Genomic DNA, 143,083 nt, shown 5'->3' on the forward strand with positions numbered 1-143,083 from the left:
GTGGTAGATATGATAATAAGGGATTTAAATTGGAGCCTTTTGACTTTCTTTGCGTAGAGCTTGGATGTCAATTTTTTGGTTATTTGAATATTTCACTCTTAAAGAAGAATCAAACAATAGATAGATCTGCTGCGGTATATCAGTTAAATTTCAATTCAGGCTTGTCCTGCAGACAATTTGATAAGTATGTGCAGATTAAGAACTCGGTTAACCAAAGTCATTTGTCAAATCATCCTGACTATTTAGTTTGCATCAGAAGTATTGATGGAACAGTAATTTTTTTTAATATGGAATGCGTCTGTCTAAATAATCTCATACTTCTTTCATTCTAAACAAGTTAAAGAAGATTTGATGGCGTTGCTCTTCAAGCAACTTTTCTTTCTTTTTATCTTCTCTACTCTCCAACTCGTGGTGTTTCATCCGTTGTCCTTTATTCTTCATAAAAACAAAGAATAAAAGATGAGTATTTTCTTCTACTGTCCTTTTTAATACCCATGAATTGTTGAACATCAAGATATGGGAGTTCATATTTGAATTTCCAATGCATCCGGTGGGGGTTTGTGCCCTCAGTGTGACACGTGCCTGACAACACCAGTTCATGACAATCCCATCTCCTCTTTAAGTTCTTGCATCTCAGAGTTGAGAGGAGAGGTAGTACTACGGACAGAAAAAGACACATCGTTGCGTTTTGTACTAGAGAACTATTTTCCTATTCATCAATTCTAGGGTCAGTTAGGTATATAATTGAGGAGCACTTGGTGTTAATGCATAACAAGGTCTTGTTGAAAATAGACTGATATTATGTTATTGATTGAATTACTCTCACACATTATTTGATCCAGGAAAGTTTCAAGACGAGAATACTTAAAGAAAAGGGAGCAGAAGAAGCTAGAGGAACTCCGGTATTTACATGACTGTACATTATAGCTTACACCATCACTTATTATATGGAAGTAAATTACATTGTTCTATGTGATATAATCTAAAAATATTTCATTCTGGTAACTGGTCAATGTCTAACCATATTTGTGGTATTCCAGAGACGATTTAGAAGATGAACAATACTTGTTTGAGGGAGTGAAGCTGACTGAAGCAGAAGAACGTGAGCTAAGGCAAGGAAATACACTTTCCCCCCTTGTTTTGATGCTCATTCCGGAATTATTCTTAATTTGAGATTTTGTTTTTACTGATTTCTTCTTGCAATTGATTATATAGTGAATTCACTCCGTGGCACTTGTATATTTCATGCCTCGTTTGTTGCTACTTAGAGATTGCATGATGTGAAGAGCATCTACTGTTTTGGTATTGAATCCTAAAGTGCCTCGTGTTTTTCATTCTCTTCTAGGAGCTTATATATGGATGGGTATACATGCTTATCTTTCCTGCTTCAGTGGAAGTCCTAATTCTAGTTAACATGAAATCATCTAGTGTTTTTCATCAGTTGTCTTTTTGGTTATGAAATTCAAATTCCTGTGATCATTCAGAGTGATAAAATTCAAATTACTTACTGAATTCTTGTGAATGTGGAGTTAGTGCCTTTCTGCATTTTCCTTTTTTTTTTGTGGGGGGGGGGGGGGGGGGGGGGGGGGGGGGGGGTGTCCATTCTTCTCAATAGGCTCTGGTTGAATGTAGGATTGCTTTGTATATGCATGCTGTTGTGTACTCAGGACCTGTACATTTGCAGATATAAGAAGGAAATATATGAACTTGTTAAGAAGCGATCAGAAGATACCGGTGACATGGACGAGGTAATTAATATTCTGAATATTTTATCGCTTCCAAGAGCACGTTTCATTACATTCGTTATTTTATTGTCTCTGTCATTTATTGCTTTGATTTATTGCTTGTCATAGTCTCTAGTATCTCCGTTGTTTTCCCTCTCCCACAACATACAGACAAAAAGTAAAAAAGAAAAATGAGGTCTGGGTATCACTGTCTCTTTGTCTATTGTTTCCTATAAGTTGTTTATTGCTTTGATCCAATAAAAGCTACATCTGGGTACTTCTACCTAAAGGATGAGCTTTCCTTGCGCTAATCTTCCTTTATGAAAGACTTCTTTTTATCCCATAACAATATTGTTTCCTTATATATTCTCTTAAGGCTTGATAATAATTTTGTAAACTTGAGGAATAGCCTTTTATCCATTCCTTATTGCTTTTTGATGCACCCACGAGGTTCATATATAGATAGATGAGTCAATGTCATTTTTAGGAAATTATATCTTTTTTTATTGTTTTCTGCTTATACTGTTTTAGTGTACTTCTTGTATTCAGATGTTTTTTTGCCCTTTGTAAATAAAATTTGTTACTTTATGAAAAAAACCTTCTCTTAAAGCTTGAGTGCAGGTAAATTCAGGAACTTCGATGAAAAGGCTTAACTTCTGGATTTGTTGTCTAAATTATGTGTTTCTTTCATAGTTAAATAATGGATGATTTTACCTTTTTCACGAAGGCCTCCTTAAAAGTATCAAGAATTGGAAAAGAAAACCTCAAATGTTGTTCTCACTCTTTCCTTTTCTGAATATACTCTACGATATTTTTTTTTTTTTTTTTTTTGGGGGGGGGGGGGGGGGGGNGGGGGGGCACTGTAATTTGAATTTTATGAACTATTGGAAGCCCTATATTATTATTTATACATGGTTTATTTTCGTATCCAATGTTTACTGTACCAAATAATTCATAAGATAAGTCTAAATCATAGCTAGTGGCAGAGCAGAATTTGATCAAGGGGATTAAAAAAAGTGTAAAAATTGTCACAATTTAGATATGAACCTATGTCAAGGGGATTCAACAACTTAATATATACAAAAAAAGAACTGTTTTAACCTTATTGCATTGGGTAATTTTTCGGTTAAGGGATTCATTTGAACCCCCTTCACAATAGGTAGCTATGTCCCTAATCATGTCGAGGTGAGTTTGATGCTTTGTTACTAGTGCCACCAATCTGAAAAATATGTGAACCAATTGTAAATATTAGAAATAGGGAATATAAAATAAGTTGATTCTGAGAGACGGAATTTGAACTCCTATGCCTTTTTCCAGTTTCTGTCAGTTTTCATATGAAGATCCCTTATGGTTGCTTGTTTTAAATACAGTATAAGATACCTGATGCTTATGATCTTGAAGGTGGTGTAAATCAGGAAAAGAGGTTTTCGGTGGCTTCGCAGCGATACAGGTTAGTTAATTGACAAAGATAGTTGTAACAGTTGCTCTAGCATATAGAGTTGTGCAAAAGTGTGTTTTGGTTTTAGAGAGTCAATTTTTATTACTTGAGAAGTTTATATGGTTTTCTATTTTGTTTTGACATTTCCAGGGATCCAGATGCTGCTGAAAAGATGAATCCTTTTGCTGAACAAGAAGCATGGGAGGAACATCAGATTGGTAATCGCTAATTCACCCTCATTGAAGTTTTTATGAACTTAGAAGTTTTCGAGTCTCTAAATTTGGAATCATCATCACAACACAGGGAAGGCGAACCTTAAATTTGGGTCAAAAGATAGGAAGTCAAGATCTGATGACTACCAGTAAGTTGTAGCTTCTCGCCCTGCTTCTCTCTCTCTCTCTCTCTCTCTCTCTCTCTCTCTCTCTCTCTCTCTCTCCCCTTTTCCATGTATGCGTACAATGTACATGCATATAGGACGGTATGGAAAATTTGGCTTCTATGATTTACAGATAGTGTATTTTGCTGTATCTAGGAATGAGGATCTGAAGGGTAAGATGTTTCCACCTCAATCTTATTATTTAAAACCTAAGAGCTACTTTGGTGCAGATTTGTGTTTGAAGACCAAATTGAGTTCATAAAGGCAGCCGTAATGGATGGTGTTAATGTATGCCTGCTTATTCAACCCTGTTGACGTGTTGTTATGCTAAGTCTTCTCTTGTCATTGTTTTAAGATTTATCTTTGGTGTTCAGGTTGACCAAGAGCCTTCCACTGATTCAATAGAGAAAACTATGGCTAAGTCAGCGTTTGAAAAACTCCAGGTATTGATTTATCAGCATCATGCTGTGCAATAAAATCAGCACTATTGATTCTATTGTTTTCCACTATTTTGTTTTATAGTTTCCTCATATGCATGAATATATAAGTACAACATCAGTATCACTGCTTTATAAATCAAAACGTGATTGAAGAAGAGGAGGGGTGGAAGTGTAGATATGGATAAAATGGAGGACACGGGCGTCAAGTCTAACTAAAAAGGGACATTTAGGCCTAACATCAGCATACTACGGCGACCAATGCTGGTCTCTCCTTTCCTTCCTGCTTAAACTGTTTTCTAATCTCTTTGGCTTATTGTAGAAGAGTTAATGGTCTTGCAGGGTCTTTCTTTTCGTTTTTCTATGATGGGTTGTGCTTTGGGGCTTCGAACTAGCAATGTATATCTGTGTGTTAAATCAAGTGATCATGAAATTTATGCTTTCTGTGTTTTTCTTCCATATAATATATCATGGACTATCCTTATAAAAAAAGTATATCATGGACATTGGACAGTATCATCTCCCCTGCTACTCACCCACTAAAAATGAGGTTCTGTAATTAAGTTATAAGTATACTTTTGGAAGAAAAAGCACGAATCTACTCTATGTATGTGCATGTGTGTACATTATATGTATAGCCCTTTTGAGTGCTTCGCCTAGTTTTTTTTTCGTGCTTTGCAAGGTGGGAGTTTACTGAGGGATTACATTGATCATAATGAGTTAGAAATTTTAATTTATATTGCCAAAATGGGTGATTCTTTTTGTAGAATTCGGTGGATGGAAATTGAATACGAAGGCCAACATCTATAAAGTTCTGCCTCATCTGTTAGAATCATTCGCTTTTGCTCTCTGGCTTTTCCAAGTTATCATGACCTCTTAGTTTTGATTGAGACCAATTTTGCTAAATAGACCACGGGTTGTACCTTCCATTTTTATGTTTGATTTGTTGAATTTTATTTATACTAATCGTCTTTCATTGATACATTTTAGGAGGATAGGAAGACCCTACCAATGTATCCCTACAGGGATGATTTGCTCCAAGCTGTTAATGATCATCAGGTTAGGTTGATCGGTTGCTTGCATATGTTTTTACTTTTCTTTGTGGGTCTGAGGCTAGTTATAATGCCCTTTCCACTTAGTTTGCTGTGTTTACACTTTATAAAAATTGGGTGTTGGTTGCAGGTTCTTGTTATTGTTGGAGAAACGGGCTCCGGGAAGACCACCCAGATACCACAGTATCTGCATGAGGCGGGATATACCAAACGTGGGAAGGTATGGATCTCTCTTATATAGAGTAGAGTTTATACTGCACCCTCCAAAATTGAAGTTGATGCTTTCTTTTTTAGAGGCAGAGACTGTTTTCTGATATGGCATTTGCTAGCATACAAAGGGATTTGGTTGGAACTAAAAGAGAATGTCACATAATTAGTGGAGGGGGGATAAGCTACCTTACAGCTTCTATTTGATAAGTATGTATGGATTATTCGCATAAGCACCAAGAAAGTGCTGATGCTACAAAAGTTCAGAGGACTTATCCTTTTAGTTTTAGGAGTCCAAGAAGTCCACCACTTAGGCAAAATCATCTACACTTACTCCCTCCGTCCCATTTTATGTGGCAACATTTGACCGGGCACGGAGTTTAGAAATAAATGAAGACTTTGAAATGTTAACCAAATTACCCTTTAAAAAGTAGACTCACTTTTCTCTCTCCTCATAAATGTATTGGAGTATTATTTTAAGATTAAGTGGGACCAACGAGGGTAAAAGAGGAATTGTACCTTTAAATACTTACCATCTAAGGAAATGTGACATTCTTTTTGGGACTGGCTAAAAAGGAAATGGTGCCACATAAAATAGGACGGAGGGAGTATTAATTTACCCCAATGAAGCTTTAATCAATAAGCACCTAAAATCGACATAGTGTATTGCTTTTGTATGTAGTTCAAATCATCCTTTATCTGTCTGCTAATGCGGATGAATTGTGCACCGGGCTGCCCTTTATTGTCTCTCTCTGGACTGTGCAGAGTAATAAAAAAGGTGTTCTCCAGAAAGCTTATATATGCTTCCTAACTCTTTATTCCTAGCCGCTATATATAGCATCCTTGACGTCTGTTTTATTGCCCATTGTACTCCAAAAAGATCAAGGAAAAAGTCCAAAAATCCCACCAATTAGTCTATCATTTCTCTCTCCAGACTGCCAGGAGTACATAAACGTTTCTTCCAGAAAGTTCTTATATGCTTCCTAGGAGGAGGAACATGAGTGGAGCTAGCAAGGAGTTGTTTATCTCATTTCAAACGAAAATTTTGTTAAAATTGGTCTCCTCACCTGTCTTTTATTGAAACAGATTTTTTTTTTTTTGAAACAGCCTCACCTGTCTTTTTTCTTGTTGAGAAAACCTCCTTAACTCTATTTATGCTAAATGTTGAGGACTTCTCAATTATTCTGGCTTTCTGCTGTTTTAGGTTTGGTTGTGGGTCTTGTTTCTGCAATTCTTGACAGTTCTCTCTCTTCTTCTGGTCAAAGACGTTTGAAATGTTTCAACGTAGTTTTTATGAATTATTAAGGGCATTCATGTATCTTGTGTATATTTGGATTGCCTGCCAATATATTGGTAAAAAGAGTTTCTTAATCAAGGCCTTTACCTTTGTAGTATGAGGAGTTTTTTTCAAGTATCCTGCATAATGTATTTTAACTTGTGTTGATTCTGTGAGGACTTTTCCATGGTCATGGCTTGTAAAATCTGTTTGATTGTCACTTTAAATGTTTGTGTTTTCTACCCTTTCGAGATGTTTTAGCTCATCTTACTTTTGGGGATTTGTTGCCTGTTACTTCCGTGTCTCTTTCATGTTCAGTGGCTATAACATGGAAGGATAATTGTCTCTGCCCTAACTAAAGGTGTGGTAGAATGAACCTCCTAGACAGGTTTCGTCTATTGCCCTTGCAGCAAGCGAGGAACCCTAAGAAGGGGAATATAGAAGGCAGAATATCTGTCTATCCCAGAGTCATGTTTCTCAGGAGATAAACATATGGGTCCTAGGGACTTTTCTGCCTGTAATCTTGTAATGTACGACAGCTAGGTCCTCTGCCAATTTCTTTATATTTTTAATAACTTAACAGTTTTTGAACTTGAGCCATAAGTTTGTTGTGATTTTTTTGGTAGTGATCTTATTTTCTAGGCAATGTTATCTCCTTTATGTTGAAGCCATCAAACGCCTGTTCTTAGCGATGTACAAATGGGATCAGATATATTGGCTATGGTCTCTGAAACTAATATTTGCTTCTCATAGATTGGATGTACTCAACCTCGTCGAGTTGCTGCAATGAGTGTGGCTGCACGTGTTTCTCAAGAAATGGGAGTCAAACTTGGCCATGAGGTATGCTTTAGATGATATGTTTGTTCATTTATAAGTTAGAGATGGTATATTCACCCTTCTGTAGCAATATGTTAAAGCTGTCTTGCTCAAATGATATTTGTACCTTAGAAGGTGGAGATATTTTTTGTCAATCCTTACATCAGGTGACCAATATGTAATGATTAAATTCATCACATTCAGGTTGGCTACTCTATTCGGTTTGAAGACTGCACCTCTGAGAAAACGATTCTGAAATATATGACCGATGGGATGCTGTTACGAGAATTCCTTGGTGAGCCTGATCTAGCAAGTTATAGGTTTGTGCTGTACTAAATGATTTTATCCTTACCTAACTCTGAAACCTTTTGATCTCTCTAAACAAGTGCCTGATTTTTCAGTGTCATCATGGTCGACGAGGCACATGAAAGAACACTTTCAACGGACATTTTGTTTGGCTTGGTTAAGGCAAGTTTTCCCTAGTTTAGTCTTTAAATCTTTTTTGAATTTGTGGCCTTTAGATTAATATGATGGCTAACTCTTAATAATAATTGGGAGTTACCCTTGGTTTAGAAACTGGGAAGCAGCCAAAATTGCAAACTCTTTCCTTGTTTGTTTGTCAAAGTAGCTTGCGTATTGAATTCGTCCTAATTTCTCTATGTTTCAGGAAAAGAAACGTGGAGGAAATTTAATTAAAAAATCTCTTCGTAGAAAGGCTTTTCCATGGGGCTCCCCAATATTCACTTAGATGCTCCAGGGAAGGAAAAGGGATTTTTTCTCAACATTCTCATAGGAAACAGGCAGCATAAACTGTTCTCTCTTATATTTCCTTCCCTAGTCAAACAAATGATTAATAATTTTATACTTTTTCTTTCTCATTTTTTATGGTGGCTGGTGGGGTTCTACGGATTAGTGAACTAGGATGGACTGCACAAATTTGCATTAGTCTCTTGGGCCTTCAATTGCAACGCATAATATGGTGTGATACTGCATCCCCATGGTCCTCCTGTTGCTAACAATCTACTTCCTTTATAACAGGATATTTCTCGATTTCGACCTGATCTGAAGTTGCTAATATCAAGTGCTACTCTGGATGCAGAGAAGTTCAGTGATTATTTTGACTGTGCTCCAATTTTTAAAATTCCTGGAAGGCGGTTTCCAGTTGAGATACACTATACGAAAGCTCCAGAGGCCGATTACTTGGATGCTGCAGTAGTCACCGCTCTTCAGATCCATGTAACTCAACCCCCGGGTGATGGTGATATACTAATCTTTTTGACTGGGCAGGAGGAGATTGAAACAGCAGAGGAGATCATTAAGCACCGGATAAAAGGCCTGGGGACAAAAATTGCTGAGCTGATAATTTGCCCAATATATGCAAATTTGCCAACAGAATTACAAGCCAAGATATTTGAGCCCACTCCTGAAGGTGCTCGTAAGGTTGTCCTGGCTACAAATATTGCTGAAACATCATTGACAATTGATGGGATTAAGTATGTTATTGATCCGGGTTTTTCTAAGATGAAGTCTTACAACCCTCGGACGGGAATGGAGTCATTATTGGTCGCTCCTATATCAAAGGCATCTGCAAACCAACGTGCTGGTCGATCTGGAAGAACAGGTCCTGGAAAATGCTTTCGGTTATACACTGCATATAATTACATGAATGATTTGGAAGATAACACAGTTCCAGAAATACAAAGGACCAACCTTGCAAATGTGGTGCTCTCTCTCAAGAGCCTTGGGATTCATGACTTGCTGAATTTTGACTTTATGGATCCCCCACCAGCAGAAGCTCTACTCAAAGCGCTGGAGTTACTTTTTGCCCTTAGTGCACTTAACAAGCTTGGCGAATTGACTAAAGTTGGTAGAAGAATGGCTGAGTTTCCTCTAGATCCCATGCTGTCCAAGATGATTGTTGCCTCTGACAAGTACAAGTGCTCTGATGAAATAATAAGTATTGCTGCCATGCTTTCTGTGGGGAATTCAATCTTTTATCGTCCAAAGGACAAACAAGTCCATGCAGATAATGCACGGATGAATTTTCATGTGGGAAATGTGGGGGATCATATCGCTCTGCTAAAGGTTAGGTTCTTAATGATAACAACCTTGTTCTGGCACATCATATTCCTGGTCAGTATAGGTTTTTCTAGCCGCATGATAATGTGTTTTGCATGTCTGCTTTACATTTTTATCTTTCTTTGATCAATGATCAATCCTGTCTTTGAAGTACATCTACATATAGACGAAGTAGAAACAAGTGCATATGGCAGACTTGTATCCAAGAGGAAGTTTAACGGGTTGGAGGTAGGCATGACAAATCTTTTGAGTTGAAAGGTAAACCAGAATAAAGAAATATTTTATATGATCAGGTGAAAATAAGTGCTACCATTTGGTGTATGGGGAGGGTACATCTGTAGGATGTTAAGGAAAATACTAAGTCTTTGTCGGGATACTAAATAATTGCTATGTCATGAGAATACACTATCATTATTTAGTTATTTGAAAATTTAGCTTTCCACCTTTTATGAACAAAAGGAAATACAGAGGTGCTGCTTGGGTGCATGTTAAAAAAGGTGATCTTCTTTATCTATTGTTGTTTTCCAGGTTTACAGTTCCTGGAGGGAAACAAACTTTTCAACTCAGTGGTGCTATGAAAATTATATCCAGGTTTGTATGAAGCTCTGTTTTTATGCTGAGATAGTCTTTTCTTTTTCTTGTTAGAAAAAAGGCATCTAATAGCTGAGTAAAACGCATGCAGATCATTTTCAAATTCTTGTTCTACGTTTAGATAACCTCTTCTTTTCCTTGTTGGAGGAAGCCATCTAGACCAATGAAATGCTTTTTGAATTGAGCTATGACTTATGATTCTGGTGCTACAAAATATTTTAGTGAAACCATGCTTTGTTTGAAAATTCTACTGTCATTTAGTATTTTTCTGTTCTCTAGAAATTTATAATATTGCATTGAGACAGGCTTAAATGGAGCGACATAGACAATGAGGATTTATATAGCTAACTGCGACTTGCTTGGGACTTGGGCATAGTTATTGTTGTATCATAAACAATACTACTGGAAGGAACTGTTCCTGACTGTACTGCCCCTTTTATACAAAAGGGGTTTGCGGGGAGGGATTTTAGCTTTAAAGTATGACTCAAGTTGATTCGTCATTACTACCTATAATGCTTAATGAAACTGTTCTTTTAACTTTCCAGGTCAGAAGCATGAAGAGAGCAAGGGACATCCGAGATCAATTGGAAGGCCTGCTAGAAAGGGTGGAAATTGAATTGACTTCAAATGACGGTGACTATGAAGCTATAAAGAAGGCTATAACATCAGGATTTTTCCCCCACTCTGCAAAACTACAAAAGAATGGATCTTATCGAACTATTAAACACCCCCAGACAGTTAATGTTCACCCCAGCTCAGGTTTAGCACAGGTAAAGGATTTTGTTTACTAAGAAAATGGAAAAATAAATAGAAAAAAGAAGATGCTGCAAGTTACTAGATGCTCTAAATTTCCTGGCAGAGATAACAAACTCTCTTGCTGTTTTTGATAAAATAAAGGACATTTTGTGTGCACAAGTTATCATCTTGCGATTATTTTTTTGGCTTCATCACTTTACCTGACCCAAGATATGGTATTCTTGTTGGCAACTAACAGTTGAGTTGCTAACACAATTTAAAGTTAGTGATTGTAGATCAACCACCTATTGAGCTTATCTGGTGGCACATTCATGGTTTCCTTCCTAGGATTGACTAGTCTTCGGATGATCATCCCCGAGATTTGATAGTTCTAAGTTGTTTGAATAATTAGGATTTATTACTCAACCGATCAATGAGGTCTTATCTGCCCCATCCTCCCATTTCAATTCTTCCAGTTCTCTTTTGATGAGGTAAATAGTTCTATTATTAATAATGGAAAAGCTCCTGTACACTAGCATATACCAAAAGGCAAAGAACCTACAACGTAATGTGATCCTCTACTATAACATCGAATCATCTCGACTAATTGGGATCTCATGAGTGCACCAAGAACCGGGATCAGATGTACATACTTTGTACTCTATCCCGTCGAAAGCTCTACTATCCCCCCCCCCCCCCCCCCCCCCCCCCNCCCCCCCCCCCACACCCCACACACAGAACCTACATGGTGCTAGTGGGGCAACATTTGTTGTCTTCCTCCTTTTAAATTTTCAGCTGGAGAGTGCCTCTTTTATTGTACCCTTTGTCACACATTACTGCTTTATCTCAAAATCGCACACCACAAACAATTTTAGGGGGTCTACATGTTCATGTGAACATTTACGCTGACATGCATTTTCTTTTTTTAAATGGTCACAATTTTGCCTCCTTCGTTGACAAGTAAAATAGCTTCCCTGACATCAATTCTAGTAAGTATAGAGAACTCGAATTTTTCCCTCACCAACAGCTTGTGATATAGTGGATCTAGTGAAAGCAATCCATATCTTACCCCCTCCCATCTCCATGAGTGGATTCTACTTCCACCCCCTACGATGAAGGTTATGTCATTGATGTTGTTTGACCGTCTCAGCCAGCCAATGAGGTCTTATCTTCCCCGGACCTCCCATTTCAATCCTTCTGTGCTTTCAAATCCTTGCTCATATTTTGTTTTACTTTGTATATTTCTTTTTTTGAGAAAGAGTTTTGTTTTTTATATTTATGTTGACAAGACATGAAACGTGACCTTGATGATATTAGCAACTTCATGAAAATCATTGCGCTTGCACATTGTAGGTGCTTCCCAGATGGGTTGTTTACCATGAGCTGGTCCTGACAACTAAGGAGTACATGCGACAGGTGGTCCATCTCTTTTTCTCTTTCTTTTTTTGTTTCTTATCAGTTTTATTATTACTCTAGCTGTAATGGTTCACAGAGATTTTAATTGGGGATTGTCCTGGCAGGTTACTGAACTTAAACCAGACTGGCTTGTAGAAATAGCTCCTCACTACTATCAGTTGAAAGATGTCGAAGACTGTAAGTTCTCCTACTCTCCTTTATGGCTGCAGGTGTTTTAGTTTGTTATTTTCAGTTTCTGTATGTCTGGCTGCTTTATTGGTGCCTCACGGCACACTACTAAGCTAGCGTTTTGCTATAGATTCCCAAATATTTTTTGCAAAACCAGATTTGGGTGAAGTTTAGATTGAAGTTTCAACATGTGTTTGACCGTAGATTTGGAATCATGTCACTTTTAAAAAAAAAAAATATGAAACATGATTTATATCCACAAGTTTGGCACAAAATCATCATTCTATAATGAACTAGATAATACATTATCCAAAAGTAATTACGCAAATTACAGTCATGTCTGCACCACAACAAAGAACAACTATTATAATTAGCTTCAGCGTTTCACGCGTTAGAGTACAACATGACTACATTAAAATAACAATTAGCTCAATCTTTTTGTCAGTTAATTCGTTGAACTTGATTTTTTTCGGTTATATGTTGCGAAAGCTGGGGTTTAGGCAAGTAAGCAACTGCCAATGAAAAACTTTTGTTGGCTAATGCTTTTCCAAGACATTGTAACTGGGTAGTCACAACTGCTTTGGAGTAGATATCAATTTCAGGAGTGCGTTTAATGAGGGGAAAGGGTAGATAGAATTAGTTGGAGTCGTAAATAGATGGGTTTATTTAAAAAAAATAAAATAAGGAAGTTTGGGGTAAGTTTTGAAATGCTAAAAGAATTCAACAACTATATTTTGGCCCCAAAACAAGTTTTTTGTAGGATTTGTTTTTTTTACCAAATTTTTTCCCAAAACTAAACAAATTCTATGGCCAAACAGATTTTGCCAAAAGAAGTCCCAAAAAGTGCTTGCATCTATGAATCAGGTCCTAAGAGTAACCTCGCATCTCATTGTTGAGGGACCTGCAACCTAACCTGGACGTTGGGTTTAAGCAAGAGACTAGTTATAGACATTTTCGTTTTCAATAAGATATTTGTTGTTTCCACTGGAAGAGTGTTAAACTGCACTTGTTCAAATGATAAAAAAAAACTTTTGCAGAAGTAAATGAAACAGTTACTTTTGGCAGTCATATGCCTAATTGCCTACTACTAGAATGATATCTTATAAGCTGTGACTAGTTTCATATACTGAGAGAATTAATAGCTTATGACAATTAGAATCTAGAGATCTAGATCTAGTAAGCCTTGCTGAACTACCCTTCGGGGTGGCCCAGTGGTTTGGGCTTGGGACTTCGATGTTGGAGGTCTCAAGTTCGAAACCCCTTGCCAGCGAAAGCAAGGGGTTTGCCTTCTGGGTCGAGCTCGTCGCACCGGGTTTACCTAGTGCGGGTTACCTCTCCTATGTGGTTTGCGAGCTATTGCATAGGAGCAGGGGTTTTACCCTGTGTGCACCCAAAGGGTAGCGGCTGCGGGTTTCCCTTGTCATCAAAAAAAAAAAAGCCTTGCTGAACTAGAGTCATCTGAAGGAGTTATAGTCCTTGGAAATTTAAAATGCTTACGCGCTTGGTGCATATTGGGGATTAAAATATTCAAAGGATAATCCTAGAAAGTTTAAATTCTTATCAGAGGCATCCTCTTGAACCAAAATATCTAATGTTGAGACAATTAATTATAATATTTTATTTTGAGGTTTGGCAGTTGAATTTGACTTTAAGAAAAAAAATATGATTTTGTTGTTCCATTTGTTTGATTTCAATAACCTAATATTGTTGCTCGATGTTTATATGCCATATGCAGCTAGCTCGAAGAAAATGCCTCGCGGAACTGGCCGTGCATCTTAGGATCAACAGCCTTTTTTGGCAAAGAGCAGTTTCAAGAGAATGATTTATGTTAAGACATGGATATTTGCCCATCATACTGTGAAGGTGGAAGGATTTTGCTAGCTGAAGAAGTCCATGGACATTAACTGATACGATTAGATAGTTGTATATACAATTTTGTAGATTCTTCATTTATGTAGATTAATGGCTGTGATTCTCTGTACGTGCCTCTTTCTGATTACATTATGTTGCACAGACTTGTCTAATTAATGAACTACACCTCCTTTTTAGTAATTACTTGGTGTGCCATTTGTTTATCCAAGAGGACACTATGATGAGCTTGGTATAGTTTTTGAGTTTGCCAAGGAAAATACTGGTAATTACTTAAGAAAGGCCAATTTCCTATTTTGGCATCTCAACTAAAACTAGTTCCTATTGTGTTCTTCAACCCCATCAGAAGTGCCTGTTGGTGTCAGTGCCTATGTATTTTGTCTCTGAAGAAAACTATTCCTGTTATGTGTTACTTTAAATTTGATGGTATAAATGTCATATAATTGAATTATGCGTGTTGTTAGCTTATCTGGCTGGATCAACATGTTCTTAGAAGTCACTAGCTTCTCTTTTGATAATCTTTCTTTGAAAAATGGAAAAAAGATCTTTTTTGCATCCAATGTTGGCAAAGAAAAAGAGAGATTCTAGACTTAGTAGAATTTATCAAGAAGAAAATGCCCAAGTGAATCAAAACATTTGTTTTTTTATTATTGTACTATATATTATATTATAAGCTGGGAAAACAACAATTTATAATGAAAGAGAAGTAATCAAGAGAAACAATATTCTCAACCATGCTTAATAGGAATAAGAAGTACATGGCCTGACTGGGAAAAATGAATAATTGAAAGAATTGGATCTTCCTCTCATTTCTAGTGCTTATACCAAGGGAATATGGGAGCTTGAAGTCTCTTATGCCACTGCTGGCATATCCTTGAGCCATGCATCCAAAGGTTTACCAATGGAGTAGACGATGAACCCAATTTCTCTGAGCTTTGATGCGTCAACAACGTTCCTCCCATCAAACACAAATGCAGGTTTTTGCATGTTATCATAAATCCTCTTGAAATCAAGTGTTTTGAACTCATCCCACTCAGTGAGAATGCAGAGACCGTGGGCGTCTTTTGTTGCCTCGTGAGCATCTGACACCACGTTAACTTGCTTCACTCCATAAGGACTCATTGGCTGGAGGTGAGTTGGATGGTCCCAGTCGAACTTTTCCATTGAAAGATCCCTTTGTATTTGTTCCTGAGTGACCTGTGGATCATATATGCTCAAGTGAGCATTGTCTCCCAACAAGCCTTTGCAGACATCAATTGCAGGAGTTTCCCTAGTGTCACCTGTGTCTTTTTTGAAGGCAAATCCAAGAACGGCAATTTTCTTTCCAGAAACTGTGTTAAACATGGAGGAGACCATACGGTTAACAAAACGACTCTTTTGATAGTCATTCACCTTGATCACCTGCTTCCAGTAACTGGCAACTTCTGGGAGGCCATTGCATTCACATATGTAAACCAAGTTGAGGATATCCTTCTGGAAACAAGAACCACCAAAACCAACACTGGCATTGAGGAATTTGGGTCCAATTCGACTGTCCTTACCAACAGCATTGGACACCTGTGTTACATCAGCCCCAGTAGCTTCACAAAGGGCTGACATAGCGTTAACTGATGAAATCCTCTGAGCCAAGAAGGCATTGGCAGCGAGCTTCGAGAGCTCTGCTGACCAGAGATTGGTGCAGATGATTCTGTCTTCAGGCACCCAATGCGCATAAACTTTTTTTAGGGTCTGGATTGCCTTTTGCCCTTCAGGGGTGTCTCTTCCTCCAATTAGAACGCGGTCTGGATGAAAAAGATCCTGAATTGCGGTTCCCTCAGCAAGAAATTCTGGATTCGAAAGGATCTGATAGTTAATTCCCTTACTGTTATGAGTGAGGATCTTCTCGATTGCCTCAGCTGTTTTAACCGGAACAGTTGATTTCTCCACAACAATCTTATCACTCTTGGATACATCAGCTATCATTCGAGCAGCACTCTCCCAGTATGTAAGGTCTGCAGCTTTTCCAGCTCCAAGTCCTCGAGTCTTTGTTGGGGTGTTAACCGACACAAAGATGATGTCTGCTTCAGAGACATGTTTCTCTACTTCAGTGCTGAAGAAAAGGTTCTTTCCTCTGCATTGCTTCACCACATCATCAAGTCCAGGCTCATAGATAGGCAACTCATCGCTATTCCATGCTGTGATTCGGGCAACAGAGATATCAACAACAGCCACTTCAATTGAGGGGCATTTGAGGGCAATGACTGCCATAGTTGGTCCACCAACATATCCAGCTCCAATGCAACAGATCTTCACCATCTTATCCGGTAGTATGAAACCTGGAAAAACAGTAAAGAACTATATTCAGGACTGATAAAAGTTGCAATATCAAGCTCGTTTGCTCTATATCCTATTTATAACCATAACAGAACGTATTCTCTGCGTGGTCTGATGTAACGATAGGCTGTAAAGAAACAAGAAATCCATCCAGTAAAGAGCTGTCTAGATGTCATCTTTACACTTGAACATGCATTAGTAAAATGAGAAGCAAAGTGCATCTATTAGAGGAATCATATTCCAAAGAACAGCTTTTTCATTTGTCCAATTAACAACCAACATATTCCCCCAGTGTCCTAATCAGTCTCCAGAATATGACATCCATATGTAAATCCTCTGATTAAAGATAAAAAGAGAACTAGATAGACTTCCATATATCTTTTTTCTCATACCCCGGTAACAAGGGTCACGTCTACATATTCAAGATGTGTCATTAACTTTTACAAAGCTGATACTACAAATAGTTTAACCTTGCAAGCATCATTTAATGCACAAATATGAAGTATCAAAGCATATGTTACCACCAGCAGTTGACACAGAAACAAAAATGATGACATGATCTTATTAGCAATGCACAAGAATACACAACAATAACATATAATCGCACAGTGGGGTCTGAACCTTACCCCTACCTTGGAAAATGGATTGGTTGTTTCTGATAGACCTCAGCTCAAAAAAAAAGGAAGCACAAGAATACACAAAGAAGATGCTGAAAATGGATGACAAAGAAAGGAGCACACTGAGACAGTACACAACAAAACTGAAGTAGATTTCTTGAAAAGAGAAGCAAGAACTATAGACCAATAAAAGTTACCTCAACAGAACTTCCCACTAACTTTTTTAAGAAAAGGGGAAATTATCACAAGAGTCTTGATTATGAAATATCAATCAAATGTTGTTATAAAAGGGACTCAGTGATGGTTCAAAGAATTGGGAAGGACCACTTTATATAATGGGCAAAGAGACCAAGGGTGTGCCAATGGACTCTCGAAAACTAAGTAAAGTGCCAAATGTAAAGATTTAAAGTCTGATTTGGAATGTTTAACACGTTTTCAAGATGGACCTTTCAGTAACTAACAAGGGAAATTCCACCATCTCTGTCTTTTTCCTTGTAGTAAAAAAAGCAAAGACTTAATTGTTGTTTTAGAAAGGTAAAATAAAATAAAATATGAGTTGTTTCTTCCCTTAAGAAGGGGTAGGTGAAGCGACTCATTAATAAGTTGAAACTCACATAGTCAATTAATTAAGCTATTAAAATTCTCAAACCAAAAAAGCACTACATTTTCCACAAATTTGATCTTTTACTCAAAAACTCAATTCAAGAATGGATTTTGAACAAAACCCAAGTAGGATATGTTGAAAGGAGTTCAAAAAAAGTATTAAAAAAAAAATCCTTAGTTTGTTGGAACCAAATTAACTAAAAGCATGAAACCAAATTAATTAAAAGCATGAAAAAACAGAGGTAGCAGGTGTAATTTTCATGTGAAAATTACGTTTTAACCGAACAAGAAAATTGCTTTTTGACTGATACAGTAACAGAAAAAGAAAGTTCAAGAAAATGGTTGTTCAGAAGGGGCATTTGAGTGTGATTAAAGAAAGATTAATTACAGGTAAGAGCATGTATTAAGCATGATTGAGCAAAAATAATTTATTTTTTTTTATAAAATAAAAAATAAAAAAATTCAAAAACTTGCTTTGAAGGCAACAGAGCCTGAGATCAACGTGCTGGTACCTGAAAAATTGACGTCAAAAAATAAAAAGTTGCTGCAGAAGCTTTAACTTCACTACAAATAAATTAATTTTGCTTCTTCTTTTTCTTTTGGAGGTCTCAAATATTTTTTTTGAGAGTTATTGTTTGATTTTGATTATAACTCTAACATAGAGAACGTTTTGGTTTGAAATTTTTTTAACTAAAAAGAAAAAGAAGATTTATGATAATATCAAAAGGTATAAGTTGAGTTTCAAAACTCATTAGAGTAATGCCGTAAGAGGAATAACTTATTTCTAAGGAAGGTAGATAAAGATATTTTGATAATAAATTTTATTAAATGAGTAGCATAGATAAAAAAGGAATTTTTTTTTTAAAGATCATCCAAAATAAGATTCATGTAAAAAATTGTCATAATATTTCATAAGTTATGTCTCATGTCCATAAAGAACTTATGTTATGCTACGGCCTACGTAGAAGTTTGATTTCTAAGAATAAAGACTAAAAATTAACCTTTTAAAGCGTTAAAGAATAAATAGTGAAATTAAATGCTTCGACCTTTTAATAATTAGATCCAAAAAGGAAGGGGAAACAAAGAGACGATAATTAGATGGACTTACACAAAAATAAAAAAAATATCAATAGGTAAATCGTCCTTCTCCTTCTTGATTAGTAACGCATGGATATTGAAAATGCTTCAAATCAAGTATTATTAATATTAATTAACAGTATGAATAAATGTTAAAAATGATTCATATTTCATTAGATAAATAATCATCCCATTAAAAAGGTATTTAGACAGTCAAATCACACTAATTAAAGTAATAATTAATGGTACCTAGAGATATTACATTGCACCTTCTAGATGAATATACTCTTAATAAGATGAATGCATTAAAGTAAGAACTACTAATGCAAAATTAAGAATCTGATGGCATTAATGTATACTTCATCCGTTTTAGTTTATTTGTCTGATTTTAATTTGATATGAAGTCTAATTAAAGAGTAAAGAAAACTTTTAATTTTTGTGGTCTTAACTAAAGTATATAAAATATACCAAAATATCTTTTAATTTTGGGCTCTTAAACATGTCAAGTTTTTTTGAAGAGGAACTTTCGCATATAGTCACTCAAAAATAGCCTAATTACGCTCCATAGCTATAGTTTACTAATTACGTTTCGTAGCTACATGTTATAGGGAGGAGAGTGGTGAGCGAAACTAGGAGAGGGAGGAGAGAGGCGAGCGAGAGAGTGGGAGAGAGGTGGATTGTATATGTATATCGGTTAGATAATTGTATATTATACATATGTATTTGTATATTCTGGCGAGAGAGATTGGGAGAGGGAGGAGAGAAGTGAGCGAGAGTGGAAGAGGGAGGAGAGAGGCAAGTGAGAGAGGACAATAATTTGAATAATTCGCATCTCGTTTGTATAATTCGCTGGTATGTTTGTATAATTCACGTGTTTTTGTATAATTGAGTAATATAAAGTCTGAAATTATACAAATATAATAAAACTCGAAATAACGAATTGATACAAACATAAACATATGAACTTTAAATAATTATACAAATTACATTATATAAATTATAGTATACAAAATCCGAAAACTACACGTTTATACAAACATTAAAAAGTTATACACAAAAGGATTGAATGTATATGATGACAAAACTAAAAAACCAAAGGAAATCATCGTCATATACAAATACAAACCATCGTATACAAATACAAATCAAACAAAGAATTGTTAGTTGCGAATTATACATATACAAACGTGGCTTATTATACAAACTTGAAGTCGGCCCACGTAATTAATAGTTAATGTTAGTCATGAGTGGTAATTATAGCAAACTATAGCTATGATGAGTAATTAAGTAGTATAAATTTGCTTAACCGCGTAATTTTCTCTTTTTTGAAACGAACTAGAAGGAAAGTAACACAAATAAATTAAAAACGAAGGGAATATTTGTTTCATTTGGGATCTGAATATATAATGGTTCTATTTCGATAGTTGTGGTCCTTCACCCATAATCAAATATCTTGAGTTCGATCTTTGAGGGTGAATTTTTTTTTGTTGGGAGTGTTGTTCCCAAAATGAATTCTACAGGCTACAATAAGCTATTCAAATTTAATCGATTTTCAATGCAAATACTATTGAATGAAAAAAAAAAGTGATAGCTGAATATTTCCCTATATAAATAAAGCCAAGTTTTTGGTTGTCATTGTACCTAATTACTGATGATAAGTATAATTAGAACCATGAAAAGTCAAATATTTTTAGTTCTTTATGATCTATGAACCATATTATTATTATTTATATCTTATAAGTGCCAAAAAAAAACTCAAAATATTAGTATTTTTTTTATTTCACGTTTACTATGCATTTGGCTTAAAATAAAATAAATTCAATTGGTCCGAAATTATTAATAGGTACTTATTTATTTTATCTACCATGAAATTGAAAACTAAATTCAAATTATTTCTTTTTCATTGTTGTGTTTCTGATTTTCATTCCAATCATCAAGCTTTACTTTTTCTTTTCTTTTTATAAATTATTTATGGCGTGATGAATTAATAAATATTTGGGACCTGTCTTGGGTTGAGTTATTCATCATATGTAGTTGGTCTAGTTGAGTATGTTGATTAAAAAAAATGCACCAATTATTCTACTTCTAGTAATTAAAACAAAAATAGTTTGGTGTACGAAATATATTGCGTTAATATGATTTGGAAAGGGTCGTGCATCCTGAGAGATATGATATAAACAACTTACCTAATATAAATATTAGTGGTTATTTTCATGATACAAATCAATAACCTATAAATCACACAGAGATAATTTTATTGTTTCTTCGAGTTCCGATAATAAAAGAAAATATTGTCGGTCAAATATATAGAAGGAGAAGTAAAGCAAGAAGTACAAGAAACGGCTGCATGTGCCAATTGCTTTAGCTTTCAAGAACAAGCTATGGCATGATCATGGTCCTTGCCGTCCTATCTTCCAATAAGAATTCTTTATACAAATAACGGATTGAATAATACTATTTAATTTTTTTCCCGGTGTGTATAAATTATGGAAAAATTCAACAAAAATATGCCATTCCTTTAGTAAATTTTCGATTAGTGGCACACCTTATAGCAAAAAAATTAATTCCTATTTATCTTTGATAGAAAAAGTAAAAGGTAAAGAATAATCAATGTTAGAAATGACTTTTGTCAACCCTTTCTGTATATCGATTAAATAATTGTATTGACTTTATTTGTTTGATCAAATCAAATCGTTATCGTAAAATTGGTCGAATTGACTAAATGTCACTAGGGTATTTTATTGTTAAAATTGAACTATGCTCAGTTTTGACTTCTTCCAAATGTTAAGAGAATGTTACGAATTACGATATCGATCGCTTGATATTTGTTATGATCATATGTAGAGTACTACGTCAATTTTGCATTGTTTATTTAAACTAGAGAGAAAACAATTGTATAGAGTACATTTAAATTGAGTGATGTCATACAACAATTTCATGTAGTTAAAATAATAAAAATAGATCAGCCAACTCGAAATAGAAGAAATGGGACTGATGTAGAGGAAACAAAAATTAAAATGGCGAAAAAATAATAACATTCGCCTCTTCACTCGAACACTAACTAGTTTTTGTTTTATACAAACAAGCATTCTAATTTCCATATACAGTATATTTTAGACGTGAAATGAAATAACCTGGAAAAAAAAGCAAGAGTTGGGGTTTTATACAAAACTATGATTTACTGCTGCAAACTAACAAATCACTTTGCTGCTGGTGTCTAAGAGAGTCTGATGGCCATTTCTTGAAGAAGTGCCCGCTTCTGTGAAGCGTCAATTACTTGATTGGATTCGGCATTCTCAAGCACATCCGCAATTATTGCTGCTGCATGACCTAGAGGTTCTTCTGCTGCTCTCTTCAGCATGAAGGCCTGTAATTCAGCAGCAAGGACACATTTTAGATAATGTAGCAGTTTTGAGAAATTCGACGAGAAAGCCTCCTCAACTTTTGGCTAAAAAGGAAAGACGCAAAGAATATGCAAGTGATGGGATCGACCTGTCCATGATGAGTAATTGTCAATGTACATGGTTGCTGATACCAAGGTTCACCATCTAATTGAACAGGAAATGCAGCAAAAAGATGAATTTTGATCAACTGACCCTGTGCTAGCCTCCGAGCTTTGGAAAGCCCCACCTGTTTGCACGAGCAGTAACCTTATCACAAAGGAGTGAAACTAAAAGGCAGCGGAAGATCAAATAGACAAATCATGCCAGGTTGACATCTAATTTGGCGATACAAGAAGCAAATTGTTGTGTTATTGAATTAATATCTATACATAAGCCAAGAGACGGACACATTTAACCAGGAATAAACTCATTCTTCAAAAATAAAGAGACAAATAACCATCAAAAAGTGCTTTACCCTTAAACATCTGCAAACAAATGCCTAAGTTGAAGCTAGTTTAACACACTAGAAAATTTCCTCAAGAACCATGAAAATTATTTTTGCCACGTTAATGTGTGTAAAATTGTTTCCAACATACCTGAAGCTTCCCAAGATGCCACGTCCCAGAAATGCCAACAACCTCCAGCATCTTATCATGCATCGATTGAGGATCAAAATTGTCATAGTGTTCATCTTCATTCTGCCACAAGTCTACTCCACCCATGTAGCTACCAATATTGGCTACAAGAACACCTTCTGCATCCTAGAGATCAAGTCAAAAAGTCATAACTCGTCATTAAAGATAAATAATCTTTTAGTTACTTAAGTAGTTTCAAGACTGCGATTACTCGCTAAACATCTCTAAGATGAAAACACTGAATCATCCACCAAATTTCCAATATAAACTTTAGCACCTTTCCTCCACGATGGAAGATTTATTAGTAGTATTTTCAGGGAGTTGAATTATACTTTCGCATCTTCTATTAACTATGAAATTTGGAAAAATATAAACTGAAGGAGTCACATATCAAAGCACTAAAAAAAGCAAGCATTCATAGCTCAAATGTATTTTCCACAAGGACAGTTAAGCCTTTCGACACCACCTCGGGAACTTCAATCTCCACACCATCAACCTCCACCCTAACTTGCCATGGAAAATCCGCAAATGTCCAATCCATGATACTCCTGGCACCTTCTCTGGCATAAAGAACTTTGTTCATGAACTGCAACATTGTTGCAAAGAATTTCAGTCACGAATGCATATAAAATAAAAAGATAATGACATGGAATACAACTCAGTAATATATGCCCAAGAATTCCATACAAATGCCACATACAAGACTAATACACAAATGATGCAGTTCACTACATAAAAAGAAAAAAGGAAACTATCATAGGCAGCAAATCTTAACGTAACAAAACGGCATACGCAAAACCACATTATTAGCCAGTACAGGCCTTGACTACCCAGCTCAGTATACAGACAAATAGGGGTGGACTTAGCTTGCTATTATACTCTTGGTGTAGAATTTATTTCATCTTCATGGAGGAGGGTGGATTTGTCTTGCTATTAAACTTTTTCCAGTATATCCTTATTTATTTTAATGTTACACAAAGGAAAGTAGACTGGATGCTCTGCACTTCATCTTAGTTCACCTGGCTTTTATTTTTCACATGATTCATATCATCAAGTGCACCCATTCCAAATTTCAGCCCAATCAAATGATCGACTGCTTCTAATATATCTCGGAGTAACAAAAATATATTGTTCTGGGGTATATCAAGGTTCCATCTTCGGTTTATATTTCGTCGACCAATCCTTCCTAACTCACATCTTTGTTGAAGAATCTCTTCTGTAATTACTTACATAAGGATTCAGAAAATACCGGATCACCACCTAGTCACCTACACAGGCAAATTGTTGATAAAACTCCAAAGTGGCACTTTCTTTTGACCCAAATTTTTTCTCTCCTTATCCCTCAGAAAGGAGAAAAAAAAATTAAGACAGAAAACATTTTCTAGAATTTATCTTAGATCCCATAAAACTGATGATAGAACTAGAATAGATATGCACAGTTTGAGGATCGTTACATTATGGCCTTCCTCTCAATCCTTAAATACTCAATTTATGTCTGAGGCAAGGTTTGAGCCCATGATGTGCACCTAACCCACCCAACACACCCTGCTCTTACCACTAGATCAAATCCCTGGGGACGATAACAACAGAATGACCAATGTAACAAAAGGAGTCTATCCAGAAGAAGCATGAAAAGTTAACTGGTCATCAGCCGGTAACAGTGAATCCTTTTCACAGAACAGGTCTACTCATTCTAACATGCTTTAGAGACAGCAGAGCATACAGAAACATATATATCACCAACCCCTCAAAGGGATTGATAGTAAGAGTGCAAAGTCAGAAGATTTGAAGCTATCAAACAATGTGCTATTCAATAACCCAAGATACTCGGTCATAAGTATCTTCAAAAATCGATGAGTATCACAAGCGTGCAGATATGCTCATAATCCTGACATTGCCAGAGTGTCATATAATGTCAACACACTAAACCAAACAGGGAAGCTTTACAGTTGGCACCATAATACATGAACAGGGAATGTGCACATAGAATTCAGGACTATAAAATAGAAACATCAAGCTGCAGGTTTAACCATTCTGCATCTGAAGTACGCTAGGACCAAGATATTGTGCAATAGAAGTGTTATATCTCGTCTTGACATAGACGAAAAACACTTGATATGACGAGAAAACATCCACCCTAATATAAAATGACAAGAAAACATCTAGGTCTGAGATATTATGGTAGCTACGTCCCACAAATCCAGATTCTTCTTTGAGGAATTCCTTCTTAACCAAAAAAAATCCAAAAAGTGTAGATCTACTTACCTTATTTGAAGATAATGTCATACAGAACCCAGTGGTGGAGCCAGAAATTTCGCCAAGGGTGTTCAACCTTTAAAGAGTCGATAATTTTTTAGCGGAGTGGGTACACAAAACATTTTTTTTTTTCCGATGAGTAGGTGCACAAAAATTTCTGTGTTTTTTTGTTTAAAAAGAGATTTATATTAAAAAATATAGCTAGTGGGGATCGAACCCAGACCCCCATGAGGTGAACGAGTGTGCCTACCGCCAGACCATCTGCCTTTGCTGTGTCAAAGAGTGTTCAATCAATAAATATCCAGATATTAGACTATATTTGCCTATATACCCGATATAATTTTCCGACGAAGGGTGTTCATTTGACCACCCTTACTAGGCTGTAGCTCCACCCCTGAGAGAACCTTAGTAACCAGGTCGACTCCGTGAAATTTAATTGGAAGAGATGACTGTTACAAGCATATAAATTTTCCACAGTAATTCCATATGTGAACAGTTCAATGACTTTCATTTCCACATACAACAGAGGCAACTAATATCAGGAAGAAATATGGTGAAACTACAAAGAAACTGGGTCGCGAAACCCCCTCAACAGGAATAAGAACACTCTGGAACTATAGCATAAACCTAAGCCTACAGTAAAGTTCACTCATGATGTTGTATGAGGATACGTGAAGGTTTATCATCACTAGATCGACTATCATAGCACAAGTTTGAAGCTACAGACGATTCTTTATCAAACCAAATTTGACAACCCAAATTTGTGTTCAGATGCTCTTGTGGAACATAACTTATGGTTTACATGGCAACTAATTTGTTTGTTTTTTTGCAAACCAAAACCAATTTTATCATGATGGTACACATATAAGTTCATCATCACACATATCGACTATCAAAGCAATAGTTGAAAACTATAGGCCTATTTCTTTATCGAACCAAATCCACTAACCCAATTATCATGCTTCACATGATCTTATGGAACATAATCTGCATACCTGATTGTAGAACTTCTCGGGGTTTTCCTCCCTCATATTATGGATTTCTAATGCAACCTTTGCATCACAACCAACCCCTGGAACATCAACAGGGGACACTCATCAAATTTTGCAAGGAAATAATAATAGAGAATAATATTGGAGAAGTGAGACACTGATCATAATATGCTCCAGTGATGCAAATTTAATATATTGTTTGCCGCTTAGAGAAGATCAGTCACCATACCAAGATAGTTGTTCAAGAACTTTGGGGGTTCAAGCAGCTTTCCATGCTGATTTACTATAGAAACTTTCCATCGATCAAGGATAGTTACTGCTGCTTGTTCTATATCATGCAAAAGTGTGCAAAGACCACCTTGTCTCTCAACTGACCCTAAACCACCTCCCCAGGAAAGAACTCGAGCCAAATCATTTCCCGTCCCGGCGGGGAGTATTGCCACCGGTGGAGGAGAAACATAGTTTTGTTTATCTATGGTATCCAATACCCAGCCAACAGTTCCATCACCTCCACAGACAAGAATCCGGAAGTGTGGCACTGTTCTGAAAAGATGCAGACCAACTTCCGGTCCTTCTGTTGAACTCAATTCAACGACCTAAGTAGCATATCCATGGAAAATCACAGATCAAAACACTAGCTCGCTGGAAAATATTCATGAATCTACTTAGAAGTTAATACACATAAAAGGTATTTAAACAGAAAAGATAAGTTGCATCTTTAATGACGTTCTTAAGGCATTATCAAGTCGCATAAAAAGGAAATTAGCAAGCCGGACACACCGAAACCTGGTAAACAGTAATGTAATCATATAATGCCATATTTATTCTTTTTCCTGACAAGATCTACCTCCATTCACCACAAGACCAAGAAAAGAGTTAGCTTTGATTTACAACTATATTAGTAGTATGAAAAATATCTTATGCAGAAAAGTGGATTTCTTTAATGACAAGTTGCATCTTTAATGACGTTCTTAAGGCATTATCAAGTAGCATAAAAAGGAAATTAGCAAGCCGGACACACTGAAACCTGGTAAACAGTAATGTAATCATATAATACCATATTTGTTCCTTCTCCTGACAAGATCTACCTCCATTCACCACAAGACCAAGAAAAGAGTTAGCTTTGATTTACAACTATATTAGTAGTATGAAAAAATATTTTATGCAGAAAAGTGGATTTCTTAGTTATATGTTTAGATAAATCAATCTTTAATAATGAACATTATTAGGTGGCACACAATTTACAATAGTCCATAGAAATGTGTCAAAACACTTTGTAAAGCATGGGGAGAAAAAGAAGACTGCGCATAAAATAAGACTCGTGGGATTTTTTCCAGCAGCTACAGGCTCTCTAAGCCATTTTAAGGACAGAAGAATCAACTAACAGCCTAGGGTGGTAACATTCCCTAAATGTAATTGTTGTGTTGATTGACACATCTCTACACACGGATAAGATAGCAAGTAGTTCATAAGATGGATGCTAAAAGAACACTGACTAGATAAGGAGCTTCACCTCACCTGAACTGGGTTTAATAGAAGATTCAACCGCTGCCTAAGTGAATCTCCTCGTTGAGCTCCACTTTTCTTGTTTATAAAAACTAGCAGAGGTCTGGCATCTGGAGGCAAATCAGTCAATTCATATTTCTGCCCTATTAATTGAGATTCATCCTTCTGATTAGTGGATGAACTCCTCTTGAAGCTGGGTATAGATATCAACTTTTTAACACCACTGTCTTGGTGGTGATCCGCACCCTCTCTATTTACACCACTACTGCAGTTTTCATCTATATTACCATTACCATTCACTTGATGAGAATCAGCAGTGCATTCAGTAGTTGTGTCCCCAACAACATCACCATTGCTTGTCTCTGCAGAGGTCCCACTCTCATGTTTCTCTTTACTGTGCTTATATTTCTTGCTTTGACTTATTATACTAGCACGGACTGAAGAAGCAATTTCATTGGCACCTTGTGTGATAGAACTCAGCAGTCCTCCCCTGTTAAACTCTTTCACATAAAGTGGCGATAGAATAAGCCTTCTGAAAGGACCCAGGTCACATATATCACCTGTTTCATTGAACATATTGGCATGGCAATCAACATGAACTAGGCGCTGACACCACAAGCAACACCATATAGGGGACCCACCAAGAAATGAACTTGGCTCTTCACAGTAGCTGCAGAAATAAGATTCATCAGGTTGATCAGCTACCTCTGTCCAGCGCACTGCCCACTGATGTACCACATGTGGGTATCCAAACATAGATGCACATTTACAATCCTTGTGAGCACTCGATGAGCAACTCAGATGAGCTGCTGCACCACATATGCTGCAACGATTAAAAAATCTTTCTGAAGCAACAATTGGACCAAGAGTCTGAGATGGAGAAATGGACTTCAAACAGACACAGCATTTTAAACTTTTCCCTCGAGAAACGGTCTCCAAAGCCCAAGTATGAGGAGCCGCAGGGACCTTATTCCTTGTTTTGGGGTTTTTCTTGGACCTGGCTATGGCTTTCATCCAACTACCATTTATGTTCCTTCTCCACTGGAAAGCTGTGTAAAATATAGTTAAAATTCCTACTAAACCAGCAATGAAACAGGAAAGAATAAACAGAGGGGATTCTGCCATCTCAGAAGGATTTTTGCTGATCCAGCTAAGAAGTGGAAACTCTGATTCTCTATAATCTTCCATTTTGGAATTCTATATTTTCATACTTTATACACAATTACACATATGCTAGTATAAATCTGAACCTAGATGAGCATTAGGCTACGAATAATAGCATCATGCACCTCCTTAACACTACCACAATCTAAAGCCATGCTGGCGTTAGTTTCCTCTGCCGAGTTTCATTTTTCCCCAATGATGCCAAACATATTAGCTTTTACTATTAAGTATAAGCAACCAACGACAACACTTGGAAACCTTTGTCCACAGATGATGATACTTCAATTCAACACATCCTTGGAATCCTGCTTAAGTTCTTTTAGACCCCTGAAGGGCCCTAAACCTTTGAATCAACACAACAAGAAACAAAAAATAACCTGCAAAAGTAAAGAAAAACATTTATATCAGACAGTACCCAGAAACATTCCACTAAACCTTAGCTGAGATCATGTAACATTAGCATAATTCTGGCCAAGGGAAAAAACTAAAACATGAAATACATATACCAAATATTAACCAGAAAGTAAAACTATTACTATACTGCATAGCTCCCAAGGGTGTAGTCTAGTAAAGTGGATTGAAAACCATGAGTTCTCATGTTCAAATGTAGCATAGACAAAAATACTAGGTGATTTCTTCCTACGTCTCCTAACATTTTATTCATTTTTTATGACCGTAGTGTCCGGGCCAGCTTTTGTGCACCTCGACTAATTAATTACACAGATATCTTGTGTAACTAATCGATTTGGCGTCCAAACACCAGAGTCACAAGGGAAAAAAAAAACTATTATACCGCATAGACTATTACAAGTAATCTTTTGCACAAGAGATTGCATTTCACAACTATCATTAGCATTGAAGCAAAAACGCTGAACTTGCTTCTCGAGCTAATTGGTTGATCAGAGAAAAAGCAGATTGGTGTAGCGAATCGATAAAACAATTTCCGACGAAATTCCTTAGAAATGATGGAAAATCAAACCAAAAAGTAGTTATACTGATATATTATGAACGAACCGAGAATCAGGAAATGGCTCAAAACGAAGAAAGTAACGTGATCATATATAACTCATAGTTCGTCAATAACATGTCAATCAATTCAGCAAAACCATAACAAATTGGTAGTTAACAACCTCTTACCGAATTAATTAACAAAATTTGAAAGAGAATTGAATTAGCGTCGTGCTCTGTTTGTTCCTCTGAACAAAATCGTAGCTGCAAAACCCTAGGCGTTTGAAGGAAAAATGGAGAATCGGAGTCCAAATCTCTTTTTGCTTTAATCAAATGTAGAATTCAGTCCTCCTTTTTAATTTTGATTCGGTTATTAATTAAGTGTTAGGCAACCAACGGCTTAATTATGAATTTTATTATTTTATTATTATTATACAAGTTTCTAGAGTGTCCTTATGTATATTCCTAATCCTACCTCTAGAGCAGGGGGCGATGCATCGGAGATCCACAGGTCTACACGTGGATTCTCTCAGAGTGTGAGTGTGTCGACACTGGAGGGCCCATGTTCGAATTGGGCCCTTGCTCTGTGGATTTATACTGAAGCAACACGTTGGGGACACGGTACTCATCACCTATGCCCATTGCATTTTTTTTAAAAAAAAAATCGTTTTCTAATTAAATCTTCAATTTCAATAAAACCAGTGATTTGACCCAAAAAACAAAAAGATATTTCAATTAACAAAATAAGGTTTGGATAAGTATACAATTGCTTGTGGCACAATCTTCAACTGTGGGATAAGTTATTTTAAACTTGGCAATTAAATGAGAAATCAAAATTTCATGCCTGAATTATATTTTTAATTTCAGCACTATTTTTTTAATGTTTCGTATCAAACAATCCTAAAGGTCGTTTGATTGGGAATAAACCATTTTGGATTAACTATCTCGGACTAAATTATTTACGAATAAGTTATATCAGGATAAGATATTGCATAATGTATATGAAATAACTTATCTCATCACTAAGATATAGATGGTGAATAATTAATCTCATTATAAATTAATACTCTCTCCGTCCAACAATAATTAATCTCATTATAAATTAATACTCTCTCCGTCCAACAATAATTATCCACATTTTATCCTAAATTATCTTACCTTATATCTTATACCACGCAACAAACAAACCTACAGTATAAAATCATTAGGAAAGCGGCAAAAGTGAAATGGCCCCAAATGAACCTAAGAGTATAAAAACAAAAGGAAAGCGGCAAAAGTGAAAATGGCAACAGGGAAAGTTGAGAGCATTACGACACCTTCAGTACACTCAAATATCAGTCCAAACAAAGTTTGAAAATACCGCTTCTTCCATTTTTGCATTTTCTTGTGAGATGGGAGTCTTTATTAATTACTACAACTTGTTCTTCTAGAAAAAATTACACAACGGCTTAAAATTACAATATTGAACGTACGTAAGCCACCCCGAAGCTTAGTTCATAGGCGTTTGGTCAGAACTTTGGACATGTAACCTCTTAAAGCTTCGTGCATTTCAAATCGACTTCGATATAATTTTCAAATGTTCTGTGATTATACCAACTAACCTATTCTTGGCTTTTAGAAAAGATTTAAACAGTCTACTTGGAAAATGCAATTGAACACTATAAACACTCAACAATCGTTTGTCTTGATACAATCGATCAAGCTATATTGTTGTACAAAAATACCTCTGCACATTCACAGAACTCACGTAAGTCCCTCAAGTACCAAATTGTAACAAGAGTTATCAATTTGACAGTTTGAGACCCTTCATCACAACATTTCGAAAGTGAACTTGAAATGGATAAATGTTCCCCATAGGATATTATCTGGTAAAAAGATATTTAACCTTCAAGGAAATCTTTCTCTGAACATAAAATAGATAATGTAAAATTAAAGAAAGTGGTGATCATATATGCAGGATGAGGTGGATAGGCAAATAAGAGTGAGTTATTAAGATATTTTATAAAAAAAGATGACATTTACCTCAACGCAAACACAGAAAATAAAAAAGGCAGCGACACTCGGATAAGAGCAGCCAAAGTAACATTTTGAAGTATTTTAAAGGACAAAATTAGCATACTGATGCAAAAGAATCCCAGATTGAAAATAAAAGGGCAAAACATGCAGACAAAGATTCAACAATACCCTACACCTATAATAGGTCCAAGCTGAAATTATAAGTTGGCAACAACTCATGTACTCATAAAAACGCCTCCTTTTTCATATCTTAATTGGCAGCCGTAATTCGACCAGCAACTTGATCAAGATCTCTTTGCCCATTGGATGTGATTCTCCTCCCACTGAGTAAAAGGAAATAACAGACATAATTCAGAACACTATAGGTATCAGAAACACAATTAACAAACAATGTGACAAATGTGACACTTGATATTCATTTTGAAGAACCCTTGGGACACTTTTTCGCTTTAGATTTCTTTATCAGGACATATAGAAGAACAAGAATACAACACATTACAGTGAATAAAGTAACTATTAAACAACTAAATTATTCTACTAAAAAGACATATCATTACTGAGACACCAAATCTGTGGAGTTCTTCCTAACCAAAAGAAATACATGCCTAGAGCAACACCAAAAAAAAATGCAATTTAATTGTGAAAGAATACGTACCCCTTTGGGTCAAAGTCAATGATGTTCATGGTCTGCAATTGCTGAAGGATGTGGCGTGCTACTGAACCACTGCTCTTGCAGAAATGACGGGGACGGCTGCCATTCCTCTGGTTTCCACCATAGATTCGGCGGAATCCTCCAACCCCAATACCTCCTCTTAAATAGATCTTTCTGGCCATAGAGGCTGTCCATTAAATTCAAATCAAGAGTGAAGAAGAGTCAGGAAACCAAATTTTTAATTCACATGAATCCCTTCTTCAAATAGGTAGATGAGAAAGAACATACCTGCCCTGATGTAGTACCAATCAGGGTCATAAGGAGCAAGCTCCTTCAATTTTCCAGTTTTAACGATATCAGTCCATTCCGGCAGCTCCAACTACAAATATGAAATTAAATAATAAGATTACTATGATTTTTATTCACATCAAAACTAGCATTCAGCAGGAATTCTAGTCCATAAACACAACAACCGCACAATGGATGGGGCAAAAATACACAGTCTAACCAACAATAAAGGGAAGACACACTCTTCTTACTGAAAACAATGAATTGACTTACTACTGGAATATAAAGAAATATTTGCTCTTACATTGAAGCTAGGATTTCAGCCTTGTGGCTTCTAAATCACAAATTCAAGTACTAATTACTGGATTCTAAATGTGAGTGTATATAATCAATGAATTCCTCATCACAAATACACATTGAGCAAAAGCTAATGTGTTCTGCTGAGAATGTCCATATCTACGCTTTTACATCAGTCTCTACCTTACATAAAAGGCAATCTCATTCTATCACCCTAATACTACACATTCTAAGGCAACCAAACAAGATATAAACAGAGCATATGCCTTCAAACAAAACACAGCAGCAGATTCAAGTACAAATCAGATACATTTTGTATACTTGTAACAAGTCTTACAGTCTTTAGACAGAAATCAACACACTGTTATCCATAATTCTAGAGAGCCTAGTAATATTATTCTACTGAGCCCGTTCATATCTATGCTTTTACACAGTCTATAACTTACATAAAAGGCAATCTCATTCTATCACCCTAAGACTACGCATTCTAATGCAACCAAACAAGATATAAACAGACCGTATGCCTTTAAACAAAACACAGCAGCAGATTCAAGTACAAATCAGATACATTTTGTATACTTATAACAAGTCTTGCAGTCCATAAACAGAAATCAACATACTATTTTCGATGATTCTAGAGAGCCTAGTGATATTATTATTTAATCTATAGAATGAACAACCACCTGACTTTCCAAAATCCTACAGTTCAACCACCATATCAAGGGACATTCTAGCCAAAAGTATAAGCAAATAACTCATAAAACATAGCGAACACAAAATAATATAAATGATCAACTTCAAAACATTAAGATAACACAAAAATTGCACAAATATACAAGTACATCCTGCCCACTGCATTGCCGGAGAAGAAAAAATACCTTGCCGGAGCGCTTCAGATGCGCGGCGTACGCCTTGACGAACTCATGTGGTGAAACGTCCTTCACATTTCTCGGCGGCTCCATCTTTTTCGCTTCGCTACCTTCTCCTTGCGGCGGCTTGTGCGACTCTCTGCTCTCAGCAAGGGTTTGTATGGTAAGATGGAATCCGGAGCTAGGGTTTAGATATTTATAGGAACTAGATAGATGGGTAAAGGCCCATTTACAAAGCCCAACATTGGAATCTTAAGTGTTTGTTTGGTGTTCAGTTTATTTTTTAAAAAATAAAATAAATAATAAGGAAAAATTTTAGAATATGGCAAACATTCATATATATTCAAGAAAAATAGCTACGCTTTATTTTTTTCATGTTATATGAATAATTAGACTATAAATAGCAAAGTTAATTATATACAAATAAATAATTTTATATATATATATATTAATATAATAATAATAAATAAATATTAATAGGAAAGTAATTATTGAATGCCTAATTAATTATGGCAGGCACATTTGTGATCTTTTCTCATGTTTACCATCATCAAATTTTTTCTCTTACATCAATATTCATATATCACATATTTTCTGATTTTTTTCCCCCAAATTTTATTTAAATTCAAAATCTTTTACATGAGTGATTTTTGTGATCTTACATCCATCGGGTATCTTCTAATTGCATATTTATCTTATTTTTATGAGTATTATATATCTGTATATCTACACTTTCTACTAGTTTCATAGGGTTTTGATTGAAGAATTTGTTTATCCATTTCAATTGCTGAAATTGATACTCTGAGGAGGGTTACGAGAGTTATACATTTATTTGAAAAATAATTGATTAACTATCTTCTTTTGAATTGTGTATTACTCAACAACAAGCCAAAATTTCAAGCTTTATTGCTGCAATGGAGAACGAAAGAAGAACAAAAAAGGTTAATGACCATATACCCTTAAATTTGCTTGAAGAAATCGAACATGCAAAATTAGCAAAGAGGAAAAAAGGTTCAGAAGTGAAAACTAATCTTGAAAAAAGGAGAAAAGTCAACAATATTGATTCAAGTGGGTGTGAAAAAGAGCAGTCGATCAGGAACAAAAGGAAAATGAACTTGAGATTTGTTTGCTTTATTTTTTTTAGTTTAATGTTATTTACTTATATATCTCAACACATGTATTGTGTGCCATTGTCATTATGGATTATTTTCTTGTATTGAAATTGTTAGAAAATTTGATTTCGTATGTATATAATTGTTAAAAAATGAGTACAAGAAGAACATGAACAAAAAAGAGATTGAGGGTTCTCTGATTGTCAATTTTGTATATAGTAGAATACTTATATACATAGACATTTGTATTATTATATAACCACAAGTTGAACTGTTGATCTATGAATACAATTATATTTGAATACATAAGTACTCTGTCAAATTTAAAAAGTTGATTAGGGAATTCAAGTATAATTGGATACATCAATACTATATTGTTGGCCTTTTCAAAAATTTATTTAGAAGAATACTTATACAGTTTGATACCCACAAATTGTATCTTTTTTGCTCGTTTGTCTAATGTATCCATACTTATATAGTTTGATACCCACAAATTGTATCTTTTTTACTCGTTTGTCTAATGTATCCATATTTTTGCTTAACAACAGTGTTGAAATGTATCCATAATTATATACATATATACTTGTATTGTTATATAAGCACAAGTTGAAATGTTGATTTGTGAATACAATTATATCTAGAGATAGATAAGTACTATATCCAAGATAAAAAGTTGATTAGGGAATACAAGTATAGTTGTATCTAACGTAATCATTTTTGTGTTTAACAACAATGTATTCATTGTATTCTATATTGGTGTATTCATTTTTTATTTAACAACTAGTGTATCTATTACCTTGTAGTTCAGCTATTCAAAATTGAAATACTTAACCTTCATTCACAAATTCAACAATTTGCTTACATACAATAACTTGAATTAACAAAAAATAATTTATTAATACATTTACGACACCAGAATAAGAAATATGGAGACAACAAGAAAAATGAGTATGATGTATCACAATTTTTGTTAAATTGATAAAGAATATGATCTGATATGTCTTTAAATAAGTAATTTTTAGTTATAAAGTTAATTATGGGAAGTTGCTCATTGTATGGATGTAATGTAAGGTTAGTGGGTTATATTTAGTGTCAATTCCTTGTTTAGTTTGTTGTATTTAAAGATGTATTAATGTATAAATAAAAAATATAAAAAACTATACAAAAATACAACGAAAAAGTGATATAAATTGTAGTCATTTATTGTAAATAACATATTTATAGCTATTGACATTCATTAACCCTATAAATATAGTTATTTTTGTAAGCTGCTCAAAAAATAATTGTCAATATTTTTAGCTAAGCCCAATAGAAAATAATGGAAATCACACTTAACAATTGTTTTTTATTGAGTAAATTTTAGGTTTAGCAAACATAAAAATCATATTTGTATGTTATAGTATAGTTTGCATAATTGCGCTCCGTAGCAAATTTTATATTTGCTATGGAGCATGAGATCTGTATAAAAATCGCAGGCAACTTTGATTTGTATGAAATCGCAGGCATTTGATTTGTATAAATTACAGTGATTTGTATAAATAGGGTGTCTGTGTCTATGAAAATTGTGTTTGTATATGTATATGTTCTTTATGTTTGTATATCTGTATAAAATTTGAATTTGTGTACAATTGAATCGAAATAAAACATTTGTATATCAAATTTCTCTCTCTATCTCTCTGGCTTTATACAACACAAATTATACATTGTAATTTGTATAATTTGTGTTTGTATAAAGCGAGAAAGAGAGAAAAGCAAAAGAGAACTGGTAGGGGAAGATCTGTATTTGTATAATTATAAGTGTATAGGTCAAAAATATATGTATTTGTATATACGATTTTCTCTTGTTTTATACAAACACGAACGCAATTTATACATTTGTGTTTTGTATAAAGTGAGAGAGGCGAGGGAGAGTGGCGAGCGAAAAGGATTAGCCTATCATATGAATGGGCTTTAAAATTAGGGAAATTTATATATAATAGCAAACTATTAATTCAAATTAAATGTCATAATCACAATTTAATTTAATTGTACCACGTAGCAAACTGTTGTTATTTCGCTTCTCTCCCTTGTGAATCTCGCTCGCCACTCTCGATAGTCTCTCCCTCGCCTCTCTCGCTTTTATACAAACGCAAATGTATAAAATGCGTTTGTGTTTGTATAAAGCGAGAGAAAATTGTTTATATACATATATTTTCGTTCCCCTCTCCCAAATCTCGCTTCCCACTCTCACTCGCCTATCTCACTTTATACAAACACAAATGTATACATTGCGTTTGTGTTTGTACAAAGCGAGAGAAAATTGTATATACAAATACAAATACATATATTTTCGTCCTATACACTTATGATTATACAAATACAGATCTTCCTCTGCCCAGTTTTCTTTTGTCTTTCTCTCTTTTCTCACTTTATACAAACACATATTATATAATTGATTCTTTTGTATATGTATACCGAAACATATTATACAATTGCTTTCTTTTTATATATGTATAGCAAAATATACATATTAATAGCCATAGGAAACATAAAGTTTGCTATGGAGCACAATTATGCAAACTATAGTTATATCATACAAATATGATTTTTGTGTTTGTTATATGTGAAAGTTGCTCTTAAAATTACCAACTTAACCTATCATTGATTTATGTGATACGAAAGAACTTTCAAAAGTCAATCAATTTTTTTTATTACTCTCTTTGTATTGATTTATGTGATACGAATGAAATTTCAAAAGTCAATCAATTTTTTTATTACTCTCTTTGTATTGATTTATGTGATACGAATGAAATTTCAAAAGTCAATCTATTTTTTACAGGTTCTTTTTGATACTTTAGTTATTAATTATTGTGATTTACAATATATTTTATGTATTTAACATAACATATATTTCTCCCTTTATTTCAATTTATGTGGTATAAATGAAATTTGAGAGTTAACTAAAACTTTTTATATGTTTTTAAATATTTTAAGCTATTAATTTTTATGATTTATATTAATTTTTACATAATTTTTTAATTTATAGAAAGTAATAAAAGACAATTTTTTAAAGAAGGAAACATTAAAATTACCAAATTAGCTACCCTGACATACAAGAAGGAAATTACTATTGTTTTCCTTGTGCATTTTATCTTTTTACTAGGTAATGTTGCCCGTGCTAAGCACGGGCACGGACCCAATAATATAAATGATATGTTTTGGGGCTAATAATAGAGATTTTGAAGCGATTGTTTGCGTGGATAAAGGAATAAGTTTTTTTATCACAAACTTGTACTTTCTTTGACGCTATTCAAGGCACAATAAGACTACCCACATACAACATTTTTGAAATATTTTATATTATCAATTATCATGATTTATAGTATTTTTACGATAGATTCACTTAAAGAATGAGTGGAATTTTTTGTATTTTTTTTTCAAAACATATTTTATGTTGTCAATTATCATGATTTATAGTATTTTTACGCTTTTTTTAAATATAAAAAACCCCAAAAAAATAAGACAAATAAATTAAAATGGACCCAATATATGTTATTTTTGTTGTCTCAATTTATGTTACACAAATAAAATTTGGAGAGTCATCCAAATTTTAATTTTTTTTTTAAAAATGTTTTAAGTTATTAATTATTGTGATTTATAATATTTTGATGTAACTTTCAAATAACCAACATTACTGGTCACTTTGTCCTAATTTATGTGATATGGATAAAATTACAAAATTAACCTTTTTAAAATGTCTTTCAGATATTTTAAGTTGTTAATTATTATTATTTATAATACTTTTTTGGTAATTTTAAAATGATATGTGTTATTTTTTTTGTCCCAATATATGTGAGTCTGAAAGAATTCTGAGAGTGAACATATTTTATTATATAGCTTTTAAATATTTTAAATTGGTAATTATTGTAATTTTTAATGTTTTTTAAGTCATTTGTAAATGATATATGTTGCTTCCTTTGTCCCATTTTATATAGTATAAATAAAATTCCCGAAACCAACTAAATTTTTAATATATTTTTTAAAATATTTTAAATTATTAATTATTGCGATTTATAATATTAAAAAAAAAAGGTACAAAACTTCTATCAGCCTAAAAAATGACCGCGATAATTCGAAGCCTACAGAAAGCAATATGGTTGTACATAATTTTTAAATGCTTAATATATATTACTCCACTTGTCTCAATGTATGTAGCATTGATAAAATTTCAAGATTCAATCAAATGTTGTTAATTGTTAAGATTTATAATACATTTTACGTAGTTTTCAATAATTTCACATTAAACAATACATATTACTACTTTTGTCTCATTTTATGTGACATTGATAGATTAATTTTACGAATCAGTCAATTTATTTTTTCTATTTTTTTAATAAATATTTTAAGTGGTCAAAATCACGATTTATTGTATTTTATACATAATTTTTAACGATAGATTAATTTCAAGAATTAATCAAATTTTTTATATGTATTTATTTTTGAAATATTTTATGTTGTCAATTATCATGATCTATAGTATTTTTACGCAATTTTTAAATATAAAAAAAATTAAGACAAATAAATTAGAATGGACGCAATATATGTTATTTTTGTTGTATCAATTTATGTGACACAAATGAAATTTGAAGAGTAATCCAAATTTGCATTTAAAAAAAAAATGTTCTAAGTTATTAATTATTGTGATTTATAATATTTTTATATAACTTTCAAATAACTTACATTGCTGGTCACTTTGTCCTAATTTATGTGATATGGATAAACTTACAAAATTAACCCTTTTAAAATGTCTTTCAGATATTTTAAGTTGTTAATTATTATTATTTATAATACTTTTTTGGTAATTTTGAAATGATATATGTTATTTTTTCTGTCCCAATATATGTGACCCGGATAGAATTTTGAGAGTCAACCTATTTTATTATATGTCTTTTAAATATTAAATATTTTAAGTCATTTGTAAATGATTTATTATATTATATTATTATATATTATATTATATTATATTATATTTATTCTACTATATAATAAAAGAGGGTTTATTATGATATTAGATATTATATAAACTCCCTTTTATTATATAGTAGAAAAATAAATATATATTATATATATTATATAGTAGAAAAAATGATTTATTATATTATATATTATATAGGGAGTTTATGATGGGACACATAGAATGTCCCATCATAAACTCCCTCTTATATAATAGTAGAAATTTTTGTTGTATCAATTTATGTGACACAAATGAAATTTGAAGAGTCATCCAAATTTGCATTTAAAAAAAAAATGTTCTAAGTTATTAATTATTGTGATTTATAATATTTTTATATAACTTTCAAATAACTTACATTGCTGGTCACTTTGTCCTAATTTATGTGATATGGATAAACTTACAAAATTAACCCTTTTAAAATGTCTTTCAGATATTTTAAATTGTTAATTATTATTATTTATAATACTTTTTTGGTAATTTTGAAATGATATATGTTATTTTTTCTGTCCCAATATATGTGACCCGGATAGAATTTTGAGAGTCAACCTATTTTATTATATATCTTTTAAATATTAAATATTTTAAGTCATTTGTAAATGATTTATTATATTATATTATTATATATTATATTATATTATATTTATTTCTACTATATAATAAAAGGGAGTTTATTATGATATTATATATTATATAAACTCCCTTTTATTATATAGTAGAAAAATAAATATATATTATATATATTATATAGTAGAAAAAATGATTTATTATATTATATATTATATAGGGAGTTTATGATGGGACACATAGAATGTCCCATCATAAAATCCCTCTTATATAATAGTAGAATATGTCCGTTTGTATGTTTGCCTTATTTAATTTTTTTGATTCTTTTCCTTTTGCCCCGAAATAAATGTAATCAATTTGCATTCAATTTATAATTTGAGTATGGTAGATTTTTCAAAAAATTAGGATGAGGTAATTTTTTAAAAAGAAAATACAGTAAAATCTTATTAAATTAATACACAGTAAATTAATAATCTCTTCAAGATAATTTTTTTCATCGGTTTTGATTTGGGCCAATGGAAAAAATCACACATTTCGATAAGATAATAACATAATATATTTTCAAGAGACTCCTATATAAATATATGGTTCCATTAATATTATAAATTGATATTTCTTTTAAAAAGCAAATAAATCTAAGACAATTTAATAAAATATGATTCTATAGTGTCTTGTTTTTTTGTTAAATTTTAATTCTAGTTGAAGTTCAACTCTAACTTTTGTTATTGTATCCAAAAGTTCCGATGTTGTCTTTACGAACTGCACCATCAAAGGTCTTATTATTCCAACATCACAAGGTTGAATCTCAAAACACTCTTTAAATTAATAAATATTAATTTCTTTAAATTAATAAATATCAATTTATCAATTAACTAATAATAATATTTTATAATCCCACTTATATTAATTTAATGAGATTTAGTAATCTGAGTAGGAGTAAGCAATATATAGAAACTTGAGTGAAGGGAGGAAAAGAAAATGAAAAAAAATATAGAGGAGTACAAGAAAAGAAAACAAGTATATCAAGAAAAAAAAAAGGAAAGAAAAGATTCCATATAATATGGCGAAAATTTAGGTTTAAATTGAAAACAATGATTTATTTAGTTTGTTTTATATTTAGTTTCTCAAAGTTATATACAACAATAACGAATCGTTCAAATGGTAAGAAAAATTACTTGAAAGAATTCTCAAAAAGAGGAAAAAATTTTGGTGAAAAAAAAGTTATCAATTATATTGATTGTAATGTAAATAAGGAATGCGCAAAATATACGTATGAGAAAAAAAAAAATTAGAAAAGAAACGTATAAAGAAAAGATGAGACAAAAATGTAAAGAAATAAACTTAATGCGAATATTTGAATTTGACCATGTCGTTGTATGTTGGTTTTCTATTATTCTATTTTTAACTTCATTCTAATTGATGAAACATGTATTATGTATACGTTTTCATATTAATAAGAATATGAGTATCAGTGTGGATTAAATTTCAAAAATTATACTTCGCAACATTGGTACTGTGTGGTACTTTTTCAATCCAAATTTATGTTTTATTATTTGCTTTTTGAGATTTAAATTATGTAAATTTTTGACAAATTTTTAAATATATTATTTTCATCATATATTGTTGATGATGAGAATAATTGCACTTATAATAGTGTTTGTATAATTTGTTAATATTTAATTATTAGTTTTAAAATATTTTAAGTTAATTTGATTTGAAAAATGAGTTAAATAAATAGAAAATATCATATAAACTAAAACAGAAAAATATTATGTAACTAAAAATCGTAATTTTCCAAATGGTAACTCCATTATATCCAATTACAATATCTATTCTCATTAATATAATTACTTAATTTTAGCTCCTTCTCAAGAGAATATTATGGCTATAAATTGTATGTCTACAACAAATCCATTATTCAAATTAAATCAATTAGTGATTTGAAACTATATTAGAGAACAATTGTTTTAGTTAAAATGGCCAGACACCAAAGTTTCTTCATTTTGTTCATCACATTTTATATTATACTTTTAGTTGATGCATATGAATCTAAAGAGGTAGAAGGAAATTTGCATGCCAATGGATGGAAAAATGCACGTGCTACATTTTATGGTGACATGAATGGTGGTGAAACCATGCGTAAGTTATAATTGTACTTTAATTCCTCATATGTTGTTGAGACACTTAACGTGGTGTCGAGACAGTGATAAAGCTAGAAATTTTATTTTAAAAAAAAATATTTGATATTGCATAGATATATAAAAGTATTTTATTAAAGTTGTTTAATTGACTACCTTCTAAAATGAATAAATTTTTCAAAGGATAAAGATGTATTTTTGAGTGTTGTTAAAAAATAATCTCTTTATCTTCACGAGATAAATGTAAGGTGTGTATACACTCTTCCCCAAACCTCACTAGTGGAATTTGAATGGATGTGTTATTGTTGTTGATGATTTCTCATGACATAGATATTAATTCGAATACTATATTGCAGAAGGAGCTTGTGGTTATGGAGACTTATTCAAGCAAGGGTATGGCCTGGATACAGCGGCACTCAGCACAGCTCTCTTTAACAATGGATCTACCTGTGGAGCTTGCTTTCAAATAATGTGTGTGAATGCTCCGAAAGCATGCCATCCAGGCCAAATCATAACTATAACAGCCACCAATTTCTGCCCTCCAAATTACACAAAAACTGAAGACATTTGGTGCAATCCTCCACAACATCACTTTGATCTGTCATTGCCTATGTTCTTAAAGATTGCTGAGTACAAAGCAGGGGTTGTACCAGTTGTTTACAGAAGAGTTACTTGCCAGAAAAAAGGTGGTCTAAAGTTTGAGATCAAAGGGAATCCTAATTGGATTCTTGTTCTTGTTTTCAATGTGGGAGGTGTTGGAGATGTTGTCGATGTCAAAATCAAAGGATCTAAGACTGAATGGCTACCAATGTCGCGGAATTGGGGACAAAATTGGCAGGCTTCTGTGCAGTTGGGAGGGCAAAGCTTGTCTTTCCAAGTACAAACTAGCGATGGCAAATTGGTTCAATCTGATAATGTTGTTCCTGATAACTGGCAATTTGGTCAGACATTTGACGCCAAGAATAATTTTTAGTGATCATGTATTTTGGAAAATGAGTAGCTTTTAATATCTAATCAATATAATTTATGATCTTTTATAGAAGTGTTTTGTTTCCGAATAAATTCTCTATTTTTGAATGGACATTGAGCAAGGAAGGAACAAAAAAAAGAAGCCAAAAGTGTAGTTTAGCAGTAAAATGAAGCAAGAGAACTATCAGGTATCCGTCTCATGTTCAAATTCCAGCAAAACCTATAACACTAAGCAATCAGTACTTGAACTGGTGGAGGTAGCAGTTGCAAGAGCTGGCCTAGACACGTTTAAAAAAGGAAGGAACTTAAAAGGTTACGATAACAAATACACAAATAGTAACTAGGGACACATATCTGGAACAAAAAAAGAAGCCAAAGGTGTGGTCTAGCAGTAAATGAGCACGAGAACAAAATTCACATCATCTTGGTATCACAGAGATATAGGAAAACTACTTTTCTGTCTCAAACTACTATACCATCTATGGATCTTCATATAACCTTAGTCGTTCAATAATACAAGCTCATGAATTTCTCTCTGTTTGTTCTTTCCTAACACTGCAAATTAGAAGCTTTAGACTAGGCTAATTCTTTAGAACTGAGGCAAAAACTAGCGGCAAAACACAGAGAATCATCATAGACCCTTTTTAGTAGGAATTAGAGATAAACTTCACCTCTTATTGCCAAATGCTTGAGCATGTCTTCTGGCAAGAATAACCATCAGAGCACCAATTCCAGCAGCCATCCCAGCTCCAAAGCAGAAAGAAGGCATGTGAACAATTGATCTTCCTTTGTTTTGCATCAGTTCCCAATGCAGTTGAACATCATCTGTGTGACATAAGCTCATGTGTACAGCCAGTGTCATTTTCAGATCAGAATCAAGTGGTGTGCTTAGAACTTGTAAGCACACTGGACAAGAAGCTTTCAAAGTCATTCCTTCTTCCATTATAGCGACTCTTCCAGCAACTGCCATCGCCTTATCTCGCAATGGCTTTCCAAAGGGCCTAGAAATCTACACAAGGATTTTAGCTTCAGAAGAAGATAATTGCAAGATTTGCTAATAAGCATGACTTAGTGGCAAGTCAAATTTCAATTGAAGTAACTTGCTTACCATTATAAGCCTACAGAGCCGCTGCCAAGACTTCATCAGCTGCCTCCTCATCTTCTAGGAGAATAGGATTGACTACTGTGAATAGTCAAAATGAAAGAAGTTCTCTGCAACGATATTTCAGGAAAAGAAATAAATCAAAATAAAGTATCACGAAAGTTCAATACGTGTTTCCTGGGCTGTTAAATATTAGCCAGGTGGTGAGGTCTAGTGGTTAATGAAGTGAATTGAGAACCGCAAGTTCTCACGTCTAAATACTAGTGGAGGCGAAAACATTAGGCTATATCTTCTATGGTAGAACTTATAAGCATAAGATACCCCGTGGAATCAGTTGAAGCACACAAAAGTTTGGCTCGGAAACTGCAGTTATAAAAGAAAACAATATTATCCCTTTTTATGATTCTAGTTCTGTAAATGATTTTTTACCTAGTTAAACACAAACCTCAATGAATCCTAGACAGAATGATAATCTAAAGTCTAAACCTATGTTTCACGCTTAGATAAGGTTAAGAAGGATTTCAAACAATTTATTCAATATCTGAAGAAATATCCACCAAAAAAATTGAAACAACAACAACATACCCAATGTAATCCCACAACCACAAGTGAGGTCTAGAAATGTAGGATGTACGTAGCATGTACCACTGGCTTTGTGAGGTAAAAGGTCGCTATCCCATTTGTATGGACCAAGGCCTTGTCACGAACCAGATTCGAACTGGCACTTTCCAAATGCACATTGGGCCTAGTGCCCAGGTGGTTTGGCCAATAGTGGGCCAAGAAAGATTAAATGGTGACGTAGGCGGGGGATTCCGAGGAATACAAATAACCTCTGTTTTTTTTCAGCTTTGGCGAGCATCTGGATAACTAGTGAATTACAACTCTATGTACATCAATTGGGGCATTGGTCTTTGCAGTGTTAATGCTTTTTGCTGGTTGGTTTCATTATCATAAAGCGGCGCCAAAATTGGCTTGGTTTCAAGATGTAGAATCTATGCTGAATCACCATTTGGCAGGGCTACTAGGACTTGGGTCTCTCTCTTGGGCCGGGCATCAAAAAAGAAGGGGCACAACACTTTATTCTCTTCTACCGCTCTTTGTTTACTTCTGGCCTACCTGAACTCCTACACCGGGGGAGTCAGATCTTGGAGTAAGCTCCCTTCTATGGGCAATCTACTCAAGAGCTAAACCTTATGTCCCTTTCAACATTCCTATTCATCTTACCTTGTCTTGGGCACAAGCAGTGGACTTATTATCCTACATATAATATCTACTCTAAAGATTAAGAGGATAGAGAGTCTCACTTCCATAGATTCGATTGGGATTGATTCTCAGGATCGAACCCTTATTAGAGGCGTGCCTACTGATACTTGTCAAAGTCTTCGGCTTGCATGACGTCTCCTTCCATTTGCTCCAGAGGTTGTTTCCGATAGAAACTCGACACAACGACGCATTACCAAACCAGGCAAAAAAATAAAATAAAAATTGGAGCATTGAGTAAAATTAAACTAAAGGAAGTTATACATTGCTCTTTCACTAAACTACTTCACAATTCTTCTGATAGCAACCCAACTCCAACTTAAAAGTCATTTTTTTCTCTCTTCCTAACAAAATTCTTACAGGTCGATTGATGTTTCAAATTCAATGAACTACACTTTATTAAGCCAAAAACGAGCGATTCAACTATAAAACCCACATTAGCATTATAATGAGCAACTGTAGTGCTACTATTTAAGCAGGAATAGAGTAATTTCTCCGTTGCTTGTTGTAAAATTAAACGCAAAATTTTCAAATACAGCTGGAGAATCTACAATGCACTTATCGATTTCTTAGCAAGTTCAAAGGAATGCACATATATGTACTATCATCTGTTACTGTATTAGAGCTAAAAAGAAATTTTCCGACAGAAGGGTACCGTGCTGAAGCAGCTTCGCCGGAAAAACCTTGCCGACGATCTTTGAGTTTACCGTATATGTAAGTTAACTTGTTGGAAGAGGAGAATTCTTCGGAAAAGTAGAAATTGGGATAGTTGTCTTGGTGGTGTAGGAAGAAATTAAAATTCCACTTATGTAATATGCCATAAATTAAAATAAGCAGAAGTTATAAATTAATCGACCCTAAAATAGTCATAAATAGGGGTGGGCATGTTATGTACAATACAAAGTTTTGATATGGTAATTTTGGTATTTGATTTTTAAAATATTATATCATTATTATATTAGTTTAATTGGGTATGATTCGATATATTAAAATTCGATTTTGGTATTTTACGGTATGATAAATCGATAACCATAATTTGTTTAATTTAGACTAATATATATTCGTATTATAGAGTGTTATGACTTCGACAATTTAAAAATATCTCAATTGTATCATACTAATACATTACACATGTAGAAATATATAAAATATCTAAATAAAGTACAAATAACTTCTTTTGTTAATCAATTACATTTCAATCAAAATACTTGTCAAAGTTTTAGCTTCATAACATTTAGTTTATAGTAATACTAGGTTGCATATGTGTTAGTATTTTAATAATATATATGTTATTTATGTAACTATATATTTTGAAATGATATTCGATATTTCGGTATGTTATTTCCAAATACCAAATACCGCATCGAATACCAAAAAAATTAAAATATATACCATATACCATATCAAATACCATAAATATCAAAATCACGATATTAAAAATTTTAATATAATATAATATTTTAATATATACCATATCATGCCCCATATCTATTTATAAACTTATACGTATATTGTTATTTTTTGCAAAGAATCTTTGGTGGAATGTATACAGCTTTAAAAGTGAAACAATGAATTAAGAAATATGTTAATTAACTATTTTCTAATGTTGAAATATAACTTCAAATTTAATTTAAAATTGTCATGATCGAACAATGATTTCAAAGTAAAATAAAAATTACGTACCAAAATACTTGTAAATATTATTGATGGCCAAACAGAGGCTTGATAATTTTTTAATTTTCAAAATTACTTTTCCATAATGCAACTCCTAACTTCTTCTTCATTTTATATATGTCATTTGTCTATTTACGTAATAAAAAAAAAGCAACTTTCACATATAGCAAACACAAAAATTATATTTGTATGTTATAGTTATAGTTTGCATAATTGTGATCCATAGCAAACATAAATATGTATATTTCGCTATACATATACAAAAGAAAACAGTTGTATATAATTTGTTTCTGTTTCGGTATATATATACAAAAGATCAATTGTATAATTTGTATTTGTATAAAGCTAGAAAAAGAGAAAGGCAAAAGAGAACTGGGCAGGAGAATATTTGTATTGTATAATTATAAGTGTATAAGATGAAGATATATGTATTTGCATGTGTATATACAATTTTCTCTCGCTTTATACAAACAAAAACACAATTTATACATTTGTGTTTGTATAAAAGCGAGAGAGAACGAGAGTAGCGAGCGAGATTCACCAGGAGAGAGGCGAAATAACAATAGTTTGATATAGGATACAATTAAATCAATATATATTTATAACATTTAATTTGAATTAATAATTTGCTATTATATACAATTTTCCATAAAAAAAATACTTGTAAATTTAATATAAAAAAGAATTTTATTATTTTAATTCAAGCAGACTCTAGGAAGGATTATTGTAAAATCCGAGGGGCAATTTAACAACGAGGAGCTTGTCACTGAGAGCATGTTTGGCTCAACTTAAAAAAAATATTCCTTCTGTCCGTTTTTACCTGTCATTTATTTCTAACATAAATTTTTATTTTTACTTTATCACTTTTGACATATCAAGAAAAATAATATATATATATTTTCATGTTTTACCCTCAACATTAAATACTTATTCTTCAAAACCTAATATTAAACATCATTTAATAGAGATAGTTAGATAAAATACTTATATTAATTATTATTTATTTAATGAATGTGTCTAGTCAAACAGTGGCAAGTAAAAATGAAAAAAAAAGTAAATTTTTAAAAGTATTTTTAAAAAAGTCACAGTTTAATAACTTTTGAATTAAAAAATGAAAAATAGGAAAATACATACTTTTAACTTTTTTAATGTCATTTTAACCTCAAGATTACAATAGTTATGCGTGAATTAATTTTTCAAATAGGGTCGTTTGGTAGAGTGTATTGAAGAAAATAATGCTTGCATTAGCTTGATGTATTATTAGTACCTTGTTTGGTACACTTTTCTAACCTATGCATAGCTAATATTTGTATTAGTAAATACACTCTATTGTGTATTGAAAAGTGCATTACTAATACCATCTATTTCTATGCATTAGTAATGCAATGAGTTCTAATGCATGCATTAACATTATTGAACAATTGCCCTCAAAAATGTTTTTTACATCCTTTCCACTATATTTGTGGAGGGTATTTTTGTAAACAAATATTTTTTCTAAAAAAATTATGTAATGCATAATATTTTTTCATAATTTTATGTAATGCATAATATTTTTAGTACACCAAATCAAACATTGCATAAAAAAAATCTCATCATAACTAATGCCAGCATAACTAATAGACTATTTTGCATTATTCTTATACACTTTACCAAACGACCATATATGTATAACTAATGCAAGGGACTACTAATACACAAAGTTAATGCATGCATTATTTTTGTTAATATACTCTACCAAACGAACCCTACTGCAAAACATTGTACAATTTGATGTGGTATCTCAACTTATTCATGTTATCTCCTATTTTCAGATTAACAAATCATAAACAATTAAGATGAAAAGAAAAACAAAAGAACTATTCGAGTCCACAAAACTCAGTGTGTGTCCTTAAGAAATTTAATTCCCTCGAGTACTCGAGTTTGTAGATTAATTCCCCCCAAGATAAAACGGATTAACCATTAACGAAGTAGTGATACCTCAAACTTCGATAATTTCAATGAACTCAAAAAGACAATAATGAATCACACATACAAACATGATCGATATATTTTATTTTGTAAGAAATATATACATAAGAAGAGAAAAAATCGATGTAGAAAAAATGAGAGAAAATCTCTAGCCAACAAAGGGTAAAAGTCCTAACTTTTTGAAAAAAAGGACAACTTTTCAAAAAGGTTACAACCTTATGAAAAAGACACAATCTTTTAAACGGTCACAATCTCTTAAAAAAGACACAACATTTCATAGAAGTCACAATCCTTCATTTCCTATTCACACCTTTAAAACTCAACAATTCAATCATTAGTAATTTTTTTTATTAAGAAAAGCCTGCTTTTTACCCCATTTATTCAATTTTATATATATGAAAGTGAAATGAATTTTAAGATTTTTTATTTTTTATTTTTTTGATATTCACTATGCATTTAGTTGACTTCCTCTTCTTTTTTGTTTTTGTTTTACTTAGTTAGTAATAAACATCTCTATAAATAATAATCTGATTACGTTAATTTACAAATTAGCTAGTGACTTTAGTATTTTGGTTAATTATTTATTCCTTTAGTCAAGATTTTGGTCATTTATATTACAATCTGGTATATTATAGAGTAACATAGATGACTAATACAAAATTGATGCTATGCTGATATCATGCATGAAAAAAAGAGACATGGACAGGTCTAATAACCTGCATCAATGTTGTCAACACAATAGATATTATATTTTTCGTCTCAAATTATTTATCATATTGTTTTAATTATTTCAAATTATTTGTCATTTTTAAAAATTTAAGATAATATTAATTATTTATTTTCATTTTACTTTTAATAGTTATTAGTCTTGAAGACTACAAATCAAACACCTCAAATATTATTGATGTTCAAATATCAATAAATGATAAAATATTTAATATATCTCCTAACTAATATTTTTTTAGAAGACGTGTAAAAAGATATCATAATAGATAATTTGACCATCATAAAAAATTCATAAAGATTGTTATTCATTTTGCCTATATTTGTTTTATTTTTTATTTTTTCATTTTCTCTGTGTTTTAAATTTTTTTACTATCCACCATGAGATAGATAATACCTCATTTAATATCGTTAAGTAAATATGATTAAAAAAAATCATAAATTTATAAAAACAATTCTTGACTTTGAGTGTTTTACCATCTATACAAACATACTGTAAAATCAAAGGCAATTAGCATTTAACAAAGAAAGTTGACATAATTTGGCTCTCTCAATTAAAAAAAATTGAAGTATTTGAGACTTTTTACATTGAAATAAAAATTGACTACAAACGTAAATTCTTTGATATTAATACCCATTTATATATGTGTAGTATTTTTTTTTTTTTCTTATTCAGTCATTCGCTAATAATAATAATAATAATATTAAGACCACTTTTTTTTTTCTTCCATTTAATTATTCGAAAGTCAAAGGAATTTTAAGTTTTATTCACTATGCCATTATACATTATGGTGCTTTAGTGAACTTCCTCCCTCTCTTTTTGTTTTGTTTTATTTAGTTAGTAATACACATCTTTATTAATTAATTACACTAAAGACCCAAGACTATACGGTAACAAATCACTAAATTTCTTCTTATCCTACTTTTCTCAGTAAACTACTACTTAATGAAGTAATTAACTCTCCAATTCTTTTAGCAAAATAAAACTGATGCAGATTTGCTTACTTACAACTTATATAAGCAATTAAATGCAAATACTAATTAATTGGGAAGAATGACAATTAATTTAATTAATTTTCCAAAAAGTAACTCCATGGTATCCAATTGTAATATTTATTCTTACGGTAATTTCCGTTTTATCTAACGGACTTAATTTTAACTCCTATCTTAAATGAATATTACGACTATAAATTGTATGTCCACAACAAAGCTATTATTCAAAACAAATCAACCAGTGAGTTGAAACTAATTTAGAGAAAAATTGTTTTTAGTTAAAATGGCCAAACACCAAAGTTTCTTCATTTTGTTTATTACATTTGTTGCTATTTTTTTAGTAGAAACATATGAAAGTAAAAAGATTGAAGGAAATTTAGCTGCCCAGGGATGGATAAATGCTCGTGCTACATTTTATGGTGACATGGGGGGTGGTGGAACTATGCGTAAGATATACTTGTACCTTAATTCCTTACCTATGTTGTTGAGACACTTATCGTAGTGTCAACACATTGACGAAGCTATGAATTTTATTTTTTGAAAAAATATTTGAGATTGATATTCGGTTAAAGTTATTCAATTGACTACCTTTCATTCTATGTAGTGGCAACATGATATTAAGATATGTTACAACATGATATTGAGATATGTTGCAACATATAGGCCATAATTGAATTTCCCATCACATTTCGCCTACTGTAGGCCTCCTCTATATAGATTTAGGAATCTAATTAAGCTCACACTAACAAAAGAAAATTATTTTATTTTCATTTATATGCTCTTTTTCTTTTCTTTTGTACACCCTTCACTCTCATATAAATAAATTTCTTGTACTTTTTTTTTATGGTCGAAGAAGAAAAATAAATTCAAAGGCCAATATATATTTTTTCATAATGTGAGTCGAGGGTCCTTCAAAAACAATTTCTATACCTCTATGAGATAAAGTTAAGGTCTGGTTTGCATATACTCTATTCTTTCCAAACCCCACTTGTGGAATTTCATTAGGTATGTTATTGTTGATGATGACTTTTCATAACATGTGTATCATTTTTTGTGATTACTATATTGCAGAGGGAGCTTGTGGTTATGGAGACTTATTCAAGCAAGGGTATGGCCTGGAAACAGCAGCACTAAGCACAGCACTCTTTAACAAAGGATCTACCTGTGGAGCTTGCTTTCAAATAATGTGTGTGAATGCTCCTAAAGCATGCCATCCAGGCCAAGTCATAACTGTAACTGCCACCAATTTATGCCCTCCAAATTACACAAAAACTAAAGACGTTTGGTGCAATCCTCCACAACAACACTTTGATCTGACAATGCCTATGTTCATAAAGATTGCCGAGCAACAAGCAGGGGTTGTACCAGTTGTTTATAGAAGAGTTACTTGCCAGAAAAAAGGAGGTCTCAAGTTTGAGATCAAAGGGAATTCTAATTGGATTCTTGTTCTTGTTTTCAATGTGGGAGGTGTTGGAGATGTTGTCAATGTCAAAATCAAAGGATCTAAGACTGGATGGCTACCAATGAAGCGGAATTGGGGACAAAATTGGCAGGCTTCTGTGCAGTTGGCAGGACAAACCTTGTCTTTCCAAGTACAAACTAGCGATGGCAAATTGGTTCAATCTGATAATGTTGCTCCTGCTAACTGGCAATTTGGTCAGACATTTGAAGCCAAGAATAATTTTTAGTCATTATGTATTTTGGAAAATCAGTAGTTTTTTATCACTATAGTTTATGATCTTTTCTGTAAGTTTTTTATTTTCCGAATAAAATCTCTATTGTTCTCTGCAATGATATTTCTGGAAAAGAAATAAATCAAAGTAAAGTATCAGTACGTGTTTCCTGGGCTGTTAAATATTAGCTCAATGGTGAGGTCTAGTGGTTATTAATGAAGCGGATTGGTTCTCACCTCTAAGCGGAGGCGGCGAAAACATTAGGCTATATCTTCTATGGTAGAAGCATAAGATGGAATTAGTCGAAGAACACAAAAGTTTGGCTCGGACACCACTGTTATGAAAGAAAATATTAGCCTGATTCATGATTCTGGTTCTGTAAATGATTTTTTACCTAGTTAAACACAAACCTTAATGAATCCTAGACAGAACGATAATCTAAACCTACGTTTCAAGCTTGGATAAGGTTAAGAAGGATTTCAAATAATTTATTCAATATCTGAAGAAATATCAACCAGAAAAATTGAAACACTAACAACATAGCCAATGTAATCCCACATCACAAGTGAGGTATGGAAATGTAAGAATGTATGTCGAACATATCATTGCCTTTGTGAGGTAGAGAGGTTGTTTCTAATAGAAACTCAATACAATGACGCATTACCAAACTAGGCAAAAAAATAAAATAAAAATTGGAGCATTGAGTAAACTTAAACTAAAGGAATATTATACATTGCTCTTTCACTAAAATACTTCACAATTCTTCTGATATCAAATACAGCTGGAGAATTTACAATGCACCTATCGATTTCTTAGCAAGTTCAAAGGAATGCACATATATGTACTATGCCATGAATTTTGATTCCCTAATTTTTGTTCTTCTTTTTTTGTCATTAAAAAAGGTAACAAAAATTGGAATATACCAAATCAATAGTAGTTAAAGTATATAATTATTGTATACTATGATATTCACATGATGTATATCGTTTCTTTGAAAAAAAATACTTAGTATTCTATAATATCAATCTAGTAAATAGGAGTACCATTTATCGATATGATATCATAGATGACAATTTCATTCATTCCAAAAAAGAAAAAAAACACTAATCAATTTTATTTGATACTCACCATATATATTATATATTATATATATCATATATTGCAGACTGATTTATTTATTACAAAGGTATATAGTCTTTCATGACATTTACAAGATATGTATCATATATTGACAGAGTCTCATAAATTTTGTTCACCCCATAAAAAAATAGTTCAATCTTCCATAATATCATTATGATATATATCACATACTGAGAAGACATCATAAAGGATCAATTCATCTCTTCTAAAAGCTAAATCATTATGATATGCCTCACATATTTATATATGCATCCTATTTTATTTTTTTTCAGATCATTCGTTACTTTTTTTTTTTATAAATTCAAGCCTATTTCTTTTCCCATTTGACTATATGAAAGTGAAATGAATTTTAAGGTTTTTTTTTTCGACATTTACTATGCAATTATAAGTTATTATGCTTTGGTTTACTTCCTCTACAAATAATCTGATTATGTTAAATTCACAATTAATTACATTAAAGACCCAAGACTATAGAGTAACAAACCACTAAATTTCCATTTATCCTACTTTTCTCATTAAACCCGTAGTCAAATGAAGTAATTAATTCCCCCAATTCTTTTAGCAAAAAACTGAAACTGAAATTTATTTTATAGTGAATATTTTGGCTATAAGTATGTCCATAGCAAAAGTATTATTCAAAGCAAATCACCAAGAGAATTAAAAACTAGTTTAGAGAAAAAATAGTTTAAGCTAAAATGGCCAAACACCAAAGTTTCTTCATTTTGTTTATCACATTTATTGTTATTTTTTTAGTTGAAACATTTGAAAGTAAAGAGGTAGAAGGAAATTTGGATGAACAGGGATGGAATAATGCACGTGCTACATTTTATGGTGACATGAGTGGTAACGAAACCATGCGTAAGTTATACTTGTACCTTAATTCCTTATGTATGTTGTCGAGACACCATCGTTGTATCCAGACAAGTGACGAAGTCAGAATTTTATTTTATTTTTAAAAAAATCAAAGCAATGAAAGTTGTTCATCATCTTTTATTATATGTGGCTATAATGAGATATGTTACAAAATATAGACCAAAAATGATTTTTCCATCAGGTCTCACCTATCGTAACCCTCCTCTATTCAAATTTAGGATTGACAACGTAAGTAAACTCAAACTGACAAAAAAATTTATTTTATTACTTTCATTTTTTACTTTTTATTTTTCTTTTGTACACCCTCCAGGCTCCAATCTAATACTAAAAATAAATTCCTGATACTTTCATAACATAGATATTAACATTTGTAACAATATTTATTTGAATACTATATTGCAGAAGGAGCTTGTGGTTATGGAGACTTATTCAAGCAAGGGTATGGCCTGGAAACAGCGGCACTCAGCACAGCACTCTTTAACAATGGATCTACCTGTGGAGCTTGCTTTCAAATAAAGTGTGTGAATGCTCCTAAAGCATGCCATCCAGACCAAATCATAACTATAACAGCCACCAATTTCTGCCCTCCAAATTACACAAAAACTGCAGACGTTTGGTGCAATCCTCCACAACAACACTTTGATCTGTCATTGCCAATGTTCTTAAAGATTGCCGAGTACAAAGCAGGGGTTGTACCAGTTGTTTATAGAAGAGTCACTTGCCTGAAAAAAGGAGGTCTAAAGTTTGAGATCAAAGGGAATTCTAATTGGATTCTTGTTCTTGTTTTCAATGTGGGAGGTGTTGGAGATGTTGTCAATGTCAAAATCAAAGGATCTAAGACTGAATGGCTACCAATGTCGCGGAATTGGGGACAAAATTGGCAGGCTTCTGTGCAGTTGGCAGGACAAAGCTTGTCTTTCCAAGTACAAACTAGTGATGGCAAATTGGTTCAATCTGATAATGTTGTTCCTGATAACTGGCAATTTGGTCAGACATTTGAAGCCAAGAATAATTTTTAGTGATTATGTATTTTGGAAAATGAGTAGCTTTTAATTTCTAATCAATATAATTTATGATCTTTTATAGAAGTGTTTTGTTTCCGAATAAATTCTCTGTTTTTGAGTGGACATTGAGCAAGGAAGGAACAACAACAAAAATGCGCCAAAGGTGTGATCTAGCGGTAAATGAAGCACCAGAACAAAATTCAGAGCATCTTGGTATGACAGAGAAATAGGAAAGCTACTTTTCTGTGTCGAACTACTATATCATCTATGGATCTTCATATAACCTTGGTCTTTCAATAATACGAACTCATAAGTCATAACATTTAGACTAGGCTAATTCTTCAGAATTGAGGAAAAAGATACAAAAAGAATCATCAAGATCATTTTTAGTCGGAATTAGAGATAAATTTTACCTCCAGCATTCCTCCAAAGAAGAAAGAGGACATGTGAACTATAGATAATTACTCATTTAATGTCGTTAAGTAAATATGACTGCTGAACTTTGAGGCTGCCATTTATGACTGGTCTAAGAATTAACAGAAGGAATGAAGAGAGGAAGAAGAAGAATGGTTGATAGAAGAACTTTGAGGCTGCCATTCTGGATGACTGAATCTATATTCAATTGCAGAGTTAATATCTCGGTCACTCAACCAATAGTTTTTTTTTGTAGAAAGTCATTTAACTTTTTTTTATAACGTTAAAGGCACTCAACTAAAAATTCTTCTCACAGAAAATTGAGTGACTTTCTAGGAGAAAAATCCTTAGTTAAATAATTTTAAAGTTATAAAAGAAAGTTGAATGATTTTTTGTGAAAATAACTGTTTGTTAGTTTGGTGACCATCTGACTTCAATTTGACTCACTCCAATTTTATTTTATTTTAATTGTTTTTTCTTTTTGTGGCTTTTGTTCTTAATCTAATTTCATTCACCTTTTTTCCCCTCATTTTATTATATTTTTTTCATAATCAAATCTCATTCGTCTTTTTGTTCTTTTTCTTTATTCTACTTTATTAATTTCTGATAATTTTCATTCAATTTTTTTTTAAAATTTTTATCAAATATATTTTGTTACGGTCTAATTCTACACTACTTTTGTTCTCTCTTTTTTCTATAACAACAAAGAAAAGGTAACTAAATTGAATATACCAAATCAATAGTAGTTTCGGTATATATTATTGTATATTATGATACTCAAATGGTATATATCATATATTAACGATATTATATGAAATTGATTCATTTTTCCCATAAAATACTACCCAATCATAATATTAACAGGATATCATATATTGACATAATATCATAAAAGAGTGCCATTTCATTTCTTCAAACAAAACACCAAGTATTTTGTGTTATCAATCTAGCATATATCATTTATAAACATGATATCATAGATGATAAATTCATTCTTTTAAAAGAACACTATTCAATTTTATATGATACCCACGCAATATATATCGTATGTGACTGATTTATTCCTTATTAAATTAAAAATATACTACTCAGTCATAATACCAACATAATGCCATATATATATATATAATATATATATATACTATGCTATTATACTTTATGATGCTTTAATTGACTTCCATTACAAATAATTTGATTATGTTAAATTCACAATTAATTACATTAAAGACCCAAAACTATAGAGTAATAAACCATTAAATTTCCATTTATCGTACTTTACTCATTAAACTATTGGTCAAATAAGTTATTAACTCCCCCAATTCTATTAGCAAAAAAATATTTATTTCATAGTGAATACTTTGGCTATAAGTATGTCAATAGAAAACCTATTATTCAAAGCAAATCACCAAGAGAGTTAAAAACTAGTTTATAGAAAAAATAATTTAAGCTAAAATGGCTAAACACCAAAGTTTCTTCATTTTGTTTATCACGTTTGTTGTTTTTTTTTTAGTTGAAGCATTTGAAAGTAAAGAGGTAGAAGGAAATTTGGATGCCCAGGGATGGATTAATGCACGTGCTACATTTTATGGTGACATGGGGGGTGGTCAAACCATGCGTAAGTTATATTTGTACCTTAATTCCTTATGTATGTTATCGAGATACCATTGTGACTAAGCTAGATATTATAATTTTTTTTTTAAAAATCAATGGAAGTTATTAAATTAATCATCTTTTATTATATGTGGCTATAATACGGTGTTGAGGTATGTTGCGACATATAGTCGAAAAATGAATTTTTCATCAAATTTAGCCTGATGTAGTCCTCAGATTTAGTATCGAAAATGTGAGTAAGCTCACAATAACAAACTTTATTTTTTGCTTTTTAATTTTCTTTTGTACACAGTTGAATTAAAAAATAAAATAAATTTCTGAAAATATAATATTTTTTTCCTTCAAAATTACCGTTCTCTTAATGGTTGTGTCGAATTCCCAAAAAAAGATATTTATTTTGGAATAGAGGGAGTATAATATTGACTTTTTTTTGTTGAATTTAAATATGGAATATAGTCAATGGATACATATAATCAGGGAATACAATGGATTCATATAATTGAATTTTAATTTATTTAAGACTGAGAAATAATTACTATTATTATGGTTAAAATAAATTTACCATCCGAAAAAGAAACTTTAAAAGTACAAGTTAAAACTTGTTTAGTTGGTGAAATGCCTTTTTATCTCCATTGATAATAATAGGCTAATGGTACATATTAGTTACCTCGTACCTGTTGTTGGTTGGAGGTGACAAGTATACCATGTAATTAGTTGAGATGGGCAAAAGCAGGCCCGCACACCATGAACATAAAAAAATAATAGGCTAATGGTTTGTCACTCGCGAGTAATTGAAAAAAACTATGAACCATCTCAAAGGTTTGGAATAGTTATTTTTGGAGAAATATGATGTTATAGAAGCATTTTCACCTATGCATAAAAAATTTCCAAGTTTTTGGTTTGATTTTTCATAATGTGCAAGTCGAGGATCCTTCCAAAACAATCTCTCTATCTTCATGAGGTAAAAATAAGGTTTGCATACACTCTATCCTCTCCAAACCTCACTTGTGAAATTTCATTGGGTATGTTATTGTTGATGATGATTTTTCATAACATAGATATTAACATTGGTAAAAAATTTATTTGATAACTATATTGCAGAGGGAGCTTGTGGTTATGGAGACACAATCAAACAAGGGTATGGCCTAGAAACAACAGCACTAAGCACAGCACTCTTTAACAAAGGATCTACCTGTGGAGCTTGCTATCAAATAAAGTGCGTCAATGCTCCTAAAGCATGCCATCTAGACCAAGTCATAACTGTAACTGCCACCAATTTATGCCCTCCAAATTCCAAAACAACTAATGACGTTTGGTGCAATCCTCCACAAGAACACTTTGATCTGACAATGCCTATGTTCATAAAGATTGCCGAGCAAAAAGCAGGGGTTGTACCAGTTGTTTACAGAAGAGTCACTTGCCAGAAAAAAGGAGGTCTCAAGTTTGAGATCGCAGGGAATCCCAATTGGATTCTTCTTCTTGTTTTCAATGTGGGAGGTGTTGGAGATGTTGTCAATGTCAAAATCAAAGGATCTAAGACTGAATGGGTACCAATGTCGCGAAATTGGGGACAAAATTGGCAGGCTTCTGTGCAGTTGGCAGGACAAAGCTTGTCTTTCCAAGTACAAACTAGCGATGGCAAATGGGTTCAATCTGATAATGTTGCTCCGGATAACTGGCAATATGGTCAGACATTTGAAGCGAAGAATAATTTTTAGTGATTATGTATTTTGGAAAATGAGTAGCTTTTAATTTCTAATCAATATAGTTTATGATCTTTTCTCTAAGTTTTTTTTTCCCCGAATAAATTCTCTATATTTGAGTGGATATTATTGAGCAAGGAAGGAACAAAAAAAGAAGCCAAAGGTGTGGTCTAGCAGTAAATGAAGCACGAGAACTATCAGGTCTCATGTTCAAATTACAGCAAAACCTAGAACACTAAGCAATCAGTACTTGAATTGGTGGCGGTAGCAGGTGTAAGAGCTGGCCCAGACATGCTTAAAAGAGTAAGGAAATAAAAAGGTCACTAATAACAAATACTCCAAATAGTAACTAGGGACACATATTTGGAACAAAATTCATATCACCTTGGTATCTTGAAGAAATAGGAAACTACTTTTCTGTCTCTAACTACTATATCATCTATGGATCTTCATATAACCTTAGTCATTCAGTAATATGAACTCATAACATTCAGCCACTTGAACTTTCTATCTATTTAAGCTTTCCTAATACTGCGAAATAGCAGCTTTAGACTAGGCTAATTCTTCAGAACTGAGGCAAAACCAGCGGCAAAATACAAAAAGAATCATCACAGATCCTTTTTAGTCGGAGTTAGAGATAAACTTCACCTCTTATTGCCAAATGCTTGAGCATGACTTCTGGCAAGAATAACCATCAGAGCACCAATTCCAGCAGCCATCCCAGCTCCAAAGCAGAAAGAAGGCATGTGAACAATTGATCTTCCTTTGTTTTGCATCAGCTCCCAATGCAATTGAACATCATCTGCGTGCCATAAGCTCATGTGTACAGCCAGTGTCATTTTTAGATCAGAATCGAGTGGTGTGCTTAGAACTTGTAAGCACATTGGACAAGAAGCTTTCAAAGTCGTCCCTTCTTCCATTATAGCGACTCTCCCAGCAACTGCCATCGCCTTATCTCGCAGTAGCTTTCCAAAGGGCCTAGAAATCTAAACAAGGATTTTAGCTTCAGAAGAAGATAAATTACAAGATTGGCTAATAAACATGACTTAGTGGCAAGTCAAATTTCAATTGAAGTAACTGGCTTACCATTATAAGCCTACAGAGCCGCTTCCACGACATCATCAGCTGCCTCCTCATCTTCTAGGACTGAACTACTGTGAATAATTAAAATGAAAGTTGTTCTCTGCAATGATATTTCAGGAAATGAAACAAATCAAAGTAATGTTTCATGAAAGATCAATATGTATTTCATGGGCTGTTAAATATTAGCCCGATGGTGAGGTCTAGTGGTTAATGAAGTGGATTGAGAACCACGAGGTCTCACCTCTAAATACTAGCGGAGGCCAAAACATTAGGTTATATCTTCTATGGTAGAAGCAGAAGGTACCCCGTGGAATTAGTCGAGGCACACACAAGCTTGACTCAGACACCACGGTTACAAAAGAAAACAATATTAGCCCAATTCATGATTCTAGTTCTGCTAAATGATTTTTTACCTAGTTAAACACAAACCTTAATGAGTCCTAGACACAAGGATAATCCAAACCATCGTTCATGCTTAGATAAGGTTAAGAAGGATTTCAAATAATTTATTCATTATCCTAAGAACTATCAACCAAAAAAATTGAAACATCAACAACATACCTACTGTAATCCCACACAAGTGGGGTCTAGATGTATGCAAACGTTACCCCCTACTTTTGTTAGTACAACCTCGATATTGTGAGGTAGAGAAGTTGTCTCCCATAGACTGTATAACGACGCATTACCGAAACAGGAAAAAAAAAATTAAAAAAATTGAAGCATTGCTAAGGAAAGATTATACATTGCTCTTTCACTAAACTACTTCACGATTCTTCTGATAGCGACCCAACTCAAACTTAAAAGTCAATTTTCTCCATATTTTTTCTCTTTTCCTTACAAAATACTTACCGGCAGCCCATTAATGCTTCAAGGAAATACTCGAAATTACGACAAAAAACGAGTGATTCCACTGTAAAAATTCACATCAGCACTACAATGAACAACGATACTGCAACCGATTTAAGCAGGAATAGAGCAATTTATCCGTTACTTGGTGTAAAAGTAAACGAAAAATTTTCAAATACAGTTGGAGAATCTACAATGCACCTATCGATTTCTTAGCAAGTTCAAAGTAATGCACATATATTTACTATTGTCTGTGTTAGAGCCTAGAGATAAAAAGAAGGGTACCGTACTGAAGCAACTTCGCCGGAAAAATCTCGCCGGCGATCTTTGAATTTACGTATTTATATAATGGATTAATTTGTTGGAAGAGGAGAATTGGTAAAGTTGTCTTGGTGGCGAAGGGTGGGCAATCACTTTTTGACTTATGTAATATGCCATAAATAAAAATTAAGTAAAAAGTTATAATTCATCGACCATAATATATTTTTATTATGCTTGATTATTTCTTTTCTAAAGAATCTTTCAATAATATTTAAGATTGAGTACATAAATACAGTTTTAAAAGTGAAACGTAAATAGAGAAATATGTTAGTCTTTCTGTTCATTTTTAATTGTCATGATTTGTTTTTTTTTAGAGTCAAACTATAAGAATTTTGAATAGCATTTTACGATGTATTTTTTCATCATATTGACATGTAAAATTGCAATTTATAGTATTATTTGTATAATTTTTGAATATTTATTTTTTTGTTTAAAATATTGAATTAATGTAATCTAATTTACTTTGAAAATTAGTCAAATTGACTTTTGAAAAACAAAACATGACAACTAAAATGGACGGAGGGAGTAATTCACATTTAATTTGTAGAGAAATCCCAAAATGCTCCTTGATTTTCGGGCTTAAATATGATCACACCATTAGTGTATTGTGTCCATTTAAGAAAACATTTGCTTATTTCTCTGAGAGGTAAATGTAGTCAAGGGAAAACTTGTCCTTTACCGTTGATAATCCCACAAGTGGCGTTTGAAAAGGAAAATGTGTATGCAAGCCTTATTCCTGCAACGTAGAGAGACTGTCTCTGATAAACTGTTTGTGATTCAATTTTTCATTTTCAAGAAAGTGAGCAACTGTAAGATGCAAGACAAACTTGATACCAAGTTGTCACAAGTTTTGTGTATCTTACTTTTTCCACATGCTAATATATTTAGTAGCGCCTAGAGTTTTTCACTCTCATCATCAAGGAGGAAACTTTGTTCATCCAGAGTGAATGCCTCCCAAAAGGTAGAAAAACTGCACATAACACAAGCTAACATTCTACCAGTGAGTGTAATAGAAAGTATGCTTGATTGTAAGGTAGGGCAATCAAGCATAAATTCTCACTTAATTTAATGCATGTATTATTTGGTACCATATACCATAAACATCAATTATATTTCTCCTGCGATAAACTAAACATTGCATTAGTTACGTGTGAAATAATTTTTAAAACTCTTCCGGCAAAACATTGTACAATTTGATGCCGGAATTTATTTTCCCCATTCTCTCCAATTAAACCACAACTTAAGGTTTACATTAATAGACTCGTGAACATTTCACTTTGGTGAACTTACACACAGTAAAATTTTATATGAACTTCCTTATTAACCGTTTAGACTAAATTTAAACCCATACAAACATGGCCCATCCAACTTGTTGAAGTGAACGCCTATTTATGGACTGGTGGCAAGTAGTTATTCCAAAACCTGCTTTGGGGGGTTAAATCATACATTATCAAGGCACCAACACACGCATCTAAAAAAGGCAGTCATGCAGCAACCTGATTTCTAGTAAATTAAACAGTTAATTGCGTTATAAACAGTTCACTGAATTCACATTGCTTGAATGCAAAATGAGCAAAATACTCTCCAGGAGTGTCATTTTAAGTAAAATAGAGATAGAGATCGACCTAAAATGCTCAATATCTCAAGTTAAGTCAAACCTGTCAAAAATTACTTCCCATTCATACCATGTAAATTTCAAAGCCTGGCTTGATGCGTGACCATTCCTTGCCTGAAGCACGAGTGACCAGAGAAAACGCTGTCATTGACGTTGCTAGCAGCTGTTAAGGGGTTCTACTCGTTTAAAGAAATCCTTTCTTTGCAGGGTCCAAGTATCAAAAAGGTACAAACAGGCAACACAAACAACTTCGCAAAGCTGACATTCATATTTTACCTACTAAGTTAAGCCTAGGCATCATATATTTACCTAGAAGATGTGAAATTCAAGTACACTACAACCTGACCTTAAACAATTACCATTACATTCACAACACTGAACTAACTACATATGGGTATCTCTATATCTTTAACTATGGAGAGAGACACATGGAACGAACAACATTTCTTGACAATTGGCATAATTGGCCTACATGCAAAATGGACTGCATATATTGAATTTGAGGTAGCAATTTAGAGACAGTTCTTTTTGCAATTATCTCTTTATGTGGCTCTATTTCTGCTGCTGCTAGTGCCAGTACATACTCAGCAACAGAACTCCAAGGGATGTGGAGCTAGTGGATTGATGACGAGAATGCGGAAAAAATATTAACTAAATCAATGATCATAGTGAAAGACATTATACCCTATCAGGAAGATTTTGAGGCATTGGGAGCACAGTTACGTATCTTTGCAGAAAAGGTTTATGGCTACGTGCAGCAGCATCTGTTGAAGATGACTCAACACCACTGGATTGCCCCCGACCATGAAACTTTGCAAATCGATAGAAGACTGAGAACTTCTCCAGATCTTGTCCCTCCACTATCATGTCTAATAGTGGTGCACTCTTGTCCAAACTGCACCATAGTGTTAGCAAAATCAGAACCATGTGAATTGACAAGTGTCCTAGTCAGTAACACATCAAAGATAAAATGAACTACTTATATTAATAGGAATCATTTATGGAAGCAGATATAAGGACAACGGCAGAGTTACTGATTAAAAAAAATAGCAGTGTTGAATTTCTCAGAACAGACTAAATGACTTCATGCACATGCTGTGATTGAAGAAATGCAGGGCAAGCAAATATGCACTCTCAGGAAGATTTCATCTAAATTAGCACTATTTCTTCATTTCATGAAATGGGAAATAGCAGTACTGATGATAAAAAGACCTGTTACAAAGAAATTGGCATAATTTAACAACGGCTCTCTCAATTGAATTGAAGTATTTGAGACTTTTTACATTGAAATAATAATGACTACAAATATTAATACTTTGATATTTTACCAATACCCACTTATATATGTATCGTTTTTTTTTTTCATAATCATTCGATGAAAAAAGTAATACTACCTCCATTTCAAAATAAGTGAATGGTGGAGCCTTTTTTCTTAGTTCAAAATAAGTGACTTGTTCAAAGTTCAAGAGAGCTGTTGGAATTTTTACCATTTTTGCCACTCAGTTACATCCTCTAGGTGATAAATTCAAGAGAGTTGACTGCTCATATTTATGATTTTACTTTGAATTATTTCAAGAATAGTTTGAAAATAACCAAAAAAGCAAAAGTGGAAAGTGGTATTTATTTTACGGACTAAACATTTTTTCTTAATGGGTGTACATTGTACAACAATTCACTTTTGAATTGGAAGGAGTAATATTAAGACAAGCCTACTTCTTTTTTTCCCATTTTATTATATCAAAGTCAAATGAATTTTAGTTTTTTTTTTTTAAATTCACTATGCAAGTATTACGATGCTTTAGTTGACTTCCTCACTCTCTTTTTTATTTTATTTAGTAAACATCTCTATTTACTCAAGACTACAGAGTAACAAATCACTAAATTTCGACTAATCCTACTTTTCTCATTTAACTACGAGACAAATGAAGTAATTAACTCTCCAATTCTTTTAGCAAAATAAAATTGATGCAGATTTGCTTACTTACAACCTATATAAGCACTTAAATGCAAATACTAATTAATTGGGAAGAATGGCAAGTAATTTAATTTATTTAATTAATTTTCCAAAAATAAACTCCATGGTATCCAATTAAAATAATTATTCTCATTAATGTAATTTCCTTTTTTTTCTAAGGGACTTCATTTTAGTTCCGTTTTAAGAGAATATTATGGCTATAAATTGTATGTCTAAAGCAAAACTATTATTCAAAGCAAATCAACCAGCGAGTTGAAACTAGTTTAGAGGAAAAAAATTGTTTTAGCTAAAATGGCCAAACACCAAAGTTTCTTCATTTTGTTTATCACATTTGTTGCTATTTTTTTAGCAGAAACTTATGAAAGTAAAGAGGTTGAAGGAAATTTGGATGCCCAGGGATGGAAAAATGCACGTGCTACATTTTATGGTGACATGGGGGGTAATGAAACCATGCGTAAGTTTTCCTTGTACCTTAATTCCTTATGTATGTTGTTGAGACACTTATCAAGTGTCGAGACTCGAGACAAAGAAGGTAGAAATTATATTTTTTGAAAAAATATTTGAGATTGAGTGTATATATATATATGTTACAACGTGATGTTGAGATATGTTGCAACATATAGACCAAAAATGAATTTTCCATCACATTTCGCCTACTGTAGGCCTCATCTATCCAGATTTAGGATCGACAGTCTAAGTAAGCTCACACTAACAGAAGTAAATTATTTTATTTTCATTTACTTTTTCTTTTTCTTTTGTACACCCATCACTCTAATATAAATAAATTTCTAGCACTTTTTTTATGGTCCAAAATGAATAAAATTTTCAAAGGCCAAAGATGTATTTTTTTCATAACGTGTGCGTCGAGGGTCCTTTGGAAATAATCTCTCTACCTTCACGAGATAAGGTAAGGTCTACATCCACTCTACCCACCCGGAAACTTGCTTGTGGGATTCCATTGGGTATGTTGTTGTTGTTGATGATGCTTTTTCATAACATAGATATTAACGTTTGTAACAAATTTATTTGAATACTATATTGCAGAAGGAGCTTGTGGTTATGGAGACTTATTCAAGCAAGGGTATGGCCTGGAAACAGCGGCACTAAGCACAGCACTCTTTAACAATGGATCTACCTGTGGAGCTTGCTTTCAAATAAAGTGTGTCAATGCTCCTAAAGCATGCCATCCAGACCAAGTCATAACTATAACTGCCACCAATTTATGCCCTCCAAATTACACAAAAACTTCAGACGTTTGGTGCAATCCTCCACAACAACACTTTGATCTGTCATTGCCTATGTTCTTAAAGATTGCCGAGTACAAAGCAGGGGTTGTCCCTGTTGTTTACAGAAGAGTCACTTGCCACAAAAAAGGAGGTCTCAAGTTTGAGATCAAAGGGAATCCTAATTGGATTCTTGTTCTTGTTTTCAATGTGGGAGGTGTTGGAGATGTTGTCAGTGTCAAAATTAAAGGATCTAAGACTGGATGGACACAGATGTTGCGGAATTGGGGACAAAATTGGCAGATTTCTCAGCAGTTGGCAGGACAAAGCTTGTCTTTCCAAGTACAAACTAGCGATGGCAAATGGGTTCAATCTGATAATGTTGCTCCTGCTAACTGGCGATTTGGTCAGACATTTGAAGCGAAGAATAATTTTTAGCAATTGTATTTTGGAAAATGAGTAGTTTTTAATAAATATAATTTATGATCTTTTCTAGAAGTTTTTTTGTTTTCGAATAAATTCTCTAATTTTGAGTGAACATTGAGCAAGGAAGGAACATAAGAAGAAGCCAAAGGTGTGGTCTAGCGGTAAATGAAGCACGAGAACAAAATTCACATCATCTTGGTATGACGGAGATATAGGAAAACTACTTTTCTGTCTCTAACTACTATATCATCTATGGATCTTCATATAACCTTAGTCGTTTAGTAAATACGAACTCATTATATTCAGCCACTTGAAATTTCAATCTATTTGAGCTTTCCTAATACTTCGAAATAGCAGCTTTAGACTAGGCTAATTATTCAGAACTGAGGTAAAAACAAGCAGCAAAACACAAAAAGAAACATCACAGACCATTTTTATTCTGAATTAGAGATAAACGTCACCTCTTATTGCCAAATGCTTGAGCATGACTTCTGACAATAATAACAATCAGAGCACCAATTCCAGCAGCCATCCCAGCGTCAAAGCAGAAAGAAGGCATGTGAACAATTGATCTTCCTTTGTTTTGCATCATTTCCCAATGCAATTGAACATCATGCCACAAGCTCATGTGTACAGCCAGTGTCATTTTCAGATCAGAATCAAGTGGTGTGCTAAGAACTTGCAAACACACTGGACAAGTAGCTTTCAAAGTTATTCCATTATAGTGACTCGTCCAGCAACTGCCATCGCCTTATCCCACAATGGCTTTTCGAAGGGCCTAGAAATCTACACAAGGATTGAAGGTTCAGAAGAAGATAAATTACAAGATTTGCTAATAAGCATGACTTAGAGGAAGGTCAAATTTCAATTAAAGTAACCGGCTTTACCATTATAAGCGTACAGAACCGCTGCCACGACATCATCAGCTGCCTCCTCATCTTCTAGGACTTGCTACTGTGAATAATCAAAATGAAAGTAAGTTCTCAGCAATGATATTTCAGGAAAAGAAATAAATCAAAGTAAAGTATCACGAAAGATCAATACGTGTTTCCTGGGCTGTTAAATATTAGCCCGATAGTGAGATCTAGTGGTTAATAAAGTGGATTGAGAACCACAAGTTCTCACATCTAAATACTAGTGGAGGCGAAAACATTAGGCTCTATCTTCTATGGTAGAAGCATAAGGTATCCTGTGGAACTAGTCAAGGTGTGCACAAGCTTGGCCCGGGACACCACCGTTATAGAAGAAAACAATATTAGCCTGATTCTAGTTCTGATAAATGAATTTTTACCTGGTTAAACATAAATCTCAGAGAATCCCTAACGGAATGGCTATCTAAACCTATGTTTCACACTTAAATATTAGGCTCTATCTTCTATGGTAGAAGCATAAGGTATCCTGTGGAATTAGTCGAGGTGTGCACAAGCTTAGCCTGGGACACCACCGTTATAGAAGAAAACAATATTAGCCTGATCCTAGTTCTGATGAATGAAAATTTACCTGGTTAAACACAAATCTCGGAGAATCCTCAACGGAATGATTATCTAAACCTATGTTTCACACTTAAATAAGGTTAATAAGGATTTCAAGTAATTTATTCATCATCCTAATAAATATCAACCAAAAAAACTGAAACAATTACAATATACCCCGTGTAATTCCACAATCACAAGTGGGTCTGGAAAGGTAGGATATACGCAAACCTTACCCTTACAGCCTACCTTTGCGAGGTAAAGATGTTTCTAATAGACCCTCGACACAACGAGGCATTATCAAAACAGGCCAAAAAATAAAATAAAAATTGAAGCATTGATCGAGTTAAATGAAACTAAGGAATATTATACATTGCTTCTTTCACTAAACTATTTCGTGATTCTTCTAATAGCAACCCAACTCAAACTTAAAAGTCAATTGTCTCCATATTTTTCTCTTTTTCCTTACAAAATTCTTACAGGCCCATGCTTCAAATTCAATGAACTACACTATATTAAGCCAAAATGAGCGAATCAACCATAAAAACGCACAGTAGAACTACATTGAGCAACAGTACTGCAACCGATTTAAGCAGGAATAAAGCAATTTCTCCGTTGCTTTATGTAAAAATAAAGGCAAAATTTTCTAATCAGCTAGAGAATCTACAATAAACCAATATATTCACTATTGTGTGTGTTAAAGATAAAAAGAAGAGTACCGTGCTGAAGCAACTTCGCCGGAAAAATCTCGCCGACGATCTTTGAATTTACTGTATTTGTATAAATGAAAATTAATTTGTTGGAAAAGGAGATTTGGGAAAGTTGTCTTGGATGGTCAATCACTTTTTGACTTATGTAATACGCCATAAATAAATAAAAATAAGTAAAGAAGGTTATAAATTTATCCACCCTAAAATAGTTTTATGTTTGATTACTTCTTTTAAAAGAATCGTTGGAATAATGTTTATAATTGAATGTGCATAAGTACAATTTTAAAGTAAAAACTAAAAAGTGATTAGAGTTTACTTTATAAGCTATTTTTCAAATGTAAATTTTAAATTAATGATTTAAATTTTCATATTAAACATTTCAAATAAAGTGAGAAAAAAAAAATTAAAAAAAATTATAGCCTAACGGATTGAATTATTTAGTTCGCAAAAGACTTCTCTAAAACACAACTCCCAACTTACCATTCATTTTAGGGAAAATTATATATAATAGCAAACTATTAATTCAAATTAAATGTTATAAATATACTTTGATTTAATTGTACTCTATAGCAAACTATTGCTATTTTCGCCACTTTCCCTGGTGGAATCTCGCCCGCCACTCTCATTTGATGGCTGTCTCGCTCGCCTCTCTCGCTTTTATACAAACACAAATGTATAAAATGTGTTTGTGTTTGTATAAAGCAAGAGGAAATTGTATATATACATATATTTTCGTTCCCTCTCTCCCCTCTCCCAGAGCTCGCTCGCCACTCTCTCAAATCTCGCTCGCCACCCTCGCCTCTCTCGCTTATACAAACAGAAACGAAATGTATAAATTGCGTTTTTGTTTGTATAAAACGAGAAAAAATTGTATATACACATGCAAATACATATATCTTCGGCCTATACACTTATAATTATACAATACAAATATTTTCCTGCCCAGTTTTCTTTTGCCTTTCTTGCTTTCTCATTTTATACATACACAGATTATACAATTGATTTTTTGTATACAACTGCTTTATTTTGTATATGTATATACAACTGCTTTCTTTGTATATGTATAGCGAATTATACAACTGTTTTTTTTGTATATGTATAACGAATTATACATATATATATTTGTTATGGAGCGCAATTATGCAAACTTTGCTATAACATACAAATATAAATTATAGAACGCAATTATGCAAACTTTGCTATGGCATACAAATATGAATTTTGTATTTGCTATATGTGAAAGTTGCTCTAAATTTTATACATGTCTTTTGTCTTTTGACATACCAAAATACTTGTAACCTTTTTTTAAAAAAAATAAAAAATTATTATTTTAATTCAAACGAAATCCAGAAAGGGACTATTGAAAGATTCGAGGGGCAATATAACAACAAAGAACTAGCCTCTTAGTAAGGACCGTTTGGATTGGCTTAAAAAGTAATTTTTAAATAAAAAATAAAAAGTCAAATTGAAATGACTTTTAAGTCAAAAAATAAAAAGTAGGAAGAGATCTACTTTTGATTTTTGATTTATTTTAAGTCATTCTTGACCTTGCCAAACACTTCTCAATTTATTTTAAGTCATTTTTGATTTATTTTAAATTATTTTTTATATTTGTCAAACACTTCCAGAAGTCAAAGCCTGACTTAAAAGTAAATTTGACCAACTTTTAAGCCAATCCAAACACCCTCTAAATGAGGCTTAAATAAGATCGCATCATTAGTGAAAACATGCCCTTAAAAGGTGAAAATGCCATATCCCATATATAATCCCACAAGTAAAGTTTGAAATGGGTAATGTATATGCAAACCTTATTCATGCAAGGTAGAGAAATTAATTTCAATAAACTGTTTTTAGTTCAATTTTTCATTTTCAAGGGAGGGAGCAATTGTAAAATACAAAACAAACTTCATACCAAGTTGTCACAAGTTTTGCGTGTCTTCCTTTGTCCACATGCTAATAATATATTTCGTCGCGCCTACAATCTTACAGAGAAGGAAACTCCGTAATAAAATTTTGCTTGTGAATGTAGTAGAAAGTATGCTTGAACATCATAATTGATCGAGAATCCGATATGAAATGACTCCAGTTAACAATTCAAAAGTACGACAAAGATCAACGAAGTCGATTTAGCACATCAATAATCACATCATGGGTTAAAATGCCTCGAGGGATTGTTACCCAGCAAAATAATTCATAAATTCTGACTTAATTTCATCTGGTACCATAGACCATAAGCAACAATTATATTTCTCCTGCGATAAACTATACATTGTGCAACTAACATTGCATTAGTTACGCATGTACTAATTTTTCAAACTCTTCCTGCAAAACATTGTGCAATTTGATGCTGGATTTAAGCCAATTATTTAAACACACTCTGCAATTAACCAACTTAGAGTAAAATTTTAAACAAACTTCCTTATTAACCGTTTAAAACAAAAATTTAACCCATACACATGGCCTGTCCAACTTGTTTAAGTGACCCGCCCATTTAAACCCAGCCATTTAAAAATGGACTGGTGCCAAGTAGTTATCCCAAAACCTGCTATTTGGGCGATGAATCATTACATTACTAAGGCACCAACACACGCATCTAAAAAAATGTTGTCATGCAGCAACCTGATTTCTGGTAAATCAAACAGTTAATAACGTTATGAACAGTTCACGTTAAGTAAAATGGAGATAGAGATTGAGATGAGCAAAACACTCTCCAGGAGTGTCATTTTAAGTAAAATGGAGATAGAGATTGACCTAAAATGCTCGATATCTCAAGTCATTTTATACGCCTTTGGCGTTCTGTAAGCAACTACGCACAACAAAATGTTAAGTCAAACCTGTCAAAAATCTCTTCCCATTCATACCATTTAAATTTCAAAGCCTGGCTTGATGTGTGACCATTCCTTGCCTGAAGCAGGAGTGACCAGAGAAAACCCAGGCATTGACGTTGCTAACGGCTCTTAAGGAATTCTACTGGTATAAAGAAATCCCTTCTTTGCAGGGTCCGCAGGAGAGGGAGGTTCCAAGTATCAAAAAGGTACAAACAGGCAACACAAACAGTTTCGCAAAGCTGACATTCATATTTACCTACTAAGATAAGCCTAGGCATAATATATTTACCTAGAAGATGTGAAATTCAAGTACACTACAACCTGACCTTAAACAATTACCATTACATTCACAACACTGAACTAACTACATATGGACATCTCTCTATCTCTAACTATGGAGAGAGACACATGGAACGAACAACATTTCTTGACAATAGACATAATTGGCCTACATGCAAAAATTGGACTGCCTATATTGCATTCGAGGTAGCAATTTGGAGACAGTTCTTTCTGCAATTGTCTTTATGTGGCTCTATTTCTGCTGCTGCTAGTGCCAGTACATAATTAGCAACAAAACTTCCAAGGGATGTGGAGCTAGTGGACTGATGACGAGAATGCGGAAAAAATATTAACTAAATCAATGATCATAGTGAAAGACATTGTACCCTATCAGGGAGATTTTGAGGCATTGGGAACGCAGATACGTATCTTTGCAGAAAAGGTTTATGGCTATGTGCAGAAGCATCTGTTGAAGATGACTCAGCACCACTGGATTGCCCCCGACCATGAAACCTTGCAAATCGATAGAAGACTGAGAACTTCTCCAGATCTTGTCCTTCCACTATCACGTCTAATAGAGACGCTCTCTTGTCCAAACTGCACCATATAGCGGCAGCACAATCAAAACCAAGTGAATTGACAAGTGTCCTAATCAGTAACACATCAAAGATACAATGAACTACTTATATTAATAGGAAGCATTTATGGAAGCAGATATAAGGACAGCAGCAGAGTTACTATTTAAAAAAAAAGGCAGTGTTGATTTTCTCAGAACAGACTAGATAGCTTCATGCACATACTGTGATTGAAGAAGTGTAAGGCAAAGCAAATATGCACTCTCTCGAAGATTTTGTCCAAATTAGCCCAATTTTCTTCATTTCGTAAAGTGAGAAAAGGCGGTTATGATGATAAAAAGATCTGTTACCCACATCTTTCAATTTTCGAAGATGTGATAAATCATTAGAGAAGATGTGATTTCCAAGTCTAAGTAAACCTCCATGTGTCCTTGTCCTTTTAATTTAGATCTAGTTGATAATCTGTATCAATATCTATGTATATTTTTTATATTAAAGGCATGAATCCCTAACTTGAAAAGTTAAATTACTTAAATGCCCCTCTAATCTTAAAAACCTAATACACTTACTAAAACAAAAGAAAAAAAAAAACTACAACTACACCCTTCGGGGTGGCCCAGTGGTTTGATCTTGGGACTTCCATGTTGGAGGTCTCAAGTTCGAAACCCCTTGCCAGCGAAAGCAAGGGGTTTGCCTTCTGGGTTGAGCTCGTCTTACCAGGCTTGCCTAGTGCGGGTTACCTCTCCTATGTGGTTTGCGAGCTATTGCATAGGAGTGGGGGTTTTACCCTGTGCGCATCCAAAGGGTAGCGGCTGCGGATTTCCCTTGTCATCAAAAAAAAAAAAAACTACAACTACGAACTCCCCCGACCAAGTTTCGTACTCTTTTGAACAAACAACCATTCAAACACAAAACTATTGAAGTTAATCGTTTTGCCCAAAAGTTCCTTGGTTAGACTGATCTATATAACAAAATTTGCATGTCAAAACATATAAAGGAAATGAAAAAAATTGAATGCGGTAGAAAACAATGCTATACTTCAATCTTAAAATGATGTCCCTCTCCCAGAGAAGCTTTGTTTGATTTCTCCAGATTTCACAAGCCCAACATCAAAATTTCTGTTTTGACTATGCTGGACCTTGAATGTTTTCACAAATTATATGAACCAGATTAAAATTTGACCACGGAGGGGAGAAAGCTACAGTATATAAGTTGCACGACAATTGTTAATTAGAGATATGGGTTGCAAGTCTTCACCTTATTTTTTCCTCACATTCTGCTTTAATTTGATCATTTTCCCTGTTTTTTCACTGTGTTCTACATATTATTCTTCTTTGATTTGTGCACATTAAATGAATATTGGTTACGGGTTATTTTTACTTGATGGTTGACAGGATGGGGATGATCCTTAAGCAACTTATCAACATGTACAACATGATCTCGGTTTTTAACCAATTAAGATGTCAGTTTTGCTTATCATTACAAATGTTTAGAGATGGACGTTAAACTTCAAAGATGTTATAGCGTCGCTCCTATATATATTTTTCTATATATGTATATGAACTACCTTTTCAATTGCTTTTTTCTATTTTGTTGTTCATCACTTTTCCCAAGTATTTCAATCATTCCATGAATGATACTAGTTTTACTCCCTCCATCCCAATTTAAGTGTCTTAAATTGATTGGACACAAAGTTTAAGAAATAAAAGGAGACTTTTGAATCTTGTGGTCTTAAATTAAAGGTGTGTGTAGTCCTTTAAATATTGTGGACTTAAACTTGCTCGCCAAAATGTTGGAATTGGAAAATTTACTAAATATAGAAAGAGACATGCTTTTTGGGATATAACAAAAACAAAAGTGAGACACTGAAATTGGGAAAGAGGGAGAAGGTCTTTATTATTATTGATTATTTTTGTTTTATGGGAAGCAACTTTGTACTTTATAGAGGTGTATATATGTGATCGGGTTAGAGGTCATCAATTATCTTCCTCATTTGGTTTTTGTAATATTGTTCTTGGTATAGGACCCTATGTAACTACAACACTTTTGGAGGGGAACTACACTTTTGAGGTAGTATACCTGTGGATAAATATAGACTAGCTGTTACTTTTATCAAAAAAATATTGTTCTTTTTAGTTTGTGCTTAGTTCTATATTTAGTTCACATATATTTTGTCAAACGTATCGATTTATATATTGGATGTCCAAAACTAAATGAATAAGATGGGATTGATATCATGTTATAATTAAGCTTTTCGTCGCATTGGGCTTGCCTAGTGCGGGTTACCTCTCCTGTGTGGTTTGCAAGCTATTAATAGCATAGAAGCGGGGTTTACCCTGTGCGCACCCAATGGATAGCGGTTGCGGGTTTCTCTTCTCATAAAAAAAATAAGCTTTTGAGTCATTGGTTGTGCCTTTTCACACCCCTCCCTAGAGACTCCCACCATTTTTAATCCCTTGGTGACTCGAACTCACAACCTTCGGATCAGAAGTGAGGGGTGCTTACCATCCGAGCAACTAGCGGGGTTTACCCTATGCGCACTCAAAGGATAGCGGCTACGGGCTTTCCTTTTCATAAAAAAAATTAAGCTTTGAGTCATTGGTTGTGCCTCTTTGGCAATTTTTTTTACCCCTCCCAAGAACTCCCACCCTTTTTGCTCCCTTGCTGACTCTAACTCACAACCTTCGAGTTGAAAGTGAGTGGTGCTTACCATACCAGCAACTCCCTTTTTCCTGCCTCTTTGACATTAATTATCAAATTTATTGAATAGAATATGCTACATGTTTTTTTGCTTTTTTATTAGTTGAGTTGAAAAGTATTACTCTATAAAGTATTGTCAAAGAAATAAATTCAAGTTATAAGTTCAACAAGGTAAATTTTCTATATTCATATATATACTCGATTAGAGGATTAATCGTGTTGACTTTTAATGCCTTCTATTTTAAGAAAATATATAATGTGTTGAAAGAAGTTTTGGTTTGAGAAGTTGAAGTGTTTCACACGACATGTGTCTGTTATTAATCATTGATAATTGCAAAATGTGATTAAAAGATGCTTCTATTTAGTTTGTCATTTAACAAAAGTTGAGCAGAAATATTGTAAGCGTAGGTATTTCCTTACATTTCAGCAATGCAACTTCCATAAACCTTAAATAAAATGAAAAAACATATTTATCAAATTATCTTCATAGATTTAGCCAATATCCAATTATCTTAATCTCAACCAAGTCTCCATACGACAAATCACCTTAATCGTTGATAAAAACTTGTACTTTGTTTTTGAGGTGTAATTATTTACTCAAAATTTTATTTAATTATATAGATATTATTTTACAATAGGATGACCTACAGGCTACATGGCTAGGCATACGCAAGTGGCGAGAAACCAGTAGATTTAAAAGCACAAAGTCTCTTAGCTAAATGGTGTTTGCTTTTCTAGCCTTTAAAAATTGCTTTCACACTAGACAAAGTAGTCATTTAACTATTTCTCTAATATATAGGACTTAAAATTAATTATTTTTAACAAACTTTTCCTTATTTGAACTATATAAGCAATTCTAATATTTACAACCTAAGTTGCTTGGACTCAGCAGCAGGTGTCCGATACAGGTGCGGATCTAGAGGTTGGATCTTTCATGATTAAATTTTAAGATTCGGGGATATAGATCCATATATGGATATGGGTGTAGGGATTCGCCTAAAAATAATTAAAATATCTAAAAATAGAGTATTAAACCTAAATTATGAGATATTATGTGGAGAACTAGAGGAGAATCCTGGAAGGAAATTAAAAGAAAAGAAGTGACATAGAAATTTCTATATAAAAGGTTATACTCCCTCTGTCCCAATTTATGTGACTTACTTTCCTTTTTAGTCAGTCTAAAAAAGAATGACACATTTCTATATTAAGTAACAATTTAACTATAAAATGTTTATTTTACCCTTAATAAATGATTTTTTAAGGCCACACACATTTCTATCATTCATTTTGGAACAAGTTTTAAAAGTCTTCTATTCTATCTTAAACTTCATGCCAAGTCAAACTACCTCACATAAAATGAAACGGAGGGAGTACATTTTCTTCAATTTCACCTTAGCTTTTGTATTGATTAAAGAACTCATTAAAATTGTCTATACTTTCCCCATCGATTTTGGTCAAAGTACCCAAAGTTAGTTGACCAAATCGGACACAGATCCCACACCCATGTCATGTCGACACGGGAACAGCACCATAAGTGGAGAGTCCGAGCAACTTAGTTTACTACTAACTAAAATATTGCTCACTAAACCTTTCCATATTTAAACTACTATTTACAAAGTTAAAATCAATCAAAATATAATTGATGACTACCAAAGCAAGTCCGCTAACAAAAGAAATAGATCTCACGAAAAATGCAAATACTAATCTAATTTACATAAAACATAATACCCAACACCCACCCACCCACCCCCCTCAAAAAAAAATAAAAGACTTATCCTACCCGAGCTAAAATATCTATCATTCACGATTCACTTTACAATATTGTTAATTAATCTTATAGGTAAACTATGACTCTGCCACTTCAATTTGAAGCAATTTTCTCCTTCAATTGAAAAAATACAGTATTTTACATTTCTTAGATTTTCTTAATGTATTTCTATGATGATTATTTCTTTCAAATACTTCATTTCAGGAAACAAGGGATTACAACACACAACTATTTATTCAAATTTCTTTAGTATATGTTTGATTGTGTTGATATACTTGGTACTTATTTTCTTGAAAACTTAACTTGTGAAAAAATATTACTCCTTTCGTTTTAATTTGTTTGTCTTGTTTAAATAACTCCACAATTTCAACTTTCCAAATTGGCATGTTTAAGACCACAAAATTTAAGGGAATTTTGGTACATTATACATATTTTTAGTTTAAGACCACAAGATTCAAAACTCTACTCTACACTCTTAAAATGTGTCAAATCACAACCAGACAAACAAATTGAAATGGAGGGAGTACATTAATACAACTTTTAATTTCTTCTCTATTATTTATATAGTTCGTTAACATATTTAATATAAAATATCATATTAAAGATTTAAAGCATTATTTAAAAGCATGAAGCTCTTACATGAGATGTTGATCGAACTTTTTACCATTCAAAAGGAATTTTCATACACGATGATAATAATGTCACTTGATAATTTATAAATATTTAGGACTTTTGAATTAATTAAACTTCATATATTCATAAATGGGTTAAAATCATTTACACCCCCGCCTTATGTTTTTTAAAGAAAATAAACTAACATCAATTTAAAAGAAAGGCAATATTAGGGCTTATTTGCACAAAGCCACAAACTGCAACTCTCTTCTTCCACTTCAGCTTTGGCAAAAGGTACGTCTTCTTTCTCCCCTACTTCGCGACACTTTCTTCTTCTCTTCTAACTTCTTCTTTCGCGGCTCTTAACCAGTTCAGTGCATTGTGCACAACTTATCATTTCTCTGTTCTTATATTTTGTTCTTTATACTCTGTTTTGAATTTTCTGCTATCTGCCCAATTTTAAAAATAAAAAAATCTAATCCTTCTATTTCTATTTCTTTCGAATTAATACTAATTAACACTGTAATTATTTGCTCATCTGTTATTGCTATTGGGATTTTGGGTTATTTATATATGCAATTAAATATTTTTTAAAAAAATTGTATTGATTGGCGCCTCACTTCAAAAAGGCGAGTGTCTCACCTCTAGCAATGAGGCAGAGACTTGTCGCCTTTCGCCGTCCAAAACACTGATTGAGAGGAGTCCTCAATTTTTGTCATAAATATACATAATATAAAAAATGACACCAAAATAATTCACCGTTGGAAACTAAATTTCGTGGCACAACTCCACTAGGTTTACGAGTCTTCATTCTATATTATAGAAGTATAACCAATCTTATTTGTTATAATTTGCTTATTTTAGTGAAAAAGAATTAATTGAAAGAGAAATAACATGGGAAACTAGAAAGATCACACTTTTTGTAAGCTTTAACACTTATTTATAATTTAAGCAAATATTTTAAAATTATGCATTATATATTAAAAGATTGTTATTGATGCACTTGCCAAGAGTCTTTCAAAAACAATCTCTCTACCTCCATGAGGTAGTGGTACGGTCTGCTTACTTTAGTGGGATTCCACTGGGTATGTCGTTGTATATTAGAAGATTGTTAAGAGTTAAATATAAAATTTACAATAATCGCTAGGCTACACGTGTGAGGCACGCAAACGTTATATTAAAAGCACAAAGTCTCTTAATGAACTGTCGTTCGCCTTTTTTACCCTTTCAAATAGGTTCACATTGAACGAATTTATAACTTAATTATTTTTCTAATACTTGGGACTTTGAAATTGAACTAAAAAATTACTATTAATAATCTTTCTTCATCTGATCTATATGTAGAAAGTCCTACTATTTAGGATTTAAAACTAATTAAGATTTTACCTTATATAAATTTTATTCGTATTTGAATGTCTTTACGATGTGTAGTAATCATTAATCACTACTAACGTTATTGAAAGTTTGTTTTACACTCTCTTAGTTCTTAGAGAACTAGGATTTCTAAGAACTAACAAATCCACTTTTCAATATCTAATTCATCATTGTTTCACATAACATCTTCAATTTTTTCTCTTCTATAAATATTTCTCTATTTGGTTGCTATTTGTTTTAGTTTTCAAATTTAGAAGTTATTTATTGATAGTAGAATTACACATACACACAACATAACCAGTGTAGTCCACAAAGTTTGATCTAGAGAGGGTGTAGAGAGGTTGTTTATGCTAGACCCTCGGCTCAAGGAAAAACAGTCCAATGCAGTCAAGGAAAAGAAGCAACGGAAATGAAAGCATAACAAAGCATTCAAAATAATAATAACTAAAGCAAAATAATCCGATAATTGGAAGCATAATAAAGCACGTACCCAAAGACTAGTAAAGCTGAAATCAAACCAGACTTCAGCATTTTGTGCAGTTCTGCTTTAACCAGGTAAACTATTTCTAATCATATTACAGACACCTCCAAATATAGAGGTGAAAATGAGAAAACATCAGCGTAAATAAAACGACCAAGCTCAAATGTAATCAACTTCAAAAAATATCTAGTGAATACTGAACTTATCTTCTATTAGAACCTATTCAAATGCCACAAGGAAAGACATCCCTGATTTCTTACATGGCTTGATTCCTTCAACTATTTTTCTTTCCCTCCCACCACTACCAAAAAATAAATGAATAGGTGTGCATGTAGTATATACGAATAATTTTGGGGATGGAAGTTGCATTTATTAGCATAAAATAAAAGGTAAGCATAAACAAACATGAACCATTTACCTCACAAAGTCACTTTCTAACTTCCTAGCTTTTCCCATTAACTCCTCCATAGCTCTACCAAAGTGATGTCTATCATTTCTCTCAGATGCCTTGCACTTGTCAAGAAGACTAGTAATACATCAAACCAATTATCAGGACCTCAGCAACCAATATATAGATGCAAATTAATCAATCTCAAGTAATAACTAGAGCATCAACAAAAAAAAGCAGCTGAAATGTGGACGTCTCAAGGCAGGGAACTTCTAATAAGGAGAATATTGAATGATTGGGAGGTAGCTAGGTTGACTGAATTCAGTAAGCAGATGGAAGACTTTAAAGGTTTACAGAGGGGGTGGATACATTGTGGTGGCAGAGTCATAACAGTGGCAGTTACAAGGACAATGCAGCATACAAGATCTTGAATCAATCTTCCCAGCAGATTATTAATTGGCCATGGAAGCATATTTGGAAAATCAAGATACCCTATAAAGCAGCTTTACTTGGCTGCTAGCAAAAGAGGCTGTCTTGACCCAAGATAATCTCATAAAGAAAGAAATTTCACTTTGTTCAAGCCTTAAGGTGTTATCTATGTGGGGAAGAAGCTGAAACAGTTAGACCCTTATTCTTACACTGCAGGATAACAACTGTGATTATTACCATGGAAGCATGTTTGGAAAATCAAGATACCCTATAAAGTAACTTGTTTTACTTGGCTGCTTGCAGAAGAGTCTCTCTTGACCCAAGATAATCTCATAAAGAGAGGAATTTCACTTCGTTCAAGCTTCAAGTTGCTATCTATGTGGGGAATAAGTATAACTTACAGTTCTTTGCCATCATGAGGCATATTGGTATCAGCATTCGAGCAAGAGACCATGCTGCATGCATCCCCCAATGTCAATCGGGAAATGGAGTAAGCCACACTCTCATACTCCGATTTAGCATCAGCAAATAGAATTGCTGCGGGTGGAGGATAAAATAGTTGCTGCACAAGCTGAGTGGTCAACATAAGCCTTCTTCTAGCTTTAAGCCTTGGTGGCCCATCATCAATAGAATCAATTTCTTTAACCTGTAATCAGACGAATATAGGATGTCAGAAATGAAATGCCAACCAAATACCAAATAAGATGATTATAGAAGACAAATCAAGACACCTTATCAGTAAGCCTATTAACTGCTTTGGCCCACTCTATATCCGACAGGCTGCCAAAGGAAAATTAACATGCATCAACAAACATGATGTTGGAAATAACATAATAACCAAAGTGAAAACAACAGATGGAATAACAGAAGCAGCCAAATAGCTTCAAGGCAAAGGGATCTATCAAAGTTGTTGCACAATAACAACCTGATTGTCTGATCGCTCCATAGATCCAGAGAAATTTCTTTGTACCAAGGAGTGAATTCATATGTAGAACGTTTCCGCTTTTTGGGCTTCATGATTGGATTCTGCTGATCAACACTCATGGGCAACGTTTGTAGAGAAGAAAAATGCTCAGTTCCAGCAGAGTTGGCAGCTGATCTTTGCCCAAGATTACCAATTTGACTTCTATCAGCAGTTGCATGGATTACATGCTGAATAGAGTTAAAAGCATACAAACCACTGGTAGACTTCGCAGGAGTGAAAGGTTGTTCTGCTGTCTTCATGGCAGCAGCTCTGTGTACATCATACATCTGTAACATCTGCCCGTTTTTTAAGCTTCCATACTGATTGAACCATGATGGTGCCATATGTGGACTAATCTGAGTTTGCTCAGGCATAATAGAACTAGTATTGCTGTTATGAGAGCCAATCTGAGATTCATCCTGTCGAAATGCAAAATCGTGAGGAGTCATCCTTCCTCCATGTTGAAATGATAGACTTCCCTGCAAATCATCTGGCCCAGCGTAGTTTAGCATTCTAGAATCAGCAGACGGAACTTGCTGAGTAGCTGCACTGCTGTCTGGTACCATCATTCTTTTGAAGTTCATATTGCTTGGGTCAGTCTCCGTGTTTTTCATGGTCCACATTTGGTTTAGTAAGGAATAACTTTGATTAGGAAAGCTATTTGGTTTCAGTGATCGGCCAAAGGCTTCAATATCTCTCTGCATAGAGGCAGATTCGTGGAGATTCTTGACAATAGATTCTCTACCCTGTGAATCATCCATCTCCTGCACTAAGTTCACATTTACCATAGGTGCTGGTTCAGAAATGTTCTCCTTTTCTCCCAGTTCTTCCCCCTCGACAGAATGCAGAGAATTCACTGAACCACTACCAAGCTCAGACATGAAAGTCCCTCCTTTATTGGCATCTTGATCACCTTGCCTCTCTGGAGCAGATAATGATGACTCCATAATATTCATCTGATTCAGCTGGGGAATATGAGAAGCATCCTTGCAATACTGACTACTAAAAAGGTGCGGTGGTGGTGGAAAGTTGGTCCGCATATTAGTTAACTTCTTGGAAGATGAATCCTGCAGAGATATCCCAGGCATTAAAAAAGATGGGGAAGCTGGCACTGGCTCCTTGGACGAAGGTCGATTAGTGGAGACGCTTCCATGGGGTCCATTGGCATTACTTAACTGAGACTTTCCTGTAGAGAGCGCTGGGCTATACGATATATTGCCAGCCCCATCCGACAATGGTCCTCTGCCAGAATCTCCTCTTTCTGTTGAATGGGAAGCATCTTCATCAAAAGATACACCAATGGACTGATTTGTTGAATCTTTCCCACTAGCCCTAACCATGTGGGGATTTTGAAGCGGATTTCTCAAGTAGGTATGACCAGAAGCTGATTCAAATGCTGAAGAAAAGTTCCCAGACATGGTGTGCGTATCAGTTTCTTTAATTGTACTTCCTGGAACTCTAGTTGTGTTATGCTGCGACTCTTGCTGTAAGAGACCAGAAGAGGAAGGCGAGGATTGAGTCTGATGGGGACGGAGCATCTGCCCCCGACTTTTCTCTCTAATCTCAGCAACAGAATGGCTTGCATGTGAAGAGTTAACTGCTTCGATAGGACCTTGAGATGACAAGAGATGGGTTTGGACTGAGATCTGCTGTGATGGAGGGCCAAGTTGAAGACCAAAACCTTGAGAGGCAGAAGACTGACCTCGCCAGAGGTGTCCAGCAGATCCATCAGAATTTTCAGCTTCAGGAACATCAGACGATGCTTTATGTTCATAACTGTTGAAGTGAGCCGTAGAACCACGCTCTCTCGATGGGTCCATCTTCTGAAGAAGTTGTAGCATGTCTGGACTGCAATGAGAAAACCAGTCAAAGCATCAGATCTGTACAGCCTGAATTAAAAGATTACAGATGAATGTTCCAAAGAACCATCAAAAGTTAGAGCAGACAACTTATTTAAGCTATTACTGTGTACCTAGGAAATTAACAAAGCATGTGCATGGGCAATATTTGAGTCGAAATTTGAAAAATAGCGTTGGAAATTCAGGTTGAAAAAAGGTTTGTGGAAGTCGGAGTTCTGTTTGGACATAAATTTCATTTAGAAAAAGAAAATTTCTCAAACTTGAAGATTTCTAAGGTGAAACGTCACTTGAAATACAACTTAACCTACTACTTATTATTTCATGTAAGTTCAAAAAATATTCCACTTGAAACCCAAAACTTCTAGCCAAACTTCAACTTGGATATAACTATTTCAGTATTTGAGTACTGAAAAAAATATTTCCTGCCAGACGGGCCTTTCTAAGTTATGAGAAAACTGAATTGACAACCTAGATTTTGGAGCTGTATTTGGAGGGAGCCCAATAGATCTATTTATCAGTGTAGACATATTGGATGCACCGCCAGGAAAGCCGCCACCAGAGTGCACCCCATAGCCTTTTCTGTCAGTCAGCTCATCAGATGCACGCACCTGTAAATTAGGACACATTCTCCTTTAATTACTAACCAAAGGTTTATAGAAATTAACATAATTATATTATAATCTATCAGAAATAACCTTTGCCAAATCTGTCTCAATATTAGGAACCTGAGCCAACGGAGACTGTCCATAGTGGGCCACATCCTTATCCACGTTTCCTATAGGATGATGCTGAAACTTGTTAGCCCAAGAATTTCTCCGGCCAACCTCATTAGACAACTTATGCTTCCCAGTAGGCAGAAACCTTGAATCCCTAGCATCTGACATTACATTTTCCCTAACATCACCAGTAGAAGAATGAGGGGATAAGTTAGAGCGATGGCTGTCATTTGAGTTCTCCTGTTTATCGCTGTTCTCCATCTCATGCATTTTACCCTCTTTGTCGTCAATATCCTGAGATGAGTGCAAAAACTGGTTGTCCTCAGAAACATGATGCTGTAAGACCTCCCCTTTGCTGATACTAGATTTTACCAACTGATCAGCGTTCTTCCAATAACTAGATTGATGATTATTTTTGAAGAACTGACTGGTTTCCTTGCCACTTGTCATAGTACTTGAGTTTGGTATTGCAGCAGAATTATGCAAGCCAAAGACCTCAGAATTTGCCTGGGGACTACCCACAGATGATTCTGTGGGTGCCATAGTAACAGTAGTATTACTGCCAGGATTAGAATTCCATCCCGCGCCCCTATGAACAACTTCACCTTGAATGAACTTCTTCTGATTGTAATCCACTGCATCTCCAGAGGGCATTGCTGATTCAAGAACACTCCAACCAGCTGATTTATGGTATTGTTCCTTAGCTCCACCAAGCTCGGGTGCCAAATTACTAGAAATGTGTTTTGAAGTCATTTCCCTGTCAAGATTTGAAGTCTTCTCAACCATCTGGCATCCTTCAGCACCCAACATTTGTGATTGACCTAACTTAGACCACTTATTTCTTTCATCTGATGACTGCACAAGTCTCTGAGAAGAATCTGATTGCAGACTCTTGCCTGGCTCAAATGGAAACCTCCGTCCCTGAACATTGTGATAGCTATTTCTCATATCGGGGCTACCAGAGGAATGAACAGAAACAGAATTCAACGATGAGGCTTGGAGCAAGTTGTCTTCAGCATAAGTTGCTTTATGACTCTCACTGTTGTATGTCAAGTTGGGACTCGCGGAAGGAATTTCAGTAGCATGAATATTTAAACCAGTCCACTGCTCCGGTAGACCAACATCACTGCTAGAAGTTTCTGCAACAGCGGACTGCATAAGAGCACTCCAAGTACCACCTTGGATAGATGGAGTCCCATCAAGCAATTCAGCACCATCAAAAGGATTACCACCTTCACCGCTCATAGGGCTCTTGCCAAAGGCGGCCCATATATTATCATCTGAACCAAATAAAATTCGTTCTTCTGTAGGATCTAATCCAACTTCATTCTGTGAGGGAGAAGCTCCCTTTGCTGCTTCCTCTTGTGCGGTTTCTGGAGAAACAGCTATATCCAGTCTGCCACGAAATTCGTGTAGAGCTGACACATTTTGCATGCTATCAACTTGCTGAAGGTTTCCCACATCCATTGGACTAGATAGAGCATGGCTTGGAGCATCTCCAAATACATTATCAACTTGGAGTCTCTGTCTAGAGAGGAAAATCCCGTCCTGCCCACTGACTTGATCTGCCAATGGAGTATATTGATTAACTGGAAATGAACTATTAAAAGTTGGCATTTGCTGCACTGCTTGCTTATCTGTCACCCCTTGTGAAAATTGGTTTAGAGATGGTCTTGAACTAGAAACAGGAACTCCATATAGAGATTGATCAATCTGTTGAGGAATCAAACCCATTAAGTCTTGTGCTTGGCCATTATTGGTGGGAATGAGTCCACTGGAGGACCCTTGAAGTACTAGAGAACCACGCTGTGACCAGTTTGTGTTGCCAAGCTCATTTGCCCAGGAATGATTTAATGCACCAGAATTCGCAGTGCCATTAACTAGTGCAGAGGAATGGACATCAGATGCTACCTTAGGAGAGGAAGAAACTTGATTCAATGTATTTTGTTGCCTTGCTTCCAGTTGAATTTGTTGTTGTCTCTGAAGTTCTTGCTGCATCTTCATGAACATAACCTGCTGTTGAAATTGCTGCATGTCGTTAATCCCAGACTGCTGGCGCTGCAAAGAATGCAGCATGTTTGATTGCTGAGGAGAGATTTGCTGACCACCAAAAAGATTGCCACTGACAGGACTATCCGAAGGTTCTGATCTAACAGATACTCCTGTCTGCAACTCAGGACCCAACCATTGCTGTGACTCAAAAAAAGATGAGCCTCCTGAGGCTATATTACGTTGATCAGAACTAGTATCCACAGCAGGAAAGTTTGTTTCATCCTGCCTTGTCTGGTAAAACTGATTACCATACATGTAGCCATTCAAATTTGGCTGCTGGCTCTGTGACTGACTTTTACCAAACTCAGGCCTCGGAATTGGCTGTGTAAAATTTAAACCATGCTGCCCATTGAATGGATAACTGCTTATTCCTCTCCCAGCGTCTGCATGCAGGAAAAGTAAAAGATCAAACACGGCCATTCAGCAAGCAAATAATAATTTAGAGAGCACTAGACATGTTAAATTACCAGAGTTCTGCAAATTGTAATTTTTCGTGTTGGAACTCAGTACACCTATTTGTCTCTGACTTCCAGCCCACATATTGCCCCTTGAAGTTGGCCAATTGATGTCTGCTACCGGGGAATTATGTTGTACTTGTGACAAGCTGTCTTGTGCAAAAAAGTTGTGAACACTATCTCCAAATTCATTGCCAGGCATAGATGATTCTCCAGAACCTTTGACTGTAAAATTTTGCAACTGAATCTTCTAATACTTGGCATTACAATCAATGTACTACTCGGAACATATACATAGTCACTTTGGATAACTATTTTGAGCTGTCTGTCTTGAAACTCCTGCAAGAAGATCATTCAAGTTTTAATTAAGAGTTGCAAAATCATGTTGTAAGTGCCACATTGTCAGGTTCTTCGTGATATTATTTCAGATGGAAAAGTGGTCTGATGCAAGAATGAAGCATTAGCATTGATGAACTACTTACATGCATAAGCTATATAAACTACAAGAAGATAAATCATAAGGAATAAGTGCAGGTATTGAAGCTCAACACTAACCTTCCGCACAAATCAAAGAAACGACCTAAACGGATGAAAAAGAAGACATGATATAAACAAAAGAAAGAAGAATGGGAATCGATCCAAGATTGAATCAATATAAAGCATTTAAATGAGACTACCAAGAGCAATAGACCATCTAAATTTCAAGGCAACTTTTCAAAAGAAAAAAATATCCTCTCCCCCAGTGTACCACACAAAGGGAAGAGATGGAAATATGTGCAACAACTATTATTCTTCTTTTTTTTTTTTTTTTTTTTTTGTGTGTGTGTGGGGGGGGGGGGGGGGGGGGGGGGGGGGGGGGGGATCGGAATTGTGGTAGATAGAAGAGAACACACGGGGCACGGAACGTGGCTCCATTTGCACTTATGTGAGTTATTCAGAGAGCAACAAATATGAGAGTCTTTGAAGGGATAGAAATGAATCTTTTAAGATTAGGAAGCAGCATTTTACCCCTTATTTGTTTTTGGTGCACCAAGAAGTTCTTCTTTGTATTGACAACTGAGTATTGTTCTTGGAGAACCATATTTCTATGTAGGTCTCTACTTTTTGGTATACCTCATGTATACGGGTTTTTATGCCCAAACTTTTTCAAAAAACAAAAGATGCAAGTCGCACACATACAGAGGAAAAAATAGAAGGTTGCCTGAAAGGGCAGACCATATCTAATGCAAACATTCAAATGCACCGTCTCTTAGTGTTATAAAAAATGATGATTGAAGATGTTAAAAGAGGACGATGTAACCCTAAAAATACATGGAGCAATATTGTCCTAATAACCTACATCCTCTAGAAATCAATAAATGGATAATAAAGTGAAAAACAGAGCACAATGAAGCAAATAAGGTTTAGACATTACTGGTCCACTTACATAGTTTGGTATTTGACATAGTGTATTTAATCAGTTAAGAATTCTATGTCATCGCATGGTCAAGTATGACATTGAGAATCAGAATTGAACGAGCTTAAAGGGGTAAGTGGTTACTGTTAATTAGTATAGTCAAACCAACAAGTTTGAGATTAAGGCATAATAATAATTGTTTGTTGCGTCTTCGAGATAGATTTTGCCTGCCAAAGACTAGGAACTCTTCCAGACACAGTCAAAGGCAGGACATCAGGATTGATAGGATAAATTCTCTCAATATGGCTGTAGTGGGGAATCAAAACTTGGACCTAACATACAAATCAATGCTTACTTTCCTTTGGAGTTAGATCTACAATTCCATACAATGGAAGGACTAGCATGTTGGTTTCAGGAGTTTTAGCTTGACTAGCTTAGTAAAGAATGCATTTCTTCACATGATCTCAAAATGTCGCTATGCAAACTAGTGGCATACATCAGGACACCTACAGAACACATCACAGGTCAAGTTGAAAACTAATCCTCGTGATTAATAAATTTGTGATGCTTGTTCTTGCTTAACATGGTCATGTGGTCCCAGTAAATTTAATGACTTAACATTATAAAATTATTGCTCATGTGACCGCTTTATTTTGCCTTATAAGGAAGTCAAATCCCTAATCACAATTAGAACATCACACTATACTGCTCTTCTCATAAGGTGCTACCCTCTCATCAAGACCCTACAACTCATTCATTGTTGCCCTTTCAACTATCTTCACTCCTGCAACAACTCATTTCTACTGCAGAACATTTAGATCACCTTCTTAATCTGTGAAAAGTTTACCGGGAATAAACCTATTTGAATTTATAATGCTAAACGGTAATTGCAACTTATTCCATATTGTGGTGGTTGAGTAGCTTAACTTTTTCATTTGGCCCTGTTGACACTTGACACTTGAGCCACCATAGTAATATAACTTGTTTAACTAGAATTGTATGGAAGAACTATCAGCAAGAGGCAATCCCAACTACTCACGCTAACAATACAGTTAAACAGGATCCACCACATATCATCTTAAGAAGAAGAAAAAGCATGGTCTTTATTCCACTAGATCTGAGATACCACAAAACAACTATCATCCTAAACTAGCTGACTGATATCTCATTTAGGGGATAAAAAATGAATGACTTGAAGCCATCAAAGGATCATATGAAGGCGATAATTCAAAGATGACGGCAAATGCAAATCTGGTTCCTGATTTGCAGAGGTGGTGCTTTGTGAGGAACTATCTATTTTCATGTTTTTTCTTGGGATTTAGAGAAGGAAACACAGAAGTTAAGAGTAAAAATGTCCATATTAACTAGGGTTGACACCAAAATCAACACAAATCAGTATTTTGCTAAGGTGCCTTGACAAATACGTATGGAAGTAGGACAAAGTGAAATTGTATCCCATAATGAATCATTGATAAGAAATGGCAAATCTGAAATTTTATCCCACCAACAGCAATAACCAGATGCTGAATAATTCAATGACAAAAGATCTAAATGAAGAACTAAGTAATACAGAAGACGCAGCAAAGTCACAAGTTCATAAGGAAGACAATGTTGTGAGGTTCATGTTTTAGCAGCTGCTAAACTAAATCAAGCACTCAACTAGATAGCAGATTCCAATGTGATCTTGAGTTGGACTCTAAGGAGGAGATGTTAGGATCAAGTGCTTACCATCATGCCAAAAGTTATAGCTTATAGCAAAGGTGCAACATTATTTCTTAACTAAGTCCACCAGAAAAGAGTCATGTTTGATCATGACTCCGACACGGGCCACCCAACCCCTCGTGGGCCTTGCCACAGGCAGGATGTTGACATTACCCAACAATCCCCTCCCAACACCTGCCTCATGCAGAATGTAGCTCTTGGGAATCGAATCCACGACCTTGGCCCTGATATCACTTGTTAGGATGAAGTGCTTACCATTATGCCAAAAGTTATAGCTTATAGCAAAAGGTGCAACTTTATTTCTTAACCAAGTCCACCAAGCAAGCGTCATGTTCGATCATAACTCTTACCCGGGCCACCCAGCCCCTCATAGGCCTTGCCATAGGCAGGATGTAGGATTTACCCAACAATAGGGAGTGCGAGACTTGGCACTTCCGTGGAAAATTTCCAATAGCTTTTAGTAGGGTTGACAAAAACTTGGTACATACTCATCGAACTTCCTTGTTTACTTTGAAAACTTTTGAAACCATACTAGCATGAACAACAGGTTGCTCTTCTTTGCACCCAAAGCCCCAGGGTGTGTCCTAGCAGTCAATAGGGTGGATGAAAACCATTGGAGACAGCAAAAATCCCATCGGAGACGAAAAACTGTAGGTGATTTTTTTCCATCTCCCTATTCCTCGATGGACAGAGCTACCCGGTACAGTGTTGGTGGTAGCAAGTACGCCGTGGAATATTCATGATGTGTGCAATATGGCCCAAACACCACCATTGTAAAAAAATGTTTATACTTCTGTAAAAGATAACTTTGTCATATCCCTGTATATAGGGTTTTCCTTTTACAGAAGTACAATTATTTTATCGAAAAAGTGGCTTTTGATCCTTAATTCAATAAACTTGGCAGTAGTTCACTTGTAATCTATTCCTAGTGACAAAAGCGACAACAGTCCGCATTCTATTTTCACCTGAGAAACTTTACATAGCCAGAATACATACTTCTAGTTTCAGTTGATAAACTTGATAGAAAATTAACTCAGAAACGAATAGCCAAGTCATTTCGACAATAATATTCCCAGGAGACAGCTACGTTTGGTGGAAACATTAGCAAACAGTTTTTAGCACCTTTTGTTCTTTGAAATGGTAAGTATTGTGGATGTCAAAGTATAACAGAATTTTCTGGAAAAGCAACCATCTTTAAGCTATCAAAAGAAGTTCCAAAGATGGATCTAATACTTGATTCCCACTTAAACCTACAGATTAGTGCTAATCATACACTCACATTGCACTCATTTGGAACAATCTTGCTCATCACAGTCTGCACAAAAAACATATAAAAATTCTAAATTGTAGGTTAGAGAATTTAAGTATAAAAAGACATCATTTTTAAACAACTGTATGCGCTATCTGAAAAATACTCAGCTAGCATCATAATACATAGATTTACTCAATCAAGAACAAAGCTGATAAGGAAAAGCTGTCTAATTCACTGTACTCGGGAAAGAAAAAGACAATAACCAGAAAAAATCGAGTCCAACTAAAAACAGTGCATTTTCACAGATATGGAGAAAATTAGGGCTCTTCATAAGATATTGAAGAAAATTGTTAACAAAACTTACCTAAATGTCGAGTCTATTAGCCAATGGAGCTCGGAATCGGCCGTTCGGTTATCGGAATTCTAGGGTTTTGAATCGGCGATAGATATTGCGGTGCTGTTAGAGAGAAAGAGCGAGAGAGAAATGGAAGAGCCCGTAGAGAGATAAAGTAATCGAAATAAGATTTTAACTGAAACAGTCCCTAAAATTTAAGGGATAGTTTAACTGGGTCCTTGAATATTTCCATTGAGCATAATGTATGCTTCAAGTTTACCATTTTGCTGCACTTTGGTCCTTCATTAACTGCCAAAGCCAAACGGTAGTTGATATGCTTAACGGACATTATTAGGTCACGTGCATGGTTAAAACGTACCCCGTAGCAGATGTTTGTCTCAATATTATTTATTTATTTATCAAAATAAAATAAAGTATGTGTTTGCACATTTAAAAAAAAATAGTATACATATAATTAAATAAGTCTAATTTTTTATATACTGAATCACATTGGTATGATGAATTGATTAGATTTTTTACTAAAATAGATTGAGAGTCTGTTTGGATCGATTTTTTATTTTTGATTAGTAAATCAAAAGTCGAAGTTTGTATTTTTAATTTATGACCTTTGATTTATTTTTAGCATTTTAGCTTAAAAATAAGTGTTTTTAAATATTTTTTATTTTATCCAAACATTCTAAAAATATTTTAAAATTATATTAACTTAAAAACACTTAAACTAAGTCAATCTAAATGAGCTTTAATCTGAAAAATAGCCAAGGTACTCATATCAATTTATGGAATCAACCTTGACTAGTGTTAAATTTATAACTATGCAAAATGATTCAAGGTCCTCTATGATAATCTGATTTATAGATTTTTTGTTGTCGATATTAACAAATATATTTATAGTTTCACTTTAAAGTCTTTTATAATTTTTATAAAAATTCAAAGTTACATTCAAAAAATTTACCTAAATCGTTATGTTAGCTTCGATAAAAACACTATTAAAATTTATTATTATTACTTGCTCAAAATATTCAAAGTGATTAATTAAATTGTGGTTGAATTTGGGCATTAAATGTTCATAATAAGGTAATGACTTTCTTCTAGCTATGCTCATATGGTAGACTTCCATCAATTGTAATCTTTAAAATCTTAATTCTAACATGTGTATTCTATGTTTAATGAAACAAGTAATACCTTTTTTCTAACCTTTTTATTTTAATATCCTAATGCTACTCAATGTGGGAGAGACTTGAACGTTCTATTTAATTTATTAATATTTTTTTAGTGAAGGATGATTTATATTAATACTTTTAATGATTATTTTAACTTATAAATTTGAAAACTTACCATTTGGACTGCTTAGAAAACTTCTCATCTCATTCACCACGTAACGTCTTCGAAGAACTTTCAATCATAACATTTTGCTCTCTCACGTATCTTCAATCAAATGTTGAGGTCATTTGTCAATTAGTGTTATAGTATTATTATCGTGAATTTAATTGTTTCAGTAATTTTTTCAAAAAAAAACATATAGAATTTTCTTTAATAAATTATTATAATTTGAACATTAATAAAAAAAATAAGATCAAAAGAGTAAAAATATAGTATAAGAAAATTTATAAGCAATTCCAATAAACAATGGATAAAGAATTCTATACGTACAATAGACTATATTAATTTTTCAAAATTTGAAGTTTACGCACCAGCAATACAGGTCAAATATACACATTAATCTTGATGCTATAAAAATAGTTAGACTATTAGTGGATATCACCAATATTTTAAACATAATTAATTGTTGTAGGTATTTTTTTCAATCAATTGACTGTGTGGGATTTAGAAGCTAATTACTTAGACACACTTTATGTAACACCGTAACTACTAGTACATGTGATGCTAAGTTGATGTCGAAAAAATTGAAAATCAGGATATAAATCAACATTTTCTTAAAGAAATGTATATAAAAGTATTTGATGTGTAAAAACCAAGTTCTAGGCCAAGGAAAGTCTTAACACAAAGTTTGAGTTAGAGGTTCATTGTGACAAAGTGTTCCAAAACAGTTTCATATATTGTTTATCTTTGAAGTTTGAACAAGCATCTCTCAATCTACGAAGAGTTAGAGAATCTACAACATATCAAATTGAATTTTTACGAGTTTTGTTTTCAACTCATTAACAATTTGTTGATATGATATCGAAGTAGAGAGATATTTGCATTTTAGTGAGACTAGGGTGGCCCCATAAGTTGATGGAAATTATGTTGGATATATATTACATTCCAGTTTCATTTTAACTCATTTTTTTGCCCAATTCAGAATACAAAACATTTTTAGACTTTCTCTAAGAGTTCCACTTCAATCAAATACAAAAAAAGAATTATAAGATTTCAAGGAGATTCCCCGCTAGAAATTTTGTAGAGGTTGTGTTACATGTTTCCTCATCTTTGCTTGCGGATTGAAAGATTCTTCAAGGAGAACGAGTCTCGGTTATGCGGTGTCTTACTGTTATTTTGAGGTAATTATGCTCTTCATATTTAGCTGAGTGAATCAAAATGATAGTTAAGCTATGTCATTTAAGACATATGATTAGACGAACGGAAAATCATATTTGGATTGTTATATGAAGTTAGGTTGCTTTAAGGGGTTTATGGAATGTTGTTGTGGCCGAAGGGTTGGGGAATGATCTATATAGCTGGGGTTGTTGTTGATATTCAACTAGAAAAGAAGCATGAATGCTTGGAACTGCTGAGTTGTTAGTTAGGAACCAAGTTTTTTGCTCGATTAATTGTGTACTAGCAATCATTTAGTTAAATTTTAACGTGAGTTTTATTGTTGTTTAGATTAAAATGTTGTAACTGGTAAGGTTTATCGTGTTGTCAATTTAATTGACCTAAAGGTATGTAACGACCTTCTTAATTTTGATTTGGCGTAAATGTTTTGTCTCAATGACATGTATTGAGCGAGAGAGAGAGCCTAAGAGACGTGGTGTTGTATGTACTCTATTTTTGAGAATCAACAAGTAAGCCAGTTTTTTTATTGTAAATATCTTGTTGATATCTAAGTGGTTATGTACAGATAGATCCTTTGTATTAAATTAAGAGTTAATCTTCCTAAAGTTGGTGTCGGAAAGCTAATAAAAAAGAAAGTTAAACCAAGGGAGTAAAGTAAGAGATGTCAAGTGTTTGTTCATGACCGTCCTCCATCTACTTATAGTAGTTAAATCTAAAGTATATTATCCGAAAATGACGAGGGTCTCGAATTATATTTATGTAAAGTATGCAAATAAGTTACTTGGTAAATAAAAATATAAATGTTATGATTAAATGGACCTTGATGACATTTATTTGAAGGTGTATACATGAGCCTTTAACATTAATCCCATCTCATTGCATTATAAAATAAGCCATTGACGATACGCATTAGTCGTATTATATTGGGCCCTCGACGATGCGCATTTGTCGTATTATATTGGGCCCTTGACGATGCACATTTGTCGTATTATATTAGCCCCTCGACGATGCCCCACTTGTTACATTGAATCATTTGAGTCCATAGCGATGCTCATAGAATAAAGAGACATTTATCCTATAAATTTCAAATTGTTGTGTATATGATGTTAAGAAAAATCCTTGAGTACAAGTTATATGCCCAATGGGGTCTACAAGTTCCAATATGACTATTATTATCTTTTATATGTTATTTAATACCTTACATACTGGTACGTGTTGTTTGTACTGACGCCCCATTATCGGGAGCACTGCATTTCATGTTGGAGGTTCAAATAGAGGTTTAGATAGACCCCTATAGTATGTAGCTGTCACATTCTGCATTTTATTGGTAAGTTCCACTTCTTCAAGAGCTCATGAGTATATGTCGTGAAGTTATAGTTCATATGTACAATGATGGGTAGGTCTATCTCGACTATGTGATACATAAGATACTTTTAGAGGCTTGTAGACATGTGGTATGTGTTTGCATATTATGAGTGTCCGTATCGGCCTTACTGTTAGCTTACGTTCTTTGTTTTGGCCCTTTCAACCTTTTGTTTAAGTCATGTTAGGATGATTTTCAAGCAGATTGCCCCATAAAAGGATTTTGTTAGCCCATTCAACCTTCATTATCAATTGGGCATATGTGTTCATATGTCGATCTTATTGGCCAAGTAGTTTAAGAGTATAATTATATGAGTTATTCTAGTATGCTTGGTCATGTGAGGTACTGGGTACTCGTTGCGCCTCTCTAGGATTGGGATGTGATACATTAGTTTGTAATGTTATGTACTAGATTTTGATGCCTTCAGATACGTTCAATTACATGTATCTCGAATAGTCAAATTTATGTTTTATTTGTTGTGGATACAATGTATTAAAGTGGATTCACATGTATCTAAGATACATAACAGATCTCTCTCACCGCCTTCGCCTCTCTTCTATGTATCTGGTATCCTAAATACATACCAATTACCTCAAATACATACATTTACATGCATCTAGTGTGATTCACATGTATTTGGAATGCATACGAATCTCGCTCACTCGCCTCTCTCTCTATTTTTGTGTATCTGGTAGCAAAAATACATGTATGTAAGTGTAAGATCACGTAAGAAACTCTTAATTAGTGATAAGATATATAATATTTTAAAAGTATGGATAACAACAATATATATAATAATAAATTATGTCTAATCGTGTATTTTTCCTAAAAAAATGTACTAAGAGCAAAACAAGATTATTGATCAACTAGCTCATTTTTTGAGCCATAACTGATGAGAGCAATTTTGAAAACTCTTGCACGTCCTCATATTTTTGTTAAGTATAAGAAGTAGGTCATGAAAGTATTATTCAATCTATACTTCTCTCAATAGTTATCACTTTTAACTACAATATCAATATTAATTTCGTAACAATTAAAAACAAAAAATATCATAACAATTAAAAGTCTAGAGAATAACTTAGATCTAGCGTCAACAAAGTTGTCTGTTATTACAACAATCCATGCCTCTCACGTACTTTTTGGCTAATATAAATGAATACTATCCTTCTTATTAAAAAAATGTAAGCTTTTATCGACAAGAATATACTCTTCAAAATCGTGTTCCTCTAACTAGTAATTTATTAAAAATTAATTTTATGGTTTTTTTTTAAAAATCTAAATATATGAATGTTTGACTTTATTTTACATTATCAGAATAATTTTGTTCTTTGTAAAAGTCATTGCAATTTTCATCCATACTAAAACGTGAATCATAATTGTTCAGACAATTAACATTAAACTTGTGAATGATTTATACATTACACTCTATTTGATTTAATTCAAACTGAATTTTCATAAACACATATAGTTTCGAACATAATTATGAACAATTCTATAGTTTGCCGAATTATATTTCATGGCAATAGTTTTAAAGAGGGGGAAAGTGAGCGAGATCGAGAGAGACATAGTAAAGAGGCGAGCAAATTGTATATCAAATACAACTTGTACCTCAATTGAAATCGAGATACATTGTTTACAAATATACATATACACAATTTTCTATCCATCTTTCCCAAATCTCGCTCATCTATCTATCTCAATATCTCACACAGATACACATATAACTTTGAAATTAAAACATACATATACATATACATATTGTATCACACCCTGAAATAAATACACATATACAATCTTTATCAATATTATGTGATACACAAACGAGAAAGCATTGACACAATATTTGAGTATTGTATCGCCCTTAAAATAAATATATCAATTTCATACAAGAATACAGTTTAATAATAGTCATATTATTTTTTTATGATGCACAAATACTTTTTTTTCCCGATATGTTGATACAATTGGTTGTATCAATATGTATCAATCGAAGAATATATCATTTGATGTACACAATATTTTTTATATTTGTATTAGTTATTGTGATTATTTCTCATATAATGTTTGATTTGGTGTATTAAAAACAACATAAATTGCATATTTTTTCAAAAAAATATTTGTTTACAAAATACCCTCCACAAATATAGTAAAAAAGATGTGAAAAAAGATTTTGAGAGCTAGTTATTTCTTTAATTATACTTATGCAAATATTAATTTTTTTACATTAATTATATATAGTTTAATACCAAATAGAGTACATAGATTGAAAAAAAATACCACATAAAACTAATGTATATATTATTTTTCGTAATGTACACTACCAAACGAACCTTAAGGACATTTATGACTTTTCCTTAAGGGCCTGTTTGGAAGGATATCCTGGTAATTGGATTTGGTGTAGTTGGTGTAATTACACTATCTTGTCCTGTTTGGAAGGACTAGTAATTACTTGGTCAACAGATAATTTGTGTAATTGGCAGGGGGTAATTACACTCTACAATTCACAGGCAGAAGTTGTGAATTGCTGGTAATTATATGGTGTAATTACCACCTGATTACTTTTTAATTTCTTTATTTTATTTCTATTTTTTTTGTTTTAATTTTTTTAACTTCTATTATTTTAAGTTATTTTTTTATTTTTCTTATTCTAAAAATTTGTAAAAGTTTATTTATTTTATTTTATATTATTATATTTCATTTTCTTCTTGTTGTCAACCTTACTTTACGTGATTCTATATAATTTTCTCGTATTATCTATTCTTTATGTCATGCTTATTTTCTCATTAGCATAATTTTATTAGTATTCTAATTTTCAAATTAAAATAGAATTTATTGTTAAGTAAGGTTATAGACTTACGTTTTCTTTATTACGAAAAAATAAAAATAAATCATATTTATTGCTATGTTGAAATTTGTTATAAGAGTATTATGTTAAATTTTTTGTTTTGAATTTATAACATATTTTATATTTTCAGTTTCATTTGTTTTAGTTATATTGAATTTACATTACACGTCATTTTAAAATTAGACTTGATAGATTATATTTTTGTCAAATATTTAATAATTTATGACATTTTCACGATATTCGTAGAAACTTCATACTTTTAGTTGTTACGATCAATTCAGTTGAAATATATTAATTTGAAAAAAATATAAATCAATTATTTTTTCATAATATTAGTTACAGAAAATATGTTTATTAATTAATATATTTTCAAAAAAGAATATATATTTTAAATATTTAATTTAATGTCATTTATAGAGTTTTTTTATTTGTCTAGTATAAATTTTAAATAATTAATTTTTATTTTTAAAATTTATTATAATTTTATGATTGCAATTGTGCATCAAAACAGAACATGTGTAATTACACTGTGACATCTGAATAGGACATGTGTAATTACAATGTAATTATACTATAACAATCAAACAAGTCAGTAGAATTACTAGACAATGTAACTACTAAATTGATAATTACAACAATTCCAATTACGAAGTGACTTTCCAAACAGACCCTAAAAGAACTAAAGCCCAAAATAAGTTTGAAAACATTTTTGACTTTGTTGTGAATAAATCCAACTCAGATTACAAATGGGGACCCACAGTTTGTTTCGCTCCCAGACAATCTCCGTCACCGCTTAAGATGCTACGTGTGAAAACTACGCAATGAGTCACCGCTTGTGACAAATATAAAAAGACAAGCAAATAAAAATTGGAAAAAATAATTACTTTATATTTCCTTAAATTTATCATTGGTCCGTCATGTTTTATATGTGACCATCAGTCAGTTTAGTGAAACCTCCTAATACAGGTGTGATATTACTCAGCTTCACACAGTTTGTGAGAGGCGTTACAAAACAGTGTTCAGAACCTCGGGAAAAAGGCTAAAAAAGCACCGAATTGAAGAGAGAACGAGAGAGAGAAAGCAAAGAGGAGCCATGGTGGGTGAAGAGAAGAAGAGGCATCAGATGATGCAAAACCTGTTCGGTGACCAATCGGAAGAGGAGGAGGAAGAAGAAGAGGAGGTTGAATCCGAACACGAATCCAATCGTCAGCCTTCGGTTCGATTTTTTACTTTTTTTTTAATCTGAATTTCGATGTTTTTGATTAATCGAGTTGTTTTGTTGTTGAATTTTAGTCGGTGAATGAATGTTATATGTTTTTGTTTGGTTTTCTGCTGAATTTTTGAACTTGGCCCTAATTGGTTATATATCATGTATGTTTATTGGTTCTAAGGGTACAAGAATGATTTTAGTAGGGAGAAATGAGCAGGTTTATTCCAATTTAGTACTACTTTATGAAGGAAAAGAAATCAAGAAAAGGAATCTTGAATAATCTTGAATGTGTGTAGCCAGCTCAGTGGTTTGAACGAACTTACTTGTTCCATGGCATGTCAGCTGAATGAATGTTGAAAGAGATGCTATTTATATTATTAACTTTGAGTTTCCTATTGAATGAATTCGTAAAATTTGAATCCTATTTGGAAAACAAGAATTAAGGGATGTTTTTCCTATAGTTGTTGGTATATACATTTTGTACAGACGGTTGAAATCGTGGATGATTCTCTCTGACGTACAGGCTTATTGCTTGTTGGTGTTATTTATCGTGTATGAAGATTTTTTTGGGCCATAGTAGTGTAATTTTCTTTGATTGTTTCAGCCCTCTACTTGATGACATTACTTGAAGTGATCTAACATGCTCTCATGTGTTAATGTCTTGGTCAAACAAAATAAAAGCTTCATAATTCCAGTCAATGTTACCTTTGCTTCTTGGAATTGGAATTCACATTTTTCATTCTTCTTTGTGTTTGGTTACATAAACGTTTGGACTTTGAAACTGTTCCTTGCTACTTTTTTCTTCTTAGGATGACGGGGATGGAGGCTTGGAACCCGAAGGAGAAGGCGAAGGAGAGGGAGAAGTTGATATTGATGTTGATGTAGAAGGTGAAGGTGAAGGTGAAGGTGAAGGTGAAGGTGATGATGATGGTGAAGGTGAAGGTGAAGGTGAAGGTGAAGGAGATGGTGATGGTGAAGGTGAAGTAGAAGGCCAAGGGGAGGCTGAGATGGAGAGTGAAGGTGAAATGCAAGAAGTTGATCCTGGGCAAGGAGAGAGTGAGGGTGAAAGAGATCAGAGTTCTCAGGAAATAGAGGTTGGTGATCAGAGGGCACAAAGTGAAGGAAGGGATTCAGAGAGTGATGAAAAAGAAGATTATGGTCAAAGAGTAGTGACTAGTAGGAGGCGGGATGTAATTGACAGTGAATCAGAAGGATCTGAGGAAAACCGCTATGGTGACAATGAAGACGAGGAAGTAAATCAAGCAAGAAGTCCAAGGTATTGCTGTTTCTTCCTGTCTCTACTATCCCCCCCTTCCTCCTGATGTTTTTGCTCGGGGAGAATGTAGAAATATGTTTTGGTCTTCTCATAACCAGCTCATGAGTCCTATTGCAACTGCTAATTGCTGATTCTGCTAGGGTTTATCTGTTGTAAATCCTTCATATCATTTGATATCATATAGCATGTGGACCAATAGCAAAAAACACATTATAAAAGGTTTGGTTGCATAAGTTGGTTGGTGGAATTTCGATTTCTCATCTTGGAAAAAGGAATTCTTCTCTGATGTTGTTTTGTAGCATCCAATTTATTTTTTTATCACAGTGATCTTCTGTTTTGCAGTAGGTCTCCTGGGGAAGAGAAAGATGAGGCTCACTTATCCTCTGCTCCGGAGATTCGTGATGTGTTTGGGGATTCAGAGGATGAAGAAGAGGCTGATTATGTCGTTCAGAATAAAATCGACGAGGAGCAAAATGTTTGTACAAGTGCTAAATGAGAGGCACATTTCAACTTTAGTAGTTGTTTGGTTCACTTAGGGATTTAAAATATTTCTCATTGCAGATAATGGATGAAGAAAATAGCTATGGCAAATTGCAGCAAGAAGATATTATACCTGAAGATGATGGTGGATACGAGTCTGAAGAAGAGCATGTGGAATCTAAAACTAAGGAAAAACCAGTTGGGCCCCCATTAGAGCTGGAGATCCCATTGCGTCCACCACCAACTTATTCAGACAACGTCAGTACTCTTTCTTGTTTCTACTGATGTAATTCAGAAATATTTTTCGTGTTTCTTCCCCCCCCCCCCGGCCCCGGTTGCTTAGTTTGCAGCTGAGTCATCCAATTTCTAACATGGATTCTTTAAATCCAAGGTGGTTATATTATGTCTTATCCTCTGAAAACCTTGGATAGATTTTAAGCTTCTATTGGAGAAAACTTCTACTCAGACTAAACTGTGTCCAGTTATTTCTTTTTATACTAGCAAATTCAATTGGTCCACATGATGCGATTGCTCATGTGGAGTTGTCATATATTTAAAGCTTCATTCATGTTTGTCATTATTGTTTCCGCCTTTTTTATCAACCCGAACCTTAATGATTGAAAAATATCATTTGGTGCTTAATCCTGAACTTTTTACTTGTTCACTTTCTTATGATGCAGATGAGCATGATCAAGGTTTCTAACATAATGGGCATTGATCCCAAGCCCTTTGATCCAGAGACATATGTTGAAGAGGACGCTTTTGTGACTGATGAATCTGGATCCAAGAAGCGCCTCAGCTTAGTTAACAACATTGTTCGATGGAGGAAAGTTAGGAAGCCTGATGGCACGACAACTGTAAGTGAATTATATTTCTCCAAAAAGAAAACTGCAAGTGAATTTTGAATAAACTCGTTTATACCTATATGCTCGGGCATGGATCAGAAAATCATCTCATCTTGATTCATCAGTGTAAGTTGAGCTCTATGGCACAACAACTGTAAGTGAATTTTACACTTGTTTATGTTGCACATGCTTGATTCATCAGTGTAAGTTGAGCTCTACGGCATGGGTTGTCTGATGATGCTAGGAGACTTTTTTTATTTTACAACAAATGGAACTTTTGTTGTTCTGAAGTGTTAATTCCACATAATAATTAAAATTATCAAAATGTTAGTGGAAGGAAAAATCCGAGAGTGTGTCCTAGTGGTCAAAGAAGTGGGTTCTGAAAGGGGTTCTCGGGTTCAAATCCCAATCCCAACTGAAACATGATCTTTTCGCGGTTCACATCTATCCAAGCCTCGGGGGAAGGGTTATGAGGTAGCAAGTACCCCGTGGAATTAGTCAAGGTTCTTGCAATCTGACTAAGAATCACAGTTATAAAAAAAATCTTAGTGAAAGGAAAGATAAATAATGTGACAAGCACAAAAGGGAAAAAAGAAGAAACAAAAGGCATAAGGTACATCAAATGAACATGAAATCAAGAAAACGAGGAGGTACAATAATAGGTTATGTTTCTAGTTTTTCTTACAAAAACCTAATAGGTTATCTTGACTTTAATGTCTTTGGTGGCTGGTCAAATACCGCTGATGTCTATGTTGGAGCTAAAGCTTTCAAAGCTGGACCATGCAATGACAAGTAAAATCCCCCTTCAGCAAAAAAAGAGTAAGGATTATGTCTTAAAGGAAACATTGTGTATTGGTCATAGAGACTGACATAGAAAGTAGAAACAGATACTTGCCTGTCTATATAACTCTACAAGGTGGACTTGCTTGTTAGTTATTTATCATTGATCATACTTTGATAACACTTTAATATTATATGTGAGTTTGGATTCACAGATCAAGAAAATTTCTGATTCATTTAGCATTTCTTGCTACTGACTGAATGGATGTTTCTGTATGTAGGTAGAAAGCAATGCACGCTTTGTGGAATGGTCTGATGGCAGTGTGCAATTAATGATTGGAAATGAAGTTCTGGACATATCTACGCAAGATGCGCAGCAAGATCATTCACACCTGTTTCTTAGACATGGAAAGGTGAAATCTCATGTCTATTGTCATATGTGATGCATATTCCTAGTTACTTTGGCTGAGAAATTTCTGGGAAAATAGTGGTCCTTTCGTCAAATCAGCAGACAGTTTTTTTTAATAAACAATAACTTTGTATTACATCCAGAACAGTACTTTAGGTAGTATTGTAACCATATTTACAAAATGGACTCTAGAATGCTTCTATCTCTGTCTATAATGAATCAAGTACATCAATAATAGACACAGAATCATTAAGAGTATAACTGGTTACACCAAAAACAGAGCAGTAAGATAAAGTTAAGCTTTATTTTCTGCACTTCATTTTCTACACCTTCATAGCATCTGGTGTTCCTCTCCTTCTACATTGTCCACCAGATGCATGCTGGGATGAGTTTCCATCTACACCTATTTTTAGCTATTACTCCTACTTCATCCCAGCTTCTCAGAAGTTCAGAAACCTGGCATGACCCATGTCAGGTTTTTAAGGTTCAAAATAATACTTCCATAACCTGCCTGCGACTTGCAATGAAGAAATAAGTGGTTGACTGTCTCTGCAGTCTCCTTACACAAAAAACACCTTGAACACATGTGAATTCCCCTCTTAATCTGTCCCTACATTGTGCTTATCTTTCCTCACCGCCTGAAGACTCCTTTCCCTTCAACTTTTCAGGCAGTTTGCCAGTTTCCTCCCTCAACCTGTGACCTTTATCCCTTTTGCTAAAGTTAGGCTGCATGTCTCCCTCATCCCTCTTATTATTGAATACTATTAAATTTTTGTATCTCAATACCTATAGTCTATGTACTTTATGACATTTATTGCATTGTGATCCTTAGCATAAATACCTAACTCGCAGGGAATACTACAATCACAAGGGAGAATTTTAAACAAGATGAGGTTTATGCCTTCATCATTGACATCGAACTCGCACCGTTTATTGACTGCCCTTGTTGATTCACGTCATAAGAAAGTTTACAAAGTGAAGAACTGTTTCACCGACATTGACCCTGAGAGGGAGAAAGAGCAAAAAGAGAAGGTAAAATTGATGAGTAATGGATTTTATTTTGCTCTTGGTACGTTGTAGCTGGTAAGTTGACTCTGACTTTCTTTTTGTCTATGAAGGCTGAAAGCCAAACAATCAGGGCAGGTGTACTCCTCAATCGGAAAAAGGAGAAGGTCAGCCGCAAATACATGCCTACATTACGTAGGGAGCGCCAACTCTCTCCTGGTTTCTTGGAGGATGGGCCTGAGGAGGTTAGATATATATTTTTTTCGTTTGTCATGCATATTGTAGGAAAGCATTATTCAGTGGCATGATCTATAGAAACCTCCTGATCCCTGCTTGCTCTGAAGTGGGTGAATTATCTGTTCAACACGATTCAATGTTTATTTTAGTGTTGCCTTGTGGAAGACATTAGTCGAACTACTCAGCAATCCATAAGAAAAAGTTGCCACTCTGATCTATCCTATCTGCCTATTGGAATTTTCTCCCATTATCAGGAAGAGGATACTGATTACTATGACTCTCGACGGTCTGCTGCTCGCCGTCGCTTTGATGAAGACTTAGAAATGGAAGCTCAAGCTGAGAAACGAATCATTAATGCAAAAAAGGTGCAGAAGTCAAGTGGAATCAAAGAAATTTCTTGTTATTTTTTTTGCTACTTTATCAGCTAACATGAAGATTCTCCCCTTTGTCAGAAAGATATTCCTAGGCAAACATCATTGCCTGCTCCAAAGCATTCTCGACGTCCTGTTGATTTTGATGACAGCGAGAAGGAGGAGTCTGAGTATGAAACCGAAGAGGAAGAAGAGGACGAAGAGAGGTCTCCACCACGTAGAAGGGCTGTCCAGGAGGAGCCAGAATATGAAGAAGAGCAAGAGCGTGATCAGCGTGAGGAGGAAGAAGCATATGATGAAGAGTCGGAACAGGAGGAGGTAGGAAGCTGTTCTTCATTTTCTAGTTATAACCCATCTGAATCTTCTTGATCATGTATTGCATTTAATAAATAGGTATCTGTGAGAAGCTTAAACTTTTACTGGGAAGTTCCATACTTTTGTTTGGTATTTCTTAATCTGCCTGTTTTAAACTCTTGTCCCAGTACTATTGTAAACTTTCTAGACACATAGGCCTTCTCATATTGGTTAGTGAGATGGTTCAACAAGATTTGTTTAGTGTTCGACTCTGCATGCCATTTTCCTGGGAAGACGTGTCAGATGTTCTCTGCTCAGTAATTTGTTTGAGGATAATTTTATAAACATGTTAGTCAGGGTAAGGCTTCCTCAGCTAGACTTGTTGAGTAAGACCTTAATGATTGCTAAATATGTCAGTGAGACTTCAAGACCACGTGGGCTGCTTGCCATATCCCTGCCCCTTACATTTTTGCCGCAACTTGGTGGCACTACAAGCTATCAACTGCTATATCTGTTTTTTCTGTGGTTCTGGCTGTGTAATAGTTTGGAGATAGGATTGTTCGAAATGTGAAACCTGTTATGTCGTATTAAATTAAATATCTAGGAGCGTGACAAAAGCTACAAAGCTGCCAGCTTGATTTCAAAAAGGATAATTACCTTATCTAGCTTATTCATCTAGTGTTCAAATCTTTGAAAATACTAATATTTTTATTAGATCTGATTTAATGATGATAAGTGCTTTTAGTATAAAAACACTTGTTCAAGTGTTAAATTTTTTTGGAAAGGCAATTCTTGCTGGTAGAGGTTTTGGAAGAAATTCTCGTTGTGAATTCGAGTTTTTGTTCCTAAAACTTAGACAATATTTCTGATGAACAACTTGCCTTGCTAATTTAACCTATGAATTTCTGGTTGAAGTTCATTTTTTCTAACGAACAATAGAATCAGAGTAGACTCCAGGGGAATCTTTCCATTGGTCCTAGCCTTAGTGAGTAAAGTAACTCGATACATGTATTGATTGGAGTTAGCTGGTAATTGGCGAATTAGTCATGGGCTCATGGCATGCACAAGTTGGCTTGGATGTTAATTTTAATGTTAAAAGAAAAGTAACTGTATCAAACTTCTAATTAAGTGTTTATATACACACTATACGTCTCCCAGATGCAGTGCCTTCCAAAATGGGGCATTACAATTATATCATTGATCGCTTTGGTATTTATTGTCCATCAATCCCTTTAGGTTAGAAAATGATATATATATGGGGACTAATTCTGCCAACGTGAGCTTTGCAAAGTTTTGTTAGTCCGAAGCTCATATAAAGATGATTTTGGTATGTGAACAACTACAACAGCACCACAAATCCAGTGTGATCCCACAAGTGGGGTCTAGGGAAGATGGGGTGTATACAGAGGCGCAGACCTTATCCCCATACCTTTGCAAGGTAGAGAGGTCATTTCCGATAGACCTTGGCGGTATGTGGACAACTAGTTTTGAAAAACTTGACTATTATGAATCCTCTTAATCCTTCTCAAAAAAAATTATGAATCCTCTTAATAAGGCTTGAAGGGACGACTGACGAGATTGATATAAATGATTGATGTAGCCGACTCGAAATTAGTTCGAATCGAGGCTTAAATGAGTAGAATTGGTATGTAGAGCTATTGTGGACTAAGAAGATTTACATCAAAGATGCACTGTTAAAGATGCCAACTGTTCACTACCTTATTGGACCCATGATTTTAATGGAAAAGAGATCAAGTTTTGAAGCAATTATGCAGCTTGATACTTAATAATTATTTCTTTTCTGCTATAGCAATTTTGGCGGTCATCATTTCATGGAAATGAGGGGTATATTACCATATGGTCTCAAGACAAATGATTTGATTCATTGACCGTGGATGTGGCTAGAATGAGAAATTAAATCACGAGGTTTAGTTAAAGTAACTAAACAGGCGGACATAATCCATATATCAACATTTCTTGTGAAGAAGACTCTTTCTAAACACTAAAATTTCAGGCAAAGGTCGTTAGGTTAAATATGCTCAGAAGAGGACAATACAAAGGAAAACATGAAAAAAATGCAGTATGAGTAGTTTCCGCCTAGGTGTTATTCCGATAGCAGCAAAAAATGGTTCTCAATGCTTTAGAGTTGAAACTAAAGTGTCTACATCGCATGAGCAAAATAATTTTTTTTAATGCATCTAAGTTGCCTGAGTTATTCGACAACAATAAATGTCCTCTTCATTTAGCCTTGAAGAAATGATGTGATCGGGGTTTCGATGGAAATAAAAAGTGTTTTTCCTTTTTCTAGCAATATCCATTTATTGGTCAATGGTTGGTATATTTATAAGCAAGGGAAGAAGAATATTGGATGATGAGTGCGATCTGTTTAATCACTTACGAGATATGGATATCTCATGAGGTGTTTCATGTTCCGGGTGTTTCATTTTCTTACGGTCTCTTGTCCCATGCATCGAGGCCCTAAGGGTTGTTCTTAAGCAATGCACTCTTTCTAAAATTACATGTTTTTGATGCAAGGTCACATTTTCCTAAGGGTATTAGTCTTCCTCTACTGGTTGAATTTATATTTCTGAAAAAAAATTTGGATTTTGTAGAACTAGTAGAGATAAGATTATAATAGCATGCGCATAGGAATAGATGGGTTTCCACTCCATACTTCTAAAACATTCCACTTCATTAATCAATTAATTTTACTTGGTTGAATGATCCCTTGATGTCGCTTCATCGGTAATATTAGGGTATAGGAATAGATGGGTTTCCACTCCATACTTCTAAAACATTCCACTTCATTAATCAATTAATTTTACTTGTTTGAATGGTCCCTTGATGTCGCTTCATCGGTAATATTAGGGCCCAATGCCTGGATATAAGGTTTTGAAATGCTAGATGACACAATAGTACAACAAGAACACACCCAGTGTAATCCCACAAATGGGCCTGGAGAGGGTAGAGTGTACGCAAACCTTATCCTTACCTTGTAGAGATACAAAGGCTATTTCCAATGGACCCTCAACAAGAATGACACAATAGTAAACAAGAGTAAACCATTGCGGGTGCCGACAGGTGCAAAATTTCATTTTGGAGAAGTTAGTGATGTCGTCATATGCAATGCGTAAATCAACATGGATTATATATAATGTACGAGTAAAATTTTTTTCTATCTATTAAGAAAAAAATGTAAAGACTTGAAATAAATGGATGAAATGAGGTGTGTTACGTGAAGGCTATATTGATTTTCGAAATAGTTGAGCTCATATTTTTTGACATGGCTACTTGAGCTCACTGCTTACTTTTAATGGATTCCAACTTCGGGCTGGTTGTATGGATTTTCAAAATGTTTTAGGTATTTAGGTAGTTTGATGCTAAGTTGCTCAGACTCTTCACTTTTGGTGCCGCACCCGTGTCGCACGACATGGATGTGGGATCCGTGTCTAATTTGGTCAACCGATTTTGGGTACTTTGACCAAAATTGATGGGGAAAGTTTGGATAGTTTAAATGATTTCTATAATCAATACAAAAGCTAAGGTGAAAATTAAAGAAAATTGAATACCTTTTATATATAAAATTCAATATCACTCCTTTTCCTTTAATCACCTTCCATGATTCTCCTCAAGTTTTTCCACATAATATCTCATAATTTAGGTTTTATACCTCTACTTTTTAGATATTTTAATTATTCTTAGGCGGATCCCCACACCCGTATCCATACATGAATCCATTTCCCCGAATCTTAAAAATTAGATCATGAAGGATCCGGCCTCTAGATCCGCACCCCTATCGGACACCCGCACCCGAGTCCGAGCAACTTAGGTTTAATGTGTGGTTATGCAATTTTCTCTAGTTTCCTTCTTTTAAATAAAATGAAAATGCATCAAGTTCGATGTATACGAAAAGTTCTTGAAGTGAAAGGCAGAACTCCAAGTTTTTTTCTTACACCCTCCCTAGGAGCTCCCATTTTTTTTTTTTGCTCACGTGGTGACTCGAGCCCACAACCTTACAGTTGGAGGTGGAGGGTGCTTACCACCTGTGCACTCTTGTCGCAGAACTCCAAGTTCGATGTAGTCCTTCTTCAACAATAATGAAGAATTTGAGGCGCTATTTTAAATTGCGGAAATTTAACATTTGTCCTCGCCTACCACATATCGTACACTGCTTGCCACCATCTTCAACTTACCAAATCATTGACTGCATACCTAAGCAAATGACTGCTATTATAGGCAGTCCCCAGTCCCACCAGCACATAAATTGGCCCAATCTCTACTCTTCCCTCTTCCCAAATAGTTTCAGTATGATTAGCGAAGTTTTCTTCAATGAATTTTATCTCCAAGTGAGAGTCCAGATGAAGATGCATGTCCAGTGCTTTGTGCTCCTACTTTCATGCTGAGACAGCATTAACAACATCAAATGATGAGAGAAGGGGGATACTTTGGTACACAAACATAATGGAAGAGAAAATGGAATCTAACTTCAAAACAAACGATATCATTTGGAAGGAGAGAAAACTGTTCACTAGCTTCAGGGGCATAAGGTGGACTATGCTTGAAAGAGAAGGTCAGGCTCTAGTAAGCTGGAACAATGAGGGTAGTGGCAGTATAGACAAAAACAGATGGAGAATTGTCTCAGCAGTGATATGATGGACCATTTGGAATTCAAGATGTTTTGAAGTATCAGTAGCCCTTTACATAGGATTAAAATGAACTGCATTATCACTTTATGCTATTGGTGTAGTTCTGAGCATATAGATGATCCGGTAGACGTTATAGACATCTTAGGATCCTTGTAGGATGAAATAGGACCTCGAGATAGTTTTTCTTTTTATATTTGCTAAGCCTAGTCTACTCAGTAGTATGTAGCTCCGTGTTGTAAATTTTTGGGATCCCAGCCTTAGTGCTGAAGATTTACATACAAACTTGTCACCTTCGTCAAAAAAAAAAGAACGAGATCTTTTCAGAAAGTCAACGAATCTGTAGATTTTACTGGAAGGTGGAAAATATTTATGGCAGTGATCTTGAAAAATTTCCTGCCTTCTATATCTTTCACTCTCCTCCTGTGCATTCTTTCTTTAATTTCTATTCTAAAGTTTGATTCTTCTGAGTATCATGATCATGACCATCATATTTGGTAGTCAGTCCTGTTTGGAGTCATCAAATGCAATAATCAGGGGATCTCCCTGTAAAATTTGATCATTCAATGACGGTATACATGTTTCACTCTAGTTTTTAATTTTGGTTGACAGCAAGTAGTTCAAATAGGATTTTACCTTGTTAACAATCTCAGTCTTAAAAAACCACACCTCAGCAGGAGGCAGGCTACACACTTTTATGGTGTCTGGCTTCTAGAGGGAAGACCGGAAGGGAGCATAGATTACAGGGAAATCATTCTAAAATTTCAACCTTCGGAACCAGAATGTCCCCCGTTAACATGCTATGTCCTACCTGCACTAAAGTTGATCGATCACAGAAATATTCTTTCTACCCGTACCTTTCTAGTTCTTTTTGGAGTTCTCTATTATGGTTAAAAAAAATTGTTCTGCGCTGATTAACACTTCTTTGCATGCTAAATTATTAACTTGGGATTCCGGTTCCATGCAGTTTGATGAATTTTCTTATCTGAATTTTGATTGTTAAAGTCATTTACTCTATTTCTCTTGCTTTCGTCCTTTTTGTGGTTCAAAATTCATCAGGAGCCAAAGCAAAATTTAAGGGAACCAGCATCGAGTCACAAGCGGAAAGGGATTGAGTCAGATGAAGAATCTCCTCGTAGGAAGATTCCAGCTGCTCATCGCAGAATGGCAATTGTTTATGACAGCGATGAGGATTAAAATCTAATGGCGTGGAATCTAAGACAAGTGAGTGTTGGATGTGAACTAATTTAAGCTCCCTCTATCCCATGCTTCTTCTGTGATAGATTTCAAGGCTTCTTTTTGATGAATGTATGACATGCTGAGTTGTATTTTCGTCTTGCATATATACATGTCTCTGCTCTGGAGATTTTTTTTGCCCCATCATCTTTTGTCTTCAACTATACTGAATCACAAGTTTATTGCATCCGTTGAAAGATTAATTGCTGAACGTCCTGTTTTTCTTGTAAATTGATTATACTAGAGTTTATGCGTAGTTGTTGGCGTTTGGCTGTAGCAATTGAACTAGGTCAAGTGCATGGATTTTTATTGAGATGTGCAGACTAGTTGCAATTATTGTTTTCCATCCAAAGACATTAAAATTTTAAGCTGGAAAACTTTTAGTTATTTACTCCCTTTCGTTTCAATTTGTTTCGTCTTACTTCCCTTATTAGTGCCTCTTTCTTTTGGCAACTCTTTAATTCCAACTTTCCTTTAAAACCACAATATTAAAGGACATTTTGGTACATTCTACATATCTTTAGTTTAGGACCACAAGTTTCAAAAGTCTTCTTTACTTTCTAAACTCCATGTCAAAGTCAACCAAACAAATTGAAACTGAGGGAGTAAAAAGTTTGTGGCTGCACGGTGGTCAAGACGTTCTTTGTGGTAGAGTAGCAGTATTAAAATTACCATCAGTTAATGAATCGTCATATTGGTTCTAGCATAACTATAATGGTTATTATATTTGTATGTATACTATCCAGAGTTACGAATGTGATGGTTCATTGTCAAAAAGAAAGAGTTAGGAGTGTTGCTGAAGTGGTGGTGCGTGCTTTTCTTTGAGATGTATGTACATCTTTTAATTTGCTATGAAACTTAAGTGCTATGCTTATCTGTAAAGACCTATTTTTCTAGTTTTCACAAAGCTGCATGCACACTAGATTTTTTTTGGACTGAAGTTTGAAATGCGAACTACCTTTCTTGCTTCAGGTTTGCATTTGCCTAGCAAATTTGCACAGGAGATTGTCACAGGATGGAATGGGATGCTCGAAAGCCTGGGATTTGAAAAGAGGCATCAAGAGCCTGAATGTTGTTCAGTTATACATCACCGACCTACCTTAGGTTTATACTTTCAGATATCTTTCTCATGCTGAATTTGGCAATGAGCCGTAGCAGAACTGATGTTACCTTTTTCTTCCCTTTCGTTTGAATTGTTGTTTAAGATGGATAGCCTGGGTTTTTTTTTATCGGTAACCTATTTATAAATGAAACTTGGAACTTAGTACAGCTTGCTGTCGTCTTTTCTTTACATGTTCATCAGTTTTCCCCTTGCTCAATTCAGCAGTTACTCTGAACTGTACGAAAGAGAGTGGCAAAAGCATGCTTGCTTTGCACCTTTCGGTTTCTGTTCTTGTAGTTTGATTTCTGAAAAAGGTCCCCGCAGAGATCATGTGGAACTGATTCACTAAAATCTAGCAAGTCTTGATTTTATTCTGGCTTCAAAGAACCAGTGGAGCAGTTTGGGCTTCTGTTTTCTGGGATGGTTGAGGTATCCAAGCATCTGCAGGATACCTTCAATGTGGGCGCTCTTGCTTAGAGTGACAAAGATGCTTCATTCTTTCTGTTTTAATCAAGTTTTGTTGAGCCATTTTGTGATTATATTCCAATTGTTAGTGATGCGATTGCTTGATGTTGGATCGTGTTCCTCATTCCGTTTCCTTTGCTGGATGGAACAACCCAAAATTGAATTAACTGATCTTTCAAATCAGTCTCTCTGGTGAACGTTGGTTGTAACTGTAACGGTCCTAAGGTAGGGAAGTCCCTTATCGGGTAAGTCTCTACCTGCACCAAAAGTGCAACGATCTTGGCACCATCTCTAAGAGGCTCGATGAAATAGATATATCGATGAAGATGCAAACTACCTATGTCCAGATTGACAGAACCTATGAAGCTTCACTATTCAGTTAAGGTTTTATTGTTTAATCATTTTAGAATCAACTTTGAGACGCTCTTGAAATTGAGGTTGAGAATTGCTTATCTGAAGTTTTCAAATTTCCAATATACGACCCAGAAGTTAGGCTTGACAATTTTTAGAATAATCTTTTTGGTCAAATTTTTTACATTAATTTATTTTGAAAAGTACTTTTGGTAATAAATAGTTTGTTTTTGGCAAATTCAATTAGTAAACACTTTTGAGCAGAAGTATTGTTTGATTAAATTTTTAACAATTGTATTTCCTTAAAAATGTTTTTTTTTTTAAAAAAAGTGTTTTTGGGGAAAAAAGAAGAAGCTAGTACTTTTAACTTCTGAAAAAACACTTCTTTACACCTCAAGAACACTTTTCTCTCAAAAATTAGGTCAAACACTTTATTTTTTAAATATGCACTTTTAACCTTCCAAAAATTTGATCAAAATGTGTTACTCCTATTAGTTTATAGAAAATTGAATAGTTACATTATTCTTAATGTCCTTTTAGATTTTGCATAGGTTCATAGTACTAGTAAAACCTGCGGTCAGATTCTCTTTCTTTATTTTTTTCGGTATACGCATTTGTTTGATGATATAATAACCATGCTAAAGAAGGATTATTGTATACACACCTTTGTATTAAATTAAATTAAAAGAATACAATAATGGGAAGTTTTTTCCCTTCACTTTCATAAGATTATCATATAGGTCTTCTCTGTTTTACTATCTTAATCCACTAATCACATGTTAGAAGTTCAATGCAATTTTAAAACAACTTACTTTAATTGAAAAATGATCACACCATGTCTTTTTTATTTTATTTTATTAATAACACCATGTATTATAATCCTTCCATGTAAATGTCTTTATACATGTGTCATTGTGTCAACTTTTTCAAATTTATTTAAGCCTATTTAAGCAAGTCAGTGAATCTTATTTTTTTAATTGTTTTTTAGTAATTTAGTGTTGAGTCAAATCTTCTAATTTTTTAGTTGCTATACAACAAGTATTTGGTTATTAACTAATTTATTAGAGTATCAAAAAAATATCTGGTCAGATCTTTAGGCCTATTTGGTAAGATGCATAAAATCCAACTTCTTCCATTTTAATTCATTTTTTAAGTTTAACCGTACTTTATATAAAGAAAAAGAATTAATTCAATTTTAAGTTTAATCATACTTTATATAAAGAAAGAAAATCTTTTAAAGATTGAAATATATATTTTAATATAATATTGTGTCATGAATAGTTCATTAAATAATCAAAATATTTGATCAAAGGTAATAGTAGAGATTCTATTTCTATAAATATGATAATAATTCATAACTTCAAAAATCTTTTTTTTATACCTTAAATTTTCTCATCAATCAAATATCATTACATTAAATTGGAACGGAAGAAATTGATAATTCAAATGTGTGATGTTGTTTCTTTTATTATCTACAAATGAAATTATTTCTGTCATCTTCATGCTTGGAATTTTTTTTGCAAAATAATCCTTTTTTTTTTATAAAAATAAAATAAAATTTTCTTTCGTGATAAGAGTGGGACCCAAAGTGAATTATACAAAATATGGGTGTTAAAAATCTATATTCCAGGATCAGTCTAGTAGTCACCAGAAACACAAATCATACGTTGCCACGTTGCAGTTATGGAGTAAAAAATAATTCTAGTAAGTTCCAGGCATTTCTTTTTCCTTTTTTCGTTTGTTTTTTATTCTGGTAAGTTCTAGGCTCATCGTTTAAACTTCGACAACTCTCTGTTTTCCTTAACATAAATACATCTCTCCTTTCTCACTTCTCAACCGAAAAAAACTAAAGAAGAAAGAAACACTTGAAACTCAAGAACATACATTTGATTCTCTCCGAAGTACAAATCAAAAGAAATTCTCTTGTTATCTGTTAAAAGGTACGCTTGCATGTCCCTTCGATTTTCAGTTTTATTTTTTTATTAAAAAAATGATTTACTGGTTCGAGTCGTAGAAATAATCTCTTTTAAAGTAAAGTTGTTGTTATTTTATTTTACGGGTTCGAGATATGGAAATAACCTTTGTAAAGTTGTTAATGTTATTTTTACGGGTTTGAGTTGTGGAAATAATCTGTTTTAGAAATGGTTTTTCTTCAAATATGTGCGTAGTGGGAGATAAGTGCACTGAGATTCTTTTTTCTTTTTTTTCTGGATTGGGTCTTGTTTTATTGTGTGCGTATTTGGTTATTTCATGAGAATTCATACATTGTTGATCAGTTTTATGTTTTTGATGGAACTGATGTATTCTTTTTGGTGATTGAGTTGGTTTGGAGAATTTAGCCAGTTTTGTTATTGATCATTGTTCTTCGTTTCCGAGTTAAAATTTTAAAAATTTTGTTGGGTTTAGTTAATACAAGTGAATAAGTTGGTTTCTTATGATTAATTTCAGTTGGGTTTTCGTATTTTGCTTTCTGGATTGATTTTATGGTTTCTCATTGTGGTGTTTCTGTTGTTGCAGTTTATTGAAAGATAGAGTAATTCATCATGAATCCTGAAAAATTTACTCACAAGACAAATGAGGCTATTGCTGAGGCACATGAACTGGCAGTGTCAGCAGGGCATGCTCAGTTGACACCTCTGCATATGGCTTTGGCTTTATTATCTGATCACAGTGGTATTTTCTGGCAAGCAATTGTCAATGCTGCTGGTAGTGAAGAGACAGCTAATGGTGTTGAAAGGGTGTTCAATCAAGCTAAGAAGAAAATCCCTTCTCAGTCACCTGCACCTGATCAAGTTCCAGCAAGTACTTCACTTATTAAGGTGCTGCGACGAGCACAATCATTGCAGAAGTCTCGCGGTGACAGCCATTTGGCGGTTGATCTGTTGATTTTAGGACTTTTGGAAGATTCCCAAATTGTTGATCTTTTGAAAGACTCTGGTCTTAGTGCAGCAAGAGTGAAATCAGAAGTTGAGAAACTTAGAGGAAAGGATGGAAAGAAAGTGGAAAGTGCTACAGGGGATACCACATTCCAAGCACTTAAGACGTATGGTCGTGATCTCGTGGAACAAGCAGGAAAACTTGATCCTGTGATTGGTAGGGATGAAGAAATCCGAAGAGTGATTCGGATTCTATCGAGGAGGACAAAGAACAACCCGGTGCTTATTGGTGAGCCTGGTGTTGGTAAAACAGCTGTAGTTGAAGGGCTAGCACAAAGGATTGTTCGAGGGGATGTTCCAAGTAATTTGGCTGATGTTAGGCTTATAGCATTGGATATGGGAGCACTCATTGCTGGAGCAAAGTACAGAGGTGAATTTGAAGAGAGGTTGAAGGCTGTTCTGAAGGAAGTGGAAGATGCAGAAGGGAAAGTAATTCTCTTCATCGATGAGATACACTTGGTTTTAGGTGCTGGTAGGACTGAAGGGTCAATGGATGCTGCCAATTTGTTCAAGCCAATGCTTGCTAGGGGCCAATTAAGGTGCATTGGTGCAACAACTCTGGAAGAGTACAGGAAGTATGTGGAGAAGGATGCTGCATTCGAAAGGCGTTTCCAGCAGGTATATGTCGCTGAGCCTAGCGTTCCCGACACTATAAGTATCCTTCGAGGGTTGAAGGAGAAGTATGAAGGCCATCATGGTGTCAAAATTCAGGATAGGGCTCTTGTTATTGCAGCCCAGCTTTCGGCTCGATACATTACAGGTATGAACTTTTGTTGATTCACCCATTATGTCACTAGTTATTGTTAGATATATTAGATACAAAGATAACTAATCTGTAAATTTTTACTTCAGGTCGACATTTGCCTGATAAGGCTATTGACTTAGTTGATGAGGCTTGCGCGAATGTGAGGGTTCAACTTGATAGTCAACCAGAAGAAATTGATAATCTTGAAAGGAAGAGGATTCAGCTAGAAGTTGAACACCATGCTCTTGAAAAGGAAAAAGATAAGGCTAGCAAAGCTCGACTTGTTGAAGTAAGTGTTGTATTCTATTAATGCTTTTACCTATTATTCTAGAACCTGTGTAGGGAATGTGTACAAATAACATTAGTTACTTTTCAGGTGAGGAAAGAGCTTGATGATTTGAGGGACAAACTCCAGCCTTTGATGATGAGGTATAAGAAAGAGAAGGAACGGATTGATGAGCTTCGCAGGCTTAAACAAAAGCGTGATGAACTCACGTACGCTTTACAAGAAGCTGAAAGGAGATATGATCTTGCTAGAGCAGCAGATCTTAGATATGGTGCCATCCAAGAAGTGGAAGCTGCAATAGCTAATCTTGAGAGTAGCACAGATGAGAGTACAATGTTAACAGAGACTGTTGGACCCGATCAGATCGCGGAAGTAGTTAGTCGCTGGACTGGTATTCCTGTCTCTAGGCTTGGCCAGAATGAGAAGGAGAAATTGATTGGTCTTGCTGATAGATTGCACCAAAGAGTTGTAGGGCAAGATCAAGCTGTTAAAGCTGTTGCTGAGGCTGTGTTGAGGTCTAGAGCTGGATTAGGAAGGCCACAACAACCAACTGGTTCATTCCTTTTCTTGGGGCCAACTGGTGTTGGAAAGACTGAGCTTGCCAAAGCTCTCGCTGAGCAGCTCTTTGATGATGACAAATTGATGGTCAGAATTGACATGTCCGAATACATGGAACAACATTCTGTTGCCCGATTGATTGGTGCTCCTCCAGGGTAAGGATCCTTAACCATTAAAGTAAAATAGAATTAATCACACTTTTACAAGTAAGAGTTATGAATGCTGAATATGTTTGTGTCTGCAGTTATGTTGGACATGAGGAAGGAGGACAACTTACTGAAGCTGTAAGGAGGCGCCCTTACAGTGTTGTGCTTTTCGATGAAGTTGAAAAAGCTCATCCAACTGTGTTTAATGCCTTGCTTCAAGTGTTGGATGATGGAAGATTAACTGATGGTCAAGGTCGTACTGTTGATTTCACCAACACTGTGATCATTATGACCTCAAATTTGGGAGCGGAGTATCTCTTGTCAGGATTAAGTGGCAAGTGTACCATGGAGAAGGCCCACGAAATGGTCATGCAGGAGGTATGTTAGAACGTCCTATATTTGCTGCAAAAAGACTGTTTACATTGTTAATTAGAACAACAGGTTCTCACACATCTTCTTTTGTGACAGGTGAGGAAGCAATTTAAGCCTGAGTTACTGAACAGGCTCGATGAGATTGTAGTGTTCGATCCTTTATCACACGATCAGTTGAGGCAAGTCTGCCGTCACCAACTGAAGGATGTGGCAGGCCGTTTAGCTGAGATGGGTATTGCATTGGGTGTTACTGAGGCCGCATTAGATGTCATACTAGCACAAAGCTATGATCCGGTAAGACCTAATATCCAGTAATTTAACTCGAAGATCCAAATTTCATCGGTGTGACGATGTAGTTGTACTAACTTTTGTTATCAATGGTGTTCAGGTGTATGGTGCAAGGCCTATTAGGAGGTGGTTGGAGAAGAAAGTTGTAACAGAGTTATCAAAGATGCTTGTGAAGGAGGAAATTGATGAGAACTCAACCGTGTACATAGATGCCGGACGTGGAGGGAAAGATCTAACTTATAGGGTGGAGAATAATGGAGGGCTTGTGAATGCTGCTACTGGGAAAAAATCTGATGTACTGATTCAGCTACCTAATGGGCAAAGGAATGATGCTGCTCAAGCAGTGAAGAAAATGAGGATTGAAGAAATAGATGACGAAGATGATGAAATGGCAGCAGATTAAAGAGAGGTTGAATAACACCATGAAAGTTGAATATATATGACTTGTTACTTTTGTTTAAAATCCCCTGTGTGGGGTTAGTCCAGTTTTACATCTTTAAGAAGTGAATGCATGTTCATAAGTTCTGTTGATTTTGTTGTGTTGTTGCTTTATGTAACTTGAAAATGTCTAAATAGAAAATTGTATTTCTCTGATTTTCTGAAAAAATAATCTTTTTCTATCTTTGTTCGGAAAATTATCTCAACTGCTAAAGGGTAAAAATATCACAGGGAAAAAAATTACTGATTTGTTTCAATATAGGAGCAAATATTAATGGTTTGTGCGAATGACCGATTATAATTGTGAATTGCTTTATTTCAACTGTTTGCATTTTAGAAAAACTATCTAACTAGACATACATTATTGATTGAATCATTTAAATTTTGGTGTGTGGAGTCCCAAATTTTATTTTAATTGAATCAATTAAAATTTTATTATTTTTGATTAATAATTAAAAATATAGTTAATGAAGATAATTATGACATGTTATTGATTTATGTGATATGGATTTGACATGTCATCTGTTTATGGGCGAATGAATTACACACATGGTAGGATGGGTTTAAAAATCTTGTTTTGATTGAGTTTAAGAGTTCAGTTGGTCAGGAATTATGTAGAAGGGTCTATAATACAAACTCAAACAAGTATAGGGGTCCATTATACTATTTCGCTTATTATATATACTGAACTTACCTTTACTTTCAAACAATTACATATATTACCACTTTTAATATTTTATAACATCGATTTTAAAAGATATATTTAGATACACACAATCCTTAAAATTAGGATTGGTTAATTATCTTTTACTCCTCCTGTCTCTAATTACTTGTCAATTTTGACAAATCAAGAAATGACAATTTTTTTTTTATCTATTATACCCTCAACTAATTACTTTGAAAAATGTAGAATTTCTTGAAAACCTTAGGTTTTTAATTCATCTACTTCATAATTAATAGAAATAAAATGGTAAACTCACTATGTCAATAATTATTTTCTTAATAGGTGTGTCAATTCAAAAGTGGACAAGTAATTAGTGACAGAGGAAGTATTTAAGTATCACTATGGCTAGTGGCGTAGCCACCCTTATGGTGTCTAATTGGACACCCTTCGTTGGAAAATTATATCGTATATACAAGTAAAATAATAAATAAAGTGGCTAAATAATATATTTTGGACACCCTTGAGACAACAATATAATGTAATCTAGTGATTTCAGGTGCCTTGAAAGAGTAAAGACACACGAACTTAAAGTATTTGTGTGTTCGAATCTCACTAGTAACAAATTTTTTTCACTTTTTAAAAAGAGCGGGTTCACTTTAACACTTGGACACCATTCATGAAATTTCTGGCTCCGCCACTGACTATGGCAAAACACATGAAATGTTTGTTGCGAATTATAAATAAAAGAAATTATGATTATAACATTTAATTTGAATTAATAATTTGCTATTTCATACAATTTTCTCATTTAAAAATACCCTTAACATTTTTTTAGACTCAAAAATAGCCTTTAGTTAACAGAAATCTAATGTGGAATTTAACTACACAAGTGACAAAATTTCATTGGTCCAGCTAGTTTTTTTTATCAAATAAAATAAACCCACCCAACCCAAATCCGTTTCACTGTCAATTTGAATGTTTTTTCTATTTTCCCATTTAAAAATACCCTTAACATTTTTTTAGACTCAAAAATACCCTTTAGTTAACAGAAATCTAATGTGGAATTTAACTACACAAGTGACAAAATTTCATTGGTCTAGCTAGTTTTTTTTATCAAATAAAATAAACCCACCCAACCCAAACCCGTTTCACTGTCAATTTGAATGTTTTTTCTGTTTTTCTTCCTCTTCTTTCTTTCTTTAAGAAGAACAACTTCCCATTCAAAACTAACAGATTTTTTATAAACCCAACGTATTTGTGAAGTCTTGTTATTTAAAAAATCAGACATACGAATTAAACAAGAGAGAAAGCAAGCAATTAAAATATTTTCATATGATGCTTTATAAACCCATATATATGAAGTTTGAATAATCCTAAATTTAGAAAAAAAAATCTAGCATTAATCCTTTTCAAAAGTGATTTAGTCAGAGATGATGAGCAAACAAGAATTTAAATCTCCATGTGAGAGAAACAAGCAAATAACAGGAGGTATAAAATTAAAGATACGAAAATTGGGTTAGATTTATCAAAAATGGGTTTGAGTGTAAGGTTTATTTATTTGATAAAAAAAAAAGTTATATGGGCCACTTATTTAGTTAAATTCCACTTTAGATTTCTGTTAACTAAAGGATATTTTGAGCCTAAAAAAAACCTTAAGGGTATTTTTAAATGGGATAATTGTATGAAATAACAAATTATTAATTCAAATTAAATGTTATAGCCATAGTTTCTTTTATTTGTAATTCGCAGCAAACATTTCATGTATTTTGTCATCCCATTTGTATACCGAAATATACAAATAGACCGAAATATACAAATTCAAGACCCATTTGTATACCGAAATATACAAATGCAGGACCCATCATTTGTATACCGAAATATACAAATGCAGGACCCATTTGTATACCGAAATATACAAATAGACCAAAATTCATATTTTTTATGTATATGTATACCGAAATATACAGATTAATAGCCATGGTAAACATAAAGTTTGATGTAGAGCGCAATTATACAAATTATAGTTATAACATACAAATATGATTTTTATGTTTGCTAAACCTAAAATTTACTCTTTTTAAATCAATAGGTGGAAGGAGGACATTTTGAACCTTTTCTAATAGGTTTAGGACATTTTTTAGTCTTTTCCCATTTTTACTTTTTTTTATAAGTAAATATTTGTGTTTACAAATTTTCAAATACATACAATTTAATAAAGATTCATTAGTCTACTTGTAGTAATAACTAACTACTTATTTAATATAATTATTTTATATGATACTATATTAATCTCTTTATGTTGATTATGAATATTTAGCAAATAGCAAAAGAGGTTGGACATGAAAAAGCAGATCGTTGCAAGGAGAAGGCGTCTGGAGGATTCTTTTCAGCGCTTAGATGTGGGCATCACTAAATAGATGCAACAGATACAGAATATTGATAATATTTTTAGTTACACCTAATTTAAACATGTTTTTGCCTTATGTATTCTTTCTGTACAGATTATTATTTTTCACTGATCAACAGGGGCGGAGGCAGCATATAATCCGAACCTCTTCGGCGAAAAATATTACTATTTAAACATGATTAAAATTATTTTTTAGATATGTATAATAGATGTCAAACCTCCTTTCACTAATTCGTGTGTTTACTTCTCAGATTTTGAACTCCCGTATTAAAATTTCTGACTCCATCACTGTTGATCAATGTCCCAATAGTCGAATAAAATTTTTGTTTTCAATTAAAAAAAAAGAATATTTTTTGCAAAATTAAACCATAATTTCAAATTGCATGTTCAACTGCTGAATTAAATAGCAGTTTCAATTATATATTCAAAAAATTGTTTAAATTTCATATTCCGTCAAACATACGAATAACTGGCATTTCATTTTGGAAAAAAAGGACAAATATACCCCCGAACTTTCGTAAATGGTATCTAAATACCCTTCGTTATACTTTTTGGACACTGATGTCCTTACCGTCCAAATTTTGGGACATATATAACCTTTCTACTAATGGCGGGACACGTGTCGAAATCTAAAACGTCTATCCAAAATTTATGAAATTTCAACCCATAAATAAAAGCCCCGCCCGAATTAATTAAAAAGCCCACCCAAATTATAACCCAGAACTTCTCTAAACACTTATCATCTTCTCCACCAAATCCAAATTAAAAAGCTTCAATTTTCTTTCCCACCAAAACCCTATAACTCCCCATTCGCACTCCCTATCTCCACCACTATCGAGTAACTTTCGTCCACCCTCTTGCCATCATTGAAGCACCGCAGAAGGTAGTCAAGCTTGGAGTTTCAGCCGCATCTTCGCTTTCGCCGCCATCATCAACGCCCTGATCGAGCAGAGGAGAAGAAAGAATTTGCCGTAGTATGTAATGAAATTCCTAGTAATATTAAAAATGTGACTATTATATTTAGCTTTTAAAAAACAATTTAAAAGAATTTATAGTGAAGGTAAAAGAATTATTTCTTCTCCTCAAGTCAAAGAATTTGATGTAGTATTCAACTGGAGCATCTGTTAGAAAAAAATTGTTTATAGTGGAGCATCATAAATTATTTTTTAAAAGCTAAATATAACAAAACATCATCTGAAATTTGCTAAAAAAATTTTATCTGGGTCTTTTTATAATTAATTGAGGATCAAAATGGATTTATGAAATTGCATTTGCTAACAAAAAATCAAGTGGGTCTATTTATAATGGAATTTAGAATCAAAATGGGTGGATAAAAGAGCAGACGGTTTTGGGTTATAATTTGTGGGTGGGTTTTGATAAATTCGGGTGGGTTTTTTAGTAAATCCAAGTGGATTTTGGGTAGGCGCTTTTAGATTGCGACACGTGTCCCGCCGTTAGTAGAAAGGTTATATACGTCCCAAAATTTGAACGATAAAGACATCAGTGTCCAAAAAATATAACAAAGGATATTTAGATATCATTTATAAAAATTCGAGAGTATATTTGTCCTTTTTCCCTTTTGTTTTTACAAAACGTTTGAGTCGTTGTCACAAAAAGGAAAATGAAGGACGTGAAAATTGATGACAAGTTGGGCATTATAGACAGCTCAATATTATTGCACCAGTTTGCCTGTCTGCTGGGTTTGTTTCAAAATATCATAAAAGTCAATTGTAGGTAGAATTTGTGGTTCATACAAATTGCACTATTTTTAATATTTTCAATCTACAATAATAATTAAACACATCCACTCTGCCCTCAGTAGATCCTCTTTCAGTCTTCTCAAAATGACGTATCGTGATAGCTCAGTTGATTAACTATCTAAGTTTCACTTTGTTGGTATTAGACTAATTTTCCACATTGTGATTCCTTTTTCATTTCCCCTTCTTGGCTTCTTCTACCCTCAAATAATTTTTATAATTTTCTTTTTTAAAAAAGGCTAGTCAAATGGGATAAATTTTAAACTTAGATAATAACGTAATTATAAATTTTTGCATCGAAATAAAATAACTTTATTTTATAATTTAACATTATACTACTTACATTAGTAACTAATTAAATAGTCACAAAAACCATAAAATGTAAACTTTGATGGTTTTTTTTTTAAAAAATTTTTCCACCTTTCACATTTTAAAACAAATGACCATTGAATAAATAATGAAATCCATAGTGATTGTGATTCACCAATAAGCTTTTAGCTTAAATAATGACAATAACATTCAGATTGTTCCTTCTTTTTTCCCTCTCCCACTATTTAATTATTTTTAAATGACCATTTGTTTGAAAAACTGGGGGGAAAAAGAAGTAAAAAAGACAATCCACTGGAATTTAGTACATTTGAGCAGTTGTGGCTGTTTGGTCGTTAATGTGATACTTAGTATATTATATATATTTTTCGATTATTGTAAAATAAAATAACGTATATTTAATGCAGAAAACCCTATATTTATCATGAGCTGAAAATACCTATCGATATTTCTTTTACTATTTCTTTCCTAAAATATATATACTTAGTTAGGCGTAATTTGCCGTAGTTGACATTGTTTCGTGTTTCATCAATCACCAAGCAAAGCAACCGATTAGATAATATATTTAATATCCATATGTGTTTGCACGTACTAGAGAATAATTTATTAATTTTGACTTTTAACACAAATTTATTAAGAAAAATTACAGAAATCCCACCTTTTAATTTACTTATTACCATTATTCCCTATAAGTTTTACAAATTTCCAAAATTCCTCATTTTCGCGCATCAGATTAATGTATCAACGCTTATATTATTGTATCTCGCGCATCAGATTAATGTATCAACACTTATATTATTGTATCTCGCGCATCAGATTAATGTATCAGAGCTATATAAGTGTTGATACATGCGCGAGATACAATAATATAAGCGCTGGTACATTAATCTGACGCGCAAGATACAATAATATAAGCGCTGATACATTAATTTGATGCGCGAAAATGAGGGATTTCTGTAATTATAAACTTTAAAGGGATAAATTGTAATTTTGCCTTTAAAGTATGTGATTTCTATAATTTGCCCTTATTTATTATAGGCAATACGCACTATTATCTAAAACATTTACTAGTGGTAAATATATATTAAGGTTTTTACCTAGGACAATAGAAGTGAATCGCACGTAACTGATAAAAAAAATAGTTGAGATAGTAAGCACTCTCCACCTGTAGATTGAGGTTCTGGAATTGAATCACCGAGAGAGCAAAAAAGATGAAAAAGAGGGATTTAAAAAAAAATTATAACTTTTCTTACTAGTATCAGTCAATATTATTTTCTCCTTATTAATTATTACGTATTTATTCAGATTTCAGCTAATAATTAAGGGATCATTACAACTATGTCATGGTAAAAACTTATTAATATCATGTGTTTATAGTAAATCAATAAATGTATAATATGTGTTGCACACATACTTCTATTACTTGACTATGATTAATTAGTTAATGAATATTTCACTTCCTTAATTAATTGTTTATAATAAATTTTATTTGATTTGGTATACCGCCGCTATGTCACAAGATTTGGTTAAAGTATAATTAAATTCTAGTTTCCAATTTTACAATGACCAAATATTTCATCACTTCAGTTTCCCAAAAGAATAACCTAATTTAGCAAACACAATAATGTGGCAGAAATTAAATACTACATTCATTGCAATTTGGCAACTACCAACCCGTGCTGAAAAATAAGAAGTAAACAAATTACAGTAAATTAGTACTCCCTCAGTCCCATTTTATGTGGCACCATTTCCATTTTGGTCAGTCCCAAAAAGAATGTCACATTTTCTTATATGGTAAGTATTTAAAGGTACAATTCTTCTTTTACCCTTGTTGGTCCCACTTAATTTTAAAATAATACTCCAATACATTTATGAGGAGAGAGAAAAGTGAGTCTACTTTTTAAAAGGCAATTTGGTAAACATTTCAAAGTCTTCATTTATTTCTTAGACTCCGTGCCCGGTCAAATGTTGTCACATAAAATGGAACGGAGAGAGTAAAAAATTACTTGTATCGTGACGTTTGCTTATATTTGTGGAATTGTTGATTAGTATGTTTAAACAATTAAGTTTTTTTTTTTTTTTTAATATATAACATGTTCCGTACATTCTTGATTCTTTTTCATGATATTTCCATATGAAAATTTCTTTTAATAATGAGTGATAGTGCAATTTGAGCCTAAGATCTTTATCAATTCTGGTTAAATAGTCATATACTTCAATAATATCAAATCAATATAAACGTTAGATAAGTTTTTTGTTCTTTCTGAATTGAGGGTACGTGCATGGGAAGGGGGTGGAAAGGAAATTACAAAGTGGGAATCGAAGTTTGACCAAGAAAGTAAAAATTCAAATAATCAATCAATCGAGCTAATAAATTTTTGTTAGTCATTTTATAAGTTTTATGGCTTAAGTTAAGTTACCAGTATATGGTCCCGCTCTCTCTTTATTTTCTCTCTATTTATAGTCCGTGTTAGCTACTAATATTATTGTCCAACTTTTCCTTCTAACATTACACTCCACCAAATGGCTATTTTTTCCTTAATTCTATACACTATTATTTCCTCTTTTATTCTACATTTCATTCTTAGCTTATTTTTTCGTAAACGTTACCCAGTGCCACTACCACCCGGTCCAAAACCATGGCCAATAATCGGAAACATAGTCCAATTAGGTCCGAAGCCGCATCAGTCCACTGCATCAATGGCCCGAACTTACGGGCCACTCATGCACCTTCGCATGGGGTTCGTGGACGTGGTGGTTGCGGCCTCAGCTTCGGTGGCGGCTCAATTTTTGAAAAATCATGACGCTAACTTCTCGAGCCGCCCACCGAACTCTGGGGCGAAACACATGGCTTATAATTACCATGACCTTGTGTTTGCACCTTACGGACCACGGTGGCGTATGCTAAGGAAAATTTGTTCTGTTCATCTTTTTTCGGCTAAAGCTTTAGATGACTTCCGCCTTGTCCGACAGGTTTTTTCAAAAAAAAAAAAAATTATTTTGACCCTTCATCTGCCAAGTTTTATATAAGTATTGATGCAATTGTCAAATTGAAGTGACATAATTTAACTTGCTACAAAATTTTAAATACTTTATTATTATTTCATATAATGGTGTTTTATTTTTATATATTTTTCTTGATAGGAAAGTCATGATTGACTGAATGGAAGTTCTCATATCTTATATATGAGAATTACGTGCGAGATTCTGTAGCATTTATACAGTATATTAACGTTGATATAGAGGTTATTCAGAATTTTCAGAAAATGAATGTATTTTTACGAAAAAATAGATGTAATTTATAAATTTGATTGATTTAACCTTTAAAGTTTTTATCAATTGAACTCATTTAACATTTAAAATTATAGGTCCAAAATAGATAGAAATAAGATTTAAATTTATATTCTCACTTAGAGAGGTACACTCAATCATCATCGCATTGTATAATACTTTGAATGCAAATTCACACATCTATATGTAATTATTTTTAAGAAATCAGAACATTATTATACATGATTTCGGAACAACAACATGAGTTCACGCGAATCTAGTGAACTCTCGTATACACCTTGTGATGTACTACCCCTATTGTCATTTTGTAGGTTAAGTAATGTCCATCTTTTTTTTACTTTTTTATTAATACTTGAGGCAAGATAAGTATATTGATTGATCAAAATATTGAGTGCGGATATTTACTTAATTCAACTTTTATTTATGCGATCTTTATAGGCACACGCACACTAATTTAATTAAGCTGTTTTTTTAATTTAACATTTTTTAGACGCTTAGAAGAATTATCACAAATGTTAACTTCTCTTTTATTTGGCCTAATTACAACGGCAGGAAGAAGTCAGAACACTTACGCGCGCCTTAGCAAATGCTGGCCAAAAGCCAATCAAATTAGGGCAGCTGTTGAACGTGTGCACCACGAATGCACTTGCGCGTGTGATGCTCGGGAAGCGGGTATTCGCCGACGGTACTAACGGGATCGATCCACAAGCGGAGGAGTTCAAGTTAATGGTGGTGGAGATGATGGTGCTCGCCGGCGTTTTCAACATCGGCGATTTTATTCCGGCGCTTGATTGGATGGACATTCAAGGCGTAGCAGGAAAAATGAAGAAACTCCACGCGCGTTTCGACGCGTTCTTGACCACGATCCTCGAAGAACACAAGGGAAAGCGAGTTGGAGAATCGAAGGAACAGGGGGATTTGTTGAATACGTTGATCTCTCTGAAAAATGAAGAAGACGATAATGGAGGAAAGCTTACTGATACAGAAATTAAAGCTTTACTTTTGGTACGCCTCTTACAATTATCTCTTTATTTCAAATTGGACAAGTAAAAACAAATATGGATTTTTAGTATATCTTACAAGTAAAAAGGAATAGAGGTAATAAATATGAAACCATGCCATTTTTCTTTGACGGACTAAAAATGGAAGTATGTTAATGCCCTAATTTATATGATAATGTTTGGCTTGAAACAATGTTGTTTAAGAAGTTAATTTTAATGGTATGAGTTAGAATTTCAGGATATAGTTTGATCACTTGTTCTTGTACTAATTCACTCTAATATTACAAACTTACAAATTCTTGAAGTTTAAAGATTTATCAGTTCAAATTTCATGATTTTTCACCTTAAACTCGAATATATACAAGTGTTGGAGTTATTTCGTGTAGCCATTAGCAGTTTTGTACAAACACTAGTTTCGCCTTAAAAAGTTATTGTTATCCAGTTACATTTGAAATGTTTGGCTACATATTAATTAACAAACGGTCCAAAAATTGGTCATCCCAACTAACTTTTACGCGGAGCAAGTTTTAACCCGCTAAGATTTCAACCGCTCTATCCTGTCCCATTAAGCATGTTTTAACCCGCTAAGATTTCATCCGCCTAATACTAACCTGCCACGTCCTCTTATTTAAGCCCTGGCATAACAAAATTGTATTGTTGTTATAAAGGATTGTTGAGATGAATGGTGCTGAAACCACAACTATCCTAAGTCTCTGTTGGAAATACTGACGAAGACAGCTATAATGTTAGAATGACTTTAAGGCAATTAAATGGTCCAACAGGGCCTCGATGCCTTAGTTGCTGCCTACTTTTATATTTGAGTGATGTAGTACTTGTGATGGTGATCTCCATAAATACTTGTTCCCGTGATTTATTTGAGTCCATCTGGACCGTACTCGATTGGACATTTGTCTTGCTATCTGTTCATGTTAGTAATCGTAGTATTGCTCTTGTATTATTTTGTCCTTTGATTTCTCTGTTTTATTGGTTGATTCCTTATATCTCGATTATCAATTGTTTTTGTTGTAGTTTATATTCTGTTAATAGCTTTTGTTTCTTGTACTTTCTTTTGACTGTTTTTCTTGAATCGAGAGCCTGTAAAAGAAAACAAGCTATCTACCTTAGCGGTGTAGAGGTAATGTCGGTGTACACTCTATCCTTTCTAGAATCCGGGACTACACTAGGTTGTTGTTGTTAGTTTTTGTATGAGTATTTCAAATTTTTTTCATTCACAAAACTTTCAACTTTATTTAAAAGTGAATTAACGTAGAAAAGACAATTTCAACGTCAAATATCACTCGGTTCATATTTTGGTGAATTACTGCAGAACTTGTTTATAGCTGGGACAGACACATCTTCTAGCACAGTGGAATGGGCCATTGCAGAGCTTATTCGTAACCCGAAAATATTGGCCCAGGCCCAACAGGAGATCGACAAAGTAGTTGGAAAGGACCGGCTCGTTGTGGAATCTGACCTGGCCCAATTGGCTTATTTGGAAGCCATAGTCAAGGAAACCTTTAGGCTTCATCCATCAACACCCCTCTCCCTCCCTAGAATTGCATCCGAGAGCTGTGAGATCAATGGCTACTTCATTCCAAAAGGATCAACACTTCTCGTCAACGTTTGGGCCATTGCTCGTGATCCAAATGAATGGGCTGATCCATTGGAGTTTAGGCCCGAAAGATTCTTGCCCGGAGGTGAAAAGCCCAAAGTTGATGTGAAAGGAAATGACTTTGAAGTAATTCCATTTGGTGCTGGTCGAAGAATATGCCCCGGAATGAGTTTGGGTATACGCATGGTCCAATTGATGACTGCAACTTTGATCCATTCATTTAACTGGGCTTTGCCCACTGGACAATTGCCAGAGAAGTTAAATATGGAGGAAGCATTTGGGCTGACTTTACAACGGGCTGATCCATTAGTGGTCCACCCGATCCCACGGTTAGAAGCCCAAGTATACGGTGGGTGAACAGCCGAATAAACAGATGACACGTGGCCCGTGGCTGAATGTATAATTAAGTCTATTTTGTGTAAGCTTCTAATTTAGTAGTAATAGTTTGTATTGAAAGATCAACGTTCATCAGTTAGAATATGTTGTTGTGTGTTTCTTTTTATTGTTATTGTCAATAAAAAATTTCTTTTTATCATTGAACACAATGGTTAATTTAGTAATTGTCGTTGTGTTTGCTCGTGCAAATTGAGTGTTGTCTTTATGTTTGATAAAAGAGAATTAAGGAATATTGGTACGTACAAAAGGTTTCATCAACAACAAGCTAGAATAGGAGTTAAAGAGTTTGGCCGAATTCAGTACCTTTAGTCCAATTTTTATGTCCTAAAAAGAATCTATTTAAGGAAAAACTACCTAACTAGACATACCTTACTACCATATATATTTATTTTACCTCTAGTTTAAAAAAAATTACACATAATATCATTTTTAATATGCCCCCAAGGCCTAGCTCAAGTGGCAAAAGGTGTAGGATTTGTGGCTTAGGTCGCAGGTTCAAGCCCCACACCATGCAAAACGAAGCCTGGTATTTAAGTGGAGAAGGGTAGAGGGGCGGGTCCATTATCCACCGAGTTTAGAAGGCTGTGATTGGTCCAAAGGGCGAGTCACAGACGGATTTCTCGGTTAAAAAAAAAATATATCATTTTTAATATTTATACCATATATTTTAAAAGATTGAATTAGATACACAAATTTCTTAAATATGGTATTGGATAATTATCTTAAAATTTAAACTCCTTAATTAATGGTACACAAATTATTTTCTCATTACCCTAATGTTCACCTCCACCCCATCTCTCTCACTCTCTTCCTTAACCAAATCGTGATAATCAGCATCATATACAAACTCATATTCATTATCGTCATGGTCCATACATTTTTTCTATAAATTAGTCATTAACTTGCTTCTTTCAGATGACTAATATTATCCAGAAGAAGTTCAAGGTTTTTTCAACACAATTGTTGTATCAATGAGGTAAATTATTATTATTTTTCATTATTCTCATGTATCTTGGTTTACGTTCCGTTCATGCATCTGAGATAGAGTTCATGTTGGTGTAAAATTTGATTGTATAAACTTTTACAAATTAGGTTTTTGTCATTGTAGGGTCTTCATCCGCCAACATTCAAGCCGGAAATTTAAGATACAAGGAAGGAATTGATGAAAAAGATGAAGTTTACAATTACAAAATTACTATGACTTATGATTACGTTATTTTAGGAACACTTGTTAGAGTTGATACACAAGTATCTTGTAAATCTGTTTGGTTTGTTAATTATTCATCAATTAATGAAATAACTACACCCCTTTAATTCAAAATAATGAATTGTGTATCTCGACTTTTAAAATCGATGGATACGTGTATCTCACGAAAAATGATACATGTATCTCAATACCGAAATATTCGAAAATTTAAGATACAAAAGAAGGAATTAATGAAGGAGATGAAGTTTACAATTACAAAATTACTATGATTTATGATTTCATTATTTTAGAAAAACTTGTTAAAGTTGATAATCAAGGATCATGTAAATCAGTTTTGATTGTTAATCATTCATCCATTAATCCTTTAATTAAGGAAATAAGTTATACCTCTTTAATTCAAAGTTATAAATCATGTATCTCGACTTTTAAAATCGATGGATACATGTATCTCGCGAGTAATGATACATGTATCTCAATTAATCCTCTAATTAAGGAAATGAGTTACAACTAATTAATTTAAACAAATGAAATATGTATCTCGATTTTAAAAGTCGACAGATACATGTATCTTCTATAATTTTCATATTCGATGTCAGATACCCATGAACTGGAATGACTCAATAATATTGTGATATTCGCCATGAACAAAAGAAATTTAGAAAATTTGGTGATTCAAAAGGATGATAATTTGATGAAGAAGATAAGTTCAGAAAATAATTTGATGATATCAGTCGTTGATGATGAGATGGAGCCATAATTACATTATGGTTGTTACATCTCCCATAACTTACTCCTTTAATTAAGGAATTAAACTAAAACAATTAATTCAAATATGTATTCTATCCTTTAAAATATGTATCTTTTAAATTCTAATAGAGTTATATATCTTAAGGTTTATTATCCATGTATCTTATGAAAGAAAAATGGTATAGATAGTAATATTGAAAACTAACGGGATTCCTTGTAATTAGGATGTAAAGTAGTGTGATTTATGTAGTTTACCCAAAAAATATGTATAAATCAAGATTGAAAAGCTTAAATACTAGAGCTGTAAATATGGGCTGACTCACCCCATACAAGCTTTGAAATTTGACGGGCTAGCCCATTTTTTGTGTGGGCCAGAAAATGGTTGGTCCAGCCCACAAGTACGTGGGATACGGGCTTTGCTGGACCAACCCTTTTTTTTAAAGTATATTTTTTATAATTTTTTAAATTAAATTATAATTTTAAAATATTATCATAAATATCGACAAGACAATATTACATGGTGTTAGTGTTACTACTTGTTAACCAAATCCACAAATAAAATAATCTTTTATAATATGTATTAAGTTTGATTTCAATTAAAAACATAAATAGCTAAATAGAAATATTAACCTAATTATTTTCCAATGATCATAATAAAACACAAAAACTATGATAATATTCCATAGGCTACGACCTATGTAGTGATTCCCTAGAAATTTTAGGGAAATTTTATTTTATGTAGTACATATTTTATAAACATAATTTGTATTTAAATTGTAATCTTTCAAACTTTAAACAAATTTTGAGTTTAGACTCTTGGTATTTTTAATACTATATTTTAATTTATTTTTTAATTAAATTTTATTTGGCCCACGGGTCGGCCCTATCCATATTTCTCAAGCCCTACAAATTGGCAGACTTATTCAGGCCGGGCTAAAAATCCCTTTTCTTAACTGGGCTCTAAAAATCGTAGTCCGGCCCTATCAAATCACGGGTTAGCCAGGCCGGTCCAACGGACCTAGCCCATATTGACGGCTCTATATACACACCCTCTTCATTCAATTTTAATAAGGAAACATTATAGAAATCACATACTTTTAAGGCAAAATTACAATCTATCCCTTAAAAGTTTATAATTACAGAAATCCCTCAAACAGATACAATAATATAAGCGTTGATACATTAATCTAATGCACGAGATACATTAATCGTTAAGCTTACATTACATTTTATACATGATACACTAATCTGATGTACATTTTATAAAAGATACCCTAATATGATGCGCGAGATACACGCGAAAATGAGGGATTTTGGAGATTTGTAAAACTTATAGGGGATAATGATAATAAGTAAACTAAAAGGTGGGATTTTTGTAATTTTTCCTTTTAATAATTAATATAAGTATATACCACAATACTTATATTAAGTGATATTTATTTTTATCTCGTAATATGATTTGGAGAATAAATAATTTAAATTGAGAGTTAAATATGATTCTTTTTGCTTTCGGTACATTAAAAATGGAGTTTTTGGCCGAAAACATCCTTAAATTATATGTCCAACTTAAACTACATCCTTAAATTCTTTTTCTTAATAGAAAACATCCCTCAATTATTTAAAATTGGGAAAAAGGACAAATATACCCTCGAACTATCGTAAATGGTATCTAGATACCCTTCGTTATACTTTTAGGACACTGATGACCCTACCGTCCAAATTTTGGATTGTATATACCTTTTGAACTAACAGAGAGATACGTGTCAAAATCTTAACGGCCTATCCAAAATTTATTTATTTATTATCGCTAATTAAAAAGCCCATCCGGATATCTATAACCCAAACCCACCCCCACCCAAAAAAAAAAATCCTAAATAAACTCCAATTTCTTCATTGTTCCACCAACCATCAGCAACCAATTAACACCCCATCGAACCCACGTCGGAACTCCACCACACCGCCGTGACTCAACTTCTCCGATGAAGTTCCACAATAAAATCACCTCTAATTGCTACTAAAATCAACCTTCCTCGCTTCGGGCAAAATCAACGATGAAGTGACCCTTTGACCACCATGAAACTTGACCATCATGAACCTGTCTCTCTTTCATCGTTGCGCCAATAGTACCGGCGAATAGAATCAGAAATCTTCGAATGGATTTACAATTGCAAAAATTATAACCTTTTTTTGCCTTATTGAAATTATAAACATCTGGGTATTGTCAATTTTGATAGTTGGTGATGATTTCTCAATTAAAACCTCTCACTAATTCCTCACGAGTTCAAAATAAATCGATAAATCTCTTTGTCCTTTCTCTCATCTTTCTCCCTATCCTTTTCGAAGTCAAACATATTGTTATTGACTCACTTTTGTGCTACCTTCATCAGGTTTATTGATCACACAAGAGATGAACATGTGTACTGAAAAGGTTTTGGGTTATAATATGTGTGTGGATCTTTTTGGTTTTTGGGGTTTTGCCGGTGAAGATGAAGTTACAGTGGTGTGGTGTGGTGGAGTTTCGTTGTCGATCTATTTCGCGGGGTGTTTGGATGGTGGAACAATGAAGTAAGGGAAAATGGGTTTATTTCGGTGTGGGTCTATTTGGGTTTTTTTTGGGTTATACATATCCGGGTGTGTTTAGGGTGGGCTTTTTAATCAGGGATAATAAATAAATAAAGTTTGGATAGACCGTTAAGATTTTGACACGTGTTTCTCCGTTAGTTCAAAGAGTATATACAAACCAAAATTTGAATGGTAGGGGCATCAGTGTCCTAGAAGTATAACGAAGGGTATTTAGATACCATTTACGATAGTTTCGGGGGTATATTTGTCCTTTTTCCCTTTAAAATTTGTCAACTTTAATCCTTTTGTTAAAATTTGTCAAAAACTAACAAATTCTTCACAAAAACATGATCGATTCACACTACTCTCAACAAAACTCCCTAAATCAAACCAATTCTATTCATTCTACATACGTTTAAAACATCATTGTGATTTTTTTTAGCAACAACGTTTTGCATTGTCTTTCTTTTAATTAGCAATTTTGTTTTTATTTACTTTTTATTTGATTTGATATCAAGAATTATCAGTTGAAATGTTTTCTTGTTACTGAATCTGTATAAAGTGGTGTCAATCGGAGACTTTTACTTCTAATAATTGAAAATGAAACCCGAGTACCGGAGATCAAAATCGGCTGAAACTTGCTGATCACCTTAGCTATCAATTTCCCCCAATAAATTATTGATTTAATGATATTTGGACTTTGCAAGGTGAAGATGCTGTGAAATTAAGCTGCAACTCTCCATTCAGTTGATAAAGGAGAAGAGCAGATCATGTCTCCTCATAGTCTCACACCGTCCTAACATTGATTGTTTAACAGCAAACAAGGGTTTCAAAAAAATGTTTTCTATTTTTGGAAGATTTTTCCAATCGGTAATAAAATTATAGAAATTTTGCACATGCTTTTGTATGGAATTCGCTAATTTTTTGACAAATTTTAACAAATGAATAGAAGACGTTATGTTTTAAATACGCAGAGGATGTTTTTTGTTAAGAATGATAATTTAAGGATGTGATTTAAGTTAGGGGCATAATTTAAGAATATTTTTAGCCAAAAACTCGGGTCTAGTGCATTAGCCCACCCCCACTCCCAAACCACCTTTTTTTTCAATGTAAAGTTGCGAGAAAATAGTCAAATGCCCCCTCAACCTATTATCGAATTCCCAACTACACACTTATGTTTCACGAGAGTCATATCACCCCCCCAGACTATTTTAAAACGGAATAATTACACCTTAAATGCTGACATGGCACAGAGAGTGTCATCACTCTTGTGGAGGCATGTGAAAGTCAGAAGAATTGATAAATAATATTTTTAATTTGACTTTTTGTTAATTATATATTTTTTACTCTTCTCTTTAAGTTTTTTTGTTTCTTTTTCTTTATCTTTTTTCCCCTCTATTTCTCATTACTCAACATGCACCCCACCACCATTTCCTCCACCTTGAACCACCATCACTACACTAACCACATCTTTTTATCCATTTTCTAATATATTTTTTTACAATTTATTTCACTATTTTCTACAACTAACACTGCAAATCATCAAATAATTATTAGAATTATTACTCATATTGCCGGAAAAATCAAATCGTCCTTAATCTCATTATTCCAAAAAAAATAAATCACAAAATAAAGACAAAAAAAAAGCATAAGAAGAAAGATAGTAGAAACAAAACCTAAAAAAAATAGAATTATTAAACACCTTCCATCATAAAAATTCATTCTTTTATTGAATTTTTTTAATTATTGAAGAAATTCAGTGAATTAAAACAATTATGACTATAAATTAATTTTTTTCGATCATGAATTTCATAAAGCAAACTAAACATGAGTTTTGGGTGTATGATCTGGGTCATCCATCCTTTTTCATTTTTATCAATAGTTCAAAATATCAACACCATTAATCTACCTTTTCACCGATTTTAGGTCAGTAAAATACATCAACCATCAGATCTTATCTTTAATCTCTATTGTTGTTTGGTGAAGACCCAAGAATTTAACCATCGACAACCTGTAAATAAAATATTACAAATTTGGTGTCATGAAGACAAAGAAGCAACATAATAAAAAAATTCAAAAAAAGAAAAGAGATGAGTAATCAAGCTCATCAAGGTGCCTGAAGGATGATCTAAGGTGATAAAAAAATGATAATAAACATAGCTTCAATTTTTTTCATGGATGACTAATTTGGAAGAAGTAAATGAAAAACAAAAGAGAAAAGAAGAAGGAGGAATAAAAGAGTAAAGATATTTTTGTAATTAATGAAAAAGGGGATAAAAAGGAAAATATAAATATAAATAATAAAAATAACAGCTAGTAGCGAGTGGGCATCACTAGATGTTGAGAATGTGGTTGTCTAGTTTTAGGGTGGTATATATTTTATTTTTGAAAAATTCAGGGGGTAATAGGACCCCCCGCAAAGTATAAGTGTGTAGTTGAGAATTCAATAATAGATTAGGGAGGCATTTGTCTATTTTCTCTAAGGTTGCAGCGACTTGTAAGAAAGAATGATATTTGTAAACCATTCATTGTTTTCCATTGATAGAAATTTTGGTGGTGCTAATTACTTCCACAATTTACTTTTTATTTATTATTTTTAACGATTCAACTACTCTCAACAAAACTCCCTAAATCAAACCAATTAAGTTCATTTTATATACATCTAAAACAATGTATAGTTTACAAATATCATTCTTTCTTACAAGTTGCTACAACCTTACATTGAAAAAGAGGTGGTTTGCGTGGGCGTGGGGGTCGGCTAATGCACTAGACCCCAACTTTTTTTTAAAAAAAAAAGGTAATGCCAGCAAGAGGGGGCCACACCATCTAAATCCTTATTAGTCATTATTATCACTGTATCATCTTTGTTGTATTTTTGTGTGTGAAAATCCTGTCACTTTACCCAACACAGAGAGCACTCCTCAGTACTTACTCTTTCACACTCACACAACATACGTACATTTCTGTGTTTTTATCTTCTCTCCCTCTGCACCATTCTTCATCCCCAGCCTCTGTTATCCTCATCTTATCATGTCTGCTTTTGTGTTTGCACTCCTCATTTTGGCCATGGCCGGCCACTCAAGTAAGTTTTTTTTTCAGCCTAATAAGTTAATTTGTGCTTCTCCTGCTGAAAACTGCATCTGGTGTTATAATCAGGGGGGGATCCATAATATCAAAGTTATGAGTTCACGTGAACCGAATAGGTTTTGCTCAGACCTGTTAAGAAATTCCCTGAATATTTATTTATATTAGACTGTGAACGCCATTAATATTTTATATATTCACTTGAAATTGTGGTGAAAACTCATAAAATTTGAATCCTAGATCTGTCTCTGGACTGTTATTGTCATATCCACCTTGCTATTCTTTCTACATTTGCAAAATTCTTTCCCTTTTTGAGCTGCAACTTCATTTTTCTTACCTTTTCATTTAAAAAAAAATATGACCTTATTTTTTTTTGGAGTTGAATTCTGGAAATCATGTTTGGCCATAGAATTTAATTTGAAGTTGAATTCTGAAATTTGAACAAAACACTCTCCAAATCACTAATAAGAATTTAAAAACAATTTCAGTTTATATTCGTGGTCAAACTAGAATAAATGAGGTCTAATTTCATCGATGCTCACTACACTTACTCTTTGTTCGTATTTCTCTTTGGAATGGTAGATGCTGCGTGGTGCGCTTGCAAAGGATTGAGTGATGCAGCTTTGCAAAAAACCCTGGACTATGCTTGTGGAGCCGGGGCGGATTGCACCCCGGTCCATACAAACGGACCTTGCTTTAACCCGAATACCGTAAGAGCTCACTGCAATTTTGCTGTCAACAGCTATTTCCAGAGGAAGGGCCAAGCTGCCGGATCATGTGATTTTTCTGGCACCGCCACTGTTACTGCAACTGACCCCAGTAAGCAACAAGCCAATCCTTCTTTACGAAAATAATAATACAGTAATAATCAGTGAAGTTACATTGTTTCATACACTCTGTAGGACCTCCAGTACACAGGAGTAGTACGGAGTAATAGTCTCTCCGTCCCATTTTATGTGACATAATTTTAACCTGACAAGATAATTAAGAAAAAAAAAAATTAAAACTAGTGATCTAAAATAATTTTTTGATATTTGTGTAGTATCTTTAAAATTATTGTTTCTGTGGTATTTTTATTTTTTGTATTAGACTAAAAAAAAAGAAGATGTCACATAAAATGAATCTGATGGAGTATGATTTTTGGTGATAAATGTTTCTCATCTTCTTTTTGGATCTTACTCTATACAGGCACAGCTGGCTGTGTTTATCCTGCTACTGCAAGGTAAGGCTTTTTAAAAAAAAAAAAATAACATGAACAGTTACCATTTTCATTTTACAAGTCCTCTGTAACTTTGGCCAGTCCTGTTTTGTCTAATTTTGTTACTGGTTGCCTGTTATTCTTTATACACATTTTCCTTCTTTAAAATGGGGGTAGGGATAGGGGTTGGAAATGTGAAATGGTAGAGAGAATTATGAGTTAGGTAATCGAACATTCACTAATAAGGTGAAACTTTATGTAGCCAAATCAATTGAATTACTTAAATTTTCTTATATGTCACTTTTATGTATTGTCCACATAAAGGGTAATTATTATCTTAAAAATAAGGCATATGGTATGTAGTGGTGGAATAAGGATTTTTTTACCGATGGAATTCAAAATAGAAAAAAGTTCATAGACATGAAGAACTCAAGAAAATTCAATAAATAGTAAATACATTAAAAAAAGAATATTAACTTATCTACATAGTATAATATTTTCTGAAAAGGGTGTTAATGGGATCCCCGTAGACTAAGGTAGTTTTGCCCGCTATATAATGTGCTACAACATGTTAAAATATCCTAGCGGAAACTCTCTCCATGTAAAACTCTTTTGAATGTTGAAATTTTACAGATCTTAAAACAGCTACGCTATTAGCTATTAGTAGCACTTATTTAATGCACAGTTAATGCCTTACCACCCCAGTAGAGGGGTTCAAGTTGAAATCGTGCTGCACATGATAAAAATAATTTATATATAAACTATTGAATTTCCTTGACATACGATTTTGTTTTTAGTATAATAGCAAAGGTTCTTCTTTAAAATTACTTTACGTTAAGAGTTTAAAAATTGTTTTAGGTCATACGTTCAAATCTTATGTGTGACACTATAGCATATTTTGAACTATCTCGTATGAATTTCTGATTCCGCCATCTGATAGAATAGAAGCATCTTGATGATGTCTAAATCCAATTCCTTAATTTTCCTAGACTTTTTCTTTTTCTCCTATTTTTATCTTTTGTGAGTCTCGATAAAGTGCAACATTATAAAGCATGTTTTCATCTTTCAAATTACTACCGTACATATTTTTGAATCGTTTATATATAAGCCAAATTATGTCCAATCACCCTCTAATTTGTTTTCTTTTTCACTTTTGATCTAATCTATATTAGCTCTTTTTGTCTTTAATCTTGAAAAGTGTATTGCATTCGCATCATCACTCTTTTGACTGATTGACAAAATTATTGCTTCTACTATTTATTGGAGTTTTCTTTTCTTTTTTCACTCTTTTGCTAGCTTTTTCACAATGCTGCAATTATTGAACATCCAAATATTCACATCTTTTTGCACACGTCAGTAAAAAAATTCAAACATTATGGAATACTAAGTAGGCGTTGGTCAGATTCGTAATATATTTTTACTGTATTTGAAATTTATGAAGTTATGTTTAGTTATATTTTTAACAAAAGAGAGAAAAAAAAGTTGGATTTTGAAAGTTTATAACTAAACATTGATTTTGTATAAAGATGAATAATTTTCATGATCAAACGATTAGTGTGATGGATGAAAGAAACTAATCCTGGCATATATTTTCAGTACCCCTTGAGAGGTAAATAGCACTTGTAGTACCTGAAAAATTCAAGTGGTCAAAAGTTGGTGGGGTTGAGTTATAAATGTCATGATCAGACACTCTGGCCATTAGATAGTGTGTTGTCTTTGTCCTCATTGAAGAGTAACAAATTGATGTTTGCTGCTGGCAAAGTAGTATTTACCAAATGAGTGATTGAAAACTGTAAAGGCCTTCAAATAATGGCTGGTGATAAGGTAAGGGTGTTGTTCTTCTTATTTTTTGGCTTAATACATCGATAACCCTTGAACTTGCTAGTAAATTTCATTTAGACACTTGAAATACGATTTGTTTCAATTGAGCATCTGAACACATAATGAAGTGTTCCCATTAGACAGTTTCGATTGAAATTTTGAAAAAATGTTTGACGTGTACAAAATATTGACTAAAGTTACTTGGTTCGACTGAGACCTCATCTTGATGTCTAGCTCTGCCATTTCTTGTGTTGCATAATATTTTGTAGTGATTGATTGAACTAAAGAGGTACAATTTGCTGGCTCACTCTGCTTTAAAATCTAGACTAAACATTCCATTTAGTGTTTCTTTTTCTTCTATTTACCTCTTGACAAGTTACTTCTTTATTTAGTGGCACCATTCCTACGACTACGGGCACCACCACACAAACACCATCCACCACTACAACCAACACGGGTGGATCTCCTTACGTGACAAATCCGGGTGTATTAGGAGGCGTCAACAACGGTTTAGGCCCGTCGGGTGCTGGCATGAACACAGATATAAGCCATGGTGGAATTTCACTGCAACAGGGCAACCTGTTTTCCTTTATGACCATTACTATTATTATTTCTTCACTTTGCATTATTTTGAGCTAAATAAGATAAGAAGTTCCGCTGTTTGTGTACTATAAGGTTAGTTATTGGGACTTATGTTAAAATTGTATGAGCAGAAATGGGCATATGCCTATATATGCATGTGATGCTATTACTATAATTGTTGAAATTTGTTTTTCCTTCCGATCTATTTTGATGTCTAAAGATAGTTTTTTGAGTCAAATCCTTGTATTAAATGATTTATTTTTTTTAATTTACTGAATTTCAGTTTCTATTGAGGGGTTCAAGTCGTCGTTTTTACACTTTAAATCCTTGTGGATTTTTCAGTTAAAAAAATATGTGTTTTATTTTTCATGCTCTTTGAACACTAAGTTCGGCTACAGGTAATTGGTGAAAACACTCGCTAAATCATTTTCATTATAATGTTTTTTGAATTCACAACTTTAAAGTTGGAGATGGAGAATGCTTACCATTCAAGCAACTCCTCATATCGTGCCTAGGAGTGTGTTGTATGTAAATCAACAATACCATACTAAGAAGGAAGCATATATAATGACCACTTTTAGTTAGAAAGATTATCAATGAACAAAAAACATGTTTAAATTATGATGGCATTCGACTATCCTAAGTTAGTTGAATAAAGACGTATATTCAATTTTTTAAAATGTGATTGCACTCGGCTATCCAAGTTAGTTGAATCAAAACATATATCAACCCAATTTATACTAGGAAGCTAAAACATACAAATCCAACAGTTTCATTACTAATAATGAAAAAGTCAAAAACAATGTGACAGGAAAATAATTTCCCAAAAACTGGTAATAGATTGTCATGAGCAAAACTAAAAAGGAACAATACAAATACGTCAAGTACTACCGAGATCAACAATGGAAATGCAAAAACATAAAGCTAGAAAGGTATGAATAGGTAGCAACAGTAACAATTTCTGTTAAATATCTAAATCAAAGCCATTTCTAGAAGTAGTTGTCCAGACCACAATGTCCAGCGTTCACACATTTTCTCCAGCTATCATGTCTATCTCCATTTCAATCACTTTGTTGCTGCCCCTTTAGCACATCCATTTGTGTCTTGTCCCACGCGGTAAAATAATCCCCACAAGAAGTACTTGTTGTTCCATTCTGTAAGAACATCACAAGATGAAAGACAACTCTATAATTATCTAGATAATTTATCTTCCATGGAGCATAATCATATGTGTGTGTATATATATGGATAAAAAGAGAAAAATAAATGTAAAGTCAGAAATTATAAAGTATAAGCAGATTATACAAAAAGAAAATAATTAATTGTAATATGTCATCTAGCGTATATAGTCAAACAGTCAAGGCAAACTTAAAAAAACACTGCTTTGTGATTTGACTAGGTTGATATATATATATATATATAACTTAAATATATAATTTAAGCACCTAAATAACTCTTATATAACAATAGTTTGACTTTTAATATACATAGCAATATGGACTACATACTATAGCTTCCCAAGTTATAGGAACTATATATGGACTACATACTATAGCTTGCCAAAAGTTATAGAAAGAATACACTGACTATACAATCTATATATGAGTTATACACAGAATATACATTAGAAAATAGTCAAAAAATTGAATATAATTTAATT

The 143,083-nt window shown here is 33.7% G+C and overlaps 13 protein-coding genes and 1 pseudogene across 30 annotated transcripts in view; 8 read left to right on the forward strand and 6 right to left on the reverse strand.

Moving 5' to 3' along the window:
• Window positions 1-14,351, forward strand: part of LOC125857824 (pre-mRNA-splicing factor ATP-dependent RNA helicase DEAH1-like) — an 18,532-nt gene extending 4,181 nt beyond the window's left edge. For both annotated transcript variants that reach the window (XM_049537472.1, XM_049537473.1), the window contains 19 exons: window positions 843-902; window positions 1,041-1,112; window positions 1,685-1,748; window positions 3,095-3,174; window positions 3,313-3,380; window positions 3,466-3,523; window positions 3,769-3,826; window positions 3,913-3,981; window positions 4,966-5,034; window positions 5,158-5,247; window positions 7,264-7,350; window positions 7,531-7,646; window positions 7,728-7,794; window positions 8,365-9,411; window positions 9,934-9,996; window positions 10,542-10,766; window positions 12,085-12,147; window positions 12,252-12,324; window positions 14,051-14,351. In XM_049537472.1, the coding sequence (XP_049393429.1) occupies window positions 843-902; window positions 1,041-1,112; window positions 1,685-1,748; window positions 3,095-3,174; window positions 3,313-3,380; window positions 3,466-3,523; window positions 3,769-3,826; window positions 3,913-3,981; window positions 4,966-5,034; window positions 5,158-5,247; window positions 7,264-7,350; window positions 7,531-7,646; window positions 7,728-7,794; window positions 8,365-9,411; window positions 9,934-9,996; window positions 10,542-10,766; window positions 12,085-12,147; window positions 12,252-12,324; window positions 14,051-14,094 (2,473 nt within the window). In that variant the 3' untranslated portion in view covers window positions 14,095-14,351. The remainder of the gene's footprint in view (window positions 1-842; window positions 903-1,040; window positions 1,113-1,684; window positions 1,749-3,094; window positions 3,175-3,312; window positions 3,381-3,465; window positions 3,524-3,768; window positions 3,827-3,912; window positions 3,982-4,965; window positions 5,035-5,157; window positions 5,248-7,263; window positions 7,351-7,530; window positions 7,647-7,727; window positions 7,795-8,364; window positions 9,412-9,933; window positions 9,997-10,541; window positions 10,767-12,084; window positions 12,148-12,251; window positions 12,325-14,050) is intronic.
• A 494-nt stretch (window positions 14,352-14,845) lies between these two features.
• LOC125860402 (UDP-glucose 6-dehydrogenase 5-like) lies at window positions 14,846-18,248 on the reverse strand. Of its 2 annotated transcripts, none has more exons than XM_049540354.1 (2): window positions 18,230-18,248; window positions 14,846-16,499 (listed from the first exon to the last, which is right to left on the reverse strand). In XM_049540354.1, exon 2 carries the CDS (start codon window positions 16,477-16,479, stop codon window positions 15,037-15,039), a length of 1,443 nt encoding a protein of 480 aa, XP_049396311.1. In that variant the 5' UTR covers window positions 16,480-16,499; window positions 18,230-18,248; the 3' UTR covers window positions 14,846-15,036. The 2 variants fall into 2 exon arrangements, with proteins under 2 accessions (XP_049396311.1, XP_049396310.1); XM_049540353.1 differs by lacking the exon at window positions 18,230-18,248 and adding an exon at window positions 17,312-17,423.
• A 3,558-nt stretch (window positions 18,249-21,806) lies between these two features.
• On the reverse strand, window positions 21,807-30,078 carry LOC125857678 (diacylglycerol kinase 1-like). The gene is made up of 8 exons (XM_049537288.1): window positions 29,868-30,078; window positions 27,579-29,107; window positions 26,290-26,656; window positions 26,064-26,140; window positions 23,279-23,398; window positions 22,774-22,938; window positions 22,287-22,424; window positions 21,807-22,161 (listed from the first exon to the last, which is right to left on the reverse strand). Exons 2-8 carry the CDS (start codon window positions 28,752-28,754, stop codon window positions 22,012-22,014), a joined length of 2,193 nt encoding a protein of 730 aa, XP_049393245.1. The 5' UTR covers window positions 28,755-29,107; window positions 29,868-30,078; the 3' UTR covers window positions 21,807-22,011.
• Window positions 30,079-31,765: 1,687 nt separating this feature from the next.
• Window positions 31,766-33,993, reverse strand: LOC125857679 (40S ribosomal protein S19-3). The gene is made up of 4 exons (XM_049537289.1): window positions 33,810-33,993; window positions 32,635-32,725; window positions 32,350-32,533; window positions 31,766-32,017 (listed from the first exon to the last, which is right to left on the reverse strand). Exons 1-4 carry the CDS (start codon window positions 33,891-33,893, stop codon window positions 31,945-31,947), a joined length of 432 nt encoding a protein of 143 aa, XP_049393246.1. The 5' UTR covers window positions 33,894-33,993; the 3' UTR covers window positions 31,766-31,944.
• Window positions 33,994-42,445: 8,452 nt separating this feature from the next.
• Window positions 42,446-43,598, forward strand: LOC125857763 (expansin-A23-like). The gene is made up of 2 exons (XM_049537397.1): window positions 42,446-42,608; window positions 42,964-43,598. Exons 1-2 carry the CDS (start codon window positions 42,446-42,448, stop codon window positions 43,578-43,580), a joined length of 780 nt encoding a protein of 259 aa, XP_049393354.1. The 3' UTR covers window positions 43,581-43,598.
• A 388-nt stretch (window positions 43,599-43,986) lies between these two features.
• LOC125857766 (uncharacterized) lies at window positions 43,987-69,485 on the reverse strand. 10 transcript variants are annotated; one of them, XM_049537411.1, is made up of 6 exons: window positions 69,395-69,485; window positions 68,091-68,157; window positions 67,665-67,989; window positions 64,264-64,474; window positions 60,801-60,897; window positions 44,445-44,585 (listed from the first exon to the last, which is right to left on the reverse strand). In XM_049537411.1, exons 3-5 carry the CDS (start codon window positions 67,847-67,849, stop codon window positions 60,811-60,813), a joined length of 483 nt encoding a protein of 160 aa, XP_049393368.1. In that variant the 5' UTR covers window positions 67,850-67,989; window positions 68,091-68,157; window positions 69,395-69,485; the 3' UTR covers window positions 44,445-44,585; window positions 60,801-60,810. The 10 variants fall into 10 exon arrangements, with proteins under 10 accessions (XP_049393360.1, XP_049393359.1, XP_049393368.1 ...); XM_049537401.1 differs by lacking the exons at window positions 44,445-44,585; window positions 60,801-60,897 and adding an exon at window positions 63,248-63,720; XM_049537403.1 differs by lacking the exons at window positions 60,801-60,897; window positions 64,264-64,474; window positions 67,665-67,989; window positions 68,091-68,157; window positions 69,395-69,485 and adding exons at window positions 44,685-44,788; window positions 44,930-45,041; window positions 46,594-46,725 and having other exon boundaries at window positions 43,987-44,585.
• LOC125857764 (expansin-A23-like) lies at window positions 51,580-52,984 on the forward strand. The gene is made up of 2 exons (XM_049537398.1): window positions 51,580-51,742; window positions 52,368-52,984. Exons 1-2 carry the CDS (start codon window positions 51,580-51,582, stop codon window positions 52,982-52,984), a joined length of 780 nt encoding a protein of 259 aa, XP_049393355.1.
• Window positions 54,753-67,215, forward strand: LOC125857762 (expansin-A23-like). 4 transcript variants are annotated; one of them, XM_049537395.1, is made up of 3 exons: window positions 57,816-58,015; window positions 59,113-59,203; window positions 66,690-67,215. In XM_049537395.1, the coding sequence occupies exons 1-3, from the start codon at window positions 57,853-57,855 to the stop codon at window positions 67,213-67,215; spliced, it is 780 nt and encodes a 259-aa protein (XP_049393352.1). In that variant the 5' UTR covers window positions 57,816-57,852. The 4 variants fall into 4 exon arrangements, with proteins under 4 accessions (XP_049393349.1, XP_049393350.1, XP_049393352.1 ...); XM_049537392.1 differs by lacking the exons at window positions 57,816-58,015; window positions 59,113-59,203 and adding an exon at window positions 54,753-54,967 and having other exon boundaries at window positions 66,599-67,215; XM_049537393.1 differs by lacking the exons at window positions 57,816-58,015; window positions 59,113-59,203; window positions 66,690-67,215 and adding exons at window positions 54,753-54,967; window positions 55,385-56,001.
• Window positions 69,486-72,442: 2,957 nt separating the features above from the next.
• On the reverse strand, window positions 72,443-91,745 carry LOC125857747 (uncharacterized). The gene is made up of 9 exons (XM_049537375.1): window positions 91,600-91,745; window positions 86,878-87,204; window positions 84,338-86,793; window positions 84,111-84,250; window positions 81,745-83,631; window positions 81,551-81,599; window positions 81,221-81,465; window positions 80,421-80,528; window positions 72,443-73,089 (listed from the first exon to the last, which is right to left on the reverse strand). The coding sequence occupies exons 2-9, from the start codon at window positions 87,065-87,067 to the stop codon at window positions 72,858-72,860; spliced, it is 5,307 nt and encodes a 1,768-aa protein (XP_049393332.1). The 5' UTR covers window positions 87,068-87,204; window positions 91,600-91,745; the 3' UTR covers window positions 72,443-72,857.
• Window positions 91,746-99,301: 7,556 nt separating this feature from the next.
• On the forward strand, window positions 99,302-112,306 carry LOC125857749 (protein LEO1 homolog). 2 transcript variants are annotated; one of them, XM_049537378.1, is made up of 12 exons: window positions 99,302-99,510; window positions 100,314-100,780; window positions 101,123-101,255; window positions 101,342-101,518; window positions 101,941-102,117; window positions 103,167-103,298; window positions 104,147-104,326; window positions 104,413-104,544; window positions 104,791-104,901; window positions 104,989-105,225; window positions 110,904-111,068; window positions 112,053-112,306. In XM_049537378.1, the coding sequence occupies exons 1-11, from the start codon at window positions 99,388-99,390 to the stop codon at window positions 111,039-111,041; spliced, it is 2,007 nt and encodes a 668-aa protein (XP_049393335.1). In that variant the 5' UTR covers window positions 99,302-99,387; the 3' UTR covers window positions 111,042-111,068; window positions 112,053-112,306. The 2 variants fall into 2 exon arrangements, with proteins under 2 accessions (XP_049393335.1, XP_049393336.1); XM_049537379.1 differs by having other exon boundaries at window positions 101,126-101,255.
• A 2,479-nt stretch (window positions 112,307-114,785) lies between these two features.
• Window positions 114,786-118,944, forward strand: LOC125857748 (chaperone protein ClpB1). Of its 2 annotated transcripts, XM_049537377.1 has the most exons (7): window positions 114,786-114,938; window positions 115,516-116,694; window positions 116,787-116,968; window positions 117,056-117,678; window positions 117,768-118,047; window positions 118,138-118,335; window positions 118,430-118,944. In XM_049537377.1, the coding sequence occupies exons 2-7, from the start codon at window positions 115,542-115,544 to the stop codon at window positions 118,730-118,732; spliced, it is 2,739 nt and encodes a 912-aa protein (XP_049393334.1). In that variant the 5' UTR covers window positions 114,786-114,938; window positions 115,516-115,541; the 3' UTR covers window positions 118,733-118,944. The 2 variants fall into 2 exon arrangements, with proteins under 2 accessions (XP_049393334.1, XP_049393333.1); XM_049537376.1 differs by lacking the exon at window positions 114,786-114,938 and having other exon boundaries at window positions 115,489-116,694.
• A 7,460-nt stretch (window positions 118,945-126,404) lies between these two features.
• Window positions 126,405-130,398, forward strand: LOC125857755 (flavonoid 3'-monooxygenase). Its single transcript, XM_049537385.1, has 3 exons — window positions 126,405-126,895; window positions 127,766-128,218; window positions 129,542-130,398. Exons 1-3 carry the CDS (start codon window positions 126,446-126,448, stop codon window positions 130,181-130,183), a joined length of 1,545 nt encoding a protein of 514 aa, XP_049393342.1. The 5' UTR covers window positions 126,405-126,445; the 3' UTR covers window positions 130,184-130,398.
• A 7,216-nt stretch (window positions 130,399-137,614) lies between these two features.
• The window catches only part of LOC125857765 (PLASMODESMATA CALLOSE-BINDING PROTEIN 3-like), a 16,114-nt gene continuing 10,645 nt past the window's right edge, over window positions 137,615-143,083 (forward strand). Inside the window, exons 1-4 of one of the 2 annotated variants that reach the window (XM_049537400.1) lie at window positions 137,615-137,820; window positions 138,405-138,641; window positions 139,011-139,044; window positions 141,234-141,420. In XM_049537400.1, the coding sequence (XP_049393357.1) occupies window positions 137,769-137,820; window positions 138,405-138,641; window positions 139,011-139,044; window positions 141,234-141,420 (510 nt within the window). In that variant the 5' untranslated portion in view covers window positions 137,615-137,768. Of the gene's footprint in view, window positions 137,821-138,404; window positions 138,642-139,010; window positions 139,045-141,233; window positions 141,656-143,083 lie in introns of those variants that run through there. The other variant, XM_049537399.1, reaches the window with a different exon arrangement.
• The window catches only part of LOC125857602 (uncharacterized), a 9,555-nt pseudogene continuing 8,859 nt past the window's right edge, over window positions 142,388-143,083 (reverse strand).

The sequence above is a fragment of the Solanum stenotomum genome, chromosome 3, assembly GCF_019186545.1.
Source record: "Solanum stenotomum isolate F172 chromosome 3, ASM1918654v1, whole genome shotgun sequence".
NCBI classification, from domain to species: domain Eukaryota; kingdom Viridiplantae; phylum Streptophyta; class Magnoliopsida; order Solanales; family Solanaceae; genus Solanum; species Solanum stenotomum.

Excerpts from the sequence above, each read along its gene's own strand:
- LOC125860402 (XM_049540354.1), bottom strand. The coding sequence starts at position 16,479 with ATGGTGAAGATCTGTTGCATTGGAGCTGGATATGTTGGTGGACCAACT.
- LOC125857762 (XM_049537392.1), top strand. The coding sequence starts at position 54,805 with ATGGCCAAACACCAAAGTTTCTTCATTTTGTTTATCACATTTATTGTT. Across the intron at positions 54,968-66,598 it reads GAGTGGTAACGAAACCATGC|AAGGAGCTTGTGGTTATGGA; the intron begins GTAAGTTATACT and ends ACTATATTGCAG.
- LOC125857747 (XM_049537375.1), bottom strand. The coding sequence starts at position 87,067 with ATGCCTGGCAATGAATTTGGAGATAGTGTTCACAACTTTTTTGCACAA. Across the intron at positions 84,251-84,337 it reads TTGAGACAGATTTGGCAAAG|GTGCGTGCATCTGATGAGCT; the intron begins GTTATTTCTGAT and ends CCTAATTTACAG. Across the intron at positions 80,529-81,220 it reads CCTCATGATGGCAAAGAACT|TCTTCTTGACAAGTGCAAGG; the intron begins GTAAGTTATACT and ends ATGTATTACTAG.
- LOC125857679 (XM_049537289.1), bottom strand. The coding sequence starts at position 33,893 with ATGGAGCCGCCGAGAAATGTGAAGGACGTTTCACCACATGAGTTCGTC. Across the intron at positions 32,534-32,634 it reads TTGGTACTACATCAGGGCAG|CCTCTATGGCCAGAAAGATC; the intron begins GTATGTTCTTTC and ends TTTAATGGACAG. Across the intron at positions 32,018-32,349 it reads ATTGACTTTGACCCAAAGGG|TGGGAGGAGAATCACATCCA; the intron begins GTACGTATTCTT and ends CCTTTTACTCAG.
- LOC125857763 (XM_049537397.1), top strand. The coding sequence starts at position 42,446 with ATGGCCAGACACCAAAGTTTCTTCATTTTGTTCATCACATTTTATATT. Across the intron at positions 42,609-42,963 it reads GAATGGTGGTGAAACCATGC|AAGGAGCTTGTGGTTATGGA; the intron begins GTAAGTTATAAT and ends ACTATATTGCAG.
- LOC125857764 (XM_049537398.1), top strand. The coding sequence starts at position 51,580 with ATGGCCAAACACCAAAGTTTCTTCATTTTGTTTATTACATTTGTTGCT. Across the intron at positions 51,743-52,367 it reads GGGGGGTGGTGGAACTATGC|AGGGAGCTTGTGGTTATGGA; the intron begins GTAAGATATACT and ends ACTATATTGCAG.
- LOC125857748 (XM_049537377.1), top strand. The coding sequence starts at position 115,542 with ATGAATCCTGAAAAATTTACTCACAAGACAAATGAGGCTATTGCTGAG. Across the intron at positions 116,695-116,786 it reads TTCGGCTCGATACATTACAG|GTCGACATTTGCCTGATAAG; the intron begins GTATGAACTTTT and ends TTTTTACTTCAG. Across the intron at positions 118,048-118,137 it reads ACGAAATGGTCATGCAGGAG|GTGAGGAAGCAATTTAAGCC; the intron begins GTATGTTAGAAC and ends CTTTTGTGACAG.
- LOC125857755 (XM_049537385.1), top strand. The coding sequence starts at position 126,446 with ATGGCTATTTTTTCCTTAATTCTATACACTATTATTTCCTCTTTTATT. Across the intron at positions 126,896-127,765 it reads ACTTCCGCCTTGTCCGACAG|GAAGAAGTCAGAACACTTAC; the intron begins GTTTTTTCAAAA and ends TTACAACGGCAG. Across the intron at positions 128,219-129,541 it reads AAATTAAAGCTTTACTTTTG|AACTTGTTTATAGCTGGGAC; the intron begins GTACGCCTCTTA and ends GAATTACTGCAG.
- LOC125857749 (XM_049537378.1), top strand. The coding sequence starts at position 99,388 with ATGGTGGGTGAAGAGAAGAAGAGGCATCAGATGATGCAAAACCTGTTC. Across the intron at positions 102,118-103,166 it reads AGCCTGATGGCACGACAACT|GTAGAAAGCAATGCACGCTT; the intron begins GTAAGTGAATTA and ends TTCTGTATGTAG. Across the intron at positions 103,299-104,146 it reads TGTTTCTTAGACATGGAAAG|GGAATACTACAATCACAAGG; the intron begins GTGAAATCTCAT and ends CCTAACTCGCAG.
- LOC125857678 (XM_049537288.1), bottom strand. The coding sequence starts at position 28,754 with ATGGAAGATTATAGAGAATCAGAGTTTCCACTTCTTAGCTGGATCAGC. Across the intron at positions 22,939-23,278 it reads TGGAGATTGAAGTTCCCGAG|GATGCAGAAGGTGTTCTTGT; the intron begins GTGGTGTCGAAA and ends CTTGATCTCTAG. Across the intron at positions 22,425-22,773 it reads GGCATCTTGGGAAGCTTCAG|GTGGGGCTTTCCAAAGCTCG; the intron begins GTATGTTGGAAA and ends TCGTGCAAACAG.
- LOC125857766 (XM_049537401.1), bottom strand. The coding sequence starts at position 67,849 with ATGACACTGGCTGTACACATGAGCTTGTGGCATGATGTTCAATTGCAT. Across the intron at positions 64,475-67,664 it reads CAAGCATTTGGCAATAAGAG|TTTGGACAAGAGTGCACCAC; the intron begins GTGACGTTTATC and ends ACTATGGTGCAG. Across the intron at positions 63,721-64,263 it reads CTCAAAATCTTCCTGATAGG|CGTTTTCTCTGGTCACTCGT; the intron begins GTATAATGTCTT and ends CGTCAATGACAG.